General features: G+C 43.4%; 2 protein-coding genes and 1 long non-coding RNA gene across 8 annotated transcripts; 2 read left to right on the top strand and 1 right to left on the bottom strand.

The window, feature by feature from the left end:
* Positions 1-26,452: 26,452 nt before the first annotated feature.
* Positions 26,453-34,067, top strand: ZBTB33 (zinc finger and BTB domain containing 33). Of its 2 annotated transcripts, none has more exons than NM_001098157.1 (2): positions 26,453-26,579; positions 28,939-34,067. In NM_001098157.1, exon 2 carries the CDS (start codon positions 28,941-28,943, stop codon positions 30,936-30,938), a length of 1,998 nt encoding a protein of 665 aa, NP_001091626.1. In that variant the 5' UTR covers positions 26,453-26,579; positions 28,939-28,940; the 3' UTR covers positions 30,939-34,067. The 2 variants fall into 2 exon arrangements, with proteins under 2 accessions (NP_001091626.1, XP_059739559.1); XM_059883576.1 differs by lacking the exon at positions 26,453-26,579 and adding an exon at positions 26,604-27,148.
* Positions 34,068-34,331: 264 nt separating this feature from the next.
* TMEM255A (transmembrane protein 255A) lies at positions 34,332-82,307 on the bottom strand. Of its 3 annotated transcripts, NM_001083721.1 has the most exons (10): positions 82,120-82,269; positions 75,241-75,383; positions 66,943-67,005; positions 64,691-64,780; positions 59,168-59,236; positions 57,356-57,427; positions 56,860-56,948; positions 49,392-49,554; positions 43,432-43,575; positions 34,332-36,671 (listed from the first exon to the last, which is right to left on the bottom strand). In NM_001083721.1, the coding sequence occupies exons 1-10, from the start codon at positions 82,175-82,177 to the stop codon at positions 36,513-36,515; spliced, it is 1,050 nt and encodes a 349-aa protein (NP_001077190.1). In that variant the 5' UTR covers positions 82,178-82,269; the 3' UTR covers positions 34,332-36,512. The 3 variants fall into 3 exon arrangements, with proteins under 3 accessions (NP_001077190.1, XP_005227523.1, XP_010819672.1); XM_005227466.5 differs by lacking the exon at positions 57,356-57,427 and having other exon boundaries at positions 82,120-82,307; XM_010821370.4 differs by lacking the exons at positions 64,691-64,780; positions 66,943-67,005 and having other exon boundaries at positions 82,120-82,307.
* LOC101902363 (uncharacterized) lies at positions 79,200-98,709 on the top strand. 3 transcript variants are annotated; one of them, XR_009493516.1, is made up of 4 exons: positions 79,200-80,005; positions 80,232-80,529; positions 83,068-83,255; positions 83,888-98,709. It is a non-coding gene; the product is annotated as an uncharacterized lncRNA (long non-coding RNA). The 3 variants fall into 3 exon arrangements; XR_009493518.1 differs by having other exon boundaries at positions 79,200-80,529; positions 83,888-90,549; positions 92,341-98,708; XR_009493517.1 differs by having other exon boundaries at positions 79,200-80,529; positions 83,888-84,016; positions 90,463-98,704.
* Positions 98,710-136,437: the final 37,728 nt, after the last annotated feature.

Genomic DNA, 136,437 nt, shown 5'->3' on the forward strand with positions numbered 1-136,437 from the left:
AGAGTGCCTGCAGCCAGAGGTGGGGAGCTGAGTCCAGCCCCGTATGCAGAGGTCCACAGTTACCTTCACAGTCAAAGGAATGGCCCCTTGCCCCACTCTTCAAGCTTGACTTGCCTATCTAGATTTTGGGGGATATCAACTCGATTTGAATTCTATCTATTATAAAAGAATTAAGTATTTCACTTAGCTCTACTAAGCAATGTCATGGGTGTTTTACATGATCTGCTTCATTTAACTAAAAAAAAGAAAATCTACGAGGAAGGTGTTATCAACATTCCCATTTTACAAATGAGGAAACTGAGAAACAGGCATTATTAAAGTTACAAGCTGGTGAAAGAGATGCTTTTTGGAAAGCGTATTAATCTATCCTTAGTAAACATTGTGGGAAAGGGCATTATCTATCTAGATTCTTGGGGGAAAACTTGTTTTCAATATTCTGTATTGAATAAAACAACACAATTAAGTATGTTACTTAGATCAAAGCCACGTCCTTAGTGTTTTACATGATTGGCTCCATTTAACAGAAAAGAAAATCTATGAAGATGTTATCAACATTCCCATTTTATAGATGAGGAAACTGAGGTACAGAGGTATTAAAGAAGTTAATAGTAAGTGAAGGAGATACTTTTTGGTCAGTAAATTTATGTATACTTAATAAACTTTGTGGAAAGGGCATTATTACACAGATTGTCAGGGAAATAAAACTCGATTTCCTATCTATTAAAAAAACAGAATTAAATATGTTGCTTAGATCTATGAAGCAGTGTACTCAGTGTTTTACATGCTCTGCTTAATTTAGTTAAAAAAACCTACAGGGAAAGTGTTATCGACATTCCCATATTACAGATGAGGAAACAGAGGCACTGAGGCATTAATGAAGTAACTAAGTGAAAGAGATGCTCTTGGGTGAGCATGTTCATGCATACTTAGTAAACTTTGTGGGAATGGGCATTATCTATCTAGATTGTTGGGGAAAAAATCGACATCTATACTCTCTATTAAACTTGGTCGGAAAGGGAATTGTGTATCACGTTTGTTGGGGAAAAAGACTCGATTTCAGTTCTATATTTAAAAAAAAATCAAAACTAAGTATGTTACTTAGATCTGCTAAGCTTTTCCTGGGTGTTTTATATGCTCTGCTTCATTAAAAAAAATTATTTGAAAGTGTTAACAATATTCCCATTTTATAGATAAGGAAACTGAGGCACAGAGGCATTAATGATGTTACTAGTAATTGAAAGAGATGTGTTTTGGTAAGGTATTTATCTATACAACTAAACACTGTCAAAAGTGGTTTGTCCACCTAGATCTTTGGGGAAAAAAATTGACTTCTATTCTCTCTCTTGAAAAAAACAAAATTAAGTCTGTTCCTTAGTTCTAACAAGCAATGTCCTGGGTCTTTAACATGTTCTGCTTTAATTAATTAAATAGAAAATCTACAAGAAGCTGTTATCAACAATTCCCAATTTATAGATGAAGAAATTGAGGCACCGAGGCATTAATGAAGTTACCTGTAAGTGAAAGAGATGCTTTTTGGTGAACGTATTTTATCTATATTTATTAAACTTTGTGGGAAATGGCATTGTGTATCTAGATTTCTGGGGAAAGTTACTCGATTTCAATTCCATACTAAAAAAATCAAATTAAGTATGCTATTTAGATCTACTAAGCAATGTCCTGTGTATTTTACATGCTCTGTTCAGTCAATTAAATAAAAATAGACAAGGAAGGTATATCAAAATTCCCATTTCATAGATGAAACTGAGGCACAGAGGCATTAATGAAGTTACCAAAGTGAATGAGATGCTTTTGACGAGTGTATTTATCGGAACTTTGGAAACTTTGTGGTAAAGGGCAGTAACTGTCTAGATTGTGGGCTATATAAAACTCTATTTTAATTCTCGCTATTTAAAAAAACCCAAAATTAAGTATGTTACTTAGATCTACTAAACAATAATCTCAGTGTTTTACATGCTGTTTCATTTAATTAAAAAATCAACTAGGAGGGTGTTATCAACATTCCCAAATTATAAATGAGGAATTTGAGGCAAAGGGGCATTAATGAATTTACTAATAAGTGAAAGAGATACTATTTGATGAACATATTTATGGACATTTAGTAAAATTTTCACAAAAGGTTATTGACTATCTAGATTGTTTGCGAAAGAAACTCAATTTCAATTCAATATAAAAAAAAATTAAGTCTGTTACTTAGATATACTATTCAATGTCTTTAGTGTTTCACATGATTGGGTCCATTTAATTAAAAAGTATATACGAGGAAGGTGTTATCAGTATTCCCATTTTATATATGAGGAAACTGAGGCACAGAGGGATTAAAAAGTTAAGTGAAAGAGATTCTTTTTGGTCAGCGAATTTATGTACACATTTTAAAGTTTGTGGAAAGGGCATTGTCTATCTAGATTGTCAGTGGGAAAATAGTCGATTTTCAATCCATCTATTTAAAAAAAAAAGTATTAAGTATGTTAGTTAGTAAAAAAGTTGGCTTACAGCTCAACATTCAGAAAACGAAGATCATGGCATCTGGTCCCATCACTTCATGGGAAATAGATGGGGAAACTGAAAACAGTGTCAGACTTTATTTTGCTGGGCTCCAAAATCGCTACAGATGGTGACTGCAGCCATGAAATTAAAAGACACTTACTCCTTGGAAGGAAAGTTATGACCAACCTAGATAGCATATTCAAAAGCAGAGACATTACTTTGCCAACAAAGGTCTGTCTAGTCAAGGCTATGGTTTTTCCTATGGTCATGTATGGATGTGAGAGTTGGACTGTGAAGAAGGCTGAGCACCGAAGAATTGATGCTTTTGAACTGTGGTGTTGGAGAAGACTCTTGAGAGTCCCTTGGACTGCAAGGAGATCCAACCAGTCCATTCTGAAGGAGATCAGTCCTGGGTGTTCATCGGAAGGACTGATGCTGAGGCTGAAACTCCAATCCTTTGGCCACCTCATGTGAAGAGTTGACTCATTGGAAAAGACTCTGATGCTGGGAGGGATTGGGGGCAGGAGGAGAAGGGAACGACAGAGGATGAGATGGCTGGATGGCATCACTGACTTGATGCACATGAGTCTGGGTGAACTCCGGGTGTTGGTGATGGACAGGGAGGCCTGGCGTGCTGCGATTCATGGGGTTGCAAAGAGTCGGACATGACTGAGCAACTGATCTGATCTGATGTTAGTTAGATCTATGAAACATGTCCTGGGTGCTTTCCATGCTCTGTTTAATTTACTTTTAAAAATCTATGAGGAAGCTGTTATCAACATTCCCATTTTATACTTGAGGAAACTGAGGAACAGACACATTAATGAATTTAGTAGTATGTGACAGACATAGCTCTTGGTGAGCGTACTTGTCTGTACTTAGTAAACTTTGTAGGAAAGAGCATTGTCTATCTAGATTGTTGGGTAAATATAGTTGATTTCAATTATATATTTTTTAAAAATCAAAATTCAATACGTTACTTAGATCTACAAAGCAATGTTCTGTGTGTTTTACGTGCTCTTGTTCATAAAATAAAATAAATATCGACAAGGAAGACACTATCAACATTCCCATTTCATAGATGAGGAAACTAAGGCACAGAGTTGTTAAAGAAGTTACTAGTTAGTGCAAGAGGTACTTTTTGCTGAGTGTAGTTATCTTTATTTAATAAACTTTCTGGGAAAGGGCAGTGTCTATATAGATTGTTCAGGGAAAGAACATCATTTCAACTCTCTCTTATAAAAGAAAAATGAAGTATGTTTATTAAATCTACTAAGCAATGGACTGTGGTTTACGAGCTCTGCTTCATTCAAATAAAATGAAATTCACAGTTATAGATGAGGAAACTGAGGCACAGAGGCATTAATAAAGTTACTAGTTAGTGAAAGATGTTTTTGGTGAGCGTATTTATTTATACTTAGCAAAATTTGTGGGAGAGGGCATTCTGTATTTGGTTTTTTTCAGAAAAACACTAGATTTCAGGTCTGTATTAAAAGAAATCAAAATTAAGTATGTTACTTTGATCTACTAAGCCATGTCCTGGGTGTTTTACGTGTTCTGTTTCGTTTAATTTTGAAAAATCAACTAGGAAGGTATTATCAACATTCCCATTATATAGATGAGAATACTGAGGCACAGAGGGAGTAGTGAACTTAGTAGTAAGTGACAGAGATGCTTCTTAGTGAGCATATTCAACTATACTTTGCAGGAAAGGGCCTTATCTATCTAGATTGTTGGGAGAAAAAATCTTGACTTCAATTCTATTTAAAAAATTAAATATGTTACTGTATCTACTAAGCAATGTTCTTGGTATATACGTGCTCTGCTTCATTTAAATAAAATCTATGAGGAAGGTTTGATCAACATTCCTATTTTATAAATGAGGAATCTGAGGCACAGAGACATTATTAAAGTTAAAAGATACTGAAAGATGCTTTTTGGACAGTATATTTGTCTATACTCAGTAAATTTTGTGGGAAAGGGCATTATCTATCTAGATTATTGGTGGGGGGGGGGGGACTTGCTTTCAATTCTTTGTACAAAAAAAATTATGTCTGTTACCTAGATCTAAGCAACGTCCAGGTGTTTTACATGCTCATCTTCATTTAAAAGAAAATCTACCTTCTCATTATGGATGAGGAAACTAAGCACAGAGGCATTAATGAAATTACTAGTAACTGAAACAGACGCTTTTTGGTGAATATATTTATACTTAGTAAACTTTGTGGGAAAGGGCATTGTGTATCTAGTTTGTTGGGGAAAACTACTCTATTTCAGGTCTATATTTAAAAAAGATCAAAACTAAGTACGTTACTTATATCTACTAAGCTTACGCTGGGTGTTTTACATGCTCTGCTTCCTTTAATTAAAAAAATGTATATCTACTTGAAGGTGTTATCAACATTCCCATGTTAGAGATGAGGAAACTGAGCCACAGAGGCATTAGTGAATTCACTAGTAAGTGACAGACATGCTTCTTCTTGAGCGTATTTATCTATACTTAGTAAACGTTGTAGAAAAAACCATTGTTCATTTAGATTGTTGGGGAAATATACTCGATTTCAATTTTATCTAATAAATAGAAAAAGCAATTCATTTAGATCTAGTAAGCAATGCCCTGGGTATTTTACATGCTCAGTTCAGTTCAAATGCTCAGTCGTGTCCAATTCTTTGCGACCCTAGGGACTGCAGCACGCCAGGCCTCCCTGTCCATCACCAATGCCCAGAGCTTGCTCAAATTCATGTCCCATCGAGTCGGTGATGCAATCCAACCATCTCATCCTCTATGGTCCTCTTCTCCTCCTGCCTTCAATCTTTCCCAGCATCAGGGTCTTTTCCAAAGAGGTATTTCTTCACATCAGGTGCCAAAGTATTGGAGTTTCAACTTCAGCATCAGTCCTTCCAATGAATATTCAGCACTGATTTCCTTTAGGATGGACTGGTTGGATGCTATGCTACATTTAATTTTTAAAAAATCTATGAAGAATTTGTTATCAACATTCCCATTTTATAGATGAGGAAACTGCACAGAGGCATTAATGATTTCCTAGTAAGTGCCAGAGATGCTTCTTGGTGAGTGTATTTATCTATAACTAGTAAACTTTGTAGGAAAGAGCATTGTCTATCTAGACTGTTGGGTAAATACACTTGATTTCAATTCTATATGAAAAAAAAAAAAGAAAAATTCAGTATGTTACTTAGATTTATGAAGCAATGCCCTGGATGTTTCACATGCTTTGCTTCATTTAATTAAATAAATATCAACAAGGAAGGTGCTATCAACATTCCCATTTCACAGATGAGGAAACTGAGACACAGAGGTATTAATGAAGTTACCAAAGTGAATGAGAAGCTTTTGCGGCTGCTGCTGCTAAGTCGTTTCAGTCGTGTCCGACTCTGTGCGACCCCACAGACTCCACCATCCCTGAGATTCTCCAGGCAAGAACACTGGAGTGGGTTGCCATTTCCTTCTCCAATGCATGGAAGTGAAAAGTGAAAGTGAAGTCGCTCAGTCATGTCTGACTCCTAGCGACCCCATGGACTGCAGCCTACCAGGCGCCTCCGTCCATGGGATTTGCCAGGCAAGAGTACTGGAATGGGTTGCCATTGCCTTCTCTGAGAAGCTTTTAGGTAAGCATATTTATCAAAACTTTGCAAATCTGTGGTAAAGGGAATTAACTATCTAGATTGAAGGAGATATAAAACTTGATTTCAATACACTCTTTAAAAAAAAAAAAATTAAGTATGTTACTTAGATCCCCTAAACAATATCCTGGGTGTTTCACATGCTCTGCTTTAGTTAATCGAACAGAAAATAAATGAGGAAGGAGTTATCAACATTCCCAATTTAAAGATGAAGAAACTGAGGCACAGAGGCATTAATGAGTTAATAGCAAGTTAAAGAGATACTTTTTGTTGAGCCTATTTGTCTATATGTAGAAAACTTTGTGGGAAAGGGCATTTTCTATCTAGATATTTGGGGGAATAAACCTGCTTTCATATCTATTTGAAAAAATAAAATTTATTTAGCTCTACTAAGCAATGTCCTGGGTTTTTACATGCTCTGCTTCATTTAATCAAGAAAAAAATCAACTAGGAAGGTGTTGTCAACATTCCTGTTTTATAGATGGGGAAACTGAGGCTAGAGGCCTGAATGAAGTTACTACTAAGGGAAAGAGATGCTTTTTGGTGAGCGTTTTTATCAGTCAGTTCAGTTTAGTTCAGTTCAGTGGCTCAGTCCTGTCTGACTCTTTGCGACCCCATGGACTGAAGCACGCCAGGCTTCCCTGTCCATCACCAACTCCCAGAGTTTACTCAAACTCATGTCCACTGAGTCGGTGATGCCTTCCAACCATCTCATCCTCTGTCGTCCCTTTCTCCTCCTGCCTTCAGTTTTTCCCAGCATCAGGGTCTTATCAAATGAGTCAGCCTTTCGCATCAGGTGGCCAAAGTACTGGGGTGTCAGCTTCAGCATCAGTCCTTCCAATGAACATTCAGGACTGATCTCCTTTAGGATGGACTGGTTGGATCTCCTTGCAGTCCAAGGGACTCTCAAGAGTCTTCTCCAACAACACAGTTCAAAAGCATCAATTCTTCGCCGCTCAGCTTTCTTTATAGTCCAACTCTCACATCCATACATGACCACTGGAAAAACCATAGTCTTGACTAGACGGACCTTTGTTGGCAAAGTAATGTCTCTGCTTTTTAATATGTTGTCTAGGTTGGTCATAACTTTTCTTCCAAGGAGTAAGCGTCTTTTAATTTCATGGCTGCAGTCACCATCTGCAGTGATTTTGGAGCCCATAAAAAGAAAGTCTGCCACCGTTTCCACTGTTTGTTCATGTATTTGCCATGAAGTGATGGGACCAGATGCCATAATCTTTGTTTTCTGAATGTTGAGCTTTAAGCCAACTTTTTCACTCTCCACTTTCACTTTCATAAAGAGGCTCTTTAGTTCTTCTTCACTTTCTGCCATAAGGGTGGTGTCATCTGCATATCTGAGGTTACTGAAATTTCTCCCAGCAATCTTGATTCCAGCTTGTGCTTCTTCCAGCCCAGCGTTTCTCATGATGTACTCTGCATATAAGTTAAATAAGCACAGTGACAATATACAGCCTTGACATACTCCTTTTCCTATTTGGAACCAGTCTGTTATTCCATGTCCAGTTCTAACTGTTACTTCCTGACCTGCATACAGATTTCTCAAGAGACAGATCAGGTGGTCTGGTATTCCCATCTCTTTCAGAATTTCCCACAGTTTATTGTGATCCACACAGTCAAAGGCTTTGGCATAGTCAATAAAGCAGAAATAGATGTTTTTCTGGAACTCTCTTGCTTTTTCGATGATCCAGTGCATGTTGGCAATTTGATCTCTGGTTCCTAAGTATTTACTAAGTATTTATCAATACTTAGTAAAATTCATGGGAAGGGGCTTTGACTATCTATATTGTGAGCAAAATAAATCATGGTTTCAATTCTCTCTGTTTAAAAACAAAATTAAGTATCTTAGTTAGATCTAAGACACAATGTCCTGGGTATTCTACATGCTCTGCTTTATTTAAATGAAAAAAAAAATCTACAAGTTAGGAGTTTTCAACATTCCCATTTTAAAGATGAGGAAAATGAGGCACAGAGGCATTAATGAAGTAAATAGCAAGTGAACAAGATGCTTTTTGGTGAACGTATTTATCTATACTTAGAAAACTTCTTTGGAAAGAGCATTTTCTATCTAGATTGGGGAAATAACCCGCTTTCAATTCTTTTTTTTTTCCTTAGGTCCTAGCTAACCCTCTGATTTTACCTACTATTTCTCCGTTCCCTTCAGCCTAAGCTGGCTTCTTTACTATACTGCAGACACACTAAGCCCCTTGCCATCTTAAGTCTTGCTGTGCACACTGACTTAACTCTGTTTCCTGGTTTTGTTTTGTTTTTTTAGTTCTTCAATTAAAGGATAATTTTTATACAGGATTTTCTGTTTCAGTGCTATCTATTAAAAAAAATTCAATGTTACTTAGATATACTAAGAAATGTCCTAGGTGTTTTACATGCTCTGGTTCATTTAATTAAAAAAATTCAACTAGGAAGGTGTTATCAACATTCCCATTTTATAGACTAAAAAACTGAGGCACAGAGGGATTAAAAAAGTAATCATAAGTGAAAGAGATTCTTTTTGGTCAGAGAATTTATGTATACTTAGTAAAGCTTGTGGAAAGGGCATTGTCTATCTACATTGTTGGGGGAAAAAAAAAAAAAACTTGATTTCCAACCTGTCAATTAAAAACAAAACTGAATTAAGTATGTTACTTAGATCTATGAAGCAATGTCCTGGGTGTTTTGCATGCTCTGCTTAATTTAGTTTGAAACATACTACAAGAAAGGTGTATATCAACATTCCCATTTTATATATGCAGACACTGAGGCACAGATGCACAAATGAAGTTACAAGTAAGTGAAAGAGACACATTTTGGTCAGCAAATTCATATATACAAGTAAACACTGTGGGAAAAGCATTATCTATGTAGACTGTTGGGAGGGAAATTTTACCTCTATACCCTCTATTTAAAAAAAAGCAAAATTAGTATCTTGCTTAGTTCTACTAATCAATGTCCTGGGTGTTTTACATGCTCTGCTTTACTTACTTAAGAAGAAAATCTACCAGGAGGGTATTGTCAACATTCCCATTTTATAGATGAGGAAACTGAGGCACAGAGGCATTAATGAAATTACTACAATTTGAAGAGATTTTTTTTGTGTGTGTGAGCCTATTTATCTATACTTAGTAAACTTTGTGGGAAAGGGTATTCTCTATCCAAATTGTTGGAGGGGGGGGACTCATTTTCAATTCTATCTATTAACAAAAATGAAGTATGTTCAGTTCACTCACTTAGTTGTGGCCGACTATTTGCAACCCCATGGACTCTCAAGAGTCTTCTCCAACACCACAGTTCAAAAGCATCAATTCTTCAGCACTCAGCTTTCTTTATAGTCCAACTCTCACATCCATACATGACCACTGGAAAAACCATAGCCTTGACTAGACGGACCTTTGTTGGCAAAGTAACGTCTCTGCTTTTTAATATGTTGTCTAGATTGGTCATAACTTCCCTGCCAAGGAGTAAGCGTCTTTTAATTTCATGGCTGCAGTCACCATCTGCAGTGATTTTGGAGCCCAAAAACATAAAAGTCTGCAAACTGGAAGTGGTCAAACAGGAGAATGCAAGAGTGCTTGCTTTTAGTGAGCGTATTTAACTATGAAAGGGCAGGTTTGTCTAGATTGTTGGGGGAAAAAACTCGATTTCAATTCTATTAAAACAAAAAATTAAGTATGTTACTTAGATCTACTAAGCTACATGTTCTTCTTCATTTAATCAAAAAGAAAATCTACGAGGAAGGTGTTATCAACATTCCCACTTTATAGATGAGGAAACTGAGGTACAGAGGCTTTATTAAATTTACTAGTAATTGAAAGAAATGATTTTGGTGAGTGTATTTATCTATACTTAGTAAACGTTGTGTGAAAGGGCATTGTCTATCTAGATTTTGGGGGGAAAATTACTCTATTTCAATTCTATTTAAAAAAATTAACTATGCTACTTAGATCTACTAAGAAATGTCCTGGATGTTTTACATGCTCTGCTTCATTAAACTAAAAAGAAAATCTACAACAAAGATGTTATCAGCATTCCCATTTTACAGATGAGGAAACTAAGGCACAGAGGCAGTAATGAAGTTATAACAAGTGAAACGGATGATTTCTTTGAGAGTGTATTTATCTACACTCAATAAACTTTTTGGAAAATGGCACTGTCTATTTAGATTGTTGGAGAAAAAACTCAGTTTCAACTCTCTCTTACAAAAAAAAGAAATTAAGTATTTTTCTTAGATCTACTAAGTAACATCCTTGATGTGTCATATGCTCTGCTTCATCTAATTAAAAAAAAATCAAAAGAGGAAGGTGTTATCAACACTCCCATTTTATAGATGAGTAAACTGAGGCACAGAGGCATTAATGAAGTTACTAGTAACTGAAAGAGGTCTTTATGGTGAATGTATTTATGGACACATAGTAAAATATGCAGAAACGGCACTGTCTCTAGATTGTTGGTGAAAAAAACTCAATGTCAACTCCATCTATTAGAAAAAAAACAAAATTAAGCAAAGTCCGTCTTGTTTTACCTGCTTGCCTGCATTTAATTAAAAAGAAAAACTACACAGAAGGTGTTATCAACATTCCCAATTTATAGATGAGGAAACTGAGGCAAAGGGGCATTAACGATTTAACTAGTAAGTAGAAGAGATATTATTTGGTGAACGTATTTATAGACATTTAGTAAAATTTTCACAAAAGGTCACTGGCTATCTAGATTGTTGGCAAAAAACTCAATTTCAATTCTATCTTAAAAAAAAATATCTAAGTATGTTACTTAGATCTACTATGCAATATCCTTGGTGTTTTATGTGATTAACTCCATCTAATTAAAACCAAAATCTATGAGGAATGTGTTATCAACATTCCCATTTTATAGATGAGGAACCTGAGGCACAGAGGGATTAAAAAGTTAATAATAAGTGAAAGAGATTCTTTTTGGTCAGCGATTTTTATGTATACTTAGTAAAGTTTGTGGAAAGGTCAAAGTCTGTCTAGATTGTCAGGAAAAAAACTCAATTTTCAATCTATTTAAAAAAAATTGAATTAAGTATACTACTTAGATCTACAAATCTCCTGGGCGTTTTCCATGCTTTGCTTAATTTACTTTAAAAAATCTATGAGGAAGGTGTTATTAACATTCCCATTTTATACATGAGGACACTGAAGCACAGAGGTATTAATAAAGTTACTAGGAAGTGAAAGAGATGCTTTTTGGTGAGCATATTTATCTATAGTTAGTAAACTTTTGGGGAGAAGACTATCCATATTGTTGGGGAAAAATACTCGTTTTCAATTCCATCTATTAAAAATGTAAACAAAATTGAGTATGTTACTTAGATCTACTAAGCAATGTCCTGGGTGTTTTACATGCTCTGCTTCATTTAATTAAAAATAAAATCTACAAGGAAGGTGTTAGCAACATTCCCATTTTACAGATGGGGAAACAGGCTAGAGGCATTAATGAAGTTATTAGTGAGTGAAATAGATGCGTTTTGGTGAAATATTTATTGACACTTTGCAAAATTCATGAGAGTGGGCTTTGACTAGATTGTGAGGAAATAAATCTAGATTTCAATTCTATTAAAAAACAAAATTAAGTATGTTACTTAGATCTACTAAGCAATGTCCTGGGTATTTTACATGCTTTTCTTCATTTAATTAAAAAGAAAATCTACGAGGAATATGTTATCAGCATTCCCATTTTATAGATGAGGAAACTGAGGTCCAGAGGCATCAATGAAGTTACTAGTGAGTGAAAGCAGAGAAGGCATTTGGCATCCCACTCCAGTATTCTTGCCTGGAAAATCCCATGGATGGACGAGCCTGGAAAGCTGTAGTCCATGGGGTCGCTGAGGGTCGGGCACGACTGAGTGACTTCACATTCACTTTCATGCATTGGAGAAGGAAATGGCAACCCACTCCAGTATTCTTGCTTGGAGAATCCCAGGGACGGGGGAGCCTGGTGGGCTGCCGTCTATGGGGTCGCACAGAGTCCGACACGACTGAAGCAACTTAGCCGCAGCAGCAGCAGTGAGTGAAAGAGATCCTTTTTTTTTGAGAGCATATTTATCTACACTCAGTAAACTTTGTGGAAGGTGCACTGTCTATCTAGAATGTTGCGGGGGGAGGAATCAATTTCGGTTATCTCTATTAAAAAGAAAAAACAAAAGTATGTTACTTAGACTACTAAGCAATGTCCTCGGTGTCTTACAGGGTCTGCTTCATTTAACTGAAAACAAAATCTATGAGGATATTGTTATCAATATTCCCATTTATACTTCAGGAAACTGAGACGTTAATGAAGTTGCTAGTAAGTGAAAGAGATGCTTTTGCTAACCATATTTATCTATACTTAGTAACCTTTGTGGGAAAGGGCATCATCTATCTAGAATGTTTGGGGGAAAAAACTTGATTTCAATTCTATTTTAAAAAAAATTAAGTATGTTACTTTACTAAGCATGTCCTCAGTGTTTTACATGCTCTGCTTCATTTAATTCCAAATAAAATGTACAAGGAAGGTGTTATCAACATTCCCATTTTATAGGTGAGGAAACTGAGACACAGAGACATTAACGGCATTACTAGTTAGGGAAATACATGCTTTTGAGTGAGCGTATTTATCTATTCAGTAAACTTTGTGGGAAAGGGCATTGTCTGGCTAGATTGTTGGGGGAAAAAAACCCAATTTCAATTCTATTTAAAAAATTTAAATGTGTTGCTTAGGTCTTCTAAGCAATGTCCTGGTTGTTTTGCACCCTCTTCTTCATTTAATCAAAAAGAAAATCTACGAGTAAGGTGTTATCAACACTCCCATTTTATATATGAGGAAACTGAGGCACAGAGGCATTGAGAAAGATATTAGTAAGTGAAAGATGATGTATTGGTGAGCATATTTATCTAGACTTAATAAACTTTGTTGGTAAGGGCACTGTCTATTAGATTCTTGGGGGAAAAAACTCAATTTCAATTCTATTAAAAATAATTAAGTATGTTACTTTACTAAGCATGTCCTGGGTATTTTACATGCTCTGTTTCATTTAATTAAAAATAAAAATCAGTAAGGTAAAATAAAATCTACAAGGCTGTGGGGAAAAAAATAAAGATTTTAACACTCTTTAAAAAAAAATATTATGTATGTTAGTTAGATCTCCTAAGCAATGGTGGCTGTTTTATATGTTAAGCTTCATTTAATTAAAAAGAAAATCTATAAGGAAGGTGTTGTCAATATTCCCATTTTATAGATGAGGAAACTGAGGCACAGAGACTTAATGAAGTCACTAGTAAATGAAAGTTTCTTTGGTTAGCATATTTATTGACAGTAAACTTTTGGGGAAAGGGCATCATCTATCTAGATTATTGGGGGGGGCTTGAGTTCATTTCTATCTATTAAAAAAAAAACTTAAGTATGTTACTTAGATCTACTAAGTGATTTCCTGAGTGTTCTACATGCTCTACTTCATTTAATTAAATTGAAAATCCACAAGGAAAGTGTTATCAATGTTCCCATTTTATAGATGAGGAAATTGAGGTACAGAGGCATTAAGTTACAAGTAAGTGAAAAAGATGGGGGTTTTGTGAGAGTATTTATCTATACAGTGGCACCCCACTCCAGTACTCCTGCCTGGAAAATCCCATGGATGGAGGAGCCTGGTGGGCTGCAGTCCATGGGGTCACTAAAAGTTGGACACGACTGAGCGACTTCACTTTCACTTTTCACTTTCATGCATTGGAGAAGGAAATGGCAACCCACTCTAGTGTTCTTGCCTGGAGAATCCCACGGACGGGGGAGCCTGGTGGGCTGCCGTCTATGGGGTCACACAGAGTCGGACATGACTGAAGTGACTTAGCAGCAGCAGGAAACTTGTGGGAAAGGGGTTTGTCTATCTAGATTGTTGGGGCAAAAAAACTCGATTTCAATATTATTAAAAAAAAAATAAGTATGTTACTTATATCTACTAAGAAATGTCCTCGGTGTTCTACATGCTCTGCTTCATTTAATTAAAAAGAAAATCTACAAGGATGGTGTTAACATTTCCATTTTATAGATGAGGAAAGTGAGGCACAGAGGCATTAATGAAGTTAACTCGTAATTGAAAGAGATGCCTTTTGGTGAGTGTATTTATCTATACCTAGTAAAGCTTATGGGCGAGGGCATTGTCTAGCTAGATTGTTGGGGGAAAAAAACTCCATTTCAATTCTATTAAAAAACAAAACAAAACTTAAGTTTCTGAATTTTCCAAAATCAAAATTTGTCTTACTCTATTTCTTCCCTCTATTTTAAAGTATTTGCACTTTTTTGTCACGTAGGCAAAATAAGCACACTCTACTCCTCTCATTCTGTCGCTTTCAGCATGTTATTCCTCCACCATAATCACAGCCCTAGAAAGGAGGGTAATTTGGACTAGCATAAACGGGGCAGAAGAAAGCCCTGAACTCACTGTTACTCAGTTTTTATGCAGAGAGCAAGTGAAGTAGGCACTCTGCCCTCTTGAATAGTTCCATTCTTAAAGTTTTGATCACAGAATTGGGCTCAATATTCTCTCTCTCCTAATTCTGTGTTGATAATCATTCTGGTCAACTGTGCTGACAAAGGACCGTCTAGTCAAAGCTATGGTTTTCCCAGTAGTCATATATGGAGTAGGACTATAAAGAAAGCTGAGCACCAAAGAATTGATGCTTTTGAACTGTGGTGTTGGAGAAGACTCTTAAGAGTCCCTTAGACTGCAAGGAGATCCAACCAGTCCATCCTAAAGATCAGTCCTGGGTGTTCATTGGAAGGACTTGTGATGAAGCTGAAACTCCAGTACTTTGGCCACCTGATGCGAAGAGCTGACTCATGTGAAAAGACCCTGATGCTGGGAAAGATTGAGGACAGGAAGAGAAGAGGATGACAGAGGATGAGATGGTTGGATGGCATCACCAACTCGACGGACGTGGGTTTGGGTGGACTCCGGGAGTTGGTGATAGACAGGGAGGCCTGGCATGCTGCAGTTCAAGGGGTCACAAAGAGTCATACATGACTGAGCAACTGAACTTAACTGAACTGAGACATCTCCCAGCTGTTGTCTTGTTAATCTGCCCCTCAATGCCTGTAACGTTTGTAAATTTCTCATTTTTAACACATTCAAGGCACCTAGCAGGTATGAATACTTATAGAGCAATAATTAGAACTTTTCCTTCTTAAATTGGGATGGGTCAATCCTTATCCCAATTCCCAAGAAGAGTAGTACTGAAGAATGTGCTAACCATTGGACAACTGCACTCATCTCCCACGCTAGTAAGGTCATGCTTAAAATCTTGCATGCTAAGTTTCACCATTATGTGAACCAAGAACTTCCAGATGTCCAAGCTGGCTTTAGAAAAGGAAGAGGAACCAGAGATCAAATTGACAACATTCGCTGGATCATAGAGAAAGCTAGGGAATTTCAGATAAACATCTACCTCTGTTTCATCAACTACGCTAAAGCCTTTGACTGTGTGGACCATAATAAAGTGTGGAAAGCTCTTAAAGACATGGGAATACCAGATCATCTTACCTGTCTCCTGAGAAAACTGGATGAGGGCCGAGAAGCAACAGTTAGAACGTGTATGGAACTAGTTCAAGACTGAGAAAGGAGTATGACAGGGCTGTCTGCTGTCACCCTGTTTAATCTATACATGGAGCACATTATGAGAAATGCCAGGCTGGATGAGTTACAAGCTGGAATCAAGATAGGCGGGAGAAACATCTACAACCTCAAGTATGTGGATCATACAGCTCTAAAGGCAGCAAGCAAAGAGGAACTAAAGAGGTGACGGAGGAGAGTGAAAGAGCCGACTTAAAACTACATATTAAAAAACCTAAGATCATGGCATCCAGCCCCATTTCTTCATGGCAAATAAAGGGAGAAAAGGTGGAAGTAGTGACAGATTTCCTCTTCTTGGGCTCTAAAATCACTGTGGATGGTGACTGCAGCCATGAAATCAGAAGACGCTTGCTTCTTGGCAGGAAAGCTATGACAAACCTAGACAGTGTGTTGAAAAGCAGGGACGTTACTCTGCCGACAAATGTCCATATAGTCAAGGCTATGGTTTTCCCAGTGGTCATGTACAGTTGTGAGAGCTGGACTATAAAGAAGGCAGAATGCCAAAGAATTGATGCCTTTGAACTGTGGTGCTGAAGAAGACTCCTGAGAGTCCCTTGGACAGCAAGGGGATCAAACCAGTCAATCTTAAGGGAAATGAACCCTGAATACTCATTGGAAGGACTGATGCTGAAGCTGAAACTCCAGTATTTCGGTCATCTGATGCGAACAGCTGACTCATTGGAAAAGTCCCTGATGCTGGGAAAGATTGAGGACAGAATGACAAGAGGGAGTCAGAGGTTGAGATGGCTAGATGGCATTACCGATGCAATGGACATGAACTTGGGCAAACTTACCGAGATGGTGAGGGACAGGCAGGCCTGGAGGGCTGCAGTCCATGCAGTCACAGAGTCAGACATGACTGGGCGACTGAACAATTTCTTAAACTATTTTCCCACTCCAATACTCACTTTCATTAGAGGAAAATTGATCTCACTCTTCCCTCATTCCTCAAGGTTAAGATTGAAATCACTTCACAAAAAAGTGGTCTCAATCTTAGCTTCATCTGCTGTTACACACATCACTTTTCCTACATTCACCCAATCGTGTCTTCGGAGAAAGTTTTCTCTTTTCCAGTGTAAACTCTTTCATTTCAACCCTTTCCTGCTGCTGCTGCTACTGCTGCTAAGTCGCGTCAGTCGTGTCCGACTCTGTGCGACCCCACAGACAGCAGCCCACCAGGCTTCGCCATCCATGGGATTCTCCAGGCAAGAACACTGAATTCAGTCTAGTGGAGAATAAAAACTTGCTCACAAATGACAAACACTATAAATCGATCTAGGACCCTTGGCCATGCCTGCTGCCAGACCAGAGCTGAAAGCGGGTGGAGGGGTCAGGGGCCCACATGAAGGCGCCCAAGGATGAGTAAGAATTAAGGGAGAAAACGGGCGAATAAGGAGCTGTCAAGGACAGAAGCAAAAGATGGAGATGGGTGCAAGGAAGGTAGAAATTCTTAACTGAGACCGTTCAGAAGCGGGACGAGAGATGAAGCGGACTCTGAAGGCAGGTAGGCTCCTCAGAGCGAAGGTGCGGCCGTATCACTCACCTCCTCCTGGTCCTTGTCCAGGAGATCGTCCCGGCTCGTTGCTCCGGCAGCCGCGATCCTGGATGCCGCGCTTGGCGGACTAGGAGGCAGATGCGGAGGAGGGTCCGCCCCGAGGAGCCGAGGGCCGCTCTCACGAACGACACCGCGAGCCGGGGTCGCAGGGCTGGTTTTGGGGGCCTCGGAGGAGGACACCCAGCTGACGACTGAGGCCATTCAGGTTCCCGGGCCGAGAGCAGGCGAGACCGCCGGCTCCGCGGGGTCGGGGCTCTTCCAGGAACTGCGAGGCGTTCCACTCCAGACTGCGCGAGCCAGACACCAGAGCCATTGTTGCCACGAAAGAGGGCACACTCACGAGCCGGGGAAGATCTCTGGTCTCTTTGGCCCCCAGAACCCGCCGCTGCACAAGCCCTACCAATGCCGAGGAAACAGCGGAAACCTTCCGGGTACGTCGGCAAAACCCTTCCCCAGGCCTATGTGGCGTCCAGCTAAAGTGAAACGACGTGCACATCCGTATAAAAAAGCCGCCGCTGCAACCGGTTCCGCGCATCCTTCCGGTTCCTCAGGAGGCTCGCCAGGTCTAAGATGCATCAGTGACTGTGTCTTCCTTAGCCTTGTCCTTGAAATGACTGAAAGGAAGGATGACACACCACAAGGTACATTTCAGAGTGGCCGTATCACGAACACAGCCAGTTCTGCTTGTGTTTCAGGTGCTTTCTATGCCTGTGTGTTACGTTATACTCTATACTATTGGGTGCTTACTGTTTCTCATGTGTGTGTGTGTGTGTGTGTGTGTGTGTGTGTGTGTACATATACATAGTATATGCATGTGCGTGCTAAGTCCATCAGTCGTGTCCGCCTCTTTGCGACCCTATGGACTGTAGCCTGCCGGGCTCCTCTGTCCGTGGGGTTCTCCAGGCAAGAATACTGGAGTGGGTTGCCTTTCCTTTCTCCAGGGGATCTTCCTGACCCAGGGACGCAAACTGGGTCTCTTATGTCTCCTGAATTGGCAAGTGGGTTCTTTACCACTAGTGCCGCCTGGGAAGCCCAATATATGCACAGATGAGCATATATATGTACATACAGAATATATAGGAATGGCCCAAATCGAGTTACATTATTTTTTTAAGTCTGCTGCTGCTAAGTCATTTCAGTCGTGTCCGACTCTGTGCGACCCCATAGACGGCAGCCCACCAGGCTCCCCCGTCCCTGGGATTCTCCAGGCAAGAACAGTGGAGTGGTTGCCATTTCCTTCTCCAATGCATGAAAGTGAAAAGTGAAAGTGAAGTTGCTCAGTCGTGTCCGATTCCTCTCGACCCCATGGACTGTGGCCTACCAGGCTCCTCCGTCCATGGGATTTTCCAGGCAAGAGTACTGGAGTGGGGTGCCATTGCCTTCTCCTTTTAAGTTTATCTTGATTTAAAATAAAAATCTAAGTGGGAAGAAAAGAAAAGGCACAAAGTATTTCCTATGCAACTGTGTGTTTATTTTAGTGCTGTCAGATTTAGCAGGAAAGAAAATATAGTAGGCTTGATTACATTTGAAGTTCACTAAACAATGAATACTGTTTTAGTATAAGTATGCCCCGGGCTTTCCAGGTGGTTCTAGTGGTAAAGAACTTGCCTGTGGATGCAGAGACTTGGATTCTATCCCCGAGTCAGGAAGATCCCCTGGAGGAGGGCACGGCAACCCACCCCATTATTTTTGCTTGGAGAATCCCATGGACACAGGAGCCTGGCAAGCTACAGTCCATAGGGTAGCAAAGAGTAGGACCCGAATGAAGCGACTTAGCACACAGACATAAGTATGTCCCATACAATAATAATGCACTATCAACTATTTTCTAGTAAAGATAAGGAAATGGCCACTATTATACCTCCTCTCCCACCACCTCTAAAGTTTATTCCTGATATTCTAAGGTTTTTCACTTGCTGTTAGAGACAGTGGGTTTGAAAGCATCCCCTGATACCTGGAAGCCGGCTAGCACTCAGGCCATGTTCTTCTGTTGGACATAAACTTACAGAACACCAGTCTAGATGTCAGTGACTGACAATGTGAGACAAAACTAAACCACTTCATTATTTTTTCTAAGCAGTTCAGTTCAGTTCAGTCACTCAGTCGTGTCCGACTCTTTGCAACCGCATGGACTGTAGCCTACCAGGCTCCTCCATCCATGGGATTTTCCACGAAAGAGTGCTGGAATGGATTGCCATTTCCTTCTCCAGGGGATCTTCCCGACCCAGGAATCAAACCCCGGTCTCCTGCATTGCAGGCAGACGCTTTACCATCTGAGCCACCAGGGAAGCACAGACCAAAAAAAAAGGTTGCTCTACCACCCACAAAACACCAAACACCCCCTCTCTTCACCAACATGGGTGACTGCTTCTTTATCCATTACAGATTTATCCTTGCCCTAGTCTGTCCTCCCTACAGATGAGATCATTGAGATGCCCAATGCCCTAAATTATCCAAATACTATAGTAAGTTCTTGCTAACGTTCTCTTACTGAAACACCTCTAGTTTCCTATAGTGTTCGTTCTTCCTCCCTGCAAAGAAAAATAAACCCAACTTGTCAGCTATGAGTATATTCCTGGTGGTCTTTGGTTGAAGGGCATTGACATGTTCCACTGCCTAGAATGCTTCCCCAGATATTTGCATGACTCTTTCCCTTAGTTCATTCTGTTCTTTGCTCATGCATCATCTTTTCAGGGAGGTCGTCCCTGAAAAGATTTACAGTACCACCCTCATCATTCTCTCTCCCTTTATGCTGGTCATTTTTCTTCATAGCACTCATTGCTATCTGATATTATATTATATATTTAGATAATATGTTTATTGCATGTCTCTCCCATTAGAATCTAAATTTCCTGAAGACTAGGACTTCACCTTTTTTTTTTTTTTTTTAATGTGGACATGCCACATGGCATGCAGAATCTTAGTTCTCCAACCAGGGATCAAACCCATGTCCCCTGCCTTGGGAGGGCGGAATCTTAACCTCTGGACTGCCAGGGAAATCCCACTAGGACTTCATCTTGATGATGATTGTATCTACAGTGTGTAGAGCATTTCCTGGCACAGAGTAGGTACTAAGTGATATGAATTTAATGAACACATGAGTGGATTTTTATTGTGTCAGGGTGTATATAATATTAATAGTTTCTTCTATCACATATTCATAATCAACCTTGTTGTTTGGTCTTAGTCCTCCATTTAAGTAGATTGGCTCATTGCAAAATGTCCATTCTTAATTCTTTGACTCATTTTTTATCGGATTTGATTTCATATTGCCAAATAGTTTTTCACAAAGGATGCCTGGGTAGTGCATTCTCTCAACTTTTTTCATATTTGAAATAGGCTACCTGTTGCTTTTGGGGGAGTAGATTGTATTATTGTCAGCAATGTCCACTTCCTCTTTCCCTGTAGAAGGGTTATATATCCCTATGCAATTGCCTTTGTAAGGTTTTAGGAAGAAAAAGAGAATCAGCAGTTATCAAGCAAGTCACTTAAAGAGATAATTGAGAGAGAATTGTTGGGATAAAGCAGAAAAGGGGAGAGTGATGAAAAAGCAAACATATTTAGCACTTATAAGGTTCTAGACACTCATTCACTCATAATTCAAGTAACCACATCAGTCTACCATCTGTTGGGTCAAGGCAGACCTCACAAATGGAAACTGTAAGCAGTTTGACACTATCCGTAGTTAATTCATTTAATCCTCAAAACAACTCTTTGGGGAGGTATTATTATCTTTATTTTACAGATGAAGAATCAGGCTCAGGGTCACACAGCTAAGTGGAAGTACCAGAATCCCAATGCTTTCACTGCTGCCCAAGTCTTTGTTTTTTCCATGATACCTTACTGTGGTTTCTTCTTATACTCATGCAGTGACCTTTCTAAATTTGTGTAGCTAAGTACAACTCAGGGGAAGGGCTATAGGACTGAATAAATGTCATTTTTTCTCTTTTATCATCATCAATTAATACATATTAAGCACCCACGAGGTTCTCTGTGTTTTAACATAGGAGAGGACAGTTGCTGGCTTAATGGAATTCTTCAAAAAAGGCAAAGACAAACAAACACAAACACGCAGTTTTAAAACCTGACTCCATTATCAGCCAGTCAAAAATCTCTCTAGACTGTGAAACAATTGATACCTCCAAATCCAGTTGATAAAGGTTCTTGTCTTTAAAAACTATGGCAAACAAATACTTTTTTTTTTTTTAAAAAGCTACTAGATTATTTGAAGTAAGGTTATGCCTGGAGATAAAAATAAAGTGAAAGGTGAAATAACTTGTGAGAAACAGAAAATTAGTGACTTTCCAAATATCTTGTCTCCAAAGCAACTGTTTAGGCCACTCAAATTTCTTGGTCTGACCTGCTTTTCCTATCAAAAAAGTCCTTTCCAGATTATTATTGTTGTTTAGTTGTTAAGTCGTGTCTGACTCTTTTGGGACCCTATGGACTGTAGCCTGCTAGGCTCCTCTGTCTATGGTATTTCTCAAGCGAGAATACTGCAGTGGGCTGCCATTTCTTTCTCCAGGGGATCTTTGCAACCCAGGGATCAAACTCACATTTCAGGATTATTAGATTCCCTTTGATTATAGCTAACTTTTTTCTTTTACAATTTTCTTTAAAAAGATTTTATTTATCTATTTATTTATGGCTGTGCTGGGTCTTCGTTGCTGCACGGACTTCCTCTAGTTGCAGCATGATGCGTTGTGGTGGCTTCTCTTGTTGCCAAGCACAGGCTCTAAGGTGCTCAGCCTTCAATAGTATGGCTCCCAGGCTCTAGAACACAGGCTCAGTAGTTGCGGCACATGGACCCAGTTGCTCTGTGGCACATATGATCTTTCTGGGTCAGGGATCAAACCCGTGTCTCCTGCAGGGATAGGTGGATCCTTTACCACTGAGTCACCAGGGAAGGCCTTAAATTCTTTTTAAAATTGAAGTGTAGTTTATTTAGGGCTTCCCTGGAGGCTCAGAGATATAAAGAATCCACTTGCAATGCACGAGACACAGGTTCAGTCCCTGGGTGGAGACGATCCCCTGGAGAAGGAAATGGCAACCCACTCCAGTATTCTTGCTTGGAGAACCCCATGGACAGAGGAGCCTGGCAGGCTACAGTTCATGGGGTTGCAAAAGAGTCGGACACAACTTACCAACTAAACAATTGTTGATTTACAATATTGTGTTAGTTTCAGGTGTACAACAAAGTGTTCAGTTATATATATTATTTTTTTCAGATTATTTTCCATTATATTATAAGATATTGAATATTGTTCCTGGTGTTATACAGTAAATCTTTGTTGTGTATCTTTTATATACAATAGTTTGTATCCGTTAATCCTATACTTCCAACTTGTCCCTCCCTCTCTCCCTCTCCCCTTTGGTAACCATGAGTTTGTTTTCTGTGTCTGTGATTCTGTTTCTGTTTTGTATACAGATTCATCTGTATTATTTTTTAGATTCCATATATAAATGACATCATATAGCATTTGTCTTTCTCTTTCTGACTTACTTCACTAAGCAAAGTACTCTGTAGGTCCATCCATGTTGCTACAAATGGCAATATTGCATTCTTTTTTATGGCTGAGTAATAACATTCCATTGTATATATGTACCACATCTCTTTAAGTCAATCATCTGTTGATGGACACTTGGATTGTTTCCATGTCTTGGCTTTTGTAAATAGTGCTGCTATGAACATTAAAGTGTATGTATCTTTCTGAATTAAAGTTTGTGTTTTTTCCAGATATATACCTAGGAGTGGAATTGCTGTATCATATGGTAGTTCTGTTTTTAGTTGTTTTTATTTTTGCTAGGGTATAATTGTGCTTTAATGCTTCTGTGTAATGTTATGATCCAATAGTTCTCAGGTTTACATATTATTTATACAATGATTTTCTGGTCACAAATGATAGCATAAGGGTTGTTTTTTTTTTAATCTACTTTTTAATTGAAGGATAGTTGCTTTACAGAATTTTGTTGTTCAGGAACCTCCATACTGTTTTTCATAGTGGCTCCATCAACTTACGTTCCCAGCAAGTGTGTGAGGATTCCCTTTTCTCCACACCCTCTCCAATATTTATTATATGTAGGCTTTTTGATGATAGCTATTCTGACTGGTTTTGACTTGTATTTCTCTAATTATTAGTGAATAATTTTTATGTGTCTGTTGGCCATCTGTATGTGTCTATTTAGGTGTTCTGCCCAGTTTTTGATTGAATTATTTGGATATTGAGTTGTATGAGCTGTTTTTGTATTTTGGATATTGAATTGTTTCGATATTGAGTTGTATGAGCTGTTTTTGTATTTTGGATATTAACCCTTTGTCAGTTGCATCCTTTGAAAACATGTTCTCCTATTCCATAGGCCGTCTTTTCGTTTTGCTGATGGTTTCTTTTGCTGCGCATAAGCTTTTAAGTTTGATTAGGTCCCTTTTGTTTCTTTTCACTTTTATTTCTTTTGCCTTGGGAGGCTGAGCTAAGAAAATATTGCAATGATTTATGTCAAAGGATGTTGACATATGTTCCTTTCTAGGATTTTTATGGTGTCATGTCTTACATTTAGGTTTTTAAACCAGTTTGAGTTGATTTTTGTATATGGTGTGAGGGAGCATTCTAATTTTATTGATTTACATTTAGCAAGCTTTCCCAGCACCACTTGTTGAAGAGACTGTCTTTTCTCCATTGTATATTCTTGCCTCTTATGTTGTAGATTAATTGATCTTAGGTGTGTGGGTTATAGGCAGTTTCTTAATTTTGGCTTATTTTTTGCTGAGTTAGGGAGTGAGCCATGTGGACAGAAGGGAAGGGGCAGTTTTCTACATTTTGAAGTAACAGGCCTTCATCATACCTCAGCTGGGGTTTCACACTTTGAAAGCCCTTTCAGGAAAGGGACAAAGACAAGGCAATTTGGTTGGAGGTCTTGGTGCTGTTGGTGCTGATGTAAAAGAAATTGTATTGCATCTTACAGTTTACTGAGAGGTAACCAACACCTATTTGATATCAAGAGTGGCAGTTACTATGATCTATATTTCAAAGAAATATCTTGTTTTAGTTTTTGTCAACTAAGCTACTGAAAGATAAATAGATCCTAAACTTTCAAGATGTACTTTGTCCTATTTCCTAAATAATTTTTTGCTACTAAGTTTTGTGAGAGGATGACTCAGAAAAATGGTCATTAATGTTCTAAGTAGTTTTGTTAAGTGCTCAGTTGCCAGGAAAACACTACAATCTATCTTAGTTTCTTTTACAACAGCACACTTCTATTTTCCATGAAATGTGTTTATGTTAATAATGCAGTGATTCCCACATAGGTTTTTTTTTACCACAATACAAAACTTTGGAGAAACGCCTAGGGAATTTCATATGGATTTCTTATCTCCATGTGAAAATACAGCTGTATTACACTACTTTGATATTTTACTATGTGACTTGACTTTATTGAGGAGAATGTAGAATAGATTAGAGGTCGATAGATGATGACATCCTTGTCTGCTTTTATGTTGAAGAAAATTAAATATAGTTAGTAGATCTGTTTTTATTCTGGAATATCCTGATGGACATTTTCTCCAGGATTTTTGTAGGAAGGAAGTGGAAGGATTCCAACTGAATGGTAAATAAGTGCCGATTCAAATTTTTGGAAACTGATGCAATATTATCCTGTATATATATATATATATATATATTTTTTTTTTTTTAAGAAAATGAACATAGCGAATGGCTCTAATTGTTGAAGAAAATGCTACTATTTTGGTTCCTTAGTTGAATATGATCAATAACCAGCCTGAAGGGAAATGTTTGGCTCTTCAAATACCCATCCTGTCACTTCATTCATCATAGTACTCAGTCAGAAGTGGATTACCAGAGGAGTTTTTCAAATTACCACAACTCATTCATGTATTCATTCACTTAACAATTATTGAACACCTACTATGTGTGGACAGTAAAGCCCTCTGTGCAGGCAATGCTATGTAAATAAAAGTAATAAGCACACACAATGCAAGTGTTACACTTTATCTTTCAAGATGCAGCTCTAATTCAGTTTGCTAGTTCCTTCTCTGTGTTCTGTATTTTGTCGATGTTTGTATACCTATCTACTGAGCTCTTTGAAAAGGTAGAGACCTTGGCTTATTAATTTTGTATTCCACACAGTCTAACATAAGATTTGGTACAGATCAAACAGGTGGTCAGAAAAGAATAGTTGCAATAAAGGAATTAACAATATTGCATCATTTAGTATTCAGTTGAGAAGACAGTACTTACCCCAAAACTGATTTCTTCAAAGTAGGTGTTAGAATGTGCTTGTTATCCTTCAACTTGAATCAGGACTTGATTCATTATGTTTTATTATATTCATTCTGATTATATGTCAAGGTGGTTTCAGTTCAGTTCAGTCGCTCAGTTGTGTCTGACACTTTGCGACCCCATGAATCGCAGCACGCCAGACCTCCCTGTCCATCACCAACTCCCAGAGTTTACTCAAACTCATGTCCATCGAGTCAATGATGCCATCCAACCATTTCATCCTCTCTCATCCGGTTCTCCTCCTGCCTTCAATCTTTCCCAGCATCAGAGTCTTTTCCAATGAGTCAGTTGTTCACATCAGATGACCAAAATATTGGAGCTTCAGCTTCGGCATCAGTCCTTCCAGTGAATATTCAGGACTGATTTCCTTTAGGATTGGTTTATCGTCTAACAACAAGCTATTAAATAGGGCAGTCTCGAACTTTCAAAAGAAATGAAACCTTATTAGTCTCTCGAAGTTTTTACGCCCTAGAAGCTTACACAGAACGTAGAGGAAAGGGACTAGTAGCCCTCGCATCTCAACCGTTATTGCCGCGTTACCCCCCTTCCCTTTCCTTTTTCCCACCCTTTCGCCCTCCGGAAGGGGCCGAGCGCTCCCGGCGCTTCCCAGTCTTCCTCCGCCCCTTGCGGAAGGAGCCGAAGGCGGAGCGGGGCGCCGAAGTGGGACGGCCTAGCGCTCGGGCCTCTCCGGAAAGAGCCGAACCGCGCTCGGAAGAGGAGGGCTCCTTCGTCTTCGGCGTCTCGCCCCCGCGCGGTGCCCTCTGTCGGCGGCGTGAGGCAGCTGTGGCAGCGGTGGCGGCGGGAGGCGGTAGCCGCGTCGACGTTGACCAAGACTGGAGCGACGTTTAAAGAAGGAGCCGAATCGCCGCAGAGTCCGGCTTCTGACTGTTGGAGGATTCCTACCCTTCCGCGCGGGCTGACGACGAGAAGCGGCGGCGCCGGGAAGCAGGTGAGGAACCGGCTGCGACCCGTGAGGGGGCGATGGAGCGCGCCGGCTTCCTCCGTCTCTGGGCCGCGCCAGCCTTCGCTTTCTCCTCACTTGAACCAGGAAGCGGCGGAGTCTGAGGCTCCGCTCCTCCGGCCCTTTTCTTTGTGTGGGCTCGGGAGCGAAGGAGGGGACGAACCAGGAGGGCCGCGGCGCGGTCTCCTCCGCCGTCAGGGGCCGTCAGGGCCCGGGGTAGGCCCGGAGCTTGGGGAGCCCACCGCGGAGAACCACTCGGCGTTTTTCACGGCCCTCGCCTGCCTTTTTGCGCCAGTTCCCCCTCCTCACCCCGACTTTGATTTAGAGCTTTTCGGCCAGGCCCATCCTCCCCTTCCCAGGGCATAACAATGCCGCCTGCTTGGCCACATCCCCTCCCAACACCCCACCCTCCGCTTCGCCACCTTCTACTTTCCCTGGCCGGCCGCCTCTCCCGACTACCCCCGCCCTGACCGTGCTGGCCGGCCTTCCATCTGTATTTGCAAGAAACTGCTTTTCCACGTGAATCCGGGTTGAAAACCTCGGTTGCAGCCGGCCGGGTGCGAATGGGGAAGAGGGGGTGGACAGAGGGAGATGGGGTTCAGCTGCCGCGTGTAGGTTGTTTCACTCTCGCGGGTGGCGTCTCTCTTTTCCAACGTCACCTGCCCTCGGTCAAGGATTTGTCTCACGGGCGTGCAGAATGGCTTTTCCACGGTCAGGTCGCGGATCTGGGGTTGGGATGGGTTCAGACCGATTTGTGCTGATCCTGGGTCCACCTGGACGGGAAAGACAAAATGAAACAACAAAATGAAACCAAGTCCTGGTGTCACCTGGACGCATACATTGAAATCCTTGCCCCGTTGGGAAAACCCATTTGCAAAGGACAAAAATAGTGGGACTGTATTCAGAAAACCTGTCTATCCACTGAAAAGTGACTTGTGTCGAAATGCCCATATTTCGGAAGCGCTGGTAGCTGGCTCGCTGTCCAAAGGTCACCCTTTCTGATGAATGCCTTTATGGTAACCTGGAATTCCCTGCTACTGTTAACAAGCAATGCCTTATAACATGATGTTTTAAATCCTTGATTTCTAGACATTTCTTTTTGTGTGTGTGTTTTTAAGCTATAATTTTGAAAAATTTAGAAGACATTTGAGACGCCCTGCCTTCCACATGTGTATAACTTAAGAACTGTGACAATTGTACTATTTTGGTAACTCTAAAGGGAAAGAATATATACTAGGAATAGAAGTGTCTCTTTACCAAAAGTACTTATCAACTAATTTTTAATTATATATACATGTATCATTTTATGTATTTAAATTGTTACCAGAAATATCTTCTGTGAAGTGCTGAAAATTGTTTAGAGGGTGGTACACAGCAATACTATTTATTGACATTCCCTCTCCTCCTTTTCTAGAGTGATGTCTGGTCTGTTCCAGTAAGTTTATATCTTCATTTTCACTAAATCATTCTGTGTGAAGAAAATTCTCATATCAGTGCTCATAATTCTTTCCCAACAAAATGAAATGTTTTGTGTTTTCACGCAGTTGAGCTTTAAGAAATGGTAAACTTTTCCCTTGTTTTGTTTTTCACAATAGTATTTATTGACTTCCTTTGGCGTTCTAACATTCCATCTCTGGAGACTGTGGGGAGTAGACAGGTGAGGGGAAGAAGAAAAGAGGAGAGGGTAACAAAGGTGTTTCATAGTTTAACCAGATGAAGCATCCCTGTTAAAATAAGAACATAAAAACTTTAGAGGTAATAGTCACCAGTGTTTCTGAATGCTGGTTCAGTCTGTGGCTGCAGGGAGTAGCTGTTGAATACGTTGTTAAAGATAAGTTAAATGTTTAGGAAGACTACCTATTTTGGACTTAGTATTGTACACATCAAGCTTTTCTGACACCTCATTCATTTACAGGTGAAATAACTTTTTATGTGTTCACAATGAAGATTTTTCTTAAAGTGTTCAGACAGTTAAAAATTAACTCTAAACTCTTGAGAAAATCCAAAATTGGAACAAAAAAATTAACTTTAGTCTTTAAAAATTGCTTAGTGGTGATGCATGTATCTAAGATTCAAAGGAAGAGATTAGTGTTCAAATCTGTAGATCAGTTTAAAACTTGCTTGTCTCTTCTTAGGGGGAAGTCATGAGATTTAACATGTGGTCCAAATAACAGTTATATATAAAAATCTGTAAGAACAGTTTATATAAAAACCAAAAAGTTACACCAAACTTCCACTAAAACGCCAATAAACTATTTAATGAAGCTGTAGCTCAAATTCTAAATAATGAACTACTTGTGTTTTTCTTTCCTAATGCACACATCTCCCCTTCTCCTTTCTCTTACAGGGATGGAGAGTAGAAAACTGATTTCTGCTACAGACATTCAATACTCTGGCAGTCTGCTGAACTCCTTGAATGAGCAACGTGGCCATGGACTCTTCTGTGATGTTACTGTTATTGTGGAAGACCGAAAATTCCGAGCCCATAGAAACATTCTTTCAGCTTCAAGTACTTACTTCCATCAGCTCTTCTCAGTTGCTGGGCAAGTTGTTGAACTGAGCTTTATAAGAGCAGAGATCTTTGCAGAAATTCTCAATTATATCTATAGTTCTAAAATTGTTCGTGTTAGATCAGATTTACTTGATGAGTTAATTAAATCAGGGCAGTTATTAGGAGTTAAGTTTATAGCAGAGCTTGGTGTCCCGTTGTCACAGGTTAAAAGCATCTCAGGTACAGCTCAGGATGGTAATGCAGAAAACTCACCTCCTGAAATACAAAAATCAAAAGATGAATCCCAAGAAAATGGGGCCACTATAATGCCAATTATAACAGAATCTTTTTCCTTGTCTGCTGAAGATTATGAGACAAAAAAGATCATTGTTACTGATTCAGATGATGACGACGATGATGTCATTTTCTGCTCTGAGATTCTGCCTGCAAAGGAGACTTTGCCGAGTACCAACACAGTGGCAGAGGTCCAGCCTAACCCAGGCTCTGTTGCTATTTCAGATGATGCACCTTGTGTGAGCAATAGCTCTCCCCCTTTAACAAACATCACACCTACTCAGAAACTTCCTACTTCTGTGAATCAGGCAACTCTGAGCCAGACACAGGGAAGTGAAAAATTGTTGGTGTCTTCGGCCCCAACACATCTGACTCCCAACATCATTTTGTTAAATCAGACACCACTTACTACACCACCAAATGTCAGTTCTTCACTTCCAAATCATATGTCTCCTTCAATCAATTTACTTGTACAGAATCAACAGCCACCAAACAGTGCTGTTTTACCAGGAAACAAGGCCAATGAAGAGGAGGAGGAGGAAATTATAGATGATGATGATGACACTATTAGCTCCAGTCCAGATTCTGCTGTCAGTAATACGTCTTTGGTCCCACAGGCTGAGATCCCCCCAAATACCACTTTTGATGGATCGTTGATACAAAAGATGCAGATTCCTACACTTCTGCAAGAGCCAGTTTCTAATTCTTTAAAAATTTCAGATATAATTACAAGAAACACTAATGATCCAGGTTTAGGATCCAAACATCTAATGGAGGGTCAGAAGATTATTACTTTAGATACAGCTACTGAAATTGAAGGCTTGTCAACGGGTTGCAAGGTTTATGCAAATATTGGTGAAGATACTTATGATATAGTTATCCCTGTCAAAGATGACCCTGATGAAGGGGAGGCCAGACTTGGAAACGAGATACCAAAAACACCTAGCAGTGAGACGGCAAATAAACGTATGAAAGTTAAACATGATGATCACTATGAGTTAATAGTAGATGGAAGGGTCTATTATATCTGTATTGTATGCAAAAGGTCATATGTCTGCCTGACAAGCCTGCGGAGACATTTTAACATTCATTCTTGGGAGAAGAAGTATCCTTGCCGTTACTGTGAGAAGGTCTTTCCTCTTGCAGAATATCGCACAAAGCATGAAATTCATCACACAGGAGAGCGAAGGTATCAGTGTTTGGCCTGTGGCAAGTCTTTCATCAACTATCAGTTTATGTCTTCACACATAAAGTCCGTTCATAGTCAAGATCCTTCTGGAGACTCGAAGCTTTATCGTTTACATCCATGCAGGTCTTTACAGATCAGACAATATGCATACCTCTCTGATAGGTCAGGCACTATGCCTGTAATGAAGGATGACGGTATTGGATATAAGGTTGATGCTGGGAAAGAACCTCCAGTAGGGACCACATCTGCTCCTCAGAACAAGCCCATGACCTGGGAAGATATTTTTATTCAGCAGGAAAATGATTCCATGTTTAAACAGAATGTAACAGATGGCAGTACTGAGTTTGAATTTATAATACCAGAATCTTATTGAACTCCTTTGAAATATCAGAAAGTTTTGGTTTGGATTTAAGGGTCAGGGCTTTCAGAAGACCTGTAAAACAAAGGTGAAAACAGGTTCATTTGATCTGCCATGTCATTTGAAGGTAGTCTAGTTGGATTATTTGTTCATAATTTTTAGAAGCAAATTATTCTGAAAGTTTGAATAGAGGTTGAGAACTTCCCCCTCCCCCAAGTATCTGTTTATATAGTTAGCTTTCAGCACATTTAAAAGAGGCAAAAAGAAAAAAAAAGCTTGGAGAGATAGTTTCCTGAATAGAATTTGAATCAGTTTGAATGTTCTTTGAAAATAACTGGAGTTATTAGCATACCCTAGTATATCTTGCAACTTTCCCCTTCCATGTTAGCACTTTACTGCTGAATTCTCAATTTTCTTATTATTGAGACTATAAATGTGTGTTGTGTCTTGTATATGGCATAAAGAGTAAATGAGAACTTCTAAAGTTGTCCTGGAAATTTTCAGAGTAAGTCTCTGCTTGGTTGTGTATTTTGCTAACCCAAATGGATAGCAGCCTCCTGCCTCCCACCCCTCATGAAAATAGCCGTGCAGACAAGTTTCTCATTTGAAGAATAAACAAGTTTTAGCTAATTAGAATTAAACTTCACTTTTATCACCATAGTCTCGAAAAGACTGGTGCCTGGACTACTGTATATATATACCTTTGCAGTGTGGTTTCTATGGGCAAAAAAGAAATCTCTGTAATGCAGACAGGAAGAGATTAAAAGTTTTTATCATATTTGCTTTAAATTCTGTGCTCTTATATGATAGAGACAGAGAATGGAAGTGAATGGAGATTTCCTTTTTGCTCATTATGGTTAAAAAATATTCCCATTAAGTTTTTCAGACTTTGAATTTGAACACCACCAAACTAATCTTTATGTATGCATCTTTATAAATGACAAATTTCATAAATGAGACTCTTACATATTTTGGGTGGGAGGCCACTGGCATGTATTTTTAAATGTTCATATTACTTAGAATCTCTAATAGGAAGTTTTTATTTGACATAGCTGAATCAGATATCTAGTATTTTCCTTTCAGCAAGACCTTTTAGGTTTTTACTCCTAAAATAAGTTCCATTCCATCTGCAAATTGCTGCAGTATTATAGCAATCAGAAGCAATACAAGGAAGTTAAATAGGCTTGTTGATTCCCATTTATCTTGAGAACAATGAATACCACCTTTCTCCCTTTTAAAATGACACATGTTTAAACACTTAGAAAATAAAGTCAAAACTTATTGAAGTGCCAGTACTAAAAGGGAAGCAGGTTGGAACAAATATATAGCCTAGCGTTTATAATAGATTGACTTGTTGAACTTCTGTAAATTTTTGCAAACGAAAAAAATATGATTAGATACTGAAAAAGATTGTTGTGCATAGTTATTAGTCCTTTGTAACCTTGCTTAAGTATTTCTTAATTCAACATAGATATTTTCTTTCTCCTTAACGATGTATTTTTGAAAATAGTCTATTTCTTGACTTTGAACTTAAAGCTTTAATCAATTTCTCATGTATACATCATCTTTCTGACAGTAAGCTAGACTTGAAGATAATGATTTCAGTATTTCTTGAGATGGTAACTGAGGGTATCGGGCATCAGTGTTTGCAGTAATACAAGGAGAAAGAAAAATTAATACAGTCCTTTGCTTACCGAGGGTTAGAATGATGTGCATCTTTTGTTTTCCGTTCTGTAAGTTGAGACCTTAAGACCATTTTGTAAACTAATCCTTGGAAAATTTTTAAATTACCATACAGCTTACAAGTCTGATCTCTGGAATTGCAATATCTGTTTCCTTTGTGTATATGTATTGATAACATTACTCTTTGACTATAGGGTACACTCTGAAATGTTTTCAGTGGAAATTTGTTTCATTTATGCTGTTTCACCAGTTAGACATAATTCAACAAGTGTGAATGATACTTCCAGTCCTTTCAGACTTAACTGCTAACTTCATGGATGGCTCAGATGGTAAAGAGTCCACCTGCAGTGCAGAAGACCTGGGTTCTATCCCTGAATCAGGAAGATCCTCTGGAAAGGGAATGGCTACCCACTTCAGTATTCTTGCCTGCGAAAGTCCATGGACAGAGGAGCCTGGCAGGCTACAGTCCATGGGGTTGCATAGAGTCAGTTACGACTGAGCAACAAACACTTTCACTTTTTCAATAAAACTTGGTTTCTACAAGGCCATTATGACAGACTAGGAATTCTATAATGGAAAACTATCCGTTCAGAATTATCTTGATATAATTATTTGCTGCTGCTGTGCTCTATCTAAGTTCTGAGTCTGAAATTTCAACTTTGCCTACTGAAGGTATCTTCTAGTTTTTTGGGAGGAGGAAAACTGGAAAATTCACTTTAAATTGTATTTTTGCCAGAAGACTCTTACTTGAACGTATGTCAGGGTCTTCAGTTTTTTTAGAAGTCTCTATATCCAAAGTTCAGAATCCATGTGGAATACTCTTTAGGAATTAAAACCATTCACTCCCAGTGTTTATGGGGTTGGAAATCTGTAGCAAGATGCTATTCAAAACCTGTCATGGTGTTTTCCTATTTTATACTTAGTTTTCTGGCAATTGAACTCTTTTTTTTCATTCAAGTTGGCTTCAGATTTGCTCCTATGCTAAATTACCTATAAATATTCTGGATAGGAACTGTTTGAAATAGCAATTTGTTCAAAGAGATGACAGAAAATGAAAGTGCTTAGTTTAAGCAAAGATTTTTATATGCCATAGCAATCTTGAGAGATTCATTTTAAAATATATTTTATCATTTTGCTGGTAATGATCCCCCACATACAACCACTATGAGGAATCGATGCTGCATTTTTCCCATTGTACCAAAAAGATAAAGGTAAAAATGGTAAAAGTTTTTTGTATTGTCAAGGCGTGCATACTCTAAAGAATTAAATACTAATTCAACAGCACTGGCTTTCTCACCTCTGTCAATCATATGAAACTTTTGTTCATTTCCACCCAGTGCTGTAGTGTTCATACTTGTACAGTCTTCCCTGTCATGACTTTAAGTTCTACTTTTCATTAACCGTTACCTGATATTAGTTCGTAGAGTTTCTTATGGCAAAAATAAAATGTTTTAATTCTGATTTTTTAGTGTCTTTTTTTTTTACAAGATGATCTTTCATTAATTATATAGACTATTACATTCTGTTGTTTTTCAATTTTTGTAGCAGGAGACTGGAACTATATTTCTGATGACAGTATGACAGAATTTCCTGTTAGGTTTTATATGTTGGTTAATCGCATGCCCATTATATCTTGAACCATAGTAGTCAGAAGTGAGTCAGCTGCTGTCAGTTGCTTTAGAGCATTTGTGATACTTCTGTTGATTCCATGAAGACACATGTAAGTTGATAAGGAGGAGGATAGTTTTATTAATTTGAAACATCACAAAAGCAGTCTGGGTTTCCAACATGGCAGTGATACAGATTTTAAGCAATATCCAGTTTACACAGGTTCTGGATTAATATTTTAATTTTTCATGCCCAGTTCAATACTTTAAAGCAGAATTAGGAATAAAGCGGTAAATATTACAAAATGCAGTCAAGGTACATTTTGGAAATACAAATTCCTTCATTACAGCAAATGTTTTTGCAAAAGAGTAAAGCAGCAAATATTAACTTTTCTAAGGTAACATGCAGTTGTTATAATTCAATGTAATAAAAAAAGAAGCTGCTAAAATTAAGTTACAAAATCTATACTGTTTCAAGTTATTTTGTAAAGTAAGAAAAATACATAGAAATGAGTCCTAGAATCTTAACACTTTAAGAAATGTGATAAATGTAGGATATACTGTGTAATGGTGCCTTTTAAAAAATTAAATACTCATACACGTTCATTAAAGCAAAATGTAAAGTGTAAACAGCAAGAAATTTCATTGAGTATCACAAGTTGATATTTGTATAGTAAGTCAATTGGTTATTAGTCCCTTTTTGAAATCCAATAGAATTTTAATATGCTCAGAACAGTAGAAAATAATAGTGTTATATAACGCAAAAAGATTATAATTGTTCAGATTTGAAATTCAGAGAGACGTCATTTGTGATGTCAAAAGTTAAACTGAATGTTTTGCAAACATTTACTGTGAACAGTGAGCGCACTTGTTGTGCCTTGAGAATTCTTGATGGCTGGGTGTCTACAAGGTAGATGGGAGCACCAGCATTTGCCTGCTACCTCTAATCCATCAAGTTGGGAGGTAGCAAAATTGGCTGGAAATTTTTCCTGTATATGTTCTGTCTAAAATACAATAGCCCTGTATTTTTTTTTTTACAAGTGTAGGATTATCAATCTTCCTTTAAATCAATTCTCAGGTTAACATAAGATCGCAATGAAAGTGTTCATTCTGAAGTGAAGGCATGGGTGCCAAAGTGTTAAATTCATCAGGTTGAGGTTTAAAGCTATGTATAATTAAAAGAACTGTACAAATACCACAATGTGCCAAATGGATTTTAAATCTACAATAACACTTAAGAGTTTGTCAAGTTGGCTACATTTGAGGTTTTGCAGACTTAAAGCGGCATTGTAACACTTCCATAATCTTGAACACTGTCACGATTGGTCTCAACAGAAAAAAGGACCAATTAGAGCAGTGGCATTAAAATACAGATGATTCTTTTGGGGTAGGGTGCAGGATACGTGCGGTTTGCTGGGGTTGAAGCACAATATTTGAAGATTAAATAGTCACAAAGATTAGTGACATTTCAAGAACCTAATCTAGCATTTTTAAAACTCAGTTTTAACCGTAAGATTTCTATCTCCCACAGCAAATGCAACATGTAGTAAACCGCTGTTTTCCTAAGTTACCTGATGTATAACTGGGATCTACTTAAAACATCTCACATGCTGCTCTGTGTATGTCAGTGCTTCTTGAACAATCAATCCTGTTCCCCACTACTCGAAGGAATATTGCACTTTTCCCTTTGGGAGGTACCAATCACAAAAGCTGAGCTGAATGATCACAACAGCCATTTTTACAATACAGAGAAGAAAGGAGTAAGGGATATGGCCAGCTTTATTCAGCATCAGACACAAGCAAACAAAATCTTAGCCAGAACTCTCTGCACTGGAACTACCGTGTAGCCCTATCATCTGGGAAATTTTCCTTAGGGACTGACTTTAGTGGGAGGGAAAGAGAGGGCCTCTAAGCCAGGCGCTTCAACTGAGGTGCTAGGGTGGCAATCTGCTAAGGGTGAGGACAACACTCCTTTTACACCAAGTGAAGCAGATGGCAACCATGCTTCTGCGGCCTATAGAGGTGGGGCCATAGCGTAATGCAGGCCCAGACCAGAGACGCTTCTTGCTGAGATGGCTCCCCAGCCTCGCACTGTCCTGCTCAGAACTGCTGGGCTCAGCCTGGCCACCCCTCCTCTGCACTAATAACAAATAAACTTCTTCTCTATCTTTCCCTAGCCTGGCAGGCCACTGTCAAACTTTATGTATGAGTCACACTTTAAATTTTGTACCCTACACACTTCCACTAAAGCAGAAATACAAAAGCCACAATAATCTCAACAGCCAGCGGGCATTCCTCTTTAGGGGCTGTAAGGGGGTGGCTTCTCAAAAGGCGGATAGTAAGGTGGAGAGTAACGGGGTGGAGCACTCGAGGACCACATGTAGCTGGGCGAAGGCGAGGCAGACTGGGGCTCGTCAGAAAGTCCAGAGGGAGGGGAGGATGGAAAGGCGCTGGAATGCTGTGCAATCAAAATAAAACATCAGTTTCCACCATGAGGTTGCAATTCCCCAACATTAGTCATTATTTAAAAATGAATATGGACCCAGTGTGTTCTGGTTTGGAACAACCAAGAGCCCCTAAACCTCGCAGGGTTATTGAGGGCCATAAAACGGAGCTGGTCCAACTTTCACTCAAGCTGCAAAGCTCAGGCAGAGATGCCTTGGAATCCTCTTCCCCAGCCCTTTGGACCTCTCAGTCAGTCAGTTATCCTGTTGCTCCTACTTCTGGGTTATTTTGGGGGGGCTTCCCAGGTGGCTCGTGGTAAAGAACCCGCCTGCCAATACAAGAGACATGGGTTCGATCCCTGGGTTGGGAAGATCTCCTGGAAAAGGAGATGGCAACCTACTCCATTATTCTTGCCTGGGAAATCCCATGGACAGAGGAGCCTGGTGGGCTACAGTTCATGGTGTCATTAAGAGTTGGATATGACAGAGCAATGGAGCATGCATGGCACTTTGGGAAGGGAGTGAGATACGGGATACAAAAAAAATTCCCAGTGAATCAGCATGTGAGGAGTCAATCTGCCACTTCTCTTTCCCGGCCAGTGTACACCCTTGACCCTGACTTTCCTACTCAAGGAGAGTTGACCTGTTTTGGTCACTGCTCTCTCCCCCAGAGCGCAGAACAGTGATTGGCAAGTAGAAGTTGCTCAATCAATGTTGGATGAGTGACTAAGACTTCAGTCACTCATAGAGCACAGAAGAATTTTTTAGAAATAAAATCTATTTTCAAAGTCTACAGTCACATCTTGTGGGTACCGTGGCCTTGCTCCAGTGGTGGAGCATGGCTGAGGCCTGAAGGCTGAAGGGATCTCCAATAAGAGCCAATGAATAGGGCTGTAGAATGGCAATTTTCTGTTGTGCCTTAGCTCTAGGAGGAACTGCTGTATTTTTTTAAAAGAAGACCCACTTATACCAAAATTTCTCAAGAGTTCAAGTGCTGTTTGGGGAGGTCAATACCTTTACTTTGTTCTGCTGGCCAGAGTCAAAGTGGTTGACCGTTTAGTTGTTAAGTCATGTCTGACTCTTTGATACCCTAGGAACTGTAGCCCACCAGGCTCCTCTGTCCATGTGATTTCCCAGGCAAGAATACTAGAGTGGGTTGCCATTTCCTTCTCCAGGGGATCTTCCTGGATCAGAGGTCAAACTCACGTCTCTTGCTTGGGAGGTGGGTTCTTTACCACTGAGCTACCTGTGAAGCCCTAGAGTCTAAGCTGATCATGTCATTTCCAGGCCTAGAACAATCTAGAGTCAGCTTTGCCGTGAGGTGTCTGGAGCCTGAGACCAGTTGGCTGATTCTCCTTATCCCCAGTCCTGACTTCCGTACTCCTTAGAAAGGGGTATCCTGGTTTCTAGGTCTTGCTTTAGACATTGAAATCTCTGTCTCCTACCACATAATGTCAGGACTGATCCTCCCCCACCCCATCCACCCTTTTGATCTGAGAGAAGGAATGAAAGGGTCATAGAAAGCCTTTAAAGACGAAAAAAAAAAAAACCTTGAGGGACTTCCCTGGTTATGTGGTTAATGCTTACAATGCAGTGGTTAATGCTTCCAATGCAGAGGGCACGGGATTAATCCCTGGTTGAGGAACTAAGCTCTCACATGCTGCATGGTGCAGCAGAAAAAAAAAAAAAAAAAAGATAAAAGAGCTTGAGGCAGTTGACTTGAGACAAGCCAGACTGCTTCCAAAAATCTCCAAATTTCTTCTCCCTCCAGGAAGAGATATGCTTCCTTTGACACTGATCTCATGATCTCTCCTCTCTCTCCCTCCTCCTCTGTTGCTTTCGCTGTCCTCTTAAACCAGAGAGGAGAGCAAAATCCCACCAGGAACAACATCTCTGCGTCCAGGGTTGTGACACTCTGCCTTTCTAAATCCCGCTCCAGGATAGAGTCAGGAGGCCAGTTCTCTGCCCACTAGACACAGAAGGGAAGGCAAGTTTCAAAGATGGAGCTAAAGCCCATTCTGTCCTGAGAGGCAGTAACAGGCTGCTGGGGGCAGTTGTAGACTTTGATCCTAAGGAGACTGGTACAGCCACCTTGGGTTTTCACCTCTCAGTTTCCCGTGATGTGAAAGTGGAAGTCGCTCAGTCGTGTCCGACTCTTTGTGACCCTATAGTCCAATGGAATTCTCCAGGCCACAGTACTGGAGTGGGTAGCCTATCCCTTCTCCAGGGGACCTTCTTGATCCAGGAATCAAACCGGGGTCTCCTGCATTGCAGGCAGATTCTTTACCAACTGAGCTACCAGGGAAGTTTCCCGTATAAGAAGGTATTTAGGGGGATAGGGGTGGGATGCTTCTCACTGCCCTCTGATGATGCTGGAGTTTTAGGAATAAATGGCAGAGCGAGGGAGCTAACTGGCCATAGTCCACCCCCCGCCCTTGGGATAGTGGGTTGGAGGGGGTGGGCACCACCATGCAGTTTCCTAGCAACAGGCAGTTACCTTGGGAAAGCTTTGGCTTTGTTGCAGCTGGGGAGCAGGCCCGGTACATTTTAGTTCCTGCCTAAGACTTGACTAACGGGACAGGACGGCCACTCAGAAGAACAGAGCTTTGAATCTTTTCGCACCACAAAGCATGAAAAGCATGAAAAGCATCTAAATAGCTTACTGCTGGGCTCTGAGCTTCCTGAGCTGCTTCTGAGAGGCTGGGGTGGCTTATCGCAGGGACAGAGGAGGTGGGAACACCCTCACAGACACTTCTCTCCCGCCTCAATCTGCCCCTCCCTCTCCCACTTCAATCTGCCCCTCCCTGCCCCAGGCGGACCCACACTCTGCAAGACCCATGTGCATTTCTATCACGTGTGCTTCTCTCTTCAGAAGCGCTGGGAAGCAGTGACTCCCTGAAGAGCCCTGGAACTGGCCGGGTGATGAAGGTTACACCAGCAAAAGATGCTGTGTTCCAAGGGTGAAATCCAGGGTCTCTTGGTTCTTTGCATTCCCCCTCTGTTTCTGGCCCAGAAAGCAAACCCAGGAGAGACAGAGAGAAGAGTGGGAGCAAAGCGAGGGATCAGAAACAAGAGAGAGGAGGAGAGGCAAGGAGAAGCTTGGCAGGAGAGGGGAAATAGAAGGCTGAGTGGCGGTGGCAGCCTGCTAAGGTTGTCAGTCACCTGCTCCATCTACCATCTCCCCCAAGACAACCTCCACTCTCTCATTCAGTAGGCCCAATTTATAATGGATCTTTTTCAGTGGCTACATAGAAACCTAGTGTACCTTTCTGTGATTTAACAAAGACCATCCACAGAGGCAGTGGCATTTTACAAAGGCTTTTGTTTTAAGCTAAACTTGGCAATTCACCAATTGGACAGGACAGGGACATGGTTAGAGTGAAGTCGGGATTCTGGCCCAGTAGGTCAGACTGGAATCGTTAAGGGATTTACCCCAAAACTTGTTGTTGTTGTTTAGCCACTAAGTCAGGTCCGACTCTTTTTCAATCCCATGGACTATAACACTCCAGGCTCCTCTGTCCATGGGATTTCCCAGGCAAGAATACTGGAGTGGGGTGCCATTCCCTTCTCCAGGGGATCTTCCTGACCCAGGGATTGAACCCACATCTCCTGCATTGGGCAGGTGGATTCTTTACCACTGAGTCCCCAGGGAAGCGGACCCCAAAGCTACACAGGGTTGAATTTCCCAGCAGAAGTAGAAACTGATGTTTCATACCCTATAGGATATGGACTGCCTGGCTACCTGGAAGTGGGTGCAAGGTACAAGAGAAGTGAGTGCAGGAAGATGAGCAAGGAGGCACTGACAGCCTTGGCTTCAAGTCCAAAGTCTGCAAGAATCCTGTTTCTCCAAGCTCAGCCCTCACGACATCCTCAGGGCCACCTGAGCAGACCCACGTCCTTGCTCCCATCTGACCACAAGAAATGCTTCCCAAGCTTCCTGACTGGACAGCTACCCAATAAGGGTGTGACTTTGCGGGGTTAAAAGAATATCCTATAAATCTCATCAGCCTCAGGGGTAAAAAGGGAGAGAGAAGTCTTCAAAGTGACATAAATAGTTCTATTTGGAAATGATCAAATTGGGGAAATCATTCAGAACAAAGCCCAGAAAGGTCCATTTTCCTGCTATTATTTGGTTCCCCAATACAATGTAAGAGAATAAGGGCACTCTGGCTTGTTGTTGCTGTTGTTAGGTCTGTGCTTCTGCTGCTTTTATTGTCAGAGCTGGTATGCATTTTGCTGACTGCTTTCCATTTATCTGGGAACACAGCAGATGGCCCTAATCCTCCTGGCTTTCTTGGGTAAAGACTGGTATTTCCTTGTATGAAACGATAAGGAACTGGAACTTGGTGAACAAAAGAAAGCTCCATTCAAATACTAAAACAAAATGCTGTATAAGTTCTAGAGGGAAACAAATACCACCTAAAAACATATCCCTTAGGGATCTCCCTGGTGGTCCAGTGGTTGAGAAACTGCCTTCCAATGCGGGGGACACAGGTTCAATCCCTGGTCAGGGAACTAAATTCCCACATGCCAACATGCCGCAGGGCAGTTAAGCCCATGCGACACATCTAGAGAAGCCCACACAGTAACTAGAGAAAGCCCATGCACCTCAACGAAGAGCCTGTGCACTGCATTGGGGACCCAGTGAAGCCAAATAAATAAATCACATCCCTTAAAACCCACAACTTTAGAACATCTCCAAAAAGGAAATAGAAAAGACAGCTTGAACCTCTGGAAAGAACCAGGAGAGGTATAAGAAGTGGCCCAGCAGTCCTTGGAGTGGGGAGCCATGTAATCACACGGTAAGGGTGAGTCAAGAGAACCTTTCTGAGTAATGATTATAAAGCCCATAATTTAAAGCAGTAAAACATGGAAATATTCTGAAACTAACTGGGGAAAAGATCAATAGTGTGCTCAGATTTACAGCTTCTCCAAAGACTCCCCCAAGCCAGCCTCTGGCCTCAGACAGACCTGGATATACATCTCTGTCCTCGCTGCTGTCCCTGAGCATCCCCACTCAGGTCCTTAGACTGACCTCGTAATGCAGGCCTAGGTCTCACTCAGTCTCTACATCCATAGCTCCAAGCACATGTGAACACAGAGTAAACACTGACTGAACTGAAAACGACAGCCTGGGCCACCACTGGCATTGGGGAACCTTGTTTTCATACCTGGGATGGTTTTGAATGAGTAATGATGGACAGAAAGATAGCTCCATTACATAAACAGGGACTTCCTATCTTAAGAGTTTGCAGCAGCCATTACTAAGGAGGTTACTGTTCCTACTCCAGAGATTTGTTATAAAGTGAAAAGTCCAAAAACCAATCTAATCAATATAATTTACTTCCATATAAAAAAAAATGGAAGCAGCCTCTTGGGAGCCATGCGTGGCCCCTCTCTCCTAGGATGACTTTTGGTTATGGATGCCTCAAAGAATGGTGACCCTCTCATGCTAGGTTCAATGTCCCTGAATTCTCTTAAAGGATTCCTTTTTGTCCCTGTCACTATTGCAATTATCTATGCCCTTTCAGAGCATATTTGTGTTTTTCAGTCTATACTATCTATTTGGGGAACAAGTTCCCTGAGTTGTCTACCTGTGAATACAGTAGGCTTTAAAACAAGTTCTAACACTTTCCCCCAGGCTTTAATGGATGTCTCCTTGTGCTGGTGCTGTATTTTGTGACAGTGAACAAGTCCACATTCACACTAGACGTACTCCTATTGCAGTATAGAGTCCTAGACCTGCCCATACAGTGTCTAAATCAAACCAGAGTACACTTTACTCAACTAAATGGGGAGGGTTTTCAGTTTCAAGTATTTTGTTAATCTGAGGCAGAAATTAGGTTTTCCAAGGGCTCTGTTTTTCTAAACTGGCTGGTTAATTGGAAGCACCCCCAAACAGTCATGCTTTTATGTCCCCTTGGAACATTCAGGACTCTTAGTCAATAGAACAAAATTCATTATGGGTTTGCCTCCTTTCAAAGGCATTTCCCTGGTACCCAAATTTTGAATTAACCAGATTGGAGTGGAATCCCACTCTTCTGTGGTCCAGGGTTTATAATCACTGTAAATGCCTAAAAGACCGTTTCATTTGTTTTCCTGAAGTGTCTAGTTCAGCGCTCTGACCACATACAATGAATTCCCTTTAATGAACTGCCTTTTGGGTTCTGTTTTTCTATGCTTCATCTTAGCTCAAAAGGAAAGTGGGAAAGTGCAAATTTGGTAACACTATTTCTGACCCACATGATAACAAGGCAAAAAAATTAAAAAGGAAGGGAGAAGGGTGTTATAAAAAATATTTTCTCTGTATAGTCCCAGTTAGGAAGTCTAGAAAAAACGAAGGGACTGCTTTCTCATTACAGATTTGATTCAAACCCTTGTGTGATTCAGCGTGTCCTTGTGCTATGGAACAGGACTAGACAAGCCTCTTCCTGTAGCAGAGGAATGGAAAAAGCCACCATTGGACAGGGGTCTGTGGTGATGTACTCATGAGTACCTCAGGGGAGGTCAGCGCCCCTTGGGACATCTGAATCCTATCTCCTTCTCTCCCCCTTTCGTCTGTCACTCTGTTGCTTCTCCTCTTGTGTCTTTCCCAGCCTCCGCCATCACTGCCTGCCTATGCAGTCCTTAAGCTTCACGGGTACCCACAGGCTGCGGGATGGAGAGCCTGGCTACCTCATATATATTAGGAAGGATCCAAAATACGGAGAGAATAAGAGAGGATGAGCAAGAGCAAGGGTAACAGGGACTTCTTTTTTTTCTCTCAAAACGTACCTGAAAGTCATAAGCAGAATAAGGTGGCAGGTGAGGAGGGCTATGGTAGTAGGTGTTGTAGGATGCCACTTGAGGACGAGCATAGTAAGAAACAGTTGGATGGGCATTTTCAACAGAGCAGTTCAGTGCTGGGAGAGTTGGGTTCTGTAAAATCAAAAAACAATATAAATGTTCATCACTGGGGGAATGGGTAAATAAACCACGGGACATCCATTCTACAGAATACTATGGACCTGTTGATAAATGATGATGTGCACCTATAGTTAGTGACAGGGAAGTTGTCCAGGATATACTTGTAAATATAAAAAACAAAAACAGGGCTTCCACGGTGCTTCAGTGGTTAAAAATCCGCCTGCCAATGCAGAGGATGCAGGCTCAACCCCTGGTCCGAGAGGATCCCACATGCCACGAGATAACTAAGCCCAGGCGCCACAACTGCTGAGCCTGAGGGCCTAGAACCCAGCCTCTGCAACAAGAGAAGCCATGGCAATGAGAAACCCACACACCACAACGAAGAGTAGCCCCTGGTCACTGCAACTAGAGAAAGCCTGCATGCAGTCAAAAATTAAAATTAAAAACAATGTTTAAGAAAGCAAGCCATTGACAAAACTATGGACACAATAAAAGATCACTGGTTGTCAGGGGTTGGGATTGGGAAGAAGGATGAACAGGCAGAACGCAGAGGCTACTTAGGGCAGTGAAAATACTGTGTGCTGCCAGAATGATGGATATATGTCATTATACACCTGTCCAATAGAATTCATTTGTCCAATACATTTGTCCAGTATTCTATGTCCCATAGAATTACAACATCAAGAGTGGGCCCTAAGGTAAACTATGGACTTTGGGTAATTATGATGCGTCAATATAGATTCATCCTTGCTAACAAATGTACCACTCTGTGGGGGATGTTGATAATGGGGGAGGCTGATAATGGGGAAGGCTGTGTGTTGGGGAAGAAAGTTTATGGGAAATCTCTGTACCTTCATCTCAGTTTTGTTGTGAATCTAAAATTGCTCTAAAAATAAAATCTTTTAAAAAGTCACCATGTTCTATTACCAAAGCATAATCCCAGTTTATGTAAAGACCCAAACAATTATATATAAATATACACTTGTCAATGAAATTAATTTGGAAAGATTCACAACAAATTGTTAGCTATGGCTGTGTCTGGGGAGGGCAGTGGTATTAGGAAGTAAATGGGGACTCTTTACTCTCAATTAGACAGCCGAAGTTTTCACAACTACTACGTATCACTTGTATCATTTCCCCACACTATTTTGAAAAATTCAAACCGATAGTTGAAATCTTTGACTTTCAAAAACACAAAGGAAAAAAAAATTGAGAACCACCCCCCCAATACAAAATGTTAAACCAACAAGACTATTGCTCTCACTGTGACAAAAATATGATTAATCATGAAGAGTTTGGAAAAACTGTAAGGATTCTTGCAGATTCCAACCTCACTAAGGAGCTCGCAGGCACACATGAAGGTATTCACTTCGCCTCAGCCCTGGGGGCTGGAGGCAAAATCTTAGCACAGAAACCAAGAAAGACCAAGTAGAGTATATTGATACCCCTCCACACACACACACATTTTGGGGAAAATAAAACAATGCAGAAAGAATTGAATACCCTTTTTATAACATGGTGGTGTGTGTAGCCCTTCAAGGGTTAAAACCAATCTTGTCTAGGATGGGAGTCTGGATTTCAATAAGGCCAAAACACTGCTAGAGGAAGTCACCACTGCTCATGAGTTCCCAAGCAGGACTGTGCTTTGTACCTTATGAGTGCCACATGGCTCAAGGTGTGGGAGAAATGTCCTTTCCATGGTCCATGTCATTGACACCCCCTCTGTTCGTGCATATAATCTAGAGCTGTCCACAAAGTCCATGTGTCTTGTTTCTGGTATGTATCTACTTTGTGTTAACGGTGAGCAGAAGCTTCCTCTCAAGTGATGAAAATGTGTGGGCAGGCTTTGGCAATGGCACAGGCAACCATGTTGGGGTGTTGGCAGAGGAAACTCCCGTAGAGCAAGTTTCAACACAGTCTGTTGCTCTCTTCCTTGGAGTGGGTTACTGTTTACATCTCTAGGAGGTTTGAAGAGCTACAAACCTCAGTCATTATGATGCTGCTCACAGACAACCACAGAAATGTTTCTCAGCCTCTCTCATGTGTGGGAGAGGGCTGAGGTCTTGACCATTCTAAGGGCTGGCTCGCATTACAGAAGCGGAGTGTTCAGCAATGCCCTTACCTCTCCACCAGGATTCCAAGAAGAAATGTCACGCCTGAGGAAGTCCCAGAAATCATGTTCCCTTGGCCTTGTGCCAGTTAAAACCACACCCTCCAACTCTTGCAAAATGAAACCAGCTCTTTTATGCAAAGAGAGGGCTTCTCAGGTGGCTCAATGGTAAAGAGCCGGTGCAGGAGATGTAAGGGACGCAGGTTCAATCCCTGGGTCGGGAAGATCCCCTAGAGGAGGAAATGACAACCCACTCCAGTGTTCTTGCCTGGAGAATCCCATGGACAGAGAAGCCTGGCGGGCTACAGTCCATAGGGTCACAAAGAGTGGGACACGACTGAGCATACACACGTAACCACAGAGACGCAATTGGGGAATATAAACGATCTAGAAAAGGTTTTTTGTGTGTAGCAAGGCTGGGGGTCCAGGATCCTCTTTGAAAGGAAGTTGAATATTAGAAAGAAACACAGGAGGAAGATGAAATAAGCACAGGAGAGCCACAGATGAGAGATGCAGAGGATGTAGAGAAAATGGACAAGGTACCAACAGAGGTTGAGAGTGTCAAGGGGGGTGAAGTTGGGAGTGGTACAGGGAAGGAGCAAAAGGGATTGCCCCAGAGCATGGTCTAGTTACAGTTTTAAATCCATAATTCTGATTTTACAATAAATCTGGGCTCTGTTTCTATTCGTGTGTGTATATAGGAATGTGTGTTTCTGTACCAATAATTCTGGGGCTTAAGTTATGAGATCTCCACTTCTGATAAGTAGCATTCTGAGCTCCAGTGAAACAAACGGTGATTTGCAAGCACAGGAAATGTGCTGTGCTGTGCTAAGCTGCTTCAGTCGCGTCTGACTCTTTGCGACCCCATGGACTGTAGCCCACCAGGCTCCTCTGTCCATGGGATTCTCCAGACAAGAATACTGGAGTGGGTAGCCATTTCCTCCTCCAGGCACAGGAAATGGTCAAATCCATCTCACCCGGACAGAACTGAGTCCCTTCAAAGACAATGATTGTGGACTTTGGAAAGAAGACCACTTTGATTTCTCCCTACTTTACACCAGAGACACTAAGTAGCAAAAAATGGCAAGACAGTATCACTTCTTATGATTCATCTCAAGTTCTCATATCTTTGAGCCACAAACACTGTGGTCATCCAACATTTCTTTAAGATCCTTGGCACCAAGCCCCTCTGGTCAGGGAATGAAGACGTCCTTTTTCCTTTCAGGCTCCCACAACTCTGGAAACAGTGCTCCGAGTTGATCCCATTGAAGGCTGCCAGCTCACAGCCTTTGGCTCCTGGCCTCACTCCTCAGGAATGCCTTTCATCAGCCAGCTCCTCTGGGCCTCCCTGAGGCCCCTAAGGCATTCTACTCAGGGTGGAGACACATCACCATGAGGCATCAAGCACGTTTGGACGTAGGCCAAGGATTTTCTGGTTGATGTTCCAGGATTTTCTATACCATGTCTCATTTTCATAAAGCGATCAAAACAATGGTTCTTCTTTGGTGCCCTGTCGTAATATATAGCTCATACTTGCTCTCTCTTGTCATGAATCAAATTTCCTGCCTCTGCTCTTTGCCTTCATCTTTTGTTTTCCCCACTGGCCCTCAATTGGGTTCCCAGGCTTGGCACTGGATGAGGCTCAGGTCTTCCCTCACTCTCCTCCTCATTTCTCAGAGAAGCTCCCAACAGTTGGAAACAACTGGCTTTTAATTTTTAAAATTAAAGAAACTCAACAAAGGAGGTGATGTCTGTTAAAACACCTATGGAACCAGAAAGGGCTGGCCGAATGATCCTCAGGGGCATTCGGAGTGTGATGGAGCGGCAGGAGCAAAGGCTCTGGCATTTGACCTACCTGGGCTCCACTCCCAGCTCTGCTATTTAGCCGTGGGCAGGTCACTTGACTTCCTATGGGCCTGTTTCCTCAACTGTTAATGGTGGGAGTAATGAGGCATGAGGCAGTAGTAGTGGGAGAGGAGCGGAGAAAGGAATTGTGCAAATGCCCTTTATAGAGAGTAAAGGGGCTATTACTGCCACCTCTCAGGATAGACTGTCAACAAACCCCTTAATCCCCTAGAGATCAAAGGTCACAGTGAAATGAACAGGCCACATAGTACACCTGAAACTAATATGCTATAGTAAAGTCAACTATACCTCAACGATTTTTTAAAAAAGAGTTAAGAAATAAATCTATACATCAATGGTCAGCTGAGTTGTGATAGGGGTCCTTGCAGGAGCCCCACAGAGCCTAGCAGGTGGCCGCCAGTCAGTCTGTGCCTCAGGGTGCTTAGCTGTCCACCTCTCAGAGCTCAGAGGAAATTCAGAGAACCCTTAACACCCATCGGATGTCCCATCTCAACTCGCCAACCCCAACCAGAAGCTTCTCTTCGTCTGTCCCCTGGGAAAACTCTACTTGGTGCTACATGGTGACCTAAATGGGAAGGAAATCCAAAAAAGGAGGGGATATATGTATATGTATAGCTAATTCATTTTGCTGCACAGTAGAAAGTAACACAACCTCGTAAAGCAACTATACTCCAAGTTTTAAAGAAAAGGACAAAGTGCATTCTTTTCTCCAAAGAAGCCCCAACCCAGAAACAGCTTTTCTGAAGAAGCTTTCTCATGCCAAAGCTCCGTCAGGCTCAAACTGAGAGGACAGCCTTCTCCCTCCAAGCTGCCCCCCACCCTAGCCCCATGCCTCCACCAGGCTTAGGGCTTGAGCTCTCCTGAGAAGAGTCAGACACAACTGAGCAACAGAGCATGCACGCAGTGTAGCCACAGACTGGAATCACTAGGAGGGCTTTTTTAAAAGTACTGCTGCCTGAGCTTCGATTTAGACCCATTAAATTGGCATTCTGGAGGAGTGGCCCAGGCCGGCAGATTTTTTAAAGCACCTCAGGTGATTGTATTCTAATCGGAGGCCAGGTTGAGAACCAGAGCTCTAAAGCTATTATCTCCATAATTAGAGATCAAGGTTTATTAAATAAGCAAACAAAAGCTTTGAAGTGCTTTAAAAGCAAAAGAGGGAAGGCCCCCAGGACTATGGAGGACCTCCTGGGTGCTGAGCCCTGAGATGCATATTCACACCCATGTGAATATGGACAAGCAGCTTTCTGGAGAAACTGCAGGAGGAAATTCCTGGGGAGGGGGAGACAGCCCTACTTCTTACCTGTAGCTAAAAAACGTCTTTCCTTCCAGCTCTCCTGAAGTCTGTAACAGGAAAAACTACCCCAAAAGATATTCTACTAAAAGTGTGTGTGGGATGAGTTGGGGTAATGACAGGCTATGTTTACATAACCAGCATGAACCCCACCCGTCCCCAGAATATGCATCAAAAACACAGGCAGTGTCTCATGTTAACAAGACATGTTTGCAGGCTGAGGACATGACCTGGCTCCTTCGACTTAAGATGTTTGAAGGCAGCTACATTTTTTTTTTCCTTTGGCTGTGCCATATGCCCTGTGGCTTGTGGAACCTCACTTCCCGGACCAGGGATTGAACCGGCGCCCTGGGCAGTGAAAGCGTGGAGTCCTAATCACTGGACCGCCAGGAAATCCCACCCTCCCCACCCCCTCCAAGGCAGCTACATTCTTGAAGCAATGGTTTCTGTTCCTCCCTTCAAAACGCGGGTCCCCATGGCCCCCACCCACTGAGCCTTGCCCCACCCTTTACAGGAAGAGGGGCCTCTGTGGAAATTCGAAGTCACTTCCTTCCTTACCATGTCCTTAAAGCCCCCCAGGACAGCGGCAGTGATGATGCCCAGGAAGAGGCCAACGATGTTGAGGATGGTGGCAGACCAGAGCAGGTGGTAGAGGTGGATGATATCCTGGCAGCTGCTGACATCGATGTACTCGTAGTAGCCACCAGTGATCTCTACCCGGCTGGAAGGGGAGAAGGGCACCCAGTCAGTCGCCAGGGAGCAGGCTGTCCCCCAGGGCTTTGGCTACCATGCAGCCCAGTGAAAAGACAGGGGGTCACGTGGGGCACTATCATAATGGACACGGAAGCCAAGAATGCACTTGGGGATAAAGATAGTATAATGAATCAAAGTGTCACTGCTGTTTATCCCCCTCCCCCAAACCCCTCCTATCTGCCAGAGAAATACTTGTTACCATCGCTAATTTTAATCCTAAATGGGAATTATTAATACCTGCTGTGTGCAGGCACGGGGGCTAAGCATTTTACAGACATGGGTTCATCACATCTGTGCTACTATGGCAGCTCCTAGTCAACAGGTGTCTATTAAAATTAAGTTAAAAATTCAGTTCTTCCATCTCACTAGTGAAAGTGAAGTCGCTCAGTCGTGTCTGACTCTTTGCGACCCCATGGACTGTAGCCTACCAGGCTCCTCAGTCCATGGGATTTTCCAGGCAAGAATACTAGAGTGGGTTGCCATTTCCTTCTCCAGGGGATCTTCCCGAACCCAGGGATCGAATCTGGGTCTTCTGCATTGTAGGCAGACGCTTAGGCACACATTAAATGCTCAGCAGCCACACTTTTAAGGGTCATGCTAGTGGCTGGTTACTATACTGGACAGAGCATTTCTGTCATCACAGGAAGTTCTATTAGGCAGCACTGTGAATCCTTACAATATTTATGATGTAAGTATTAGTCCCCATTCCCATTTTACAGATGAAGAAACTGAAGCACAGAGAGGTTAGGAACTTCCTCAAATTGTAAGCAGTAGAACTGGGATCTGAATTCAGGCTTCAATGATTTCAGTATTTCCTTTCTCAAAACAAAATGAAATGCCAATAAAGAACATCCCAATAAAGTACTAAAGCTGAGTTCCTGCACAAAATCTGAATAGCGCCTCCTCAGAGAGACCTTTCCTGACCACTCTGTCCAAAGATAATCCCCCATCCAGCCCCATCATTCTCTAGCCCACTACTTTCTATGAACTGAATTGCGTCTCCCTCTGAAACTCATATATTGAAACCCTAACTTCCCAAGTGACTGTATTTGGAGAAGGGCTTTTTAGGAGATAATAAATTAAGGTTAGATCATAAGGTCTAAGGTACAGGATACTATTAAGTGCTCAGCTGTGTCTGACTCTTTGCAACCCCATGGACTGTAGCCTGCCAGGTTCCTCTGTCCATGGAATTCTCCAGGCAAGAATACTGGAGTGGGTTGCCATTCCCTTCTCCAGGGGATTTTCCCAACCCAGGGATCAAACCTGAGTCTCTTGCATCTCCTGCACTGGCAGGCGGGTTCTTTACTACTACCGCCACCTGGGAAGCCCCTAAAGTCTAAGGGTGGGGTCCTAATCCGATGGGATTGGAGGCTTTTACAAAAAGAGGAAGAGAAATCTCTCCACACACTTGCACACACTGAGGAAAGGTGTTAGCTGTTAAATAAATTAAACAAAAGTTCCTGTCTTTCTGGACGTTGCAAAGTAGTTTACAACTTGGCCACTGGAATCAGTAATGAATCTCAAACACTGATTCTTAAACTTACAACCAAACACCCTGGCATCAGTATGGTTGTTACATGCAACTCTCCTGCTATAAGAACACCAAAAATGAAAAAAAAGAAAGAAAATAAAGGTTAACCTCCAAAATGAATCAGGGAGAGATTATTCACACAAGACTTTTAAACTTTACAGGTGAATTATCTTAGAATTCTGTAAAACCAGTGTATCTCTAAAGAATTGAAACCAGTGTGGTTATGGGACAGCCTGTGTCAAAATCATCTGTGTTTGTATATCTGTGTGCCAGCCTGTGTGTGTCAGTGTGTTATTCGTGGGTGCCTCTGTGCGTCTCTGTGTGTGTGCATGCATCTTTGAGAAAGAGATGGTTAAACATGCAGACTCTGAGGCCCCGCCACTGGGGGTGAGGCTCTGGGATTTGTGTTAACTGAGTTCATTGATCTTTGAGACCCACTGTGTTAAACAGTAAGCTTCCACAGTGGAATTTTAACAGTGTTTCAATTCACCAGAATTTGAACTGGATTTCAGGATTTGGGGGAACATAGCTGGACACCGCCTGGAAGCATACACTGAGCGCCTTCTATTAGTGGGCACAGTACTCAGGCCTGGGGATGGGACAAGGAAGATACACAGATGACTTACTGCTCAAAAAGGCACCGCTCTACAAGGATGCTCCCCTTTACAGGGGAGCCCTGTGTGGAATGGTGAGTGTAGGGTTGTAGGGATGCAGGGGAGGTTTGAGAATCAGCTTCTGACTTCTCCCAAGTTATCTTTGAAAGTAGTGAAGTGCTTACATCCTAATACACCAAGGGCAGGCTGGTAACACCTGTAGATATATAGATGGGCAGTACAGTGAGCAGATCTGGAGGCAGACTGCGCTTGAACCTTGGCTCTGTCACTTATTTGCTGTCTGACCTTGAGCAACTTTCTTAACCTCTCTGAGCCTGAGGGGTTTCACAAGTGAATGCACGAAAGTAGTATTCCAGCACAATACAAGTACTCTAGCAGTACTCTACCACCTGAACACTGTAGCTGTTTTATTTCCCTTCCAAGAGCCAGCCTCTGGCAAAATGAGTCAAACCCTTGAATTGTGTTCTTAAAAGTAGTGATGCTTTATAAGGACACAGACCACAACATGGGGCTTGGTTAGTAGTTCGTTGAAAATATTCAATAATTGTAGAGAATATATGTTTGGTTTCAGTTTGAGCGGGTTCAGCAGCTACTATGTTATTTTTACAGAGCCATGAAGCAAAAGAACATTAATACTAGATCTGGTTAAGGGTTTAGCAAATTAATGTGGTTTGTTTCTGTTTGAGATTCATGATTCCATTTGGTTCAGTCTTGGGGCAGAACTTCCTCTGAAATTTCATCTTTTGTATTCTCACAGCTCCCACCGTCAAATTTTCATGACTGCAAAGTCTCCTTCCAGAGCCCACCACAGCCTGCTTCAGCTTCCCAACACATTTAAAACACTAAGTCATTCAGCTAATCAAAACCCTTCCACAGCTCTCCATTACCTTCAGGAAAATGTGCCCCAATTCCTCAGTCTGCCATGATCCGACTCCAGAATGGAATCCACACTCCAGCCAGGCTGGTCCTCAGAAGCACCAAACTAGCCAGGTGGGGTAGTTATTCCAGACCTTTGTTCAGATTTCTCCCCCTGCATGGGAGGTATTGCCGTCTGTTCTCAGCCTCTCCTGATCTCTCCCACTGCACAAAGCTTCCACACACTGGTCTCATTCTTCAAGGACTCCAGTGCCCATTCATCACCTTTCTCCTTGGGCTCCCACAGCCTCAGTCTGTTCTTCTTAGTTCGGCACTTTGCATATATCAGTAATGCAGCTATTCATTTGATCCGATGTTTACCTGGAGCCTAATTAGAGCTGAAGCTGCAACCAAGGCCAAGGTGGACATGATAGCTCCATCTAAATTCTAACCTCTGGAGGGCAAGGTTATCTCTTACACTTCTGTTGTGTCTCCCTCACTGCCTCCGAGCTCAGTGAGAGAACTGTTGTGGGTCATCAACAGATACTTGGGGAATGAGTAATTGAGTTCAAAGACAGATCATTGCATTGATCATAAGACTGATTACCCAATCTGGGCTTTCACCCACTTGCTCTTAACTTGCTGGGTATATCTGGAGAAACAGATAAACTCTCTTCGTTTCAGTCCCCACTCAATAAATTAGGAGGCACTGGATCTTGGATAAAGCCACAGGGCATCCTTCTGCTCTTCCATAAGGGCCTGGAATTATTCACCAACTCCCCATGGACAGATAGAGGCTGTGTGCCACCTCTGGACACATTTCTCCACCTCCCCATGATCCCCCGGTAAACTCAGTTACTTAAGGGCAAAATGTTATTTTATCAATATGTATTCTTCTAGAACAATCCCTGGCACATAGTAGGAGCTCAAGAAAAAGTTCGCCCAAGGGAGGAACAGATGAAAGCGAGCTCTCATCTTTCATTTTATTACCAGTGGCGGCAGTTCACAAACCACCCCCATGTCCTTTCGCTTCCTGTCGGTTACACGACAAAAACCAGTGATATTGACTTGACCTCTCCAAAGCCGAGGGAAGGCTGGAAGGCAGCCGCTGAGGAGCTGTATCCTAAAGAAACCGCCTTCCTGCATAGGCTGAAACAGAATCATCTAGGTTTGGTGTTAAAACCTCACTGCCCCTGACGTCAAAGAAGGTCTGTGGCTTCAAGGGGACAGTAGAAACTCTGTTTCCGTAGTGCCCTACAAATGACTGCCTGATGTTTTTGTTTCCACTTTTTTTTTCTTGGCCTCCTTTCCAGGAAATGGACTGGAGGAGCTGGCAATTGATTAAAAATAGGCTTTGTGTGAGGAAAACAAATATGCATTTGGCAAAATTAAAGTCTCTGAGCCTTAGAAGGCTTGCAGCTAGCTATATTTAGGCTTAGAAGTTAGGTCTCCTTCGAGCTGGCTGGGAAAAGCCTCAGGTCAAGGAAAATCTTTTCCTTATATTGCAGGATCATCGCCTCTGAAGTCTCACAGCCTTGGTTTCTGATTGCATGGGACGGTTTCCTGATGAAAAGCTCAGGAAGTGCTCTCCCGGTGGCTTTGCCCTTGGAATCTCAACGTTACAGACCTGGGCAAGGACTCGATGACCGCCTGAAGCTGGTCTCCAGACATCAGGTGGGTGAGCAGCATTTCCAGCTCAAAGGCCTTTATGAGCAGTACCCACACCCCGCACCCCACTCTCCACCCGTAGCCCTCTTAGTCGCCTGGCCCAATACTTTATATTCCTGAAGAAAAGGGTGTTCCTCTTTTTGATCGTTTCCAATACATGTCACTCCCTTGTCATCAGGTTTTTGAATTGAGCCCAGTCCTGTGCTGGGGCCTGAGGATACAGATAAGATGAAGTCATGTTTGCTGCCTTTAGGGAGCCCAGACTTTTAGCAGAGCTCCTCATAAAATTTCTTTAGGGCCTTGAAGACAACCCTGGCATAACTTGCTTTAAGAAAGCCACTGATTATGAAGTTCAGATTGACAGGAAGATTAATTGGGCTTGAGTCTCCACTTTAAAAAAAAGTTCACCTAAGGGCTCAGCTAAATGGAAATTAAAGCAGGATTTAGTTTATTCAGACCTTTTTCAGAAACACACCTAATTGCACAGAGAAAGGTGTGCCCGCGAGGAATCACTTGTCAGCCCTCCCAGCCCGCCTCTTCTCACCTCCTGGGATCTCAGGAGGCCTGGGAAGGGAAAAAGGAGACCTGGCCAGAGGACAGGTTGTCCAAAGGAGGGAAGAGGTAAAAAGAGAGGGGTGGACTGAGCAGGGGGAGGGAGGCAGATAGGGGAGGCAAGAGGAAAGATAGTAAAATAACCCCAAATCCCCTAGGACCTATTTTACATTTCTTTGATCATTTTTGGAAGGATGGGCTCAGGAAGTACAATTATAGCCAGCTCTCCATCACCGCTAAGGAGGGAAGTCCTTTTCAAGTGTTAGTTATTATTACAACATGAATAATTGAACCTCCCAGATAATCCCCAAACCTCATTTGAGTCTTTCAGTTTCTCTTCCTCCACTGCCAAATCTTTTAACAAAATGAGACCAGTGCTAGCAGAGAAAGTAAACAGGCTGGGGTGAATCTCTCTTCTCCTCCTACTCCCCCTTCCCCCTCCCCTGCCTCTGGTCTTAATCCTCCAAGTGAGAAAACTGGTCCGCCAATACCAAGAGTAAGGAGTGTGAGTGAGGAGCAGTGCATCCATCTGACCCCTCTGGATCTAGCTTCATCCTTCTGCCAACTCCTCCCTTCCTCCCTTCCCCTCCTCAGCCCCCTTGCACTGAGAGCTGGAAGAAAACACGTGCGTGACGTGCAGGGCCATTTCCTTATGTTCTGCATCACGCCTTCACACACTACTGTCTACTCCACCTTCTAAATTCCTCTTAGAAGTACTCCCTGCTTTCCACCAGCCCCACAACAACTTCATCTAGGCTCCATTCCCTTTGGCCTGGACTCTGGCGTGGCTCCCTCGCTGTCTCCAGCCACTCAACTCCATGCGCCATGCTGTACCGTTCAGTGGCTCCCAGTTGCTTACAGGGTCAAGTCCCAAAGCATTCCTGTGGTCTGTATATGACTAGGGCTCTACTCCTCACCTCCTACTACCTTGTAAAACCACCCCCACTCCACAACTGCTGGGAAGACCCTCCCCATCTCCACCCCTAGTTTAAGTTTGCTCCTAACTCCCGTCTTATCTTTTAAGCCTCAGCTCCCACATCCCCTCCTCCTTGACACGCCTCCTCCCCCCCCCCGCCCCCAGCAACTCTGGCTTCCAGTCTTTTGTGTTGAGAGGTTCCCCAGTACCTCCCCAGATCCCCACCACACTTCTCACACTAGACTGTAATCAATGGCTCATAAGTCTGTCATCCCTGCTGGCCTACAAGCTCCTCAGCAGGACTCTGTATTTCTGGCACCTAAATGTGTTTTGAAAGAGAATAAATGATGTTTTAACATTGAACAGTAGAGCACCAGAGTGGTTGTAGCAGAACTAGCACCACCAAGCCTGCTCCTGCCTCAGGGCCTTTGCACTTGCTGTTCTGTTTGCTTGAGATACTCTTTTACTCAAGTATCTACTTGGTTGGCCCTCTGGCATCATTCAGATCTCTTCACAAATTTCACCTCCTCAAAGAGCTCTTCCTTGGCTCCTTTTATCCAACATGGTACTCACACTCCCCACTTTGAAACTATTTACCTATCTTTCCTGCTTCATTTTTTTTCATGGCTTTGATTGACACCTGGCATGTTACATATTCATGTGTTCATTGACTATCTTCCTTAATAAAATCTAAGTTCCATGAGGGCAAGGAATTTTTTTTTTTTTTTTTTTTGCTCCTGCTGCTGAATCTCCAACATCTGGAACAAGGCCAGGCACAGAGAAAATGCTCAATAACTGTTTGTTGAATGTTGTTGAACTTGGACTTAGAACTGGCTGTGAACCCTCCCTCTACCATTGTCAAATTCTGTGTGACCTTGGACTAGTTGTCTGTTTCCTCTGAGCCTCAGTCTTATCATCTGTAAAATGGGAAGAATAATTGTACATAAATCATGGGTAAGAATGAAATGAGATCAGCACTTTGAAAGTACTTACTTAGTATGCTGCCTGGCACAGAGACGGCAGGTAACACCTGTCAGCTGAAATCCATGGACACACCAGTGTCTTCTGCTTCTCTGATCCCTACCGTGCACCCTTCCCCCACTTAGTCCTTCTCACCACCAGGGGCTTGGCACTCACTTGCCGCAGTTGTAGAGGTCACAGCAGAAGCAGGTGTTGCCCCGGATGCGAGGTGTGCAGAATCCACGGCTGAGGTGAGGGCAGTTCACCTGCGGACACACAGCAGTGAGCAGGTGAGCTGGCGTTGGGTGGGAGCAGGACCCTCTGGGATTGGCAGTGCGAGCTAGTGAACTGATGGAGACGGTAAGGATGGCTGTGAAATGAACACACCAAAGCACAGCCGGGATGGGGCTGGGCGGGCGGCTGGCTGATCTCGTGCATGAGGCAAGTCACTGTGGAGCTGGGCTCACATCCAGCCTCAGCCACAGCCCTCAGCACCCCATCCCTGGAGGGTGGAGATGGAGAGGAGGAAGGACGGATGGAAGGGTGGACAGAAGAACAAATGGACGGTAGGAAGTGAGGCTATGAGGGGGAATCAGGGTACAGGAGGAAAGAGGACCACATTGGGGAAGGAAGACAGAGGGGCGGTCACATGCACTCTGAAGTACACTAGTACCTCTCGAGCTGCCTGCGTAAGGTTCCTCATAACCCTCGCGGAAGGAGAATTTTTGGTTGAGGAACTTATGACCTTATACAGGAAAAATAGGGTTAGGGGGACCAGGGTTACAAGTGAACCTATGGAAGTCATCATTCATATTTTTACAGTCACCAAGGTAACACAAGAATGCGATCATGATGAAATCAAGAGAATAACAATGACATTTTATACATCTCGAGTTTGCCCACAAAAAAGGAAAAATTAACTTCCATTTACCATCTTTTGTTTGTGAGAAATCTTCCAGGCTACCCTCCCCCCAGCACAGGTGCAACGAAGTGCTTGTAAATGTGTTTTGCTGTGTTACAGAGGATACGGATGGTAAACAGGCACTTATTTTATATTGGGTCCTTCATCCAAAAGCTCAAGCCTTTCTGACACACTGTCGGCACGTGCATCCTTCTATTCCTTTCTAACCCGAGAATAGTTTGGAAAAATAGTGAATTGCTGATCAGGAAAGGAAAATGGGGCAAGTGGGTGGCAAAGTCACCATGTAAGTACTTGCCCTAACGCCTTGGGAGCAGGGCCATACCTTTGCCGGCCTCCCCAGGCACCGTTCACACTGGATTTTAGGGAGAAGGCTTCCCCTAATGCCGGTCCATTTTATGGAATGCAGTCACCACTTTACACCCACTTCTCAGCCTTTTCCAACAATCACAAGTTTACCATTTTTCTAACTATTCTCAGAGTGGGGGTTGATTCATAATGGCACCCCACTCCAGTACTCTTGCCTGGAAAATCCCATGGATGGAGGAGCCTTAGTAGGCTGCAGTCCATGGGGTCGCTAAGAGTCAGACACGACTGAGCGACTTCCCTTTCACTTTTCACTTTCATGCATTGGAGAAGGAAATGGCAACCCACTCCAGTGTTCTTGCCTGGAGAATCCCAGGGACGGGGGAGCCTGGTGGGCTGCCGTCTATGGGGTCACACAGAGTCGGACATGACTGAAGCGACTTAGCAGTAGCAACAGAGAACCAAATGGTCGATGTTGCTAGAAGCATACGGTAGAGGTTCATGTTAAAGGGCTCTCTGGGTTGGGGAGGGGTGGTTGTGAGCTGAAATGAAAGCTCTCCGAGAATGACCTGAAGCCTCACCTCACCCAACTGCCCACAGACTGCCTCGGCTTCTCCATGAGGTGACAGGGACCCAAGGAGAGCTGTGTGGGGTGGGAGAGATAACACCTCACGTGTCCACACAAGCATCATCAGACTGGTCTCCTGGGGGTGTCAAGAGACCAGGGGAGTCAGGGCCAGGCCGACAGCTGCCCCAGAGCCTCAAATTGAAGCAGGCTTCTCGATGACCTTCATTTGGCTCCTGACCACCGCCACCACCCCGCCCGCGTGTAAGACTCAGGCTCTGCCTCCCGGGTCCAGGCCTACTGCCTTGGTGGGCCTCCCACTTTACTTCCAGCTAGACATCAAGTCCAGGCAGCTGAACTATCCTCCGCAGATGTGGGGAATGACCTGCCTGTGGCCTCTGTACTCTCCTCGGTCCCTCTCAGGATCAAAGCCACACACAGAGAGGCTGCCTGTTGGGGTCAGAGGGGCAGCCTGTGACCACAGAACAAAGTGAATCTGATTAGGCCTCAGGACGTGCTAACCTATGACCATGGTCCCATTAGCACCTTGCCTTGAACTGAACCACTAACAAATCAACTAAAGACACCTCACAGCAAGCTGCAGGCCTCGGGAAGAGAGTCAAAGAAAAAGGGTTCTAGGCAGAACAGGAGACTTTTCCCAAAGGTAAGACGGGTAACCCCATTCTGGCTCTTACCTCCTCAGCTTCCTTCTGAGATGTCTTGGGGACATAGTGGCACCGGTTAGCATAGAGGGGCTTCAGATCCTGGAAAGGGAAACAGCAAACCAAAAGGCTTTGGGCTTTGGAAAACAAAGCGGCAAGTGCTCTGATGGGTAAGAAAAGATTTGAACACACACACATCCCAGAGCAGGTAGTGTTGGGTTAATTTCTGTGAGGATCAGATAAAAATGTTCTAATAACTACTTTCTATTGGGCCACTTAGTTAATGAGAAATTAGGAAATTGATTGAGAAATGTGTTTCTTAACATTTCCTATCTGGTTTTCTTTTATTTCTGTCTTTGTCTCTTTGCAAAGAATCCCCAGGGAACAGGAGTCAAAACTCCAGGTGATCACGACATGACCCTCTGCAACAGAGGGAGGCCAGCTCCAACAATGAGGTCTCATCACCTGAGGACAGGACCAGGGCAGGCTGATGCATCCTCCCTGTTGTCATTGCCATAGCTTTTACAGAAGAAGAGCTCAGGAAGCAAATCCCAGGGGGATGGGCAGCCACGGAGCCCACACTAGGTTTTAACTCAACTGAACTATGAGCCATTTTCACTCAACTACACAGATTAGAAAAAGACAGTGAACTCCAAAAATACCGCTAAAGCCCAGGAAAAGTTGACTAGCCCTGCTGGTTTGGCCAGATGCCTGTGAGGGAGCTCTCAGGCATGGGGCGAGGAGGGGAGCAGGGTGTGCATTGGGGTGGGACAGACAGATGCCACCCAGTGCTGCCCAAAAGTTGGCAGGCAGGGGATGCTGCCCAACTTTTACAGGACACTAAACATCCCCTGAGTGGGAGGGGCCTTCAGCCAAGAGCAGGTTAGCACAGGATCAGCAGTTTACACAAACTGACCTTTGGAAGTGGGCCAAAGCACCCTGGCAGAGGGAATTTATCTATTGCCCCATCCCAACTGAACCCACTTCTCTCACCACTGCCAATCATCCTGATGGCTGCTTGCCCCCACACATGTGATTGAGCATCTCCTGTACCTGACACCCATGTGCCCCCTGCCTCCCTGCCTGCCACCCCGTCCAGTTGCTTCTACCTAGCTGCTCTGTGTTCTCAAAGTATCCTGCCCTGGGGCTCAGCCTGGAGTCAGGCTGGAAGGCATGAGGGTTCTCATGGTCACGAGTGGCAGGGTTTATTGTCCCCATTTGGGCAACGGTAGAAGTAGTTATCATTCCGCGGTTGTGGCGGGGGCGAGGCTCGATGTGCTGGTTGTAACCTCCTGACCTCCTGGTTCTACTAAGAGCATTCAGCTGCCAACTGCCTAAACGAAGATCGACGTGTGTGTGTGTGTGTGTGTGTGTGTGTGTGTGTGTATGATGGTGGCCCGTGTGCTGCCTGTGGCTGCCCTTCTGCACTGAGGCCCCAGGGAAGGAATAAGCCCATGTGACTGGCAGGTAAGAAAAGGCCACTGAGCCGGCCGTCAGCCTTTTATTTATGTCTGAAGGGCGAGCAACGGCCAGTCTGAGCGCTGGCCACCAGCTGCCTTCCACTGAGAGTCTGAGTGCTCAGGGCCAGGCCCTTCTCAGGGTGCCTTCACGCCCATGATTTCATACCGTCCTCATGTTACCCCTGAGAGGTAACTAAGTTCCTAGTACGTCCAGGTAGAAGAGAAGAAACTGCCACAAGAAGGTGACGTGACTTTCCCGGCTAGTTAATGGCTATCTTCAGGGAAGGGAAAGGAAGGAAATTGGAGACAAGGGAGAGAAGGAATGAGACGCATTCAGAGGGCTGTGTCAGAAGGCAGGTGAAGCTCATATGCCCCTGAGCCAAAGGACAGGGCACCGTGGGACTTCCCTGGTGGCCCAGTGGTTAAGACTTGCAGGGGCAACACATTCAATCCCTGGATTCCCACATGCCATGGGATGCAGCCAAAAATTAAACAAAAGGACAGGGCACCATGAGGTTAAAGGGGCTCCACAACAGGAAAGGCTGGTTCTAACCCACCCAAGCAGTGCTGGAGTCCAAATGTGCCTTTCATTCAAGCTGACCAACAGATATCACCATTGATTAATAAAGCCTCCTTCCTCAAAACTTCACAGGGTCATGTCACGTATGGAAGTAAAAAAAAAAAAAAAAAAAAAAAAAACCAGAACTGGGTGTCAGTGAGGACTGGTAGATGTCTCAGGACAGGTACAGTATAGGCAAAAAGGTTTTCTCAAAGACTCATCCAGCTTTACCCCAAACCCTTGAATCAAATGCTCTACTGCAGGCCACGACCAGCAGGAGGTACAGATGACCTAGAGTCAGAGGCTGGAAGAAACTTCCAGTAAATATAACTTAGATTGTTCTTCCATTGCATTTTGGCTAAGGCCACCAATCAAAACCTTTTGGAGTTTAGAAGTCAGGGAAATGCAAATCAAAACCACAATGAGAAACCATTTCATACCTGCTAGGACGGTTAGAATTAACAAGTCAGCTAATAATAGGAGACTGGCACACTCGGACACTTCCAGTGCAACTATAAAATGATGCAGCCACTTTGGAAAATTGGCAGTTCTTCAAAAGGTTAAATATAGTTACCATATGACCCAATACTTCGAATCATACACAAAGAAAATGAAAACATAGGTCCACAGAGAAACTGGTACACAAATGTTTATAGCAGCATTATTCATAAAAGCCAAAAGGTGGAAACAACCTGTATGTCCGTCAACTGGTGAATGAACAACCAAAGTGTGGTATATCCATACAATGGAATATTATTAGGCCATAAAAAGAAAGGAAGCACTGACATATGGTACAATATGGATGAATGTAGAAAACATACTAAGTAAAAGATGTCACAGAAAACCACATATTATATAATGCCATTAATATGAAATGTTAACTAATAAAGGGAAATCTATAGAAAAAGAGAGTAGATTAGTGGTTGCCTAGGACTTGGAGGAGCAGGCAGATTAGGGAGGTGATAGCTAACAGGTATGGAGGAGGCAGTGGCACCCCACTCCAGTACTCTTGCCTGGAAAATCCCATGGACGGAGGAGTCTGGAAGGCTGCAGTCCATGGGGTAGCTAAGAGTCAGACACGACTGAGCGACTTCAGTTTCACTTTTCACTTTCATGCACTGGAGAAGGAAATGGCAACCCACTCCAGTGTTCTTGCCTGGACAATCCCAGGGACGGGGGAGCCTGGTGGGCTGCCATCTATGGGGTCGCACAGAGTTGGACACGACTGAAGTGACTTAGCAGCAGCAGCAGCTAACGGGTATGGGGTTGTTTGGGGGATGATGAAAACCTTCTAAAATTGATTTGGTGATAGTTTGCACATATCCATGAATGTACTAAAAGCTCTGAATTATATGCTTCAGATGGATAAATTAGATGAGATGTGAACTATGTCTCAATAAAGCTGTTTAAAAAAAATTAGAAGTGGGAAGAGGAGGGAAAAGGAGGAAGCCATTTTAGCTCATGATGCCATGAAAATCTACCTCAGGCTTCTTGGCCACTATGCCTGTGTTGCCATGGAGACTGCCTCGGAGTGAAGAGTGCTTGTCAAATGGGGATAATCATGCCTGCCCTACATATCTCACAGGATGGTTGTGGGTCTCAAATGAGATAATAGATGTCAAGGCACATTGAAACGCTAAATTCACCACACAAAAACAATTATTGTCATTAAGATGGCGCCTGTTGGAACAAAACAGCACACAATACTATGAGTGACTACAAGCATGCTACAAAAATAGGTATATATACTCAGAGGGTAATATGTGAAAATTGCCTATGTGATAGAATCGCTATTTTAGGGTGGTTAGGGTAGTAGGAGAGTGGATGTCACAAGTTCCTGTTGTGTCATTTGCCTTTTCAAAAAGAAAAAGATGGCTGCTCTCAGCTAAAATAATAAGGGATGGATCTGATACAGGAACCAATGTATTCTTGGCCCCAAAAGAGAACTGGGCAAAAAACCTCTCTCTCCCACCCCATACTTTGCCCCTGCCCAGAAATGGTCTCCTTACACAGCAACACTGACTATGTGAATTCCACTAAGCTTGGCAAGTGAGGGACTGACTCTTAAATTTGGGAGGAGAGTCCAAGAACAAGTTGGGATTAAAACAATGTTGCAAATCACCCTTGCCCAGATCCATCCATACCCAGGACTCTCCCTCAGGCTAACCTGCACTGTTAGCCAAAGACTGAAATGGAATAAAATATCATTGATCCACAGAAGATCCACAGAATATTCTGATTCAATTTTTCTCTAATTCACTTGTTTTAGAAAATACACAGTTCCAACTAGTTCATAGGATGTTTTCATTTTCTTTTTTATTTATGGATTTTTAATTGCTTTATGTTTTCATTTTCACTGTTGGTTCAGTTGGGGATAGAAATAAGTGTCTGAGTGGGTTGTGGGGGCTCACTAAGCAGCTTAGCTCACTCTTGCTTGGGATTTGTGGGCCAGATCAGGGCCACGCTATGACCTCCCTAGGACTATTGCCTTTTGCAACTCCTTCCTCCATTCAAAATATTGAATAGGATGTTTCATTTAATTCTTTGTTATGACTGCATTGGTATAAAGACAAATTTCTATTACATGTGAAAACTTTGTTTTTCTTTTTTTTTTTTTTTTTTTTGCCTAAAAGGTCATCATTTTTCCTCTGATTTGAAAATAAATTATATTTTTCTGGGACCCTATAAAAGTTCATGGTTGTGGGCACTGTGTCTATTGAGCCCAATGGAAGAAGGTAGCCTTGGGCCAGATTAAGAAAGCACAGAGTGAGGGGTGAGGGTTCCTCTAGCGGGGCCCACGGGAAGGACCCGAATCCCAGGTTTCCCTGAGAAGCACAGATTTGGGTTTCAGGCCTTCCTCGAGGCCTAGCTTCTCCAGAATTTGAAGCACTTGGCGCCTGAATGCCAGGACTGGGATTGTTCTGAAGACTTTTAGTTCTGGGGCTTTCTCCAGACCCCAATCACATCACTCCTCTCCAGCTATGAAGACAGCAATGTTCAACGATCCTAGAAACGGTGTCTGGGGGACTTCCCTGGAGGTCCAGGAATTAAGACTCTGCGTTCCCAATGCAGGGGCACACGGATTCCAGCCCAGGTCAGGGAACTAGATTCCACATGCTGAAAACAACGTTTCTGTCCTCATGGGCCACTCTTGTTGCTGCTGGAGATGGCGAGGGGAGGTCAGCTACCAGGGCTCTCTCCCTGCCTCCTCACTCCCAATGCCAATTCCCTGGCCCCAATGCCCTTGTCTTTGACTTTTCCAAATCTCAACGACCTCCAGCCCTTCCCCCACTGGGAAGCCCGGCCTGACCCAACGTAAACCACTCTGGCACCTAGAGTTCACCCCCTCAGCTCAGCCCCAGTTCTGTAGTGCATTCCGTGAGGTCCTCATGTTGACGTTACCTCCATGGGACAGGGATCCTGTCTTCTACTTCTTCCGCACCCCTCACAGCCCTCAGCATACACCCAGCACACACCCGCTCGATGAAGCCTCCTTGTATTGCACACTTACTTTAACCCCAGACTAAAAATACTCACAATGTGTCTGGCAGCAAAGACCCCATCAACTATGGCACAGCAAAAGGCCGCAATCACACCAAAGCTGATAAAGACGATAGAAGCCACCAGCTGTGGGGGGACAAAGCAAAAGTGTCTGTTAGCCTTCCATGCCACCCCACGGGGAGGCCCTTTTCAGTAGCATGACTGGGAGGGGGATGCAGAGAAGGGGCCACTGGATTATATCCTACATTTTCAGGGCAAGCTAAGAAATTTACTCCGTGAGTCAGTGAGTACCCAAGGAAGAGGAGGCTGAGGAATCAGGCTACATGGCTCTTCCACTCTGAGACTCAGACCTTTGACATCATGTTGTCCAATCCTATTTTATTTACTGTGGAATTTGAGGCTCAGAGAGGGGAAATGGTGTGTCCCAGGTCACTGGCCAGGCTATGGGAGAGCCTGTGCCCGCCAACTCCTAGTACAGTGATCTGCCCAACCCCTCATGACTCTGAGGCCCCACACAACCCGACATGGCCCTGCATCACAGAGGAAGGAGACCACACAACTTATGGCTTAGATGTCAAAGACATTTTACAAGGGTTGCAGTCTCTGAAATTGATCAATTCTGTGCAGTCAATACAAAAAAATTCAAGTACAAAAATTGTTTGCTGGAACTAGACTGCCCTATTCTCTGATCATGTTAGGTAACAGAAATTTTCCTAATAACGTGTCTCCATTACAAGGGTAATACTACAATCCAATGAGGAGGTAGGCATTTCCAGGTATTTCCAGGGTCGGGAGTAGGTACTGCCTGAGCCCACCATCTACCCTTGTGAAAGTGTTAGCTGCTCAGCCGTGTCCCAGTCTTTGCGACCCCAAGGACCGTAACCTGCCAGGCTCCTCTCTCCATGGGATTTTCTAGGCAAGAATACTGAGTAGGTAGCCATGCCCTCCTCCAGGGGATCTTCCTGACCCAGGGACTGAACCCAGGTCTCTTGCATTGCAGGCAGATTCTTTACCATCTGAGCCACGTGGGAAGCCCCCACCTGCCCTTGTTGACCCTCAAAACAACACTCCTTGAGGTGCTTTTGTGGGGGAAGGGGAGAAATAGGATGACATTAGGCTGCTCTCCAGGGATAAGACCCATCTCAACAGGCTACGAGGAAATACAGATCTCCTTTGGGAGTCGTTCAGAAACCTTGTCCCATAAATCTCACTTCACAGCAGTACAGAGGATTGGTAAATAATGGATGAACGATGTCATGAAATTGGCATTATTAGCTATGCTATGATCAGCTCTACAATTAGAACTCCCCTGTTATTTTGAATAATTTAAATCCAAAGTGCAAACACAACCGGCTGTGGGAGAGTCCAGGTGACATGGAAGAAGAGGACTATGAGAACTCCCCTGAGGCCGACTCCGCACATTGCTGGGGGAGAACATATGGTTAGAGCTCTCTGTCCCTGGAGCTACTACGTTATCTGATTAAACTTGCTGTTAAATAGACTCCATTATCAAAGTCTAGATGCCATGGAGACTTGTACTGGGGAGCCTCATCAGTCCACCATCTGACCACTCACCAGGCCTCTTGATTTACAAGCCTATAAAACTGCAATAAGCTTGCAATTCAGTCTGTACTTTCTTCTCTTGCCCTCTACGAAGCCTTCTCAGGCTGAAGCAGGAAGACACAACAGCTTGCCCTTGCGGGGCCCCATTTGGACAGAGAATTTGGTGAGTTTTACCTCCCAGTATATGCCCATCCTTCCTCTTCACCTCATCACCCAGGTAGCTTTGAACCAAGGGTCATGGGACTATCGGAGACCAGCTTTGTAATTTTATTTTGTCTTCTTGTGCCCTATATGTATTTGTTCTGTTAATTCAAGTCCCTTAGATGAAAATCTCAGGCTATACATCAGAGAGGGAGGGATAAGGGTGGCCACTGCATGCAGGAATCAGAGTAGCAAAGGCACCCCAAGTGAGGACAGTGGCCTGACTGGCTACGCTGGTGCACTCATTCACTGATGAGGGGAAAATCAAAGGGGAAGATACAGATTATTCTATCCTTGTGACTTAAGGAGATGAGCTGGGCAACTGAGCGAGCATTAGGCAAGGTGAGAACAAGTCCCACACCACAGGGTCGCTTTACAACAAGTTTCCTGGAAGCTTAGGGGAAGGTAGCTGTTTCTTTCGTGGTCCAACGTGGGCAACCTTAGGAAGTGTGCTACCCGTCCACAGAAATGTTGAGCTCTTGCAGATGAAGAGGTGGTCTGATTGCGTAGCCACGGAAACTCACCATCTGCCGTTTGTTCTCCACGAGGTTTGATCCAATGATTCCAAGGAACGATCCAAAGCCAAGCTGTAAAGCAACAGGGCGTGGATGGTCACAGGACAGGGTTCAGGATCGCACAAAAGAACCTGCCAAACCTGTGCGGTTGTTACGCACACAAATACAGTATGAGCTAAAAAAGCGTTTCTTTCACCATTTACCAATCTGCCCCTGTAGATATGAATCACACCTAAAAAGAAACTCAAGTGCCCGAAAGCTAAAAGTAAAAGTCAACCATAGCTTTTCAGAGCCTGCTGATTTCAATTTCCATATCCATTACCTAGCATGTGACCAGTGAGGCAGTCAGAGTCGGATAACGGTGAAAAGCACGAATTATATTCTGATCTTTATCTTTTCTTTGAAAAGAGACCTTCTACCCTGATGCACGAATCACAAAATAAAGGTTGGAAATAGCAATTTTTGATGCATCTGCCACACGAATCAAACCCAGGAAGTACTTTAGAAATCAGCAAGCACCTTAACCTAGACTTAAAAAAAAAAAAAAAAGAACAATTTTTTGGAAAGCCTGTATTTGTGGTTGACCCACTGCAATTTATGTGAGCACTTCTTCACCTCTTCTTCCATCTCTGCTTCATTTATGGACAGAAAGCATTCATTAAAGGGTGAGCAGAAATGGCAGTGTAAAATGCTGAGAAACAATCTCCCTGTCTTAGCGTCTGGGATGATGGCTCGGAGTAGCAAATCCCACTTCGCTCTCAGTTCTGACATTAGTGGACTGAGTCTGCCAGTCTCAGCTGGGAACGATCACTAACTGACGGCCGTTATCAGGAATGAAAGTGGAAGAAGTAAAATGTGGTGGGAATGGACCAATAAATCTTAACGCAAGTCCAGTGGTGTAGTTACATTTCTCTTGTGCCTTACTAATGATCAGGCTTTCCATCTGCAGCCTTACTTTGGCTCACAGGGGTATCTCTCTCAGCCTGAGGCCCCCCAAGCCTTACACCAGGCTTGGACATCTAAAGGACCCAAAGGCTGGGCAAGAGCCTGGTGGGACAGTGTAGGGGGACTGGGCGCTTGCCTCAGAGACCCAAGGAAGAAAGAGATTGAAGGGAAGGAATGAATACAAATTTCCAAGGCTCATTCTGTAAGGCCACTCAACCAGCAGCCCCTCTTGGGAAATGCAAGCTGAAGAGCGTAAGGATGTATTCCATGCCATCCAAGACCCTACAGAGAACATCCTCTCAACAGTTACTCTATGCCTGTCTCCTACCTGGTCTTGTTTGAAATGTAATTAAAATGCGTTGTAATAAAAGTATAGTGATTACGGACATCCCTGGTGGTCCACTGGTTAAGAATCCACCTTGCAGTGCAGGGAAAACAGGTTTGATCCGTGGTCAGGGAACTAAGATTGCACATACTGTGTAAGCCTGGGCACCATGACTAGAGAGCCTGTGTACCACAACAAAATATCCCATATGCCACAACTAAGATCAGACATAGCTAAATAACAAATAAATAAAAACTTTAAAGTACAGTGATTAAAAGCTGGTCATCAGACTAGCCTGGCTTCTAAACCCAGCTCTTCCCCTTGTGTCTGCAACCTCGAACAGACCGACTGACCTCCCTAAACCTCAGTTTCCTTAGCTGGAAAATGGGGACCATCAAAGTGGCCGTCTTGCAGGATTTTTTAAGGATTAGCCAGGATGCTACAGTCAAAGAACTTTGCACACAGCCTAGCACACAGCAAGTACTCAGTAAATAGGAGTTATTGTTCTAGCGATTATTATCACTTTTTAAAAAGACATTTAACTTTTGAGCAGCTCTAACCTGATTTGAGCTGGGAAATCCTATCATTCTTTGCTCTATTTCAGAAGAGTTTCATATTCTATCTTATCTGCCCTTCCAATATGTTCACAGTTTCTATTTTTTCAGGAAGAATTCCATGAATAGTCTGTGCTTATGACACTCTGGGCCATTTGTGGAGATTGAAAGAAAGTCAGAGGCAGCTTCTTACAAGGAAAATAAGTCCTTTTACTGAGTGGTTCATCAGTTTCCACAGATATTCACTGAAAGTCTCCTGATCCCCAACGACAACCTTTGCCTTAAGACAGGAAACAAAGCAAAGACACTCACTTCTGCTGACACTCAAATAACTCTCTGATGGCAATACCGGAAGAGGCGGCCTGAAGCCTCATGGAATTGTCTGGAAATCCCGGGGCAGCCAGTTACTTTACCCAGTTCCCTCCCCTTTCCTTCCATTCCATTTCTATTCCACTCCAACTCATTCCATTTTCTAACCCTCACTGAGTACTTTTGTCACATAAATAAGACGACATGGCCCTTTCCCTGTACAAATGCATAGCCTAGTAAGGGAGAGAGTCTGTGGCTGAATGACCACAGGTGAGGTAGAAACAAGGTGCTCAAGAAGCTGAGAATAATTCATTTTGTATTATATCTTTGACTCTGCTATTCTTAGAAACTGTGTGGTCTTGGGCTAGTTCTTTAAGCACGCTGTGCTTCAGTTTCCTCCTCTATTAAATGGGAATCACAATGATCTCGACCACACAGGGCTGCTGTGGGGATGAAATGAGACAAGGCATGTATGTAGTGTGACCTGCATAAGCGAGGCTGCTAAATACACGGTCGTTTCCAGATCTCACAGAGGAGGGGAGAAATGGGGCCAAAGACAGGCAGAGTTCACCAGGTGGGATGCTAAGATCACCTGAGTTCTGGCTAGAAGAATTCACTCATCTGGATGATGGCACTAACTCGCCAGTGCGCCGCTAAAACTACTTTACATATGAAAAGTATTTGAATTTAAAGAAGCACTTGCCCTCCATGTTGATATGAGTCCCATTTGCTAGACAGCAAAATGGAGGCCTAGAGAATTGTCTGGGCTTGTCCCCTCTGACAGCAAGTTCAGGCAAAACCAGGAGTAGCCCTCAGATCCCCTGACTAACAGCTGGTGTTCTTCCAGCCACACTTTGCTGCATTTGTGGCAACTGTGAGCAGAACAGTGACCTTTGCCACTGCCCACTCCCCTCAGGGAAGATGCTCTCTGCAAGGAGGGAGTGAGAGATCCTATTTGAGAAAGAGCTGAGGCAGTGAAAGCAAAGGAGGAAAAAATTCAACAGAATTTCCTGCAAATAGGCAGCAGCGTCTAATCAACTGTTTGCTCCCCAGAGGCCTCAGAGAGGTAAGCTCTATGGTCCTCCCTCGAGAACACTGAATCGTGGAATGTTTCAGACCTTTGGACCTCCATCTTGACTCCCCATTACCTGAACAAATAACCAGCTTGCTTTGTTTTGGCTGCTCTCCAATTGTAGGGGAAAAAAAGACAAATCATTAAAAATCAGATTCCAGGGTTCTTTTTAGACTGCACCCATGCCTATTCCCATCCTGGAGATGAAGCTCAAAAAGATTAATCATTTGATAACTTTTCATTGGACAGCTACTCTGGCAGGCTCAGTACTAGACTTGTGATTTGGAGGCCAGGAAATGAGGTGGGATACGATACCAAGACCAATGAGATAGCCTCAAGGAACTATAATTAGGTAATGGGTCTACAATCCCATTCTGTAATCCTGAAATCAACAAAGCTCTTAAAACCAAAAGGCTTTTTTGTAACTAACTTGGTGGCAAAGCCTGACCTCAAACTGCTGTGAGGTTATTTTATAATGTTTATCTACTTAGTGTAAAAATTCACAGTTTACTGTAGAAAGATGAAGATGCTTGATTACTGGGTATATCTCAAGACTCCACTGGGATGTTAGATAATATTGGGTTGGCCAAAAAGTTCATTCAGATTTTTCTGATGCTTATGAAAAACCCAAATGAACTTTTCAGCCAACCCAATATATGACAGATGCACTGTATTATCTTTCTAAAATATAAAAAATAAATAAATTTGCAAACACAGCTGGCCCAAGGGTTTAGATAAGGGATTGTTGATGTGTATAAACAAAGCTAAATGAGAATATAGCCCAACATCCCACAAAACAGAATGTGACTAGTTTTCCAACAATTATGAGTAGAAAGAATCTAAGGTAGGGAGTTCAAAGATGGTAGACACAACTATGGATCCCAGTAGCTGAGAAATGTGCCAGCTGTCTTTAAGATAGGATAGAAAAGAACATTTGCATAAACAGAGAGAGAGAGCACTGGGAGGACGTCCCAGCCCAAGTAATGTTCGGGGGACTGTGAATGGACAATTTTGGGAAAAGAAAGGTGTGGGAGACCAGGCTGACGGCATCTTCAGAGAGCTTTGAATGACAATGCTAAGGAGGCAACAGGAAGCTAGTGGAGGGCTAGTCTTATCAAGCAAATCAAGACTCAAGACTCATCTTTGAAACATACTTACTGAACAAGGAATTTTATCTTAGAATGATCTTATATTTTAGAAACAGTTTCAAACAAGAGGTAAAAAAAATTTCTGCCTCATTCACAATGCTGCTGCTGCTGCTGCTAAGTCGCTTCAGTCATGTCTGACTCTGTGCGACCCCATAGACGGCAGCCCACCAGGCTGGTGACTACAAAACTATTTTGTGGCTACAAAACCACAAAATCCCACTGTTCAGAGCTCCTTGTATTTCCTGAGCATTCCAGTTAGTCAAACTTTTGTTGGATTTCAAGAGTATTCACATGTGAAGCTGAAGCCACATTGGCCTTAGAGAAGATTTCTGGGTTATTGATGGTTTTGAATGATCCCTGTTGTCTCTGCCTCCTACTCCCGCATGGGAACTCTGATACAATTTTCAGTTAACTGAGCCTCCCCTTCCCCTGACTGGGAAAGAGGACAGAAACTCCTGGTTTCTTTCCTGAAAGAAAACCCAGGTGGATGTGGGCCCTAGCAGTACAACAGGTAGGGGAGAAGATGTTGGCATGAGAGACTTTTAGCACTGATCAGGTGGCCAACTCCATCTTGGGGGTTGCATGGGAAACACATTTGGAGGCCTCGTTCTCCTGGATCTAAGGCTAGAGCTATACAGAAGGAGTGGGCTTTCTCCCTTGTCTTTTCCAGCTTCATACAAACGAGGCTCTTGTTTTATTTTATTTCATTATTATTATTTTTTTAGTCCTCCTGGGTAGAAAGTTCACTGGAACTCTTCTAGAAAGGACTATGTCTTGAATATTTGAGGACAGTAAAAATCCTAAGCCAGTTTGTCTTTCTGGGTTGGTTTTAATTTTTTTAAATGATACCGTTCAGCCTGTAGAGATGAGCACACCTTTAAAGATGCCTGTTGCACACATGCCTTAAGATGATGACACCACATTCTGGTTCAGGTACAGTAGTTAAAACCCTATCAGAATGCACCTCATTGTCGAAGGGCATCTCATTTGGTAAAATAAAGATGCCGCAGAAAAGTGTCACGTGACTTAGAGTTTAATAAATACGATTAGATTTTTCAATGCTTGAGATCTCAATATTTTTAAATGAAGTGTATGGTAAGTCATCATTTAATCTAATAATTGCCCCCCAATTGGTCTGTTTTAAAATTTTACATTCTCACATACGCATTTAACCAGAGTCCTAAAATAGCAGAGTTCCAAATAACCTGACATTTTTTTCCCCTAATCTATACAATAGTTATTTATATTCAGACTGGCCAACTAGATAGTGCGGAATCTAAAGATGCCACATTTGGCTCATTCTGGTTTTATTGCTAAGCATTGTTTATTTATTGTGTTTTAGTTCTCCAAGTGGCTGCCGATCCACCTGAATTAAGACTTCCTCCAGGTGTTTCTTAAAATACACGCCAAGGTAGGGAAACCACTGGCTTAGAGTCTATACAATAACTCTCTAGTAACCAAATTATTCAATTAGTGAAAGCACCCAGGTCCCGAATAAATCTAGATTCTCAGGCATTTATTTTTTCAGAGGTATGAGTCATTATTGTATCTGTTATAACATTATCTGACCTATCACCTCAAATGGATTTTTCAGCTGTTCAACCTGCAATCTTCCCCCCTTCACTTTCTATAATTAAAATCTATTTTAAAGAAACAATCTACAGGAACTATAAAAGCAAAAATTTTAAGGTTAATCCATAAGGCCAGTTCTCTGATTAACATTTCCATATCAGCTCTCAGTGAGACACACACACACAGATACTCTTCCACTGCTTCAACTCCCAGTGCTAGCTGAACATCAGGTACTCCAATAACAATCACAAGCCCTCCTTCCTTTGTTAATGTATTCCAACCCAGCCACCCACAGGCAGATATTCTACAGAGAAGGTTTAGAGCCACCGTTCATGAATAGCAGCTGCTACTCTTAAATGACATGGAAAATACCTTCCCCTCACCCAGGGGGAGTCTGAATCTTGGCTTGAGTATGTGCTCAGCAGTCAGAAATCTCTTACTAAATGTAGTTACCTGAAGCCCACAAAGTCACACAGACCCTATAAATTGCTTTCCCAAGCCACCAAAATGCAATCTTACCCCCCCTCCCTCCATTCCCCCCTCCCTCATGTGTTTAAAAATAAAACCCAATTCTGCTGACGACTGGTTTTCTTGCCTCACCACAGGAAGTGGACCGGGTGAGTTCTCACGTCACATGCTTAGCAGAGGGCACCAAATGCTGTTTGTGGGACACCTGCCCTTGGCTGAGGGGAGCCCTGTGGGCCCAAGGAGGAACTCCCCCAGTGGGGTGGGCGGCCTTCAGCAGCTGGGTGCCAGAGTCCAGGGCTATTGAGGAGGCTGACTGTGGAATCGGTGACCTAGGCAACAGGCGTCAGGCTTGGTCACTCACAGTACTGGCTTGTCAAAGGCATCCATCTTTAATCCCTTCCCCTTCCTTTGCTTCTCTCTGCAACCCCCACCACTCCAAAAAAAAAAAAAGAGTGAAAAAGAAGAGAGACAAAAAAATAACAAATTCGCCTGTCCTCTCTGATAACCTAAAATGTAAAAAAAAAACACAAAATCCCATCCTAACTAACTTTCTTCCCGCCCTCTAGCAGTTACAATTGAGAAGCCATTTAATTGGTATTCAATTAAGTTTTGGGGGTCAGTAGTAGCATGTGTAGATCCAAATGAGGTTTTTGTTTGTTTTTCTTTTTCCTCAATTCAACTGAGGTATAATTGACAAAATGGTATATATTTCATTTCATATATGATGTGATGATTTAGTATCCAGTGAGGTTTTGTATGCTGAAGTCAGCGCTTTCCAGAGTGGATTGCATGCAGCCTGGGGATGGGTAAAACAATCCACTCAAGTAGGGAAAGAAATTTTTCCTATTTTTTGTTTATCTGAAAGAATAGGAAATTTTGCATTACAATTATTCAACACACGGACTGTCACGGGCGCCCTCCCTTGGTGTGAACATCAGGTGACAAGGCAGCTATCCTTTGGGAGGAGAGCAGTTTGAAAGCAGCAGGGGGTTGGGGGTGGGGCAGATTATGTGTGCCCGGATAGTCTTATCTAGTCTTAACTAGTGGCAACAAAACGGACAAGGGGTGAGCAAAGACTCCTGTTGATAAACTACAAAGAAGATGACCCTAATAAAGCAACACAGTGAGAAAATGACAGGAAGTCTCAGGGTAAATTCTTTGCCACCCTGTGAGAGTACATTCAAAACGCAATGATGCCAATGACAATCATATCTGAGAAGAAAGTCCCACATATTCAAAATTATCTAGTAGGTTACTTGAAATAAGGATTTATAGCCACTAACTTTAATGAGACTTCATATGAAGTGTGTATCATTCCTTGAAATTATAGTGTTAGTATGAAGATATTAAAAATTAAAAGTGCATTCACTTTTATCTAATTTTTGAATTTCCATTTTAATAGGTTTATGAACCTGTATATACTTTGTAAGTGAATACGTATACATATTTTAGGAGTGGATATTCCACATATTTTTCCTGAGAGGACGGCAGGATGACTTTGGAGATCAGTGTGCTGTGGGTCATAAGACTATCAAGCTGCAAGGGTCCTCAGAGTTCAAGTAAGGTCGGGTGACCTCTGTTATGTATAGGAAACCAGATGCCCAGAGAGGAAAGAACCTCAGCCTACGGTTAACACTGCTAACTATTAACATCTCCTAGATGAGAAAACTGAGGTCCAAAGAGTGAGGGGAGGTTGCTCGGGATCACACTGCTAGTTAGGCATGGAGCTAGGGTTCTTCTTAGTCCAGTGCTCTTCTAAATAGGCCCGAGTTGTCTCTCTATATGAACACAGATACATAAAGGAGGAAAACTGAGCAAACACAGAAACTCAAACAGAATTGAAAGCCATCAGAGTAGAACCAAACGTCTCTAGCTAGCAAGCTGCTGAGACCTACCTATGCTTCTGATACTTACAATAACTCCTGGGTAATAACCTCCAACAGTCACATTCTGGGTCCTGGTGGTTGCAGCAAGGCCCACCGTGAGAATTAACACGGACACAATGAGCAAAGTCACGGTGACATAGATGGAGTTTCGTTTCCTCCGATTGAAGGCTCCTGAAAGCACACAGAGAAACTGAAATTGCCCATTTTGGCCGCAGAAGGGATGGACTTAAAGAAAAAAGTCACTAGGAAGGTGTTCCTTCCCTACTCCAACTGGTAACTGGGGTGATCTCTGGGGAGTGGGATGACGGAGAAGAGATGGAGCTTTAGGTTTGTGCAGTCCTCAGGGGTTACGTTTACAGTAAAATATATACATTTCCGGTTTGAAAATAAACATCAGAAGGAACTGTACCAGTTACATAAAAACAAAACACATTTTTGTGCTTTTGGCATCTGATAAAAGATGTGTCATACCCACTTAGTGGAGTGTTTTTTTAAGCCAAATTACAAGGTGTATGATAAATGAAAAGCGTACTATGAAGATATTAAATGACAATATTTTAAAGCCAATATGCAACTAAGAAGGGTTTTCTCATAAGCTGGAGATATGAAATTTCATTTTCAGTGTAAATACCAGAACCAAGCCAGGTACTGGGATTTTTTTTTTTTTTCATTTATTTCTGACATTTGCCACCTCATGTATAAACTTTAAAATGGTGTGTTGGCAAGATTTGCCACAAAACAAATGTGTGTAATAAAGTAAATGTTTGGAGGCCATTAGTCCCCAGGGGAGGTAGATGGGGAGGATTATAGCTTACATTGTTTAGGCTTATGTGAGGGTGACATAAATACGAATGATGAGAGACTCGTTCTACTTAGTGCTTATCAGACATGATAGGGCAAACCAATATTTTTTTTTTTTTTCGAAAACAGGCTTATGAAGTCAGATAGAAAAATGGTATGTAGACTCGCTTTTCAATTTAATTTTTTTAAAGGAGTAGAGCACTGTTCAACACTCCTCGTTTGGAGGGGGTTCTCAACAGGAAATAGGAGGGATGAGGTACCACCTAGGAGTTCTCATAAAAATAAGCAACTGGGGGACTAGTTCTGAGAGTCCAGTTCTCTAGAGGAGTGTTATGACGGGGTCGCCCACCCAGGTGGCTTGGCTGTCATTTATGGGCCCGAAGAGGCCACTTGGGACTGTTTCTAGGACCCCGTCATTCTGGGAGGCCTCGCTGCAGCCTCGGGAAGCGGCTGCCATTGAAGCTCAGACTGCACCACTGGGAGGGAGGAAGGGGAGAGGGGATGAAGGAAGCGGGGGAGGGGGGAACGAGAAAGCCTGTGAGACCCAGGAGGCCTGGCGGTGCTGAGAGGGAGGGGCTGTGGCTGGCCCTGCAGCCCCCAGCAGATGCCCCTTCCCCAGAGGGAAGAAGATGATGAGCCCCACCATCCATCTCCTCTCCCCTAGTGCGGTCCTTGCCTCAGGCTCCAAGGGAGGGGGGAGGGGCTGGCGGTCTCTCCCTTGACGTCAGCCTCGAAAGTGAGGGACGTGACTCATCAGGGTCATTTCTAATATGGGCCTATTCTAAGACCATTTTACATCGAAATGTAGAAGTGGCCTGAGTGTTTAGAGGCATTCACAGACTAAAGCGTCATGTCGCACCCTGTGGGGAGAAGTAAAGTGAGTTGGGAGATGGGGCTCCTCTTGGGGTGTGTGCTGAGTCCCGCCTCCAGGGGAAAACCTCTGGAGAGCTGGAGACACCTGTGTTATTAGGGCCCTTCGTGTGAGAGGGCAAATGGGGAGCTGACTGCTGGTAATCAGAGGAGCTGAGTGGGGAGGCTTGGACTGTGAAGGGTTGGGGGTGGGGGAGCAGGATTGATTTCTCCTGTTTATCTGAGTGTGTTACCCTTTCTCTGGATTGCAGGGACCTTAAATGAGTCTCTAAACCAGGGTCCCCACATCCACTTGATGACAGCTTCTCAGTGAATCTGCTAGTTGGCTCCACAGAGGGGCTCTAACAGACTTTACTGGTAAAGAATTCGCCTGCCAGTGCAGGGGACACAAGAGACTTTGGTTCAATCCCTGGGTCAGGAATATCCCCTGGATAAGGAAATGGCAACCCACTCCAGTATTCTTACCTGGAAAATTCCATGGACAGAGGAGCCTGGTGGGGTCCCAAAGAGTCAGACACGACTGAGTGTGCAAGCACACAACATAAACTTACCAACATGGCCTCCCATCCCTGTCTGCATTTCTACACCATCTGAGCCCTCCCAGACCCCAGGCTAGCCAGAGAGAGTGAGGAAACAGCTGGACACAAGGGTATCTTTGTGACACACGAAAGTGTCTCAACACCTCACAGGGAAAACACTTCACCTTAGAGTCTAGAGGTGGGGGAGTGTGTGTATACGGTGTTGGTCTTTCTAAATTTGGGGCTATATCACTCGCCTGGCTCCTTCCTGGCCAACTGGCTTTTGATTTTATTCACAGCTCTTGGGTCTCCTTAGCAAATATCACTCTAACTCTTAAAAGCATAGGAGCCAGGTCAGAAAAGTGACTCAGCAAACCACATGGTGTCATTTGAAAATGTTTTGTTTTTTTTTCTACTGCTTCAGAACCTGAATTGAAAATCCAATCAGCTGAGAAACCCAGGCAGAGATCCTGGAGCTCCACAGGAGCCAGGCCCCCAGATAGGATTAGCTTTGAATCAAATTCCTAAGAAAACTCTCCCATCACTAGGTTGACTATCTATCCTCTGGCCCCTCACACCCTCCCCCAAGTCACCCCTTGTTTTATACTATAAGGGCTAAAATTGTGTAGAATGAAATTATCTCTAGCTGAACTTAGGGAGCTGACCATTTTAAGGAACCGCAGGGTGAATCCTTCTTAAAAGTTAAGAATCACCCTTCCTTTTATCTTTAGAGGCACTTTGACTTAAAAGTCACATCTACCTCGAGCAAGAAACACCTGTTCTCTGATGGTGTGGTCCAGGCTCCCCAAAACAGCTCTTTGTGTCTGCTTGGGACATTTTCCTGGCTGTTGTTTTATTGAAGAATGGAGAAGCAGAGTTCTGTTCTTCTTAGGGTACACTGTGGGGCTGGCCTTAGATGTTCCCGTATACACAGGGACATCTTATTCTGATTTTAAATCAGTGTATCAAAAAAAAAAAAAAAACCCTCAAACACCATGAGGTACTTCAGTACAGCCTCAGGTATGTGAAAACAGCGCCCACCAGTGTCTGATACCTAGTGAGCAGTCAGTACTTGTTGAATAAACAAGAGGCCACATCTCAGAATCGCTTCCTTTCTAATCAAGAAGGCTATGGGGTGGGGGGGGGGGTTCTGTGAATAAACATGAGGGACACTCATAGAATTGTTTTTTTTTTAATAGGGTGCATCTCAGGGCTCCCCAGCACAAAAAGCCTTCTGCCCAACCAGTGGGACAATTCCACTGGCTCCCAGTAGCCTGTCCATGTGGTGCCCAGTATCCTTCTGTTTAAACAACAACCACCCCTGCAAGCACCAGCAGTGGGAGAGTCTGAATCCCGTCATTGGCATTGCCTGCCCCCGCCTCCGCCCCCAGCAGCCTCCCTGCAGAACCACTGCAGCCCTCCCTCTCTGCAGTGCCCCACCTCCACCCCAGATTCATGACGACCAAGATGCTCTGCTCTTGAGAAGGGCCCAATTATTTGCCATCTCCACCCTTCCAAATACAGCCAGCTTCTCTCTCCTCCCAGTCCCCTCCCTGGCCAGAGCCCCCACCTGCACTGCGGTCATTGAATCCGGGTCCCTCCCTTCCTCTCAGACCTGCTCAAAATTCACCTCCTCCAAGAAGTTCTCCTTGATCAAGCTTGCTCTCCTCTTAATCACTCATTATTTCATGTCCCTTAGTTCCTAGCTACCTCACTCAGGAAGTCTATTCATTATAACTGCTACAGTTATGCTGTAATTGTGCGTCTGGTCCACAACCCGTAAGATATCCACCAGTCCCAGGATTATATATCTGACAGGAACCAAGGTGTGGGTTGTCAGAAGGTAGGATGGATGGTGTCTGCTCACTTTTTTTTATAACCTTGTACATGTTCCCGATTCCCACCTTGATGACAGGGGATGCAGTCTCTATCAGAGTGCAGCAAGGACTGAGGCCCATAATTCTGTCCTGTGCACTAGGTTGTTGTTGACTGGCTAATCCTTTGCGCTGACCTTTGAACCCACTAGGATTTGCTTACCTGGGTCAGCTGGACCATACAAGGGTGGGTCTCAGGAAGTCCAGCCTTGAGCATCCGTGGAAATAGGTGGCTGCCCACGCAAGAGCCTCAACGCTCTGCCAATCTCCCAAACGTTTCCTTAAAGGTGCTGAAATCCCCGCTTCGGGCAATAGTTTGATCAGAGACCTCCAAGTCCACCGGTGAATTACAAATGTGTTATTTGCAAGGGAAGGTGAGCCCCGCTGCAGTAGAGGTGCTTTAGCGCCTGGGGGCGGTGTTGCCAAAAGGGAGATGGGGGTTGTGGGGAGGGGCATGAAGGGGCGCCGGAGTCAAATTACCGTCCAAGCGCCTGCTCCGCCCAGGTCACGGACTTATCGCTCATTCCTAGGCAGCCGGCAAGCGTAGAGTGCAGGCACCTTGGTGCAGTGTGTGTCTGTGTGTTTTCTATTTTATTGTTTTGGCTGAGGTTGTGTCCTGCGTGTAGAGGGAATTCCCTCAGAAATGCTGCCCTTGGAGGTTGAAACACTAACCCACCCACCTCCACTTCCCCTCCCCCATGCAAGGGAACGTGGCGTTGCCAGGGCTGAGGTAAGTGGGAGCAGCTCCGAAGTAGCCCAGACGCTGATTCAGGCCTGGGCTGTGCGGGACCTACGCCAGGGAACTCCGGGGAGACTCCCCTGTCCAAACTCTGGAAACCCAGGGTTACTACTAGACTCGGGAATTTGCTCTGCCTTGGGTCTGCGCACTTTACGAAGCGGGCTGCGTGGAGCTGGCTCGCACGTCCATATGGGATCTGTAATTCTTTCTCCCGCAGTGTCGAGTCTGGACTGGGCGAAGCCCACTCATCTTGTTGCGCAGATGTTTCGTGAAACGCCTGATTGGCTGAGGGCCCCTGTGAGCCCAAGAAAGAACTCTCTTCAACCCCGTTCCCCAACAGGGTGCCTAAGAGCAACGCTCTAACCCGGGGTCCCTAACCTGCCGGCTTTGCGGGTGGTTGTGGCCGCTGCGGGAATGCGCGCAGCCGGAACCTCGCACTCTGCCATCCGGCCCTAGCCCGTACGCCAGCCCGGCGTCGAGGAGCCAGGGCTGCGTTGGCGCCACAGCTGGCCAAGGTGAGGAGTGCATTCTTTGTGCGTGTGAGCTTGGGGGGGGGGGGGGGCGGTGCGCGCGCACGCGCGCGCGTTGAGCGGGGGGAGCGGGTAGAGAGACCTGGGGAGTGGGGAGAGTCTGGTACTGCTGTGTTCTGGATTCGGATCTGAGCCCTTGGCCTTATTTGTACCACGTTGCAAATAACTACACCCTTAAAAATACTTTTTTTAAAAAGCAAATTCTTGTACTGAATAGGCAAAACCATTAAAAAATACGGATCTTTCCACCATCCAAGAGATAGTTTCTGGGGCCCCTCGGGTGAACGAATTCTGTTGAGACGGAGTCTTTTGCAGGCAATAGGGAGCTTACGTAGGGAGTTCAGCCCTCTCCCTGCCCCCTCCCCTTGATGTTCCCGCAAATTCTTTGGAGAAGACCTGAGCAGGCTGGATGGCAATAATTAGGGACAGAGGGATTTTGCAGAATGTAAAGTATGTTGGAAAGCGGGGATTCGATGTGGTTCAACTGTATACGAGGCGAATGTGAAGATTAGGTGGAATCGTGGCTTGACGATCCCCTCCCGCTCTCCTGGGCTCCAAATTAATTTCTCCGCCCAGTGAAATCATAGGGCTTGGGAAGGTGCCTAACAGCTGAGGGGGGACGGGGGTTTTTGTTTGTTTGTAACTACCTAAAAGCGGCTTCGAGGAGCAGCCAAGTTGATGCCTGGAGGCAGCTGCCCCCCACTTTTCAAGAGGAAAGGTGTTGAACAAAATCAGGCTAGTGGATCCCCCCCTCCCCTTCCCTTCCACCCGGAGAGGAAAAGCGCGACTTCAGAAGATGCGCGGGTTCGCGCTCGCTCTTTCTTGCGCTTTCACTCGTTCTCCCCCTCCTTTTTTTTTTTTTTTTTTTTTACAATCAACGCACACTCCGTGCACTAGGAACAAAATAGGAATCAAATTCAAGGAATGTTGATCCTGCCGCTGCAGACAGCCGAGCTGGGCTGTCTTGAGAGATTCCTAAGGAATTCCCCTCCTGCCAGCCCCCCGCCCCGTTCCTTCTTACCCACCTCCTGCTGCCCATCCCCCAGGGTTGCGCAAACCCCCCCATCAGCGAGGTGCAAGTCAGGCTTCCCCCCAATGCAGCTCTGAATTTCAGGCCAGCTTCGCCTGAGTTGAGAGGGGGCGAGGACCCTGTTTCTTCTAATTATCTTTAGTGGTGAGCTCTTAGAAGTGACGGGGACTTTGCAAAGAGGGAGCATCGAATGGAAAGCGAAGGCGCAGGTTGCAGGGAAGTGTTTTGATCCCCCAGACAGCTGAGATTTACCACCGGCTGCAAGTCTGTCGGCACACGCACACAAACATGCGCACACCCGCACTCTGGTAAGGGATACTCCGACGCAAGCTGGGCTCTCGCAGCTCCGCGCGTCGCCCCCGTCCCTACCCGGCCGCTCCCCTGGGGCTCGGGTCCGCGACCCCGATGCTGGGGCACGCGGACCCCCCTCCCTCGCCCCGCTTCCCGCCCCCTGGCTCCCCGGGGCGGCCCGGGCGCTCGCGGTCCAGGGGGCAGCGTACTCACTCCTGGCCGCCGCCGCCCCGAGGCAGGGCGGCTAGACTTACCCATGGAATCCGGCAGGGACATGTCGCTGGACCGCTGCTGAGTCAGGGACTGATGCATGGTGAGAGCTGCCCTGTGGCCCCGGCCCCCGAAGCTGCTTCAGGCGCCCCTGGCTCAGGGCGCCCCGCAGAGCATCCTACTCCGCGGCTGCCGCTCCCCGTCCCTCCGGAGAGCTGAGGAGAGACTGCCTCGGTTGCAAGCTGCAGCCCAAGTGCCTCCTCCCCCTCCCTTCCCCTCTTCTCCCTCCCTCCTCTCTTGCCTCCCTCTGCTCCGGGAGGCAGCAGCATTGGCGGTCCGAGCAGCGACGTGCGCTTGCGCAAGACCCCTCTCCTCCCTCCCCCTCGGCCTCCCCCTCCATCCTAGTTATCCACCTCCCAGCCTCCCAAGCCAGACAGGGAGCCGTTTTAGCCCCTTGGGGCCAGGACTGCGTAGAGAAAGAGGGGGAGGCTACAGCCTGGGGCTGAGTGGCCTTCTCTGTACTTTGGAGAGAGGGTCTTGGACTAGCATCCTGTTCTAGGATTTATAATTGGGGAAGGGGCAGAGTAAGAGGTTCAGAGCTGAGAACACACACACACACACACACACACACACACACACACACACACACGCACATTTGTGCAGGTTTGGTCTTAGTGCTTCCAGAATGACATAATGGAGCTGGAGATGATCCAGAGAAGGGCCACTCTATAATCAAGGGGATGGAGGAGGGTGGAGGGGGTTGCCATATGAAGATAGATTAAACAAATGCAGACTCTTCAGTCTAGAAAGATAAAGGCTGGGAAGGGATGTGACTAGAGTGTATAAAATTATGCAGAGATGGAGTGAGGGAACACGGCCTTATTCACCAAATCTGAGAATTCTAGAACCAATAGCCCCCTAAAAGCTAGATGTGGATTCAGCAAAAGTAAATATGACTCTGCATCAGCACCTGAATTTGTGCTTTTGTTCAGGGTTCTTTTAGGTCAACGATCTCATTTTCTCATCACAGCAGCCATGCAAGGAAGGAAGAAGAGGTATCAATAGCTCCATTTTACAGATGGAAAAACTGAGTCTCAGAGAAGCGATGAAAAATTCCTGTATTCACTCAGCTAGTCAGTGACAGAAGTGGAATGTGCACCTAGATTGGTTGGCCTCCCAGGTCAGTGCTCTTCCTGCTAAGACAGCTAGTAGAGAAATGCTATTGTGTATAGCACGATGAAAAGCTGAAGAATTCATTAGCCTGGAAAAGTGCAACAGGATGAAAACACAAGTAGCTTCGCCAAGAGTGAGAAAGTCATGGCTGACAGACACACTGTGGATTGCTGAGGGAAACTGGGGATGCAGTAGGAAGGTCCCTGCTCTTGGAGAACAACTAGGTCCTCCCCCAACCTGTCCTTCCGGACCCCATCAGGCTCTTGGGCTGGAATCACTCTGTTGTTGGCCCAGAGGATGGTTCTAACATCTCCCAAATGGCAGAACAAGAGGATGTCTCCTTGGTGTGCCTTGAGACATCTGCCTGGTGGCCAAAGGAGGTGGAAGGTGAGGGAGGGGAGGGCAGTGGGTGAATCAAGGTTTGAAGGCATTCATTCTGCCCCAGTGAGAGCTCCCGGGCTCTGCTTGCCAGGCCTCCTTCCAACCACCTCCCCTTGATGACTGCTACAACCCTCTCTCCATGTGTACCCTCAAAACATACCCAGATCAAGTATAAAACTCTCCAGAGAGTTGATGGGATGAAGAATACCTGTTTCTTTCCAGCTCTGCCTTGCTAATCTACTTTCTTTCCTTATCCAGGAAATGGAACCAAAGGCCCTTGTCCTTTCCCATCTTCCCAAGGAAGAAGAATTGCTTCCTGAAGGTTGAAAAGGGAGCCCTTTGTCAAGAACTTGGGCACCCCAGGGGCCAGGCTGAAGGCTGTGTCAGGTATTATTAGCAGCTCTAAGCTATAGATGCCGTTTCAAAATCTGGGATTCATGTCCTAGATAGAGGTAGGATGCCCACGATTGTAGCGGTGTGTGTCTTAAGCATGTTTGGCTTATGTGTCAGAGTCTCCAAAAGCCCCACAAAGGCAGAGAGAAATCCCATATATACATTCTGCCACGTTTGTCTCCAGTTCTGTTTACTTGTCTCTTCCTTCCCCCACTCTAAATATCCACAGATTTAACGGGAAGAACTCCTGCAACCAGCACTGATTTCTCAGGAGTACTTCATAATTAACTGATTTTGTTGCTCTGAAAGTAGCCTTGAAGAGGTTTTTATACAGGCTGGAAAAGACAGCTTTACACCTTCTTCCGGGATCTGGGTTCCCCAATAGCAATCATACAGCTAGAGAGCCCTAACGAAGCCAAACAGAAACTTGTTACTATGCTGGTTACAATGGATGGAATGCTGTCTTTTCACTTGAGAGAGAAGCACATTACCTGTGAGTTGACACAGAAGGCATATGTAATTTGACCTTTATAATCAAAGCTGGAAACTCGGGAGGTGCCTTTAATTGGGGGAGTGAGCCTTGCTTTATGCACCATCTGTATTCCTGAATCTGGCGCGAAAATGAAACACTGTTTTAGAAAATACTAGAGAAGCTGGCTATTTCAAAGAACAGTGTACTGTGTATTTCCTTCACACTGTCTCTCGGGGTACCGTATGGGACTTGGAACACAGCAGGCTCTTAGTCAAGTTAAAAATGACTTGGAGACCAGCAGCAGTGACAATAGCAGCAGCTGCGGCAGCTCAGAGAGTAGTAGCAGTCTTCTCCCCGGAGATGCTGGGCTGGTTTGCTCAGAGGACCTGCCATAAGTGGAGGGACTAGAATGGGAAATCGAAAACACACACACACACACACACACACACACATTTCAGCTGAGCCTGGCACAGGGACCCCCTTTCCTCCAAAAGAAAGTTTGTTTTAACTCAGAATGAGCTGGACAATTAAAAAGCAAGAGGCGATTTTTCATGGGCTCTATTCTGATTTTCTTCCTGTCAAAACATTTGTGGGTTTTCTACATACATCAGCTCATAGTAAAATTTACCAATAGGCAAGCTGCCTAGATGAAGGAACATGTCTTTCATGCTAATGAAGGCTACTATAAAACTGCTTGGTTAGGTTCTGATAAAAAAGAAATTATTAAAATGGCTTAAAATAAATCCTTTTCGTTGCAAGCTTAATCAAGCATACAGTGTTGCCCTGGGTTGCAAACTGAGGAGCATGAGGAGACTTTTGCCAGTGGGGCTGCAGCCTGCTTCTCTCTTCTCCTTCAAACCAATGATAAGCGTGCTCCCCAAAAGCCTTCCAACCACTAGAAAAATGCCAGGTGGCGCCCTGCCTCTAACACGTTCACTCTGGGAATAGCCATAGCACTCCATCACTTCCTTATTTTGATGATCAGTTTGACTGGTTACTTGGAGAAGGAAATGGCAACCCACTCCAATACTAAATTGCTATAGTACCTTCATGATTCCAAATTTGGGGATGTAGACTAGATGTCTGCATGTGTACATACACATATATGCATCTATGCATATTTGGAATAGTGGCAACACCAGTATTCACAAATGCACAGACACACACACATACACATACATATTTACACCCTAACCATTCCCTCTCTGCCGTGGTTAGCACCATCTACCTCTCAGCTCCAGACATGAGTTGATCAAGGATAAGAAAGGAGCTTCAAAATAAAGGAGAACCTGAAAGAATCCAAGCATCTCTAATTGATGCCAGAGTTGTGTCCACCCAGACTACCACAGGTCAATATCTAGTACCCAGTGCCTGTACTGAAAACAGATAAATCAGAGGAGAACACGGTTGATGGTGTTATTTCGCCAACAAAGCACGACTGGTTCCCATCATTAGCTGGTAATTTTCTTTCCATACCAGGAAAATCACCACAGCACCAGGAAACAAAGCTGGTACTTGTCTTTACTTTGTTATTGTTTCCTTCCTATTCTGTGACCTGCATCAGTTACCAAACACTGTCTCATTAGTGTTTTCCAGTACCAGTAAGAAATTTTTGATGACATGATTTTATTTTTTTTTCTCTTTCTTTTTTTTATTTTTTTTAAATTTTATTTTATTTTTAAACTTTACCTAATTGTATTAGTTTTGCCAAATATCAAAATGAATCCGCCACAGGTATACATGTGTTCCCCATCCTGAGCCCTCCTCCCTCCTCCCTCCCCACACCATCCCTCTGGGTCGTCCCAGTGCTCTAGCCCCAAGCATCGAGTATCGTGCATCGAACCTGGACTGGCATCTCGTTTCATACATGATATTTTACATGTTTCAATGCCATTCTCCCAAATCTTCCCACCCTCTCCCTCTCCCATAGAGTCCATAAGACTGTTCTATACATCAGTGTCTCTTTTCCTGGATGACATGATTTTAAATGGATGGAACATCATTTATTTATCATTCCCTGCTATGGGATATTTTCAGTTCAGTCTCTCAGTTGTATCCAACTCTTTGCGACTCCATGGACTGCAGCATGTCAGGCTTCCCTGTCCATCACCAATTCCCAGAGCTTACTCAAACTCGTGCCCATCGAGTCGGTGATGCCATCCAACCATCTCACCCGCTGTCGTCCCCTTCTCCCCCTGCCTTCATTCTTTCCCAGCATCAGGGTCTTTTCCAGAAGTCAGTCCTTCACATCAGGTGGCCAAAGTGTTGGAGCCTTAGCTTCAGCATCAGTCCTTCCAATGAATATTCAGGACTGATTTCCTTTAGGATTGACTGGTTGGATCTCCTTGCAGTCCAAGGGACTCTCAAGAGTCTTTCTCCAACACCACAGTTCAAACGCATCAATTCTTGAGCACTCAGCTTTCTTCACAGTCCAACTCTCACATCCATACATGACTACTGGAAAAACCATAGCTTTGACTAGATGGACCTTTGTCAGCAAAGTAATGTCTCTGCTTTTTAATATGATGTCTAGGTTGGTCATAACTGTTCTTCCAAGGGGTAAACATCTTTTTATTCCATGGCTGAGGTCACCATCTGCAGTGATTTTGGAGCCCCCCAAAATAAAGTATGTCACTGTTTCCACTGTTTCCCAACTATTTGCCATGAAGTGATGGAGCTGGATGCCATGATCTTAGTTTTTTGAATGTTGACTTTTAAGCCAGCTTGTTCACTCTCCTCTTTCACTTTCATCAAGAGGCTCTTTAGCTCCTCTTTGCTTTCTGCCATAAGAGTGTTGTCATCTGCATATCTGAGGTTATTGATATTTCTCCCGGCAATACTTTAGAGGTATCTAATTTTCAACATTATAAATAACACAGTGAACTAAATATTGGCATCTTTATTACCATGGGATACAACATTACAGTGGAATTGTTGGTTTCAAAGTTTCAAATGTTTATTTCCCAATTAAAACATGTTTATCAACATGCAGTAAAGTACACAGGCCCAAAGTGTACCTATTAATGAATTTTTACATAAATATGCCCTTGTCACCACCACCCAGATCAAGATGTCGAACCGTTCCAGCATCTCAGATGACTCCCTTTAGCCCCCTTTCCAGCCAGTAACCTTTCTAGATGCAACCACTATTCTGATTTTGATCATTAAGGCTGAATATATTCAAGGTTTTTAATACATATTGCTAAATTTCCCTCCAAAATATTTTTAGTAAATACATTCCCATCATTAGCATGTGAAAGTGCCTGGATCCCCACCCTTGTGGCTTTACCTTGCAAAGGAGATGTTTTAGCACTTAAGACACACCTGGTTACAGTCAGCGACCAGAAGGACCAGTCAAGAAGCCAACCTGGGGTTCAGCTGGGCAGCAGGTGTCCACAGGGAACCACAGATGTAGGAGCAAGAGGTGGAGGGCAGGCCCAGAGGGCAGCAAGTGTCCCAGTCCACAAGTACCTTAGAAAGAACTGCTCAGTCCTTTCCTTATTTTCACGTTTGTTCTCCTTCACACATACCCAATGTCTTTTTTACAGCTTTCAAAATTTCTATAATGATCTCTTAGTTATGCCTGGTATGAAGTAGGAACTTAGATATTTGTTGAATATATAGCACTTTTTAAATTGATTGATTGATTTTAACTGAAGGATAATTGCTTTACAATATTGTGATGATTTTTGCCATACATCAATATGAATCGGCCGTACGTATACATATGTCTCTGGGGAGTAGGATTGTGGGAGAGGGGGTAATTTACATCCTGTATACCTGTGGCACTTGTTATCCCCTAGCTTTTTCTGCTTCCTGAAATAAAACATAACACTAAATATTCTCCAAACTGCAGAGATAAATTACCCCCTCCCCCACAATTCTACTCCCCAGAGATAGCAAGTTGGAATGCATCTTTCCTGAGTTTTTTCTCCGTGCATACTTTTACTTTTGTTTGTTTTGAGAGTTAAATACTCGTTTTAAAAAGTAAACTTTCTCAATAATAAGATAATATATCTTTTGTTAGGCATTGTAAGCTGCATTTAGTAGCATTCCAATATACCACATCAAAGTTCATCTTCAGTCAAGCCTAATAACAGTCCATCCTTGCACAATAAAATCCCTTCAATTTATATTACTACACCTACTTAGCTCTTATGGGCAGGGAATGGAAATTACGTCTCACTTCTGATCACTAATGTGTGGTGAAGAGTATCAAGAGAATTATATGAAAATGAATATAAAAAAATGATTCTGATTTCAAAGTAGGTGGTTTGGAAACATTACCAAAAGCATAAAAAAATGATACAGGTATATGTACTTCTAGTAAATTCTTAATAAGAATGTTCTGAAGAACAAACAACCTGTTTCTTCCTACAGAAAGAAGGTAGTTACTTTTTAAAACCTAGTGGTTTTTTCCACAGAATTTCACGTTTTCCCAATTCAAAGGCCTAAAACAGAGAACAATAATGCATGCAGCCGTGAATACACTGGGGAAATCTTGATATTCAAAAAGGCCGATAATGCTTTTTTGAATTTTAGAATAAATGTGACAGAGGTTAATAATCACAGAATGTTAAGGTTAGAATGAGATCAGTCAGTGAGTAAACATAATTAACATATTTTATACTGTAAACTATTTACTGAAGGAAAAATCCATACAGAAAAATTCACCATACATATTGTTTTCTGATCAGGAAGAAGGGGCAGGAGATGAAGTCGAGTGGCCTCAAGCCCACAGAAATGGGTTGGGGGATTGTTTGGTGGGTTTCACGGTTTGGGTGCCCTGGTTTACCTGCCAGAGATGGTAGTTGGTCGGGAGCATCAAATAGGATTTAGTGAAGCTGTAACTGCCTTGTTTCCTTCCTCTAATTAATTACAGAGCTCAGTACATCCTTTTCCCTTATCCCCATCAAAAAACATTCATTAAACACCTAATTAGATGTGGCATTGTCGCAGGCGGGGGCGTGTGTGTCCAACTGCTTTGTTCAGGTTTGGACTGGAGAGGATTTCTGTGTTCAGTGTTTTCTGGGAAGCAATAGATTTGCTCCCAATTCAAACTGCTCCACAGAGCCTTTGAAAATGTTTACACTCTGTGACCCAGTAATTCCACTTCTGGGAATCTGTACTAAGGAAAGAGAAATCTGGACTGAGATTTATGTGCAAGGATGTCTGTGGCAATATTATTTATAATAAGGAGGAAAACTGGGGAAAAAAACCTGAAATGCCCAAATTTAGGGGAAAGATTAACCAGGTGATACCACAGCCATAGGATGCACATGTTATATAATGAATGAAATGGCCAAAAAGGTCATTTGTGTTTTCTGTACCATCTGATGGAAAAATCTGAATGAGCTTTTTGGCCAACCCAGTATCAAAGCTGTTTCAAATATTAAGGACATAGAAATATCTATAATAATGAGTGAACACATAGGTTAACAACTGCAAGCTTAGTTTGATCCCGATTTTGTTTAAAATTGCATCTATATGCAGGGCAAAATGACTAGAAGGAAAGTCATAAACATTCACTGTAGTTACCTCTGGGAGGTGGGATTCAGGCGAGTACCTGCTTCTTTATACTTTTCTGTATCTTTCAAATATATTCAGTGAGCATGTATTCTTATTACAGTTAGCCTCCCAAACCCTCCAGATTCTATTTTATAAACAAATTGAACAGGTGAGTGTTTCATAAATTGCACCCTGTCCTTCCTGCAGTGTGTGGTTGGGCCACTCAGGACTCACTTTGGTTCTCCCTCATACACACACACACCCACACACACAGACACACACACGCACTGCTCTGCTTTCAGTCTTCCTTGCCTGGGTGCAAGTTTCAGGCAATGTGTCACCTCTCTAAAGGGAATGTGTGCTTCTTTTTCATTTTGTGATTAAAGCTTGTTGATGCTGGCAGGTGGCAAGTACTTTTTCTGATCCAGGTCTTTCTATGCCCTGGAAATTATACCGGTAGGGGGCTGTCTACTCTGTGGATTGCCTGAAAGGAACAGCTTTCTGGAAGACTGACCTGTCTGGGAAAAGAAGAGGAACACTGCCTGGGGTAAGGTGGGGCAGTGGGAATTTGAGGGAGAGATAGCCTAGAAAGAGGTTAAAATGAGCAGCTTTGTTTATTAGAAAGGATACCCTTAGTAAAGTTGTATTTTATGGTCTTACTGTTTAAAAGAAATACAGCTCTGTAGTTCAGTTAGACCTGTAGCAAGTTCTGTTGAAGGTAAACTGCCCTTAACTCCATGCCTGCCTCTCAGCTCTGTCAGATCCTCAGATCCTACTGTAACGAGGAGGGGGCTCAGTAAACGTTGACTTCCTTTAACAAACACCCAACAATTGCAAAAGTGAAATATGAATCTAAATTTTGAACAACACAGCAATTTGTATAAATTAAAAAGTGAAATTCTTTTCCTCCCCAGTCTCACTCTTCAGAGGTAACTTCTATTAAAAGTCTGGTGTGTGTTTCCACTTTTCTTATGTGTATACAAGAATAGGCACACACACAGAGAATTACACACACAGTGAACAAAAATGGAGCCAAACTATAAATATTATTCTGCGACTTACTTTTTTTAAAAGCCCAATATTATTTCATGGGCATGTTCCATGTCAGTATATATAGGTTTCCCTTATTTTTTTAGCAACTGTGTAACATTCCATCATGGGAATGCTTCAGACTTATTTAACCAAGTCCCCTTGGTTGGACAGTTCATTTAGATCCAGTTTTTTGTAGTTACAAGCAATAATGCAATAAACATCCCTGTGTATATACCATGGAATCAACTTTAGGGGGAATCTTCTTTCCATCAACTGTGCATTACCTAAGCATTTGCAATTAGTTTCCTGGGCTCTGGAGAACAGTTTTTAATGGCCATGCCAAATGTTCTGTAGCATCCCGAACGGTCTAAGGCATCCTTTCCAATTAAGCTGCAGTCTACTACACACCGCATTTTAAATGACATTATGCTTTAAGGACAGGGCACTGTCTTGCATTACTGACAGTGTCATAATGCTCTATCTTCATACTAACGCCCTGGACCGGAGTGGGCACTGCGGCCCAACACAGGGGGACACAAATATGTGACCTTCCCTCACCCACTTCTATCCAGCATCTCTACTACTTCTGGCAGGAAGATCCAATGAGATATAAGGTACTTTCTTTGCCACCGACTGGCCTGGGGGGAAGAAATAGGAGAACAGTAATAGTAATATCTGAACTGAGGGAGACCCGACTGCTTTCCTGGAGAAGGCAATGGCAACCCACTCCAGTGTTCTTGCCTGGAGAATCCCAGGGACGGGGGAGCCTGGTGGGCTGCCGTCTATGGGGTCCCACAGAGTCGGACACGACTGAAGCGACTTAGCAGCAGCGGCAGCAGCAGCAGACTGCTTTCCACCTTTCTCCCCTCCCCATGTCTCCCCACTATGCCCAGGTACTCATTGTCTCCAGTAACCTTCTGGTGGCTTGCAGGCCCTAGAAAGAGCAACCCTCCTTGGAGGCGACCTCAGCCTGCACCCCCATCAGAACACATTTCTTTTCAGAACTCTCAGTTGCCAGTGTTCATTTGTGTTAGCATGACAGAGAGCGCTTAACAGTTGGCATCAAGAGACCATTTCCTAGCCCTCGGCTTTTGATCAAATCAATTAATCTCTCTGAGCCCCAATTTTGACATCTGCAAGATGGGGCTAGTACTAACATCTTCTCAGGGTTGATGTAGAGATGAAACGAGGTAGTGTAGGGAAAAGGCCACTGAAAGCAAGGAAGAGTGTTCTGTGATTGTGAGGTGCTGTTATTACTTATGGATTCTCTCTTCCAGATAAACCAATTTGATTTTATTTTGTTTAGATGGGGGATTTCTGGAGACTACAGTGTTTTAACTGGGAGGAGTGCTTGCTGCTGCTGCTGCTGCTGCTGCTGCTGCTGCTAAGTCGCTTCAGTCGTGTGACTCTGTGCGACCCCATAGACGGCAGCCCACCAGGCTCCACCATCCCTGGGATTCTCCAGGCAAGAACACTGGAGTGGGTTGCCATTTCCTTCTCCAATGCATCAAAGTGAAAAGTGAAAGTGAAGTCTCTGAGTCGTGTCCGACTCTTAGTGACCCCGTGGACTGAAGCCCACCAGGCTCCTCCACCCATGGAATTTTCCAGGCAAGAGTACTGGAGTGGGGTGCCATTGCCTTCTCTGTCGTTATTCTCAGCGACTTTCAAATCTATTTTCATGAGTTCGTGTCTGACTCTTTGCGACCCTATGGACTTTGGCCTCCAGGCTCCCCTGTCTATGTGATTCTCCCCACAAGAATACTTAAATGGGTTGTACTCCAGGAGGAGTGCTTATGAGGGTGAAAATGTCAGGTTGTGGAGTGGGCCAGTGGGGAAGCTATTTTGAGATGGGGAATCCCTTCCAGACCTTTAAACCCACATAGGGAGGGGGTTGCTGGCTCCTCAGGATGGAAGGCTGACCAGACTTCCCCAGGCTAAAATGGAAGAAAGGTCTCTGTTTCCCTTTTCTGTCTCCAGGGGAGAGGAAGATGGGTTGGAATGGGGGCGAGAACAGCATAGATTTCTGTGGGCAGGCCTGTGTTCTAGCAACTGTTTGGTGTATTTTTAAAGGTCAGAGAGGCTTTGGCTCTATAGGATGGAGTGGCTCTGACACCTGATTAATGTCTGTGCAGTACTTTCCAGAATGAAATTTAATCAGCAGAATGATTGCAGCAAGCAGCTGCCTGGAGGAAAATGATCCTGTTCTAATGGTGGCTTGTTTGATGTGTTGGCATTGTAGTGGGGCACGTACATTATTAGTCCAGCCCGGCGGGGGGGGGGGGGGCAGCTAGGACACTGGCTCAACTAGTAAGGAAATGCAGCAAACAGCAGCAGCCCTTCTATGGCTCTATGTGGGGTCACTTCTTTCAGATTGTCAGCTCCTCGCCACTCAGAAGACCTTTACTGTCAGCCTCCTGCCTGCCCCCGGGGGTCTTCCCTGTCACCTCCTTTAACCCACTCCTATCATTATTCTCCATCCCCAGAGCCTCTCAGATCCATCATTCTCAGTGCTCCCCCCAGCAGCTTCAAGGCCTTCCCTGACAGCTTCCTCCAGCACACTCAGACATGCAAGCGTGCGTCCCTCCACTCCTCCCACAGGTGTTCTCAAGGCTTAAGCAAAATGAAAATGGTCTCTCCTTGGTCTAATTAACCTTTCTTTGCCTATTTTCTCATCAGAAGCACAGAGGCCATGATACTGACTTGCAGAAATTCTGTAGTCAGTATTTTTTTAAATGATTTTTCTAACATGTTTTTGGCTACACGATACAGCCTTTGTGATCTTAGTTCCCCAGCTAGGGATTGAACCCACACCCTTTGCATTGGAAGCCCAGAGTCTTAACCACTGGACCATCAGGGAAGTCCCTGTAGTCAGTATTATACTCCCTAAAAGGTAGGAAATGCAGCAGATACCTAGGTGATGTGTGTGTGTCTGCGTGCATATGCAATCGGTCGTGTCCGACTCTTTGCCACCCCATGGACTGTAGCCTGCCAAGCTCCTCTGTCCATGGAATTCTCCAGGCAAGAATACTGGAGCAGGTTGCTGTTTCCTTCTCCAGAGGATCTTCCAGACCCAGAGAATGCAACCCTCGTCTCTTGCATCTCCTGCATTGGTAGGTGGGTTCTTTACCAACCTAACCACCAGGGAAGCCCCTGACTGCCATGTGCTGCCACTCAAATGCCATGGTGTGCCTTCCACCCAAGCTGACTGTGCTGGGCCGTCCTCACCAGGACCTGTGGTTTGAGAAGTTTTCTCGGTAGTAGAGCCAGGTTGAAGGAGCTAGTCACACTTTCTTGCTGCTGTTTGTTTCCTGAGTTTGAAAAGCTTCCACTTAACCCCTCCAGGGTGTACCCCAGAATCACCACAGGGACCTGACCCAGCACAGGGGAAGTGCTTGGAATTATTAAGGCCCGGTTTACAGTGGAAATGGTAGCCGTTTAGAATGAAAAGGAATCAAAGTTAAGGCTGTAACAACCCTCTCTAAACTCAAAGTAATGCTGAGCAGGCTCTTCTCCAACAGAAGTTGCAAGGACCCCAGGCTTCCCCAAGGCACCACCCCAGGGTCCTATGTATGAAATGAATCTGAAAACTAAGAAAGCAGAGGCCAGTGTTCCTGGCCCCATCAAGCAGTGGATGTGTGTGAGACGGTCTAGAGGCAGAATTGAACTGGAGAAGGTAGACATTGTATTCACAGTTAGAAAACATCTTGACTATTTTGAGCACTTGCATTGAGGCAGATTCTTTACCATCTGAGCCACCAGGGACGCCCCTGCTATGTACCAGGTCCTAGAAATAATTAAGATTCAAAAAATAAATAAGATCCTTCCTTCAAGGAGTTTGCAGTTTTTTGTTTGGTTTGGTTTGGTTTTTTCAGTTTGGTTGGTTTTTGTTTTGCTAGTTCCCCATACAGCTTGTAAGGATCTTAGTTCCTGGACCAAGGATTGAATCCAGTCCCTGGCAGTGAAAGCAAGAGTCAATTGAACTGCCAGGGATTCCTTTAATGAGTTCACAGTTAAGTGGGCAGAGAGAGGTGTGTAAATATATATATAAGTAAGTAAGTGAAAGTATTGTTCTTGCCTGGAGAATCCCAGGGACGGGGGAGCCTAGTGGACTGCCGTTTATGGGGTCGCACAGAGTCGGACACGACTGAAGTGACTTAGCAGCAGCAGCAAGTAAGTGAAAGTCACTCAGTTGTGTCCGACTCTTTGCGACCCCATGGACTATACAATCCATGGAATTCTCCAGGTCAGAATACTGGAGTGGGTAGCCTTTCCCTTCTCCAGGGGATCTTCCCAATCCAGGGATCGAACCCAGGTCTCCTGCATTGCAGGTGGATTCTTTACCAGCTCAGACACAAGGGAAGCCCCCTATATATATATATGATATATATATAATTTCAGCACAGGAAACTAAAAGGAATGATAAAGAAGATTTATGCTGGATTCTGAAAGAGGACCAAGAAGGGAGGGGAGAAGTGGTGCCTGATTTAAGTATTAAAAGATTTACTCATTCATTCTCTAGGATGTAAATCCCATGAGGTCAGGGACTTGTTTTGTTTGCTATTGTAGGTCTAACGCCTAGAACGATACCTGGACTATGGTAAGAATGCAATATTCACTGAATAAATAAACACATGCCTACTATCTGCTAAGAGTTGGACACGACTTAGCGACTGAGCAACAACAAAAATGTGCTAAGCACTTGGGATACCTGGTGGGGGCGGGGTGATGAAAACTGAAGAGTCAATGAAGATTTCTAGGTTTTTGGCTTGAGCAGAGGATTGGTATTAATTCTTCCTTAAAGGCTTGGTAGAATTTGAGAGGGAAGCTATCTGGTCTGGGCTTTTTGTGTCTGTGAGTGTATGCGGGAATTTTTGATTGCTGATTGAATCATCTTACTTGTATTGGTCTATTCAGACTATTTCTTCTTGAATCAATTTTGCTAACTTGTGTCTTTCTAGAAATTTGTCCATTTCATCTATGTTATCTAATTTGTTGGCATACATTTGTTCATCATATGCCTTTAAAAAAATTTCTCGAAGATCAGTAGTAATGTCCTCAACTATAACTGTTGCATTGTCTATTTCTCCCTATAATTCTCTCAGGTTTTGCTTCATATATTTTGGTGGGGGTGTTTGTTCGTATGTATATATTTATAATTGTTATAGCTCCCTGAATTAGTGACCCTATTATCATTATAAAATGTCCTTCCTTGTCTCTTGTAACAATTTTTGTCTTAAAGTTTATTTTTTTATATTAGTATATCAACTCTCTCTTGGTTACTGTTTTCATGATATGTCCTTTTTCATCCTTTTAATTTTAACTAACTTAATTGTGTCTTTGAATCCAAAGTATGTCTCTTGTAGACCGCATATAATCGGATCATGCTTTTTTATCCATTCTTCCAATTTCTGCCTTTTGATTGTAGTGTTTAATCTATTTGAATTTAATGTAATTAGCAAAAGGTAGGATTTATGTCTACTATTTTGCTATTTGTTTTCTATGTTTCACATCTTTTTTATTCATCAGTTTCTCCATTACTGCCTTCTTTTGGGTTAAGTGATTTATTTTCTACTCTACCATTTTTATTACCTTGTTTCTTTTACTATATTTTCAGTTATTTTTAGTGGCTTCCCTGGGGGTTGCAATTAGTATATTAATTTATAAAAACCAACCAAAATTAATACCAAATTCATTTCAACATTATTTAAGAACTTTGCTCCAAGAACGCTCCATTCTCTCCCTGCTCCTTTATGCTGTTACTGTCACATAAATTATATCTTTATACATTGTATGTCATCAACACAGATTTATCATGATTGATTTACACAGTTGTCTTTTAAAACAGAAAGAAGGGGGAAAGGAATGTGGTATATGGCCTAAAATTAATATTATGTATTGCCTTGATGGGCTTCCCCAATAGTGCAGTGGTAAAGAATCTGACTGCTAATGCAGGAAACCGAGGTTTGATCCCTGGGTAGGGAAGATCCCCTGGAGAAGGAAATGGCAACCCATTCAAGTATTCTTGCCTGGGAAATCCCATGGACAGAGGAGCCTGGTGGGCTACTGTCCTGAGGGTCGCAAAGAGTTAGACACGGCTGAGTGACTAAGCATGCAGCATGCATGCATGGCCTTGATATGTGGTAAAACTGAGAGTGCCTCGAATGACCTCACTGCAAATTCCCCTTCCCATTCTGCTTCCACAGGTAAGGTCCTCTAGCAAACGGCCCTCTATCATGGAGACCATGCACAGTTCCTGCTTCTCCCTGAGTAGTGGGCTCCAGTTGCCTGCCAGCCCAGAGAACTAAACAAGCCAATCCCAGCCTCACACAGGAACCAGGGGTTACTCTGTCCTCTTTTTTTTTTTTTTGGCTGTGCCTTGCAGCTTGCAGGATCTCAATTCCCAGACCAGGATTTAACCCATGCCGCCTGCAGTGGAAGCACAGAGTCCTAACCACTAGACTTCCAGGGAAGTCCCCATCCTCTAGATACTACGAAGTCTCCTCTCACACCCCTGGTTGTTCACTCTGTTCCCAAGCGCAAACTGCTTGTGGCTCTGTTACAGGAAGTGTCCTCCTCCCTCAGGCTGTAAATATATGTGACTAATGAACTGCTGTCTGTCTCATCTGTCCAGTGTTGGGTGTTGCATGTTTGGTCATCCCCATAACCCTATGGCGGCATCCATCCCTCAACAGGGGGTTGAAGAGGAGGTAATCAGCACAATCAGTGTTCACAAACAAGATGGACCAACCATGACCAAGGACACCCTCGGGTTTAATTAACTATTTATGGCTAATGAAACGGTTCCATCATGTGGCAAATGCTGTCTAAACTTGGCGGTTCTGTCCAGTGGACTTGTGCTTTGGCTTGCAAGGCAATTTGTTGTCTTTGCTCGTCTCTTTCCACTCTGAATGCTCTAATCCTCAAGATAAGAATGGTCGCTGTCACTATGGAGAACAGTGTGGAGATTCCTTAAAAAACTGGAAATAGAACTGCCATATGACCCAGCAATCCCACTGCTGGGCATACACACCAAGGAAACCAGAATTGAAAGAGACACATGTACCCCAATGTTCATCGCAGCACTGTTTATAATAGGCAAGACATGGAAGCAACCTAGATGTCCATCAGCAGATGAATGGATAAGAAAGCTGTGGTACATATACACAATGGAGTATTACTCAGCCATTAAAAAGAATACATTTGAATCAGTTCTAATGAGGTGGATGAAACTGGAGCCTGTTATACAGAGTGAAGTAAGCCAGAAAGAAAAACACCAATACAGTATACTAACGCATATATATGGAATTTAGAAAGATGGTAACGATAACCCTGTATGCAAGACACCAAAAGAGACACAGATGTATAGAACAGTCTTTTGGACTCTGTGGGAGAGGGCAAGGGTGGGATGGTTTGGGAGAATGGCATTGAAACATGTATATTATCATATGTGAAACGAGTCACCAGTCCAGGTTCGATGCACGATACAGGATGCTCGGGGCTGGTACACTGGGACGACCCAGAGGGATGGTATGGGGAGGGAGGTGAGAGGGGGGTTCAGGATGGGGAACACGTGTACACCCAAGGTGGATTCATGTCAATGTATGACAAAACCAATACAATATTGTTAAGTAATTAGCCTCCAATTAAATTAATTTATATTAAAAATAAATAAATAAAATAAAATTACATTAAAAAAAGAAAGGTCACTGTTTGAGTATATCCCATCATGGTATGCTATTGGTTTTCACCCGTATTTGGCAGGTGGTTTCTGTTTCTGAGGCACCTGCCTGTCAAGACAGCACACACAGCATCTTGACCAGTTGGCACTTGATCACAGTTACCAAAGGTGGGGCTATAGCTCTCTGGTCAGTGTCTAGCCTGGTGACTGTCACTAGGCATCCGGACAGCTATCACCTACTTTGTTCATGATTGTACACTGCCAGGATAGGCCTGGGGACACTTCTTCGTAAGGTTCAGGGAAAGGAAAGATATCATCATCCTGAGGAGAATTACTTGATTATTCGTTGTGTAATAGTCATTGTTATTCAGGCAAGGATATCATCCTTGCTTCACTCCTGTACTGCTGCTTCCCTTGCTACTGTCCTGTATGCTCTCCTGACTCCCAAAGGTATTGAGGTGCACATTCATGGTGCCCCATGGCCCAGGAACTCATGATTTTTAAAGTGGGAAGGAATATTTCATACTTAGTTGCTATCCCAATCTATAACCCCTAGCCAGTGTGCCTGGGCTTTGCCTAACAGTGCTGCTTGCCAGCACGCCAAAAGTCCTAATCTTGCAATCATAGGGCTTGATGAATCCCATTCAGGCCATAGACAAAATGATCTTACTGGATGTGGACCTCAACTCAGGGAAGATTGGCATTCCCTGGAGGACGAGACAGCTGCCTATGAAGTGGGCCCCAGGGGCCCTGAACCTTTCCCCATAACAACCAAGAAGATCCACAGTACAGGTGATTGGGTAGAGACAGAAACTGAAAGCAGCAGTTCTACATGGCTAGAAACCTGAGTTGTTATCAGGAAATTTTAAGAAAAAGAAGAGAGGAGGAAAAGGGCAGTCCCCGTGAGGGAAAGAGTAGGGCTGTAGCAGACTTGTGGCCCCAGTGATCTGCTGCTACACCAGTCTTCTGCTTATGCCTCCATTGCAACAGGAGCTCAATTCTCAGGGCTGCAGGAAAAAAAACTAAACTGAAACACAGGTCCCCAATTTGATACAACAGGAAATACAACATTGACTAAAATAATTTATACAGCAGAAAGACGAAAGGGCACTTTCACACCTCTACAATATAGGTTCTGAATTAACTTCAAAATTTGCAGTTGAAATGCACCAACTGGCAAACTTTCATGGACTTAGTCAATACTGGAGCTCAAATTATCATTATACCTGGGGACCCATTAGGCTTCCCTGGTGGCTCAGACGGTAAAGCATCTGCCTACAATGTAGGAGACCAGGTTCAATCCCTGGGTTGGGAAGATCCTCTGGAGAAGGAAATGGCAACCCACTCCAGTACTCTTGCCTGGAAAATCCCATGTATGGAGGAGCCTGGTAGGCTACAGTCTATGGGGTCGCCAAGAGTCAGACGTGACTGAGTGACTTCACTTCACTTCACTTCACCTGGGGACCCATTATATTTAAACAACATACCCTCTATAATCTTAAGGGAATTACTAACTGTAAAATATAGGACAAATAGGTATGCCTTACCTTAACCATCAGAATTATTATTTTGCCTAAATTCCCCATGGTCACAGCACCCATTATCCTAAAATATCCTGTTGTGGGCCTGGACACTCTGACCCAATGAGTAATTAATCAAAATTAAATAAAGTTTTAGCACTTACAAATTTCTTTGACTAAGTGAGGTGCCATGGACTCCCCAGTTAAAATAGTTGATATGACCTAATGTAACCTAAAATAGGGCCTTCAAGGATTAAAACTTATTATAGATAAGACCTAATTAGTGAAGGAGTGATTATCTCACTGCTCCTTCTTTTGACATCCTAGTTTGGCCTATTCCTCAACCTGGAAAGAATGAATGGTGCCTCATAGTATGTAACTGCAGCCTCAATGCTGTGGTCCTATCCATATGGCTCCCACATCCAATATTCAGTATTATTGTAATGACTGACTCTAGCCACTCAGCAACTATATTGCTATAAGTATAGATTTGGATAATATATTCTGTCCAGTATCTATCCCAATACCTTCTTAACTGCTGTTTGGCTTCACCTCTGAAAGGTCACAAAACACCTTTCCCAGGCTACTCATGGGGTACCTCAGTGGCCTTGCCATCACACCCAGGACCCCAACTGCATCCGCCTTTCTCTGGGAATACAGGTATGACATTACCTCGATGATATCCTACTTCAAGGAGGTTCATTTACCACATTTATTAAGTATATACAAATACTCCCAAGGAGCTCACAAAAAGGGGACAGACCATTCCTCCACACACACTGCAAAGCCTCACTACCTCTGTTACAATCCTGAAAATTCTTTGGTAGACTGACAGCTGCTTCATCTCTGACACTGTCAGGAAACAGCTATTGACCCTTTAAGTGCCCACAATGTTAATACAAGTCCAATATTAAAAACATTTTTTTTTCAATTTTGGCTGCACTGGGCCTTTGCTGCAACAGGAGGACTTCATTGACCTGGGTCATGTGGGATTTTCGTTCCCCAACCAGAGATCGAACCCGAGTCCCCTGCATTGGAAGGTGGATTGTTAACCACTGGACCACAGGGGAAGTCCCCCATCTTTGAGTATTTCTTTTCTTCTTCTCTCTTTTTTTTTTTTTTTTTTTGGTTCTGGAGGCACCATATTCTTCACTTACAAATTTTACTTTACCTCACTAATGCTGTTACTTGCAAACTGACCCATTTTAAATGGGGCCTTCTCCAACAACAAAGGGCTTCCCTGGTGGTTCAGAGGTTAAAGCATCTGCCTGCAATGAAAGAGACCTGGGTTCGATCCCTGGGCCAGGAAGATCCCCTGGAGAAGGAAATGGCAACCCACTCCAGTATTCTTGCCTGGAGAATCCCATGGACGGAGGAGCCTGGTGGGCTACAGTCCACGGGGTCGCAAAGAGTCGGACATGACTGAATGACTTCACTTTCTTTCACTTTCACTTTCTCCAACAAAAAGCTTTAGAATCTGTCAAATTGAGATCAACAAGCACTTCTGTTAGTGCCCTCACAGACTCCTTCCCTGTAGCTTAGGCAAACTCCTTTCATGCCTCCTGGAATCTCTAGGCCACCTACAAATGACCATAGGTTGTCCCTAGGTTTCTGATGCAAGAAGCTGCCCTTCACAGGCCTGCACTATATACCATCAGGACAGCAACTGAAGGCCACATATTGAGATCTCCTGAAATTTGAGTTTCTCACAGTCCCTGAGCCTATGACCTTCTATACCTCGCTGTTCATTATGCCTTGGGTCTTGAAAGCAGCACCCCACAAGCACATCACAGCTAATGAGGCCTCCTTGACCCAGGATGGAGCCAAACCTGGGCCCTCTAGTAGATTTCAGCTACAGGAGGTGTAGCCAGTCATATGCCTCCTCAGTCATTTGCCAGATGCCATGATGCTGAAGGAGGTCAAGCCTCTCCCAGACCCTTGGCTACCATGGGACTCCCTTAGGATCAACTAAGTGACCAATAATGGGACTTCATACACTTTATGGGTGGTATTGCACCATCATACTTGATGGAGTTCAGTAGAATGTTGCTGTTTTTCATCCCTTAACCAGAATGTCTCTGAAAAGGATAGTACATGAGAGTCAGTCAGCACAATGGGCCACACTTCAGGTAGTCATTTTAACATTGGATGCCCTGGCCAAAAAGTAGTCTCATCTGCATATTTTTACAAATTCTTGGGTCATTGCCCAAGAAGTGCCCCCTTTGGGGTAAAGAACTCTGAAAATCTCTTGACTCATAGATACCCAAAATATAAATCAAGGTCACCCAGTTTTGACATATACTAAGGTCACAATACAAGGCCTCACCAGGGTACTTCTTATTCCCTTTGGAGTTGTAGACATTACTGATCATGACAAAGGGACTCATTTCATTTTCAGAATACACAATGCTGGCTCTTAAAGAAGGTATTCACTGGAACTTTCACCTCTACTGTAGGCCCTAGGAAGTTGATTTAATTGAACGGCAAACTGAGCTCCACAGAGAACTCTTATTTAAGGTACAGAGTGGCAAATGGACCCCCACTGGGTGTCACTATTGCCACAGGCTCTGATTAGTTTAAATTCATGCCCCCTGGGGACACGTACTCTCGTCACCAATGCCACACAGATCCCTCACGTGACTTTACTGGCCAAAAACGGATCACCTCTGAAGTTAATATTTTTCAATGTTCACCTCACCATGTGGCCCTCTTTCTCCTGGTCAAGCTGCTCCTTTACTTCCTAGGGAAGTACTTCTACTCCCTGAAACTCTTAGGCTGTGACCAAGATTTAAATTGATATCAAGACCTTCAGGAGGTCAGGTGTGATGTAAATCTTAGTAAGTGCTGCCTTGCCAGCTGGTAAAATCAGGAGGGCCTCAAATAGCCTAACTCCAAGTTCCCCTCCTCACTGTGCTCATATGGATGATAAAGTCCCCTAGCCAAAAATTCTCCCTTACCATAGGCATTAGGCACAGTTCTTACTCAACCCAGAGTAGCATGCCTTAGTTGTCTGCCAGCCCTTGGAATTATTCAAACAAGCCAATCATGTCCTTCTGTGGAAACTGAGTCACCTCGTACCCTTGATACTTATAAACTCTGACTCCTTCAGATCATGTTTGTTCACCCTGTTCCAAGTACAACCCCCTCATGGCCCTGCATGGCACGCGGTATCTTTCCTCCCCTGGGCTGTGAGTATATGTGACTAATAAACTGCTATCCATCTCATCGGAGAAGGCAGTGGCACCCCACTCCAGTACTCTTGCCTGGAAAATCCCATGGATGGAGGAGCCTTAGTAGGCTGCAGTCCATGGGGTCTCTAAGAGTCCGACACGACTGAGAGACTTCACTTTCACTTTTCACTTTCATGCATTGGAGAAGGAAATGGCAAGCCACTCCAGTGTTCTTGCCTGGACAATCCCAGGGACGGGGGAGCCTGGTGGGCTGCCGTCTATGGGGTCGCACAGAGTCGAACACGACTGAAGCGACTTAACAGCAGCAGCATCCATCTCATCAGTCCTAGCTATCCCCATAAACCTAGAATGGGGAATCCATCCTTCACCAATGAAGAGGCGGTGATCAAAACAAGGAGTTATAATGAAAAAAATACATTTATATTGTCTCATACTTATCTATGTAATTAAATTTAACAGTTGACTTTTTTTCATGTGCATTCAAGTTGTTACCTAGTGTTCTTTCATTTAAGCCTGAAAATATCACTTTAGTATTTCTTGTAGGGCAGATCTGCCAGCAATAAACTCTCTTAGTTTTTGTTTATCTGAGGATGTCTTAATTTCTCCTTCATTTCTGAAGAAAAGTGTTGCTGGATATGGAATTCTTTAATTGACAATCTTTTCTTACAGCACTTTTAAAGTGTAATCTGACTGCCTCTGGCCTCCATTGTTTCCAATGAGAAATTAGCTGCCAATCTATTGAGTAATTTGTGTATCAAATGAGTCACTTCTCTCTTGCTGCTTTCAAGATGATCTCTTTGTCTTTTGACAATTTTATTATAATGTGTCTAGGTGTGGATCTTTTTACATTTATCCTACTTGGATTTGTTTAGTTTCTCAGATGCGTAGATTCATCTTTTCTTTTTTAATGAAATTTGGGAAGCTTTCTAACCTTATTTCTTCAAGTATACTTTTTGCCCCATTTTTACTCTCTTCTCTGAGTCACCTACTGTGCCTATGTTTCACTGTGTCCAAGAGGTTTCTGAGGCTGTTTATTTTTCTTTTTATTCCTTCTTTCTGCTCCTCAAATTCAAAAATCTGAATTGACCTATCCGCAACTCATTAATCCTTTCTCCTGCCTGCTCAATTCTGTTGTCAAGTCCCTCTAGTGAGTTTTTCATTTCAGTCATTGTACTTTACAATTCCATACTTTCTATTCCATTAATTTTATAATTTCTATCTCTTTGTTGATGATTGCTATTTGGTGAGACATCATTTTCATATTTTGCTTTTAGTTCGGGAAACTTGCATTCCTTTATTTCAGCATATTTAAAACATCTCATTTAAAGTCTTTGTCTAGTAATTCCAGTGTCTGGGCTTTCTCAGGAACAGTTCTTATTGACTTCTTTTCCCCACCATGTATGAACCAATCTTTCAGGTTTCTTTGAATGTCTCAAACTGTTTTCTTTGAAAAATACAATGTGGCAACTCCTGAAATTAGATTCTTTTTTATGTTCAAGGTGTTTTATGTTTTGTTTTGTTTTTCTGTTTGTCTTTGTTATTGTTGCTATTTGTTTGGTTAATGACTTTTCTGAAGTAATTCTGTAAAGTAATTCTTTCTCATGTGTGACCACTGAAGTTTTTGCTTGGTTAGCTTCAGATCAGATCAGTCGCTCAGTTGTGTCCGACTCTTTGCGACCCCATGAATCACAGCACGCCAGGCCTCCCTGTCCATCACCAACTCCCAGAGTTCACTGAGACTCACATCCATTGAGTCGGTGATGCCATCCAGCCATCTCATCCTCTGTCATCCCCTTCTCCTCTTGCCCCCAATCCCTCCCAGCATCAGAGTCTTTTCCAATGAGTCAACTCTTTGCATGAGGTGGCCAAAGTACTGGAGTTTCAGCTTTAGCATCATTCCTTCCAAAGAAATCCCAGGGCTGATCTCCTTCAGAATGGACTGGTTGGATCTCCTTGCAGTCCAAGGGACTCTCAAGAGTCTTCTCCAACACCACAGTTCAAAAGTATCAATTCTTCAGCGCTCAGCCTTCTTCACAGTCCAACTCTCACATCCATACATGACCACAGGAAAAACCATAGCCTTGACTAGACGAACCTTTGTTGGCAAAGTAATGTCTCTGCTTTTGAATATGCTATCTAGGTTGGTCATAACTTTTCTTCCAAGGAGTAAGCGTCTTTTAATTTCCTGGCTGCAGTCACCATCTGCAGTGATTTTGGAGCCCAGAAAAATAAAGTCTGAAACTGTTTCCACTGTTTCCCCATCTATTTCCCATGAAGTGATGGGACTGGATGCCATGATCTTCGTTTTCTGAATGTGGCACTTTAAGCCAACTTTTTCACTCTCCACTTTCACTTTCATCAAGAGGCTTTTTAGTTCCTCTTCACTTTCTGCCATAAGGGTGGTGTCATCTGCATATCTGAGGTTATTGATATTTCTCCCGGCAATCTTGATTCCAGCTTGTGTTTCTTCCAGTTCAGCGTTTCTCATGATGTACTCTGCATATAAGTTAAATAAACAGGGTGACAATATACAGCCTTGATGTACTACTTTTCCTATTTGGAACCAGTCTGTTGTTCCATGTCCAGTTCTAACTGTTGCTTCCTGACCTGCATACAAATTTCTCAAGAGGCAGATCAGGTGGTCTGGTATTCCCGTCTCTTTCAGGATTTTCCACAGTTTATTGTGATCCACACTGTCTGATCAGCTAATGATTAGGTAGAGATGTCCTTAAATGCCTGGAATCAATGTCTCAAGTATTTATTGAGGGGCTCTGTGTTTACTTTGGAGCTTTCAACACTGAGCCAAATCATTTGAAACTCTTGTCTTAGCTGTATTTCATGATTATGTAGAACCTCAAAATCATCCAGTGGTGAGAGCTTTGGACCTCCTCAGGTTTTTCCTGAGCGTGCACATAGCCCAACACATGTATGTAGCCTTCTAGATTCCTAGAAATTTGTCAGAGCTTGTCAAGATCCCTATGGAGCTTTCATTTCCCTGCTTTTCCTCTTAAGTTTTGTGGTTAGCCTATTGTGTCTCAGCTATTATCCATTGCACCTAGTACCAATGATGTTAAATAAATGCCACTTATTATTTCAACAAACACCCTCAGGGAAAAGGCTGTTCACACTGGGTGAGCTGAGTCAGGTCAAATAAGGACAAGTCTTGTGAGTGAGGTCTTCCAGAGAAATATCAGACAGGTCAAATGATGACAGTTATATGGGCATAGGGTTTTGAAGGAGCTCTAACCTCATTTTGCCTCCCCCAGTGGCTTCCAGGCTCTCAGTTTTCCACATGATTGTGGGTTGTCATTATTAAAGGCTACTACAGAGCTGGAGAGAAGGGGATGGGCATAGAGCAAGGCCACTAAGTTTTCTGTTCTTACCACAACTTACCTGTTTTTCTTCAATAAACACTCTCTGATTCCTGCAAGCTTTTGTTAATTCCCAGAGGTCTAAAAAAGTTGACTGTGACCATTATCACCAGTGTTCTCACTGCTTCTGTGGAAAAGAATGTTTTCTGTGGTCCTTACCACATCATTACTGCTGACATCATTCTAACTCAATTTTGAACATTTGGAGTTTGAGATATCTGTAGGTTATCTAGGTAGAGATATCCAATAGGAAACTGAATATATAAATTTGAAGGCTGGGTCAATCTGATACAGAGATTAAAGTGTGGAAGGTATCAGAATAGTTTAAAATACTGGAGTGGGTGAGCTCACTCAGGAAGAATTTGTATGATATGAAGAACAGACGTTTTTAGGAAAGAACTGTGAAGAACAGCAATATTTTTTTAATTTATTTTTAATTGCATGAGAGTTGCTTTACAATGTTGTGTTGGTTTCTGCTGTACAACAACGTGGATCAACTATCAGTACAAATATGATAGTATGTAGAGCCTCCATCCCATCCCCCCAGCCCACCCCTCTAGGTCATCCCAGAGCACTGAGCTGAGCTCCCTGTGTGATACAGCAACTCCTCACTAGCTATCTATTTTACACATGGTAATGTATATGTCTCAAAGCTACTATCTCAATTTGTCCCTACCCTCTCCCCAGCTGTGTCCACAAGTCTGAATAACAGCAATATTTAAGGGTGAATTTGAGACCCAGAAGGTTGAGAAGGCACAATAAGAGAGGTAAGAGAAACCAGAAAAACCTGAGTTTACAAATGTATTTGTCCTTGGCCATGTTCTTCATGGTTTGAAATCCAGTGTAGTTCCCAGCTTGTTTTTTTTGCCAAAATGACAGCATTATAAAAATAAGGACCAGATTGGTGTTTTCCAAAGATTAGAGACAGGGAAAGGGGGTCAGAGGGAGGTGGGTGTAGTTATAATAGGGCAAGATGAAGGATTCTTGTGGTGTTAGAACTGTTTATTGTCTTGACTCTGGTGATGGATACACAAACTTGTACAGGTGATAAAATTGCATAGAGCTTAAAATACACTCACATACAGACATATACACAAAAATGAATGTGAGTAAAACTGGGGCTATCTGAATAAGTTCAGTGGATATTAATATCCTGGTTCTGATATCACACTATTGTTTTTGCATGTTGCTATTGAGAAACTGGTACTTCCCTGGTGGCTCAGATGGTAAAGAATCTGCCTGCAATACAGGAGACTTGGGTTTGATTCCTGGGTTGGGAAGATTCCCTGGAGGATGGCATGAAAACCCACTCCAGTATTCTTGCCTGGAGAATCCTCATGTACAGAGGAGCCTGGTGGGCTACAGTCCATAGGGTCACAGAGTCGGACACAACTGAGCAACTTAGCACAGCAGAGCATATTGAGAAACTTGGCAAAGTATACAAGATATGTCTTTGTATTATTACTTACAACTGTATGAAAATCTAAAATTATATCAATACAATTTTTAGTTTTAAAAAAGTAGCCAGAGAGAAAATACAGATTCGCCCACAAAGGAAGGGCACTGTCAGCAGACTTCTCAATAGCAGCAATGAAAATCAGAACATAGTGCAACGATACCTTCAAAGGGTGGGCTAAAATCTGTCAATTCTGAATTAATACCCAGGAAAAATTATCTTTTGTTAATGATGGTGAAATAAAGGCATTTTCATATGAACAGAGAGTTTAGTAAAGGGTGTACTTCAAGAAAAAAAAAATGATATCAAAAAGAAGGTCTAAATCACAAAAAGAAATATTGAGAAAGAATTGGTGATGATGTGAGTAAATCCAAAAAAATAAGGCAAAACAATAATGTATAATTTGTGGTATTTTAAAAAATATTACAGTGAAAATACTAAGCAATAATTGCATGAGAGTAAGTAGAGGTTTAGCAAGGTTGCTGGATACAAAATCAATATACAAAGGTCATAAATAAATAAATTCCACAAGTATGGGGTGGAACAAAAGCCCCAAATGGAGTAAAACCAGAAACAAACTAACTTAACAGTATTTCAAAGAAATAACACAACCACTTTAGGGGTTGGGGGTGGAGAGAGAACTAACCCAAGATATTTCTGAACACAATATTTTGACTAACCTAGACTTAAAATAGCTGTAAACAAATGGTGTACTCTAGGTAGTGGGTATATTTTCTGCAGGCGTATGGGTAAAAAATTCTGCAGCTGCTTTATGTGTGTTGTCTGCTTCCTTCACTATCCATCCTAAGTTCTTCTCACCCTCAGATATCACTTCTGCTAGTCCTGTTGGCTTACTTGGTGATGTCAGTGAAACCCTCATTACTGTGAAACCTGAGTCCCTGGCAACCATACACACCTCGGTTTGGGGTTGCTGCACTTGTCCATTCACAATTAAAATGGAGCAAGGCAAGGGACTACCAGGAGTTGTCCAAATGGATTACATAAGCTCCATTCATATCTCATCTTGTCCCTGTTTTGTAACACCAGCCCACGGGGACTTGGCATAAACTCTATAATACATATTTTCTCACCCCTATTCTTCCCACTGCATAGGGTCTGCTGGATCATATGGTTTAAGCAGCAGAACTGCTTTCACTTCCTGGATCTGTTGAAAAGAGTCCTTTCCTGTTCCATGACTTATTCAAAGCTGGTAGACTTCCCTGACTCCAGGTATATGACTGGACTAGTGTTCCTAGGTATGAAATGATTTGCTCTAAAACCCAAATAGTTCTTCCTGGTACTGGGTTTTTCTTCTTTGTTGGAGGGATTACAAGGTGCCAAAATTTGTCTTTTACTTTGGCAGGGATGTTCCTGCATGCTCCTAACCACTAGATCCTTTAAAAAAAAAAAAAAAACTTCACTAAATCTTGACAGGTTTTATCTCCTACAATCTGGAGCACGTATCTGTACCAGTACCAAGGCTTGTGGAGTAGTAGTCATTTCTTGCTCATCCTGCTCAATCAGCATAATGATGTTATTAATGTAATGGATAAATGTGATGTTCTGTGGCTGTTAAGAGAGGCCAGATCTCTTTGAACTATTTTATGACATAGGGAGAAGAAGTAACATCCCTGGACAAAACAGTAAATAAATATTATTATATGTTCCACTTACTGTGAACTCTTTCTGATCCTCTTTCTTGTTTGGACTAGCAAAGAACATATTTGCTAAATCAATGGCCATACATCATGTAATACCTAAAAGCCAAATTAATCAGCTCTAGTAAAGATACCATGGCCAGCACAGAAGCTGTAATTGGCTACTACCTGCTTAACTTACAGTCACCTCCACTCATCTTTCAAGTTCTATTCATTTCTGCAGGGTCTGTACTGGTGTATGTATAAAATGGGGAACACCATCCCTTCATCTCTGAGATCCTTAGGGTAGCACCAATCTCTGCCATGTCCCATCTTGAGGTAGGAGATGGCGTATTGATTTTTATTTATAATCTTGACTGTCACCTGAAGTTTTAGAACAACCAACCTAGTCTTTCCACTGTTGTAGCTCTTACCCCACAAGACACCCAGTGTGAAGGTTATTCCAGCTGCCAAGTATGCCAATCCCAGCAAAGACTCAGTGACCAGGGAAATGAGTATCTGGTAAGTCTAAAGACCTAGTGAACCTCTTGTAAGATGTCTTTTTGCAAGGACTCTATTTATTATCCAGTCTCCCTATAACCCACTCTCTAATAAGGGAGTCATGATGACAATTTGGGTGTCTGGGTATCAATGTTCAGTAGTCCTCTACATGTCTCCTCTTTCCCCAATGGACAGTCACCCAAATAAATGGCATTAGGTCCCTTTGGGGAAAAACCGGGGCTACTATAATGGTTTATAATTTCCATGGTGATTTAGGGTCCTTCTTTCTGGGGACCTGGCCACTTTTTCAGCCAATGGGTTCCAGGTCTTGAAAACTGAATCAGGTCCAGGAACTTGGCAAGGGATCATGGTTTTCTCAGACTCCTGCTCTTCATTGCAGGTCTATATATGAATGAGCACTCAGCTTCCTGGTAATGCTGCTGCCCATCTTGCTAGAACTTTCCTCATGACCTTGCTGAATAGTGTGTTCCCTGAGCCCCCCCATGAAACATAATCTCCAGTGGGTCTTTTGGGCTCACATAATATATGTATTCCAACGTGCCTATGGCCTTAGGTCTTTTAATCCCTTCCTCCACTGTCTCCCATGACACTCCTCACTTAAGGTGAGATTCCCCAGGCTCACATTCCCCAGGCTTCTAGGAGTCACCCTAGCAGCGTCTGTGTGTCATTCCCTACAGTCCTGGCTGAATATTGCCTCAATCCGTTCAGGTGGCTGTACTAAAATACTACAGCCTGGGTAGCTTATAAACAATAGAAATGTATTGTTCACAGTTCTGGAGGCTGGGAAGTCCAAGATTTAGGGGCCAGCATAGTCGTGTCCTGGTGAGGGCCCTCTTCCTGGCTGCTGCTGCTGCTGCTAAGTCGCTTCAGTTGTGTCCGACTCTGTGCGACCCCATAGATGGCAGCCCACCAGGCTCCCCTGTCCCCGGGATTCTCCAGGCAAGAACACTGGAGTGGGTTGCCATTTCCTTCTCCAATGCATGAAAGTGAAAAGTGAAACTGAAGTCGCTCAGTCGTGCCCTACTCTTAGCCACCCCATGGACTGCAGCCTACCAGGCTCCTCCGTCCATGGGATTTTCTAGGCAAGAGTACTGGAGTGGGGTGCCATTGCCCTCTCCGTCTTCCTGGCTGACGCCCCTATGAATCCCTTTATTGCTTGGTCACGCTATCATGATCTCATTCCAACATGCTTTCTCAATTTTTTGCCACACGGATAGGCTGAGAATTTTCCAAACTTTTAATTTCTGTTTTTCTTTTGATGAACAATTTTAAGCCATTTCTCTCTTCTCTCATTTTACTATGAGAAGTCAAGAGAAGACAAGCTGCTCCTTCAACACTTTGCTTAGAAATAGCTTCAACCAAATATCCAACTTTATTGTTCACAAATTCTGTCTTCCACAAAACTCTAGGACATGAACACAAGTCGACAAAGCTCTCTGCCACTTTATAAAAAGAATGGCCTTTCCCCCAGTTTCCAATGAGATGGTCCTCATTTCCATTGAGACTTCATCAGAATGACCTTTAGTGTCCATGCTGTGACATACTGTGACCATTCTGTTTAGGACCGCTTAGGTATTCTGTAAGAAGACTGAAGCTCTCTCTATACTCTTACCTTCTTCTGAGCCCTTACGCAAACCACCTTTAATGGCCCATTCATGGCAATGTAGACTTTTTCTAGCATGAACCTCCAAATTTTTCCAGCCTCTACCCAGTGGAGGTGGTTGTTTAGTCACTGTTGTATCCGATTCTTTGTGACCCCATGAACTGTAGCCTGCCAGGCTCCTCAGTCCGTGGGATTTCCCAGTCAAGCATACTGGGGTGGATAGCCATTCCCTTCTCCAAGGGATTGTCCCAACCCAGGGGTCAAACCCTGGTTTCCTGCACTGCAAGTGAATTCTTTACCAACTGAGCCACCAGGGAAGACCCCTCTATCCATTCAGTTCAGTTCAGTCACTCAGTCATGTCCAACTCTTTGCGACCCCATGAATCACAGCATGCCAGACCTCCCTGTCCATCACCAACTCCCAGAGTTCACTCAAACTCATGTCCATCGAGTCGGTGATGCCATCTAGCCATCTCATCCTCTGTCATCCCCTCTCCTCCTGCCCCCAATCCCAGCATCAGAGTCTTTTCCAATGAGTCAACTCTTGGCATGAGATGGCCAAAGTACTGGAGTTTCAGCTTTAGCATCATTCCTTCCAAAGAAATCCCAGGGCTGATCTCCTTTAGAATGGACTGGTTGGATCTCCTTGTAGTCCAAGGGACTCTCAAGAGTCTTCTCCAACACCACAGTTCAAAAGCATCAATTCTTTGGCGCTCAGCTTTCTTCACAGTCCAACTCTCACATCCATACATGACCACTGGAAAAACCATAGCCTTGACTAGACGGACCTTTGTTAGCAAAGCAATGTCTCTGCTTTTGAATATGCTGTCTAGGTTGGTCATAACTTTCCTTCCAAGGAGTAAGCGTCTTTTAATTTCATGGCTGCAGTCACCATCTGCAGTGATTTTGGAGCCCAGAAAAATAAAGTCTGACACTGTTTGCACTGTTTTCCCATCTATTTCCCACCTCTATGCATTACTCAGTTCCAAACCTGCTTTCACATTTGTTACAGCAGCATTCCACCCCAAGTACCAAAATCTGTGTTAATAGGGCTCTTCAGGGACTTCCCTGGTGGTCCAGTGGCTAACTCTGCACTGTCAACACAGGAGGCCCATGTTTGATCCCTGATCAGGAAACTAGATCCCACACGCTGCAACTACAGATCTTGCATGCAGTACCTGCTGTAACTAAGACCCAGTGCAGCCAAATAAATAAATATTTTAAAAAGTAAGAGCTCTCCAGAGAAATATAATCAATCGGATATATATAGATATATGTAAGATGAGATTTATAGGAATTGGCTTACATGGTAATGGAGGCCAAGAAGTCCCATGATCTGCTGTCATAAGCCGGAGACCGGGTAAGCTGATGATATAATTTCTTCTGAGTCCAAAGGCCGGAGAACCAGGAACTCTGATGTCTGAGGCCAGGAAAAATGAGCATTCTAGGTCAAGAAGAGAGAAAGGAAATTCGCCCTTCCTTTGCCTTTTTGTTGTTTGGGCCCTCAACAGATTAGATGATACTTGTCCACGCTGGTGAGGGTGGATCTCTTTATCAGTCTACTGAATTAAATGCTCATCTGTTCCAAAAACGCTCCCATGGGGCACGCAGAAATCATGTTTTATCAGCTCTCTGAGCATCCCTTAGCCCAGTCAAGTGGACACAGAAAACGAACTATTATAACAATTAAATCTTGTATCCCAAGAAATTGTGAAAGTGTCAGTTGTGTCCAACTCTTTAAGAGTACCCCAAGATCTATAAACTCTCCCTTTTCCAGTCTTATGACATGGGCCCCTTGATTGAGCACCCTCACAATCAAGTCGCATGAATACCCTTCTGACTCCTGCTGACACATTCTAGCTAATTTGTGTGGCTCACTTGGGCTTCTTAGAGAAGGAAATGGCCACACACTCCAGTATTCTTGCCTGGAGAATCCCCTGGGCAGAGGAGTGTGGCAGGCTACAGTCCATGGGGTCGCAAGAGTCGGACACGACTTAGCGACTAAACCAAACCTTGGGCTCTAGGGCCTGTCCTCCGCAGTGGGCCCCTGTTGTTCTTAGATGGGTTATGCTGCTACTTGGGGCTGGCAGGAGAAGAGGTGGGGGCAGATCCTGCAGGGGGTCTCCTGCTGCCTCTAGAGACAGATACCTTTGCTGTGTCTTCCCACATGGGGGATGGGGTGGGCTGGAGTGCTATTTCTTAATAAGGAATGGGCCATTGTACAGGTTCTGAGGGTGCAGAGGGGGCTGGGGTAGGAGTGCCAGATAATTGACTGGATGCCCAGTTAAGTGAGAATTTCAGAGACATGAATAAGGTTTTGGCATAAGTGTGTCCCAGGCGATATTTGAATTTTTGTTATATTTTTATTTGCTAAATCTGGCAATGCAAGCCTAGAGAGCTGCTATGATCTGAATACTTGTGTCCCCCTCCCCCCGCAAATTCATATGTTGAAATCCTAATACCCAATGTGATGCTATTAGAAGGTGGGGCCTTTATGGGGTGATTAGGTCACGAGGTCGGAGCCTTCATGAATGGGCTTCAGTTCAGTTCAGTTTAGTCGCTCAGTCGTGTCCGACTCTTTGCAACCCCATGAATCGCAGCACGCCAGGCCTCCCTGTCCATCACCAACTCCCGGATTTCACTCAAACTCACGTGCATCGAGTCGGTGATGCCATCCAGCTGTCTCATCCTCTGTTGTCCCCTTCTCCTCCTGCCCCCAATCCCTCACAGCATCTGAGTCTTTTCCAATGAGTCAACTCTTCGCATGAGGTGGCTAAACTATTGGAGTTTCAGCTTCAGCATCAGTCCTTCCAGTGAACACCCAGGACTGGTCTCCTTTAGAATGGACTTAGTGCTCTTATAAAACAGACCCCAAGGAGCTTGCTAGCCCCTGCCACATGTGAGGACACAGAGAGAACTCTGCAACCCGGGAAAAGGGCCTTCACCCAACCATGTTGGCACCCGGATCTCACACTTCCAGCCTCCAGAGCTGTGAACAATAAATTTCTGTTGTTTCTAAGTCACCCAATCTGTGGTATTTTGTTAGAGCAGCCCAAACAGACTCAGACAGACGTCAAAATGTTCAGGCTTACTCACCAGCCCGTGTCCCAGGTTTTCCCAACCAAGGCTCTCACTTTAGCACAACAGACTTGCCTCCGTCAGATGTTCAGTCATCTTTGAAGCTCCTCAACTCTTTACAATAGTGAGTTTGTGGCCTTGAAACTTTTTTTCTGGTCTTCCACTGCAGAAGACAAGAGCTTTGGTGTAAGCTACCAAAGAGATGTTCTGAATTTCACAGTGTTTGTTACCAACCCTCACCTTTTTCTTATCCTTCTGTAGGTATCAATGCAACTAGATGAGAGCTGGCAAATTTCATTGTCTTTGTACGATTCCCTCTTCTCCCCAACTCATTTCCCCAAAGCCTGAATCATGGCACTGACAAGGCATTATTATTCCCTTTCATAGACTTTCCCCAGGACACTACCTGCGAAAGTTTTAGCAAGAGCGCCACCATCTGGTGCCTGGGACAATCCATCCTTCACATACTACTGGGTGCGGGTTCTGCATTGACAGCCTGGTCGTGAGTGATCCCATCTCCCAAATTCCATTACTGCCTGATTTCTTGGATCACTCCTGGTAGCAGATATGTTAGTTTAGGTCCTCTGGTAAGGAGACACTGAACTGGAGAACGAAGTACGAGAGGTTTATTGGAGAGTAACATCTGAAAGGACAGGAAAGCAGGTTTGGGAAAGGAGAACCTCAGATAGTGAAAGTGAAGAACTCATTAAAGAAAACCCTCCAACAGTGCAAGAGAGTTCCCTTCTCTCCACACCCTCTCCAGCATTTATTGCTTGATAGCATTGAAACATGTATAATATCATGTATGAAACGAGTCGCCAGTCCAGGTTCGATGCACGGTACTGGATGCTTGGGGCTGGTGCACTGGGACGACCCAGAGGGAGGGGAGGGGAGGGGAGGGAGGAGGGTGGAGGGTTCAGGATGGGGAATGCGGGTATACCTGTGGCGGATTCATTTCGATATTTGGCAAAACTAATACAATATTGTAAAGTTTAAAAATAAAATAAAATTTTAAAAAAAGAAAAGAAAAGAAAACCCTCAAAGGACCAGGCCTTAGTATGCCTCCCATGCTCAGGCACTAGCTAGGGGCTGCGTGGGAAGAGCTTGGCTTCTGATTAAATGCTTTAGCGATCTCAAAGGTGCTTCACCTGGAGGCTGACAGCCAACTGTACTCCTTGCAACTGGATGGAAAATTCTTGAAAGAACAGCCAAGAGACACAGATGGTTCTTTTCAAAAATGGTGCTGGGACAATAGGATACCCATATAGAAAAAAAAGAAAGAAATTGGATCCTTACTTCAATGAATACCCCACGATCAGTACAAGTAGTTTATACGTCTAAATTTGAAGGGCAAATTATGCGTTTGTGATGTAAATGATTGTGTTCACAACTTTGGGATGGTGAAGAATCTTAAACAGCACGCAAAACTATTAACCATAAAAGAAAAAATTAACACTTTGACTACATTAAAATTAAACATTTCATTAAAAGTTACCATTAAGAGAATTAAAAATTAATTGATACAATAGCAGAGATATTTGCATTATACATGTAGCAAATAAAGTTCTAGGACTTGGGACATATACCAAGCTGCTGGAATATGATAAGAAAAAATTTTTAAATGGGTAAAAAGTAATAAACAGTTGCTTCATAAAAGTAGAAAACCAAATGGCCAATAAATATATGCAAATGTCCTTAACTTCATTGCTACTGCTGCTGCTGCTAAGTGGCTTCAGTCGTGTCCGACTCTGTGCGACCCCATAGACGGCAGCCCACCAGGCTCCCCCGTCCCCGGGATTCTCCAGGCAAGAACACTGGAGTGGGTTGCCATTTCCTTCTCCAGTGCATGAAAGTGAAAAGTGTAAGTGAAGTCGCTGTCGTGTACGACTCCTAGCGACCCCATGGACTGCAGCCCACCAGGCTCCTCCATCCATGGGATTTTCCAGGCAAGAGTACTGGAGTAGGGTGCCATTGCTTTCTCTGCCTTAACTTCATTAGAGAAATGCAAAATAAAACCATTATGAGATACCACCACATCTACAGAAATGGCTGATGTTGTTTTTTAATCTTTACAATACCAACCATTGGCAGGGATGTGGAACAACAGGAATTCTGACACACTGCTAGTGGAGATGTAATTTGATTTAACCATTTCAAAAAAGTTTGGCATTATCTAGTGGATTTAAAGCTAATGCATTTTCTGTGGCCCAGCAATGCCACTTCTATGTATATACCCAAGAGAAGTTTGTAAATATGTTCATCAAAAGACATGTACAAGAAAGTTCTTCGCAGCACTCTTTTAACAGCCCTTACACTCGAATAACCCAAGATGTTGACCAGCAGTAGAAAAGATAAAAAACTGTGATATTTCCAAACAATGGAAAACATTCAGCAGTGAAAATTAATGAGCTACAGCTACATGCAACAATATGAATGTACCTTACAAACACGCTGTTGATGGAAACAAGCCAAGAACAAATATTACATACTATATGACAAACATTACTTACTGTATGAAGTAGAAAAACAGGAAAACCTAATCTACATCATCTAGGAACTTATACATAAGCAGTAGAACTATAAAGAAAAGCAAGGACATGGTTAACAAAAGTCAGGGTATTGGTTATTTCTTAGAAGCAGAAAAATGGGAGTGATCAGGAAAGAGTACATGGGAGGGCTGTTTCTATTTTTTCCCAATTTTTTATTATGGAAAATTTTGCAGATAGAGGCAAAGTTGAAATAATAATACAATTAATACTCACCTACCCTCTAATTAGATGTAGCAATTGCTAACATTTTAGCATTTTGCTTTATATCTCTCCATGTATACTTATATTTTAACAACTTTATTGAAATGTAATTCATATCTCATATAATTCACCCACTTTAAGTGTACAATTCAATGGTCTTTAGTATAATCAGAGATATATGCAACCATCAGCATATTCAATTTTAGAACATTTCCATCACCCCAGATGTACACTTCATACTTTAGCCATCAATTCTCCATCCCCCCACCTCCTCTCAGCAAGCAAGCATATACTTTCTGTCTCTGTAAATTTGCCTATCACAGGCCTTTCATATAAATGGAATCATGTGCTTTTTTTGTGATTGGCTTCTTTCATGTAGAAAGTTTAAAAAAGTTTAAAACCTTTCATGTAGAAAGTTTCAATTAAAAGTTCATTCATGTTGTAGCATGTGTCAGTACTTGTGTTAAGTCTGCTTGGTATGTCATAACAGAATACTACAACGTGGGCGGTTTAAACAACAAATTTATTTTCTCACAGTTCTGGAGACTGGAAGTCCAAGATCAAGGTGCTATCAGGGTTGGTGTCTGGTGAGACTCCTCCTTGGGTTGCAGGTGGCTACATTCTGACTGTGTTCTCACGTGGCCTTTCTACTCTTTCCACTCTGACTTGCAAAGAGAGGTCGCTGGTGTCTCTTCCTCTTCTCACAAGGATGCCAGTGCTATGGGATGAAGACCCTATCCTTAGCACCTCATTTAACCTTCAGCATCTCCTTAAAGGCTCTATGTCCAAATTCAGTCACAATGGGGGTTAGGGTTTCAACATATAAATTTGAGGGGGGGTGGTGAATAATTCAATCTATAACAGCATTTTATTCCTGTGCTGTGCTGTGCTTAGTTGTTCAATGGTGTCTGACCCTGCAATCCCATGGACTGTAGCCCACCAGGCTCCTCTGTGCATGGGATTCTCCAGGCAAGAATATCGGAGTAGGTTGCCATTCTCTTCTCCAGGGGATCTTCCCAATCCAGGGATCGAACCCAGGTCTCCTGCATTGCAGGTGGATTCTTTACTGTCTGAGCCACTAGGGAAGCCCAGTTCATTCCTATTTATGGCCAAATAATATTTTATTGTATAGATATGTCACATTTTGTTTATCCATTTACCAGTTGATAGGCATTTGGGTCGTTTCTTTCTTTTACCTATTATGAATAATGCTGTTATAAACAGTTGTGTACAAGTTTTTGTGAGAACATGTATGTTCATTTCTCTTGGTTATGTACCTAGGAGTTGAGTTGCTGGGTCATGTGATAACTCTATGTTTAACAATTAGACGAACTGCCAGACTGCTTTCTGAAGTGGCTGCACCATTTTACATTCCCATCGGGAGGGTATGAGGGTCATAATTTTATCAAATCTTTGACAACACTTGTGTTATCTGACCTTTTATTATAGTCATCTTAGTGGGTGTGAATGGCATCTCATTGCCCTTTCAATTTGCATTTCTCTGACCAATCATGATGTCAAGCATCCTCTTTATGTGCTTACGGACTATGTACATTTCTTCTTTGCAGAAATGTTTATTCAAATCCTTTGCCCAATTTTCAATTGGGTTATTTCTCTTGGTAATAATGAGTTTTAAGTGTTCTTTCTAAATTCCTTGTTCTGTATTTCCTTGCATTTCCTGTTTTTGTCTTGTTTTGTATATTCTTAGAATTTGTGGAGCTTCTTGGATGTGTGCTGTGCTGTGCTAAGTCGCTTCAGTCATGTCCAACTCTTTGTAGCTTTATGGACTGTAGCCCGCCAGGCTCCCCTGTCCATGAGATTTTCCAGGCAAGAATACTGGAGTGGGTTGCCATGCCCTCCTCCAGGGGATCTTCCCTACCCAGGGATCGAACCTGCGTCTTTTACATCTCTTGCATTGACAGGAAGGTTCTTTACCACTAGCACCATCTGGGAAGCCCCTCTTGGATGTGTAGACAAATATTTTTAAATAAATTTGTGAAGTTTTTAGCCGTTATTTGTTCAAATAATTTTTCTGTTCCTTCCTCTCTCCTGCTTCTAGGAGCTTGGTATTCAGTGGAGTGGAGGGCTATTGCTCCAAGTTTTCTAGGCTCACTTCTCTCAGCCCAGAACCACCACCTTACAAGCCAGAAGAAAAGTAATGGGGCCCCAGTATTCTCAGTGGGGCCATGCCCAAGGTAGAGCCTGCATCCCACAGGTGGGTGCTGGGTAAAAGAATGAAGCCTGTGCTTCCTGGGCACGCTCACTGGATCTTACCTCACCAATGGGTAGCTAAGGGCAAGATGAGAAAAGCTCACATCCTGCACCTCCTAAGAAGGCAACCTTCCAACTGGGAGCTAGGAAAAACTGGAGCCCTGTGTTCTTGCTTGCACCAATCAGGAGAGGAGTTTCCTTCTTGCAGAGCTAGGAAAGGGGGAGGAAGAGAATGGGTCTTGGTTCCAATACCACATACTCCCCATGTTCTAATCAAATTTTAGTAGACTCTTTCTTAAGTAGATGTTTCTTCATTTTCTGTATGTCCTTAGGATCATTTCCAGAGAGTTTTTTTCATAATTTTCACCAGTTTCACTGGAGAGCTGGTCCACAGAGCTCTTCACATTGTCCTACCAGAGTGGAACTTCCATATATATCCATGTATAGTTTTTGCTGCTGCTAAGTCACTTCACTGTCCGAGTCTGTGCGACCCCATAGACGGCAGCCCAGGCTTCCCCGTCCCTGGGGTTCTCCAGGCAAGAACACTGGAGTGGGTTGCCATTTCCTTCTCCAATGCATGAAAGTGAAAAGTGAAAGGGAAGTCGCTCAGTCGTGTCCGACCCTCAGCTACCCCATGGACTGCAGCCTTCCAGGCTCCTCCATCCATGGGATTTTCCAGGCAAGAGTACTGGAGTGGGGTGCCATTGCTGAGCCATACCAAATAAGTTTCAGACATCAGGAAAAATCCCTAATTACTTCAGTATGCATCTCCACTAAATAAGGACATTGTCCTATATAACCACAATACAATTACATTCTTGAATACATGAACATAATTCTACATATCATCTAATAAATAGTCCATATTTAAATACCTCCAAAAATGTCTTTTATGGGTCTTTTTTTGGGGTGGTGGAGGTCGGGAACAAACAACCAAAGTTTACATATTGCATTTTGTTGCTTTGTCTCTCTAGATTCATTTAACTTAAAACCTCCCGATGTTTCTTTTCATGTTATTTATATTTCTCAGAGTCCAGACTTTTGGAAGTCCACATGGCAGGATGGTTATTTCTTGAGTGTTGTCAATCTTTTATTTCTTGACCTGGGTAGTGGTTTTCCTATGGCATTAGCTTTTTACATTTTTTTCATTACACTGCACGATAATATTTTATGTATCAAATTTGTATGTAACTGGTACTACCAAGAAATGAGCTATCAAGGCATGAAAAGATGTGGCGGAACTTAAATGTATATACTTTAGTGAGCGAAGCCAATCTAAAAAGGCTACCTACTGTACAATTCCAATTATATAACATTCTGGAAAAGGTAAAATTATGGAAACAGTGAAAAGGTCAGTGGTCACTAAGAGTTAGTGGAGGGGGATGGATGAATAGATGGAGGACAGAGGACTTTTAAGGCAGTATGATACTATAGTGGTGGATACATGCCATTATACACTTGTCAAAATGCATAGTATGTACAACACCAAGAGGGAACCCCAGTGTAAACGAAGGACTTTGGCTAATGGTGATGTGTCAGTGGAGGCTCATTGATTGTAACAAAAGTATCACTCTGGTATGGGATGTTGATAGTGGGGGAGGTTGTTGGGGGCAAGGGGTATATGGAAACTGTCTGTACTCTGTTCATTTTTGCTATCAACCTAAAAATGCTCTAAAAAGCAAAGTCTATTTTAAAATCTGTACGCATATAATATTTCACAGCTTTTGAAAGGAAGACATGTCTGGGGAGAAGTGAAACAGTTATAGTGCTCTACGTTTCTCACATGCTTTAGAAGGTATGTCAATATATTAACTTTAGACTTAATTAAGCATTGTGGGCCATCAAAGTGAAAATTCTACGCTTTCCCCTATTACACCATCTTTCTCTGTAGAACAAAGTAAGGAATTATTGACTTTCCAAGATCTCTAGGTTCACTCTTGATAAGTAAACAGTCAGATTTAGTGCATGGGCTCATCTTTGCAACTGTCATGGCTTCTTCTTCCCATGGGAGAAGGCAATGGCACCCTACTCCAGTACTCTTGCCTGGAAAATCCCATGCACGGAGGAGCCTGGTGGGCTGCAGTCCATGGGGTCGCTGAGAGTCGGACACGACTAAGCGACTTCACTTTCACTTTTAACTTTCATGCATTGGAGAAGGAAATGGCAGCCCACTCCAGTGTTCTTGCCTGGAGAGCCCCAGGGACAGGGGAGCCTGATGGGCTGCCGTCTGTGGGGTCGCACAGAGTCGGACACGACTGAGGTGACTTGGCAGCTTCTTCCCATCTTATGAGGGCCTCCTCAGAACAAGCATTTGAAAGTTCATTCCAATCTCATTCTCTGCAGAGAGTTGGCTTCTCCCCTTGACCTCCAAGTTACAATAGCTGAGAGGTAACCATCTTCCCCCTCATGCCCTCCCCTGAGGTTAATCACTTCTTGCCCCTTGCCCTGGGGAGGAACAGTGAGAGAAGTCTTGGCAAACTGCTTGGAAAGGTCCTTGACTCCTGATCAAGGGGATTAGACTAAGAAAGAGGCCGAGCTAATGATTAAAGAGAGAGTTAGGGATAATGTTTCCTTGCTTCTATTCCTAGCAGTACTGTACTAGCATGGGATTGGTTCAAATCAACACCTGACTTTCTATCTGTGAAACTAGGGAGACCAATCTGTTTGGGCTAACAAAATACTCAGGGGAAAAATGTTTTTGTTGATACCATAAGAGTGACTAACCAGAGAAGTCTGGGAATTTTTATAAATAAAATAACCTCGAATATGCTTGTAAACACCATACCATTCCACAGCATCATTCCTTTTTTTAGCTCGATTTTTTTTTTTTTTTTTTTTTTGAGAACAGATTGTGTCACTGAACAGATGCAGGCTTTGCTGGGAAGGGAAGCAGCGGCCATGCATTACAAGAGAAGGTACAGGCCTTGCCTTCAAGGTTCTTACAGTCCTATTGGAGAGAAACAATATTCAGCTAGGAGAAAGAAGAGAAAATATCTCACTGGTTTGGCGTGCATGATCATATCTTTATATGCCAGAGGTGAGGCTGACATTTGAAGAAGGGGAGGGAGGGCTGTGTTGCTAATTAATTGTGGAAAATGAGGGCACTATGTAGATTCCTTAAAAGTGAAGGCCAACAGATTTGCTTTCAAAAACACCTTTGGGGAATTCCCTGGTGGTCCAGTGGTTAGGACTCCGCGCTTTCACTGCTGGGCCTGGGTTGTATCCCTAATTGGGGAAACAAGATCCCACACACCTTGCAGTGCAGCCAACAACAACAACAAAGCAAAAGCTTTGGCAGCTGTGCTTTCTCTTAAATAACATCTGCTAGCCTGGATGGGTCTTGCTTGGAGAATCCCAGGGATGGAGGAGCCTGGTGGGCTTCCATCTACAGGGTCGCACAGAGTCGGACACGACTGAAGCGACTTAGCAGCAGCCTGGATGGGAGGGGAGTTTGGGGCAGAGTGGATACATGTATATATATGTGGCTGAGCTGGTCTGGTGTGTACCTGAAACTATCACAATGTTGTTAATTGGCTATCAGATCAGATCAGTCGCTCAGTCGTGTCCGACTCTTTGCGACCCCATGAATCGCAGCACGCCATGCTATACCCCAATACAAAAGAAAAAGTTTTATAAAAAGACTGTCTGCTAATGTCAACTGGGATGTGTTCAAGTCCTCAGCACATTACAGAAGCCTTATTTCTCTGACTCTCTTTTCTATCACCAGTGCTGCTGCCTGTCTTGGAAAGTAATAGGACTCCACTCCTTGGACACCGTTCTACATCCTAGTTGGTCCACAAGTTTAGATTGACCTTTCACCTACTTAGGGCCCAGGAGTGAAGTTGAGTCCATCAAGGAAAAGTGGTGAGAGATAGGATCCTATGTGGACAGGCTCTCTCAGTGAGTCAGTTCAGTTCAGCTCAGTTCAGTCGCTCAGTCGTGTCCGACTCTTCGCGACCCCATGGATCGCAGCACGCCAGGCCTCCCTGTCCATCACCAACTCCCGGAGTTCACTCAGACTCACGTCCATCGAGTCAGTGATGCCATCCAGCCATCTCATCCTCTGACGTCCCCTTCTCCTCCTGCCCCCAATCCCTCCCGGCATCAGAGTCTTTTCCAATGAGTCAACTCTTCACATGAGGTGGCCAAAGTACTGGAGTTTCAGCTTCAGCATCATTCCCTCCAAAGAACACCCAGGGCTGATCTCCTTCAGAATGGACTGGTTGGATCTCCTTGCAGTCCAAGGGACTCTCAAGAGTCTTCTCCAACACCACACTTCAAAAGCATCAATTCTTAGGCGCTCAGCCTTCTTCACAGTCCAACTCTCACATCCATACATGACCACAGGAAAAACCATAGCCTTGACTAGACAGACCTTTGTTGGCAAAGTAATGTCTCTGCTTTTGAATATGCTATCTAGGTTGGTCATAACTTTTCTTCCAAGGAGTAAGCGTCTTTTAAATTCATGGCTGCAGTCAGGGCAGGTCAAATGAGAAAAATGGGGATAATCCTCTCTCCCATATGCCATGCTTCCTGGTGACCTATCATTTCTAATTTATTTGTTTAATGTCCATCTCCCCAACAAAAGGGAATACTCCATGAGGCTATTGACCATGTCTTTCTCATTCTCTGTTTTATCACCAGCACCCAACACAGCATCTGACACGTAGTCAGTGTCCTATAAATATCTGGTACATAATTAATCAGTTAAGTGGGACTTAAATCCTGACAGGATGTAGATGGAAACTAGCAAATGAGTGAGAAAAGGTGGGGAGAAATGAACTGAAGTCTTTGTTGGGAGCCATGAAATGACTGCAGGAAGGAAACAGGAGGTGTAGAATAGTAGGGCCTTCTAGTAACAGTGGTGAGAAAGTGATCATGAGTAAAAGGACACTAACATTTGTTGAGCATCTTCTAGCTATCTGGTGCTTTAACATGTATGAACTCATTTAATCTTCATGACTCCTCGAGATAGGCAATATGACAGTTTTACATTTTATAGATGAAAAAAAGAGATTCAAAGACGTTCAATAAGTTGTTGATGATCGTTATTGTGAGACAATTGCTCATGGATCTCTCCTGTTTCTGCACATCCTATGAACAGACAGTGACTGACCCTGTACCGGACTATTTTTTCAGGATATTTGTACAGTAAACAGCTTTGGAAGATCCAGTGTCTCCCTCTGGGCCAGTGGAAAGGCAGATCTACTGCTCACCCTAGAAGATTCAGACTCATTAAGGTCACTGTTGCTCTCCTGTAACAACCCACAGCATGTGCAAGCGTCACCCGGCCCTTTTTGAGAGGCTCCTCTGAGACTTGGAGGGCAAAGGGAACTGACACAAGAAAATGCTTATACTCTGGCCTCTACTCTGGCTGACCCAGGAGTCTCATATCTTCTGCCAGCATTCATGAAAAGATGTGGCAGGTTAAGTTGGTAGTTTGCAAGTAAGATAAAATCTCGGAACCATCACAGGTCCTGATGGTCACACGGGTGAAGCATCAAAAATGGGAATGGTACCCATACCTATTTGACTCCAGAACCCACACTCTTTTCCCAGAATGCTGCTGCTTCCTGAGCTATACATGGGCTGGTTGCTACATCATATGATGTCATTTCTCCCTGCCCTCCCCTCCCCCATACCTTTGTGTGTTAAGTCTGACTTTACTTTTCAAATTGGATGGTTGGATTGTTCGGTGAAGCAAAGAGGTTTAAAGTATCTGATTATACTTGTCTTTCCCTCTGTCTCCGAGGTGAATGGAAGTCCTTCATCTATCATCCCATCTTCTTAATCATACTATTTGCCCACGGTTATTGTTCTTATGACAGTCGGGCTTTTGTCAGGCGTATTCATCTCAATGAACAAAACTGCCCCGAGGACACAACAAGTGGAACAACTTAGATGCTTCATAATAACCAACCAGGGCTTCCCTTGTGGCCCAGCGGTTAAGAAACCTTGCGATGCAGGGGACATGGGTTCGATCCCTGGTCCAGAAAGATCCCACATGCCTCAGAGCAACTGAGCCTGCAAGCCACAGCTATTGAGCCCGAGTGCTGTAACTACTAAAGCCCACAAACCCTAGGGCCTGTGGTCTGTGACAAGAGAAGCCACCATGATGAGAAGCTCATGCATTACAACTAGAGAAAGCCCTCCCAGCAACAAAGACCCAGCACAGCCAAAAATGAATAAATAACTTTTTAAAAAGAAAGTAAATCAACATTCACATTTTAATAAATTTAAATAAATAACCAGCTAGGTTCAGGGCTTTGGAGGATACTTGCCAAACTTTACATCACAAGGCCCCGGGGCTCCTATATCCTTGCTGGGCCATCTAGGTAGTAGTTCAGAGGGCATACAATGGTGGCACCCCAAGATCCCATTTTCCATATGTCTTGAACCCCTGAAATAATTGTATTAAAGTGCTTTCAGTAGACATTCCTAATCTCAGGAGTCCCAAATATCCCTTTTGTTCATATAGGTCTTTTGCTCTTATTATCTACAAACTCTTTTGATCTTCAACAGTGTTGGCATGTCAGGCCATCATTCTCTGTATTCACTAAAGTTAGAGCTACAGCTGCCAGCACAGGGTTGGGGAGAGGGGAATTCAGAGGCTGGGGAGCAGTGAGGTCATTCCCCTGATCATGTCCCCAGAGGAATGGTCCACCAGAAGACCTAATGATTTGTCTAGATTTTGCACCAGAATGATCATATGCCATCCTCACAAGAGCCCTTTGAGGAAATAGGTCCAAAAAGTTTAAGTGACTAAGCAGTTCAACATTCTGCTGTGCACTCATAGCAGATCTGGGGCTACCATCCCTTTCCATACCTTGCATATTCTAGTGAGTTCAGAGGCTGGTGTCCTAGTTTCCAGGAGGTAGAAGAGTAGGATGAAGGGTAGGATGAGGATTCTTCCTTTTGACAGCTTCTGTCATCCTACCAGAAGAAAGGGCCATGCCTAGACATGTCATACTTCCTTCCACAGAGACAGGGTAGAAGGGTGTTGTAAGGATTGGTGCACTGCACAGAGCTGGGGACTGGGTGTCCTAAAGTCTGACTGGACCATGAATTCTTCTTTTGCATGAATTCTCTGCATGCAAAATTGACATATAGGTGTCTTTGGGCCTAAGAGTCCAGCCAGATAACTGGTCTTCTGGCCGAATGGCCCCCTGGCAGAGTAGTAGACAAAACCTCCCCACAGCCTTCAGCTATCCCCTGCCTGACCCCCTCTAGCAGCTGTTGCTCTATCTGAACAGAGGAGGACTGGTTCACTTCCTTGACTTCTGGGCGTGGATTTACCAAGCTGGGCTTTGCTTGGGTTGGAGCCAGGGTTGGTGGGAAGCAAACAGTTCAGAAAAGGGCTACACAACTTGGAGTTGCCACCATCCAGAACCAAGCACGGACAACTGGGGACAAGAAAGGGAGGCATTTGGGATGCAGGCATCTGTAAGATAAGGAGAGTCTCCAGCACGTGGGCTCAGGGTTTCTCTTGAGTTGTAGATCTGTTGAAAGAGGCCAGAGACAAGGAAACAATTTGTTTATTTCAGTCCTGCAGGCTCCTCAGGTGAACAGCAACGTGCCATAGAGACAGTTTCCTTCTTGCTAGCATGGGCATTAGCAATTCTCCAAGAACTGGAAACCTCAGAGAAGGCACATTAATTTACTTCTTTTATCTTAGATAACAGAGGTCTACTTAGGAGACCTTGAGAAAAGATTATAATGAAGACACACACAGCATAGAGAACCACTAGATTCCAAAGTGGCTTAGTCATCAGCATCATGTTATTATACAACATCCCTGATTCCCTCTGGAAGTCTGTTCTAGTCTTCTCTTGCCAGGGACTGGGAAATCCTCCCTCTGTAGTCTATAGGAACAGTGCCACAGGTTGCTGGTCTGACTGCTTTAGCTTGTTACTGTCAATCCTATTGAACAGAACTGTGCCTGGCTCGGAGAAGGCAATGGCACCCCACTCCAGTGTTCTTGCCTGGAGAATCCCAGGGACAGAGGACCCTGGTGGGCTGCCGTCTATGGGGTCGCACAGAGTCAGACATGACTGAAGCGACTTAGCAGCAGCAGCAGCAGCAGTGCCTGGCTACCCAGGTGGCACTAATAATAAAGAACCTGCCTGCCAATGCAGGAGACATAAGAGATGTGAGTTCGATCCCTGGGTCAGAAAGATCCCCTGGAGGGGATCATGGCTACCCATTCTAGTATTCTTGCCTGGAGAATCCCATGAACAGAAGGGCCCAGCGGGCTACAGTCCACAGAGTCTCAAAGAGTTGGACATGACTGAAGCCACTTAGCATGCACATACATGCTTATCTGTCACCAAATTGTGGGGGCCCAATCCTGCTACAGTCAAGGTCACCAGAGGCCACAACTAGCTGGATTTGCTTTCCTGACCAGGAGGCAGTGAGTACAATAGTGGACACGGCAGGCACCATGACTGACAGGTCTAATAAAGAGCACTTCCCCTGAAGGTTTACATCAGCCTTGGTGACAATCCACCTATGAGAGATTCGACTGAACACAAGAGAGATAGGGCCAGTTCTGTGTGTGCGTGTGGAATAGGCAGCTGCCCGTGCCAGTCTTTCCCAAATCATGGTTCTCAGACCCCTGCAGGAGACCCATTTTAGTGTTTTAAAACTGCAAATTTATGGGCTCTATTTCAATCTTACAGAATGAGAGTTTTGGAGTTGGGATCAGAGAGTCTGCATAGGTAAAATCTCCTCATATAACTCTGTGTCCACTAAAGTTGAGGACCTCTGTTCTATATTCTTCAAGCTTCATTCAAGTAATCATCTCCTTCTGGAAAGTTCTTCTCCTGCTATCTCTGTTTAGCAAAATCCTGCTCCAATCCTGGAGGCCAAGCTCAGGTGTAGCTGCCTTCATGATGCTTTCCCTGATTTCATGTCTCCTTAACTGCAGCTATCTCCTGGTGTTATGGGGTAGAGGATACTAGGCATCTAAGAACTTGGGTTCAAGGGATGTTGGGGATATGAGAAGGCATATCTGGGAAGGATGGAATTGTAGGAAACGGTTTATGTTTTGTCCCCAACTTTTTATTTGGAAAAATCTGAAAGTAAACTATGATGAATAACAGCATATCCTTCCTGGAAATTAACCAGGACAGTAACATTTTAGATTTGCACATATGCTGTCTCTATATAAACACATATCCACACATAAAAACATGTATGTATTTGTATGTATTTGGCTACAGCATTTGAAATTTAATTGCAAGTATCATGCCACTTTGCATCTAAAGTTTTGCACCTAAAATTGCATCTAATTTCAGCATGTATCTCTTATGAACAAGAGCATTCTCTCATTCCCTTGCAAAATAATAATACCATTATCACATCCAAGAAATGTAACATTGACAAAATAGCATTATTTAATATTGACTCATATCAAAATTTCTCAAATTATCTCCCAAACATCCTAGCTATTTGTAATTCAGTCAAGAATCATGGAGTTTGTTTTACTGTCTTTTCTGCTCCTGCTAATCTAGATTCTAGAACTGTACATTTGGCTTTTTTCCTTAATGATACTGATATTTTTAAAGAGTCCAAGTTGGCTGCCTTGTTTACTGTCTGGATTTGTCTGATTGTTTCCTCATGATTAGATTCGTATTAAACATCTCTGGCAAGAATACTACAGGACTAATGTTGTTTACTTCCCAGCATGTCACATCGGGAGGTTCATATGCCATTGCCCTGTTATTGGTGATGCTAAATTTGATCCCTTATTTAAGGTGGTGTCTTCTAGAATTCTTCTTTGAAAAGGTACATGTTTCCTTTGCAATTAATAAGTAATCTGAGGAGTAATCGGGAATAAGCATATTTCACGAGCTCTTACGGTGATTCTTGAGTTCGCTGAAGTTTGAACCACTGTTTTCCATGGTGTGATTGATGTGAATGAGGGTCCTCCAAGGCCTGCTCTGCCTCCAAAATACCTCAGGCTTAGCATGTCAGCCTTCACCTTTTACCTCTCACTCCACCTCCAAAGACCCTCTCCCTCTTGCCTGGCTCCAAATCCCTAGCTTGAGAGACACTGGTAAACCAGATGGGGGCACTGCCTACAACCCAAGGGAGCTTGCTCCCCTTACTCAGGTCACTGGCCTTGTGAGGAAGAGTCCTTGAAAATGGACAATGTATTTTTGTTTGTTTGATATTTATCATTATAAATAATAATAATAGTGGGGTGAACTAAGCCGAGCACTGTATGTAAATTACATCATTTGATCCTATGCCAATGAGGGACTTTACAGATGAGAAAAAAGAGGCTCAGAGAAGTGAGGCAACTTCCCCAAGGTTACACAGCTATTAAAAGTGGGAACTGTTTTGTAAAGCAATTATCCTTCAATTAATAAATTAAAACATAGTAGGGAAAAAAAAGTGGGAACTGGATTCAAATCCAGTACCAATTAAAAAGCATATGCTTTTAAACACTCAGTTCTATTCCCTAATGAGCAAGAATCCCACCGACTTCAGAATTCTCTTTCCATTTTCCTCTGAAGAGTTCTAGGCCCACAGCATCCCTAAGCATGAGGAAGCAGGGACATTGGACTTACTATCTTTCAAGATGGAGAACAGCGAGATCAACTGGCATTCCTGTGGTCTTGCAGCAAGTGAGTAACCGAACAGGGATGTTGATGGAGGGAACTTAAGCTCTTGCTTATGAATTTGATTTTGATTTAAGAGGCAGCTGAGAGCCCCTGTGATTTCTGACTGGTGCTTGCTGAATCCAGAGTGGGTTCAGGTTGGATTAATATCATTGTCCTTTGCGTGGGGAAAGGCTGCTGCTTGATAATCAACAGGCTTGCAGGCTTTGGTGGAAAAGACCGGTGTTGCTTAACAGCCCCTTTCTGTGCTTTGCACACTTGATTGACTGCCTTTAGGTTTACAGTGCTCTGTCCAGCCTGTCACGGGAAAATGCTACCTCTTAGATTCTAGTTAGGTCAAGAAAAACTCTCGCTCTCACCCTACACCCTCCATTCCCAATAAACAGGAACAACAACAATTAAAAAAAACCTTGTAAAGGTGCTCCAAATTTGTGTAGCCCACAGTTTTCTCTAGTCTTCCAATTCTCCCATGAGGATGCCCAGTCAAGTGCTGCAGTGAAATGAAAAAAAGAAAACAAAACCACAGAAACCAAGACTCTCTCCTGCTAGTAAGAGGCATTTGTAATTGGGGAGGGGGGTTATTTGAATGATTTATCTTTAGCTTCAGGTTTCCCGTTTCTTAGTGACAGGGGTGTCAGGAAAATATTTCTGCACCTGTTGCAAGATTTCATCTCTGGCTGGAGATAGACACAGACAAACACATATAGAATATCATCCCAATTTTAGCACATGTGCTGTTAAAGCAAGCACACATACATATAAAGTATCATCCAAGTTTAGCATATGTCCTGACAAATTAAACAACGTCATATATAGACACAAAAGATTCCATAGTTGGAGGAGTCCTAAGAGGTCATCTAGCAAACCTTCCCTTCTGTTCTTCACCCCCTGGCCGCAATGCTCAGAACAACTCTTACTCAGAGACCAAAGTTTGGGCAGCTCCAGTGACAAGTTGGGACTTCTGTGGTGGCTGAGAGGTAAAGAATCTGCCTGCCTGCAAGGCAGGAGAACTGGGTTCAATTCCTGGGTCAGGAAGATCCCCTGGAGAAGGAAAAGGCAACTCACTCTTGCCTTATTCTTGCCTGGAGAATCCCATGGGCAGAGGAGCCTGGAGGGCTACAGAGTCAGACGCGACTGAGGGACTAAACAACAACAATGCAGATAAAGTTAGGCAAAAGTTTCAGAGGCAGCTGGTGCCTGTGACCAGCGTTTTTTCCCCACAATGATCTCTTATAAAATAAAGCGAAATCCATCCTCCTAGTAACTCCTGGCTTTAGGGGGCTGCTCCCTTCCTCTGGAGTCACTCAGAATAAGGGATCTCCTTTTCTATACAGGCTTGTCCCCCAACCCTAGAGAGGTTGAAACCTCCAGCACCACAGTGCCCAGACAGGATTTTCTCTGCAGTGACCGTCCTCCCCCTCTGACTGCCCCCTTTGGATGGCATGGGTCTGCAAGAATCACTCTCCCAGCTGCTGCTGTCCCACCTGTATTGCTCTGCTCCCCCCACCCCCACCCCACCCCACCTGGCAAGCAAGCACAGAGCTCCTGGGAGGCTGGGCCGCTGTGAGCCCACTGCAGTGCCATCACTCAGCTTGCCAAAAGCCATGTGACACAGCAAGGAAGCAAGTGGTTAGAGAGGTACATTGGTTTCTGAGAGGCACTAGTGCAGCTAAGGCAGAAATAGGCTCGAACTTAATAATCTGCTCATCACCCACAGTAAGAGACACCCTGACTTATTCAAAGACACCGTGGGCGGTGCAGAGGATGAATAAGCATGATTCACTGCCACTCTGGCACCCGGGGCACGAAGAATAATAAAACCCAAAGAATTGTAGCCACCTGAGTAGTAAATTAAGAGATCCGGGGCTCAGCTAGACTCTCGACATCAATGTTACCATGGCAATAAAGGGCCCCAGCATTCAGCAGCTATTACAGAGCAGGCGTCTAATAGGCTAGTCTATGTCACAGCCAAAGCCCAAGGGGCTAGCAAAGAAGACCAATTAGCATATCCATTCATTAGGGGCCTCTGCACACTTCTTCTCTTAATTCCAATTAGTTGTTTGTTTGAACCAACGTCTCTTGCCTGCATTATGCTCATTAGTGCCTTTTAGCCACTGGAAATAGGCTTGAAACTCCACAAGGACCTCACTATTTCCCAAGGCTTCATTTTTCCCCCAGGGGTCTAGGCTGATACAGTCACCAACTTAGGGCCCTCAGTCCCTCGAAATGAAAGCATCTCTCACTGTATAACTGTACTCGACAGATGGAAACTGCTCAGGAATGTGATGCGCTAAGGGTTCTTCCTGGAACCCAGCGAAATAAGGATCCGGGGCCATTATCTGGACCATTCAGGTCAAAGAAACCCTTTGGCCTTAGCCAGTGAGCCCGCTGGCCACGCCTGCTGGCCACTACTCAGAGGTTAGTTGTTCGGGAGGGGGAACTTTGGGCACCTGGGACCATACTGGCATCATCAAAGTCGAGCAGTAGCCATTCCAGCTTGAAGGACTGCCCTTCAAGGTCCAGCCCAAACCCCGCCTATTCTGGGAAGCCTTCCCTGATCTTTGCAGTCTCGAATGAGTTCCCCCTCCTCCATGAATTTTGAAGTTGACACCCTATGCTGGGCAGCATTCATGGCAGCCTCAGCTCCTCGGCCAGCTTGGAGTTCCCTCACCCGTGACTTCAGAGTCCTCAAGGTCACTGGGAGAGACTGGGGTTCTAGGCAGTACTCATAATGCCACTGCATATGACCTTCTAGAGTCTCCCCGAGGACTTAGCCAAACTCCAGGCAGGGACACATCCCACTCCCCAACCACACCCAACTGTGTAAATAGCTCACAAGAACAGATGCCATAAACTAGCCTCTCTCGTGGCAAAAGGAAACAATCTCTCAAAAGTGCTACCTTCTCTTCCTTCCTGGGAACAGGACGACCAGGTCCTAAGATTGTTTCTGTTCCCCGTCAGCAGCCATGTGGTTTGACTGAGGCAGGCAAGCAGGAAAAGGGGCTTACAGAAGCAGCTGCTAACATCTGTGCACAAGGACTGAGTTGAATCATTCGCCTCTGAACTCGGTATCAAATTCAAAGCCTCTCCTTTCTCCCTCCTCTCTCGCCTCTGTAGCCACTGCTTCATTTGCAGCTCCATTGGTCACTTCTGGCTCCTCTGCTGTCCTGTTAAGCAGATTGCTTTTTTTCCAAAATTGGCAGGAATGGTTTCTCCTTTAGTCTTCTGAGTGTGAGCTCAGACAGATTTCTGTCTTTGAGATCCTATGGGATTTTGTTATTGTACTCCACCCAACAGCTGGCATTCCAGAAGGCAGCCTGGGCTAAGTACATTGCAAATATCTTAAGTATATGGCAAACCCAAAATCACCCAGAATGCTAGGGAATGAGAGATTCTGGAGAATGGAACATTTTGTTACCTGAGTTCACATTAATCCAAACCCCCTTTTGTCTCCTACTGTGGGTTTTTTTCCTCTCAGCTTTATTCAGATATAACTGACATACAACATTATGTAAGTTTAAGGTGTACAATGTGATTTTATCCATGATACACATATATATTGCAAAATGATTACCACCATAGGGTGAGCTAATACCTCTAGCACATCACATAATTACTATTTCTTTTTTATGATGAGAACACGAAAAATCTACTCTCTTGGCAGCTTTCAAGTATATAACACAGTACTATTAACCACAATTACCATGTCACACATTAGATTTCCAGAGCTTATTCATTTCAAAACTAGAAGTTTATACCCTTTGACCAACATGTCCCCAGTTCCTCCATGTCTCCCTAGCCTCAGGTAACTATCATTCTACTGTCTATTTCTATGAATTTGGCATTTTTTGATTCCACATATAAGTGAGATCATACAGTATTTGTCTTTCTAAGTCTGACTTATTTCACTTGGCACAATGCCCTCAAGGTCCATCTATGTTGTTATTAATGGCAGAATTTCCTTCTTTATCACGGCTGAGCAATATTCCATCATATATATGTATATACACCACACCTTCCTTGTCCATTCATCTGTTGACAAGGCACTCAGGCTCTTTCTGTACCTTGGCTACCGTGAATAATGGTACTCCCTACTCCTGATTTTTTAAATTTTGCTAACAAAAGGAGTACTTCAAGGCTGTATATTGTTACCCTGCTTATTTAACTTATATGCAGAGTGCATCATGAGAAACGCTGGACCGGAAGAAACACAAGCTGGAATCAAGATTGCCGGGAGAAATATCAGTAACCTCAGATATGCAGATGACACCACCCTTATGGCAGAAAGTGAAGAGGAACTAAAAAGCCTCTTGATGAAGATGAAAGAGGAGAGTGAAAAAGTTGGCTTAAAACTCAACATTCAGAAAACGAAGATCATGGCATCCGGTCCCATCACTTCATGGGAAATAGATGGGGAAACAGTGGAAACAGTGTCAGACTTTATTTTGGGGGGCTCCAAAATCACTGCAGATGGTGACTGCAGCCATGAAATTAAAAGACGTTTACCCCTTGGAAGAAAAGTTATGACCAACCTAGATAGCATATTCAAAAGCAGAGACATTACTTTGCCAACAAAGGTCCGTCTAGTCAAGGCTATGGTTTTTCCAGTGGTCATGTATGGATGTGAGAGTTGGACTGTGAAGAAAGCTGAGTGCCGAAGAATTGATGCTTTTGAGCTGTGGTGTTGGAGAAGACTCTTGAGAGTCCCTTGGACTGCAAGGAGATCCAACCAGTCCATTCTGAAGGAGATCAGCCCTGGGATTTCTTTGGAAGGAATGATGCTAAAGCTGAAACTCCAGTACTTTGGCCACCTCATGCGAAGAGTTGACTCATTGGAAAAGACTCTGATGCTGGGAGGGATTGGGGGCAGGAGGAGAAGGGGACGACAGAGGATGAGATGGCTGAATGGCATCACTGACTCGTTGGATGTGAGTCTGAGTGAACTCTGGGAGTTGGTCCTGGCGTGCTGTGATTCATGGGGTCGCAAAGAGTTGGACACGACTGAGCGACTGAACTGAACTGAACATAACTGTATACTTTTTTTCTGCCTTAGTAAGACAAGACCAATGTATCTATCCTTTGTTTAGTTTTTAAGGCTTCCAAGAGCTTCAAGTTTCTCATATACTTAACATCAGGAATCACACACAAAGTTCAAGTGGAGAAAGCATAAGAGGTAAAGCTCAATGTCTACTGAGACCAGGGTAACCCCTGGAAAAAATTTGGTTTCATTGAAATCCCAAAAGAGGAATGAGTTTCTCTTTTCTTTGTCAGTGCTCTCTTTCTCGTCAAACGAGGGTATCAGAGGAGACTGTTAAAGAAGAATCCTGAGTAGTAACGTTCTAGTAAATGGAGTCTTTATTTTAAATTAGCCACTACTGAAGCTGTTTTCATCAGAACAGCCTAGGTTTGGCATTATGAATAAATCGATCTTTCTAAGTGGTTGGGCTGATTTTCCTGGTTATCAATATGCCCAGAATCTCAATGCCTGCAACATTCTCAGTCACCTGGGTGTGATGGGAGGGGGAGGGGATTTGTGAAGGATCATATATTCCTCCCAGGCCTTTTAGCTACCCAGGCTCCAGTGGGGTGAACCAAACAGACCAAAACTGCTATATAATGTTCTTGGCTGTTTCTACTAATTTTTGTTTTGGTGGATCCCACATTGGCTTCAGGAGTTATATATGTCTGGAAAACCGACACTGCAAAGTTCTGGCTTGTTCCCTGCCCTGATGCTAAGGGATAAATATAGATCTCAACCACT

This window comes from Bos taurus, chromosome X (assembly GCF_002263795.3).
Source record: "Bos taurus isolate L1 Dominette 01449 registration number 42190680 breed Hereford chromosome X, ARS-UCD2.0, whole genome shotgun sequence".
Classification (NCBI taxonomy): domain Eukaryota; kingdom Metazoa; phylum Chordata; class Mammalia; order Artiodactyla; family Bovidae; genus Bos; species Bos taurus.

Bases quoted from the DNA above. Each gene is read 5' to 3' on its own strand.
- ZBTB33 (NM_001098157.1), top strand. From the start codon at position 28,941: ATGGAGAGTAGAAAACTGATTTCTGCTACAGACATTCAATACTCTGGC.
- TMEM255A (NM_001083721.1), bottom strand. From the start codon at position 82,177: ATGCATCAGTCCCTGACTCAGCAGCGGTCCAGCGACATGTCCCTGCCG. The intron at 64,781-66,942 runs GTGAGTTTCCGT...GTCCCCCCACAG, and splicing joins TGGAGAACAAACGGCAGATG to CTGGTGGCTTCTATCGTCTT. The intron at 36,672-43,431 runs GTACGTTTTGAG...TTGATTGCACAG, and splicing joins ATTCTGCTTATGACTTTCAG to CATTCCAGCGCCTTTCCATC.